The sequence below is a fragment of the Epinephelus lanceolatus genome, chromosome 23 (assembly GCF_041903045.1).
Source record: "Epinephelus lanceolatus isolate andai-2023 chromosome 23, ASM4190304v1, whole genome shotgun sequence".
NCBI classification, from domain to species: domain Eukaryota; kingdom Metazoa; phylum Chordata; class Actinopteri; order Perciformes; family Serranidae; genus Epinephelus; species Epinephelus lanceolatus.
In genome coordinates, this window is record NC_135756.1 from 24,435,911 (window position 1) to 24,577,959 (window position 142,049).

A 142,049-nucleotide genomic window follows, 5' to 3' on the forward strand; every position below is an offset into this window, starting at 1 on the left:
TCCCTCAGGAGACCATCCGCCACCTCATCAGGAGCATGCCCAGGCGTTGTAGGGAGGTCATACAGGCACGTGGAGGCCACACACACTACTGAGCCTCATTTTGACTTGTTTTAAGGACATTACATCAAAGTTGGATCAGCCTGTAGTGTGTTTTTCCACTTTAATTTTGAGTGTGACTCCAAATCCAGACCTCCATGGGTTAATAAATTTGATTTCCATTGATAATTTTTGTGTGATTTTGTTGTCAGCACATTCAACTATGTAAAGAACAAAGTATTTAATAAGAATTTTTCATTCATTCAGATCTGGGATGTGTTATTTTAGTGTTCCCTTTATTTTTTTGAGCAGTGTATATACATAATACCAATCGCTTGGTCCATGATTAAGGGCTAACTAACTTACTAGCTAACACCTTCTTTTGTCAAGCGCAGCTAGTTGCTAGGTAACAGGACCGCCAACGGGTTGAGGCAAGTACAATTGGCGATGCAACCAGGTAATCCTCCGCAGACCAAACCGTCCCATTTCAGAGACCATTCAGTTCAGCTGATGTGGTCTTCAAAGGACGTGGCCAATGTCGACTGCGAAGGCTGCAGCCCCTGAATTGAGACACAGCTATTGTCTACACAGCAGCTCCAGACTTTATCCTTGATGACATCGCAAATTTGAATTTTCGTACTTTATTTTTTGATTTGGGAGAGAATTTTTCATGTTTACTAATTTTTTTTTTGACTGTCTGAGACCGTAGGAATAACATGTACAAATTTTGAAAATGGGTGTAGCTCCCCTTTAATCTCAACAATAATCATTAGCTTGCTGCTGTCAAGAGAAAACATTTTATTTTTCCTTTTTTTTTCCCCACAATGGTGCTGTTTTTTTTCTGGAACGGACGAAAGGATGACAAATGGTGTAATTAAAATCTGAGAAATAATGCTAATAACTGCAAAATACAATTATTGGAGGGCTAATTCTGACCAGTTTAACATATATTTGATCTTTTCACTGAAATCTTATTTTTCACACGCTAACGTTTTTCTTTATTCTTTAATTAATCAGGATGTTTAATTGAGATCATGATCTCATTTGCAAGAAAAACCTAAGTGCGTGTAATTACAGTGTTTCTGATGAATGGCATCAGTTCAATATTTTTATACCTTTTTAAAAACATATAGCATACATAAGAGACAGAAAAAAACATATTTCATCCTGAGGGAAAATTGTTGTGCAACAGTTGCAAGACAAAGTTTGAAAAGTGCAACTGAAAAATTCTCAATGATGTGAATGAGAATGTGGTTAATGCTCACTTTCATTGACTGGCAGTGAGTCGGTTTCCGTTTTCTCCTAGTGAGTGATCCACTGTTGTGCACACAGGCGGTCCTTCTCCTCCTCCCTCTCATTGGTCAGGAGGATGAGCCTCTGCTCTGGGGAACCTCCCAGATGTGAGCGGGCAGAGAACCCGTCGGAACCCGGAGAGAACACCGTGTTCCTCTCCTCTCTCAGATCAGCTTGCAGCTGCTGCACATGCTGGGGCACACAGTGGAAAATAAAATGGATGGCTTATATTTTAATTCCTACAGAAGAGAAACAAATCAACAACACAGACATGTTTAATGTAAGATACTGCGAGAATTCTTACTGCTGGGAGCAAGATCTGCACGTGCTTTAGATGATGATGAAAGAAAATGCATAAGTGGACACCAGGTTCAACTTTCACAGTGTCGTTGCTGCTGAAAATAATTATTATTACTCTAAAAATGACACATTTTTTGGTATCTTCCTTTAACTCTGATACGGATTAGGGGCAGTTTTTCTGTTCACCAAGTTAAGTTGAGAACAAACACATGCCCCTTTGATTATTTATGAGGAATGCACAATCTAAAACATGAGGGATAATGATGGGAGTCTCCACACCGCAGACAGATGCACTGCAGAGCACAGTGAAGAAAACCAGAGCAGGATCCGCAGGAAGCTTTACACAACTTTATTGAAGATTGTGTATAAATACACATGCACATTTCAAATGTAAACCCAAGTGAACTCAAGTGCAGCCAAACCTGGAAACCCCCGTTATGTCATCATGCAAGGATGTCTGGTTTATTTTTACAAAAAAAAGTCCCAAAACAACAGAACCATCCTTTCTTAAAAATATTCCCTCCCTGACAAGAGCACAGGCAAGACTTTTGCAAACTAGTGTGTACGTGTGGACTGGAGCCACGTTCGCCCCCGACGCTTCACGTCTTGCCGAGGTTTTTAAATATATTGTCTGTTTATTATTAAATGCTTACATATAAATAAATAAAATTTATCAAATGTGCACTCACAGAGTGAACTCTTATGTACAGTATTGTATAAGCCTATAGTAGCAATCACATCTCACTCAGTCGGGATGGGGGGTGAGTCGCCCAAAAAGCGAGGCAGCAGCGGGGCAGTGGCACCCGCACAAGTCGAAGCACAGAGATGCTCATAAAGGCATGGTACACGTCTAATATTCTGAGGCAACAACAGGTACGCTAATGCTGTTTACAATGGAAGAACAGGTAGAAAAAGAAAACATAACACTCCACCATGGAGAATAGTTTTTATCATGAGTTACGTCGATGGAGGAATATCCTGCAACAATCTGCCACAAAATATTTTCACTGTATCATGATCTCAGAAGCTGAACGGCCTTTTAGGCAGACTCACCCCGCAGTTTTCAACTCCCCTCCCCATCCTCAAAGCTCAGGACCACAAAGAAGCATTATTTCCCCCTCTGGAAAGGGACGCATTCAGCAGTACCCATGAATTCATACAGCTATTATCGAAGGCGAAGAACCCGTCACCATCACATTCAACCAAACCGAGAAAGGGAGCCACGGAGGGGAAGAAAAGAAAATCGAAAAGGCATCAACCACATATATCTGGTCAGTGTTCATTCCATTCAGCATACATTCTGGCCCTCTTGTGGGGTTAAAAGAAACGGTTTGAGATGACGTGGCCAGGATGTAACAAGCAGACAGATATGAACGTTTGTGGTGGATGAAGGGGAGCAGTGTGAGAGGAGACGGTGGCGATAGTGATGTGCAAAGAAAAGGCGACCGGTCTGAGATTAAGAGTTAAGGCCAAGGTGATTCGAACACAAGATGATCCATCTGATGTCAGCGAAAATCACCGATGTTCCTAATCTCACAGCGCCTCGAATATGACGAGAGAGAGAGAGCAGAGCCGTGGTAAAGCTTTAAACACCGCCTGTGAATAACTTAAAGAGGGAGATTTGTGGCGTAGGATCGGAGTCGGCCAGCTAACTTTTACACACACATTTGCTGCAATCCTTGCACATTATGTTAAGACAGAGTGAAACACCGTTTACTGATTTTTGCAGAGAAAATGTGCAAACATATCCTGCAAAGTTAGCTGGATAACCTCTCAATCCTGCTTTGTTTTAGGTTTGAGAAATATAAAGAGAGGAGCCCAGAGTCAGACAGCTAAAGCAGGACCTTTAAGGTTCATGCCGATACACTAATTACCTAAAAATGCAGCAGTAGCAGCAGCAGCAGCACAAAGCTAGGACAGTTTGGCTGTTCGACACGACTATGAGCATCGCTTCTCTACGTTAGACTGTACAGGCGTCTCACCACTGGCTTACTAAAGGCAGCTTCCGAAGCTTATAATGTGAGAAAACCCTCTGAGAGACGTCAATATTAAACAGTTGCAGTATGCCTGGCAATAATACATAAAAAAAAGGTGGATGATTGGTGATTGTGCAAGTTCAAAATGTCTCAGCGCATCATGAAAACTCGATATAATTCAGTGTTTAAAATATTTACAAGGTCTAAATGATAATAAAATGATATGGCAACAATGCGTTGCTCTCAAAATATATATAAAAAACAACAAACACGAAAAGCGAGAGGGCGGTTGAGAGCGCTACAGCGAAGCACTGCGGAGCGTCTGAATCCATCCCCTAGTGTCGTTCGGTGACTCTGAGCAAATCCCAAACGAATGGACGTGGCGACACACACACTTTACACACACACACACACACACACACAGTGATCCAACCACAGAGGAGGGCCCTGATTTCTTAGAGTTGCGTACCCCGGCAGCTCCCTGACCTAACAGCCGTCACCCCCGCAGTGGCTCAGCCTGTCGAGGGGCCGAGTCCGAGCCGCTGGGTGAGGCCAGTGGCGCCTGCTGCCATGCTGTGTGTCCATATGGCTTTGGATGGAAAGATCCTAGTCTCTCTCTCTCCATTTAGTTCTGTCCCCGCTCGCCTCAGTTGGTTTTCATGGCGACGTCTCGATTGGGCGCCTGCTCCTCCTCCTCCTCTTCCTCCTCGTCCTCTTCTTCCTCCTCGTCTTCCTCTTCCTGCTCGTTGTCGTTCTTCCTGCGCCGGTTCTCGTTCAGGTCCTCCTCGTCACTCTGAGTAGCGGTGGCGGCACCGGCAGCAGACGAGGCGCCCTGAGCGGAGGAGGCGGGCTTTCTTTCCTGTCTCTCATCGCAGTCGTTCTCCTCGTCTTCTCCTTCCTCCTCCTCCTCGTCCTCCTCCTCTTCCTCGCGGTCCAGAGCGAAGTAGCCGGTGCCTTTCACGGTGTCCTGGCGCTGGTAGAACAGCACGTAGCCGGCTTTAGACTGAAAGAGAGACGACAATGAACAAAGTTACTCGGCTACAGGAAACGACTCACTGCTGTGGCTTTGTTTTTATGTAGAATTTCCTTTTTAACCTGCGTCAACACTTTCAAACATTAGAACTTCTAATAACATGACCATGCAATTTTGAAATCATTTGATAATGAGTCAACAGGATGCTGCGTTAATTACAACCTACCCCAAGGACTTTGCATTTGAGAACGCTTTTTTCCCCCAGACAAACCTACTGTAGGAGCTCCTTCTAAATTCTAACTGCTTAATCTGTCCATCTATGAAAAGTTAAATGATTCTGCTGGTGATTCTTTATACTGTCAATAATTCTCACGAAAAGATCAAAACTAACAAAAAGCCTGATAATAAACAGTTATGTGCCTTACAGCTCCATTGTTGTCCAAAAACTATTAAAACACATCAGTGACACACACTGTTTTACTGGGTAACTTCTTCCTTCATTATCATCAACGCACGCACACTGTATTTATTTTATGTCAGTCACACAAACACTGTCCTGCTGCTGTAAATATTTACTCCAGCACCAAATGTGTGTTATTGCATCATAAAAAAGTCTCCAACAAACGCATTTTTCCTCCTCTCCTTTTCAAGTACGAAAAACTACACTACCCATGTGTTTTAGGAAAAAACTACAAATACCGCCTTGCAGTTGTATACTTCATGCACTGGTCAAGTTGCAGTTACAGTTTACATTCATGACTGTGAAAACATGGGTGCTTCACACACATCTTCCCTCCCGGCAGCACAGAAGATCTATCCAATCAGCACAGTTTGGACACCCAAGATTAGAGTCACCAAGTCAGTATCTGACCAATTGTGTCCCATATGATGTGAGTTATGACCAGAAAACTGTTTTTACAGAACATTGTGATGTCACTGTGAAGCTTTTGAATATAAAATGTCATTTCTTCATCATTTTATCCTGTTAAATATTTCTGTGCAATTTTGTTGTAATTTGTGAATGAATTCTAGTTGTCTGGGCAAAAACATGTCTTGTGAGGTCACAGTGATCTTGACCTTCGACCACAAGATTCTAAGCAGTTCATTGCTGAGTCCACGTGGACAGTTGAACCAAATTTAAGAAAAGTCCCTCAAAGTGTTCTTGAGATAGCGCATTCATGCATTCATGAGAATGAGACTGACGCAAGGTCACCATGACCCTAACCTTTGACCACCAAAGTTTATTAAGTTCATCCTTCCAACTGGACAGTTGTGCCAAATTTGGAATAGCTCCCGTAAGATGTCCTTGAGATATTGCACTCACGAGAATGAGATAGACACAAGGTCACAGTGACCTTCGACCACCAAATTCTAAGCACTTCATTAGTGAGTAGAAGTGGACATTTGTACCAAATTTCAGAAAATTCCCTCAAAGTGTTCTTGAGATATCACATTCACGAGAATGAGATAGACACAAGGTCACAGTGACCTTCGACCACCAAATTCTAATCAGTTCATTGTTGAGTCCAAGTGGACGTTTGTGCCACATTTGAAGAAGTTCCCGCAAGGTGTTCTTGACATACTGTGTTCACAAGAATGAGATGAACACTAGGTCACAGTGACCTTAACTTTTGACTACCAAGATGTTATCACTTTATCCTTAAGTCAAACTGGACAGTCCTGCCAAATTTCAAAACAATTCCCTCAAGGCGTTCTTGAGATATCACGTTCATGAGAATGGGACAGATGGACAACCCCAAAAAATGTAATACCTCCGGCCACAGCAATCACCAGCACGGAGGCATAAAAAATAATGAAAGAATATAATCATGAGCTGTTCATGAAGATTTCCGTCTTACGTGGTAAATAACAAACTGAGAGCCACAGACAGGCTGGGAAGGTCATAAAGTATAAGAATATAGAATCGCATACTTTTTCTTTTTCCTTTAGTAGGTACTGCAGCTGCCCTTACAAACAACGTACTGTTGCATCCAGTGTGCACACAGTCAGAACACACTACTTCTAGCACCCTGAACCTTGACCCTTGTTTATATATCTGCTACCTTGGAGAAAAAAACAGAATGCCGGCCCATTCGCCGTTTCCAGAGACGAAGGTCAACCTGGAGAGTTCTTCTGTTGTCACTTTGCAATATATATTGTTTAAAGTTTAAATAACAACCGCACACATTGCAGATTCTCACACATTATATTAACAACAGTAAATTTACATGAGCTATGCATTTCTCTGTCATTCCAATATAATAGTGTTGTTGTCTGTAATCTCTATGATTATTTTGTTAACTAAAAAAAAAATTATATTATTAGTATTCAACTGGTGCTTGCGGCTGAGTCGATGTGACATATTGTCCACTGCGCAGAGGCTTGTGGGTCAGAGTTGCCAGGAAAGCATGTTGGTTTGCATACGACAAAATCTGACCAGATGCAGCAGAACATTCTGGCGTTTTTGGCACACTGCAGCTGACAGACTAAGCTACGTATTGGGACGTAGTGCATCTTTTTCTGGCATACTAAACAGTATTGTAGCATGGTAATGGAATGCACAGATTGTGAGCTTTGGTTTTCTTCCACTGGATTTGTAATTTTTTATAATAACAAATAAAATAACACCTGCCTTACCCTTAAAATTGATGATGATCAGAGTACATACAATGATTTCAGTAACACACAACTCAACAGTTACATGAATGTGAACATCAGTTATTATTTATACCCAAATTCTGCATTCTAATTATATTTTTTTTTATAATTTTTTTCTCAATGGTTTCATGGACTCCTTTTTTGTCATTGAGAGCACTGTGCTGTGTGAACCTGACAAACTAATCTGCTTAGTAGCTGTACGTCTCGTGGAATCGTCAGTGTGTAGTGATGTGTTAAAGCCTTTTCAAATTTTCTCAGCTCTCCCCACTGTCACACATCTTAATGAGACTCTGCACTGTTTGAGTGTGGGTTCTCTTGTTTGAATCACTGAGTTGTTTTTATGTGCCAATTACTGTATGTCAAGAACTGTCCGAGAGCAATAACAGCAACAAAATACCCACAACCCCACATTAAAAAAAAGGTATCAGCGAGTATCAGCGCAGTTGGGTGTCTTTGAGAAATCAGCAATGTAATAATTAATCCCAATTAGTGACAACATTAGAAGTGCATTACTTTGATGAAATGACTCGTACTAGTTTGTGTCCAGCAAAACTGTCTTTGATAAATATACAGTAGGACTGTTGGCCCCGCTTTTCCAAACGAGGACACTCACCACTATTTGATCTTCGTTGGCAGGAGACACGCTGCTGTCGTCGAAGTTGTACCACTTCCCATCGTCTTTGTTCTTGGCGTATGCCGTGTCTGAGCAGGGCGAGATTAAGAGACAGGGATATGGTGTTACACAGGTTTACATGTGCACCGCTCTGTACTCGTGCTGTTTGTATTATAAAACACTGTGATATGTGCATGGTGTTATGTAATGTGCTTAGTTTTTATTTCAATTCAGTGTATTTTGGTCACTGTGTCTTCATTCATTTCTCTGCATTTTGTTTCAGAGCTTAGGGGCTGTCCACACCAATAACGATAACTATAATGATAATAACTATGACAATAACGATGTGAGCATCCACCATGATGAATGATAATGCTCTGTAAACTGCGCTCTGTGTCGGCAGCTTAGGAAAATTGATACTGATGACCTGTTACGGCTTTAGGGTTGGGCAGAAAAACAAAAAGAAATCCAGACGGATATGGGTGCACAAAATTCTTCAAAGACTAGAGCAATTTAAGAGCTGTCGTCTTTTAAAGACAAATTCTATTCATACTTTTGCATGAGTCAACATTTGGATGGTATCCTAGCGATCGCCACGTCTCAGGTAAAGTTACGTGTTTTTTTTATGTGTAATTTGCAACTTAATATTAAGTTATATAAGTGTTTATTACGTTGTATACCACAATAACCAAGACTGAGAGATTAGAGTCGACCAGAGCTATTCAATTTTATATTCACTAGGGCTGGATTATAAAACCAGGAAGACATTTTAAGCATCACTGAAAGCTTTGTGTTTAGCTTTTGGTAATGACAATTTTTCAAACAAATGCAAACGAATGTCATAAAAAAAATAAAAAAAAAGCAATGTTTATCGTTTCACTCTTGAAATAAAGAAAGTGACAGTCAAATATCTGCCCCAGGCACATCATCAGAAACAGAATTAAAAGAAGAGTTATGAGTGCTATAAATACACCGAACCATAACAAGTAGCAATTACATTATCCAATAACACTACACACACCCCTCACTCCAAGGCATTTTACATCGAGGTCAAGGAAAGTGTTTAGGAAAAGACACAGGACGAATTCTTTAACTATTCAACTGCAGTTCAGAGGTTGTGAAAAGCGTGGTCGGAACTGTGTCATATGAGAACTAGTGCTCATGGGTAACTCAACAGAGATGAGACAGAAGTGAGATGGTTCAAATGTTAGCTACTTCAGGATACTGCATGAAGTTCACATACCGGCACATCACATTTATGAATGCTGGGCCAATCGGAGGTTGCTTCTGGGTCAGATGTACCCATGTGCTGCCAATTTAAAAGGCATGGTATAGACCATCTAAGAAGTGTTTCTTAAATGCCATCAATTAGCTTACATAACATACCAGTAGGTATGCTGCAGTTAGTAACCAATATTTTAGCATTCCTGTAACATTATTTTGTAGAAAAATGTCCCCGAAATCAAAAAAATTGATGGCACAATGTCATCTGCCATGTTTATCATGATGCCCTGTAAATTGCAACAGATTTGACAGGCTGTCAGTGTTTCTGTTGTTCATCAAATTGCTCTGAAAGTGATCCTTAATCCATCATTCGCCACTGTCTTTGTCGTTATAGCTGTGGTGTGGACTCTGCCATCCAGCTGAGTTAGAGGAACCATTTTTAAAACGACATTTATGTTCATTGTCACTGCTTTCATTCTTGGTGTGGATAGCCTTTCACCTACAGTATCGCAGTCATGACTGATGTCTACATCAATCGTGTTAGCCTGCTGCAATCACTATAAAATATAAATACATACATATATACTTGATTATGCTGCAAAGTGTCGCTGCATCAAGTGAAACGTAGCTGTAATAAAATGGAGGAAGATGATCATCGCCCAGTGATGTGTGTTGTGAATCTTACAGTGGCCTCCACCCATCCCGCCGTAGTGGTTGGACACAGCAATGAGGTCATAGCGACAGGGCCCCGCGTTGGGGTTGATCAGGAACTCAGACATGTCCAGGTCTCTGCAGGAAACACATCATATAAACACACATTATATAGTGGACTATGAGCTGCCATGTGCCATGTAATGACACACTAAACACAGGCAGAAAGAAATCCTTCTTCAAATGGAGCTTATTTTAGTGAAGTAAGCCACAACATGTGTTTGTAATTAAAGCCTTAATGTGCAGCAGAGTATTCATCCATATGTAGATACTGTGGGTCTGCATATACTGGATGTGGATGAAGTAACAACAATGGATAAAGTGCTGAAAATGCAGTGTTCTGCTGCAGTGATTTATTGCCCACTCTGTGTGTGTGTGTGTGTGTGTGTGTATGTGTTTGTTTGTGTACCTGAGTGGGAAATCAACGAGCGAGTCCAGTTTATCCCTCATGTAACGGCTGTAGGAGAAGCGTTTCAGATGGACCACCAGCACAGGCGGCAGAGACCACAGGTCCAGCTTCTTCGTGGCCTGTTGGTGCTGCTTGCAGTTCGGACAATACCTACGAGACAGGATCTCACGTTAGCGAATGCACATGACCTCACACACGTTGCCGCATTCGGCTGATAGATTGCTTCGCCTCCTGCTTGTAACTTGTTTTGCACGTGCAGCGTTTCTCACCATGGGTCCTCTGCTCCCAGCTTTTCCTTGGTGGTAAAAAGCTCGATGCAGTCCTTCAGCTTGAAGAAAGCTTTCTTCTGAGGCTTGTACTCCATGCTCTCATGCTTTTCAAAGTCCTGCTCTCAGTCACACACACACACACACACACACACACACAAACATACAGCTGTTACAAAACACGTCTCATCAAATTGTCATGTCTCACTGGACGTGAATTGTGTCCCTGTCCCAAAATAGAACAAAGCAGGGAACACTTTACTTTGAAGTGGCCTTATGAGTTCTATGCACTCACAATACTTTTACATCACTTAAATATGGACTAATAAAGTTTATCAGGCAGTCTCTTGCTAATTAATTTAAATTAAAACCATTTTACAGGGCAGGTTTGGTGCACAGATAAAGAGCAAATATTTAGTTATTAAACTGATGTTATTAAAATCTATGAGTGCAGCATTTTCATTTTAGCCACAAACAGCTTGTTTATATATCCTGTTAGGGGGGAAGGTGGAGGTTTAACACCTTTTTTTAAAGGATGCGGTGGCTGCTGCAGGCATTGAATCGGTAACCTTTTGATTACAAAATAGTTGTGCTTGTTACCGGGACTTCCTGCTGCTCCTGTCTGGGTCACATTGTCATATTTTGTAACAGGATGGCAGACTGCATTTGTTCTCGGCCACATGGTATGCATACTAAAAAGTGCACCAGCTGCTCCGGCTGCATTGAAAGTGTAAAAGTTGGATATCTGTATCAGAGAGCGTCTCCTGATATTGGCTTTACCTCGATAACCATCTCGTCAAAGTACTTCTTCTTCATCTCTGGTTCCCAGTCCAAGGAGAGATAAGAGCGGTCTGTGAAACAAAAAGTGGACAGAATTAACTAATTTTCCTCCCAAAATGGATTCTTCGTTTATCCCCTGCTTCACCATGTCCCTACCACTGAGTCGGAGGTGTCCCTCGTCGAAGCGGATCTGCCTGGTGTCCTCCTTGATGAGGGAGAAGTCCGTTTTTCCCATGTTATTGAACTGGAATGTAAAAAGTCTCTTTCTGTTGTGCCCAGCCATCTGCTGGCCTTTCGTAGAGTTCTGTGGACCGACCACGCCGTTCTCCAGCTCGTTGTCCCCGCCCACTGAGTCCTCTGACTGGCTGTTGTCATTCTCTGAGGGCAGCTCCTGATCTTGACTGGACTCATCGTCCTGCTCGTCAGTCTCCATCTCACCTGAGGGAGGACAGAGAGCATAATGACTCGAAATAGCAAATGGTATTAGTGGTGTAATGATCCATCGATTAGATCGATTTAAAAGGTAATGCTAAGTGGACTTGCATTTATATTGCATCTGTCTCGTCTTCCAACCACTCAGCGCTTTTTACAACATGCAACATTTCATAAACACACACATTAACAGACTGGCGGCTGAGGCTACACTTCAAGATGCAGTTTGGGGTTCAGTATCTTGCCCCAGGATATTTCAGCATGAGGAGCCAGGGATCAAACTGCCAGTCTTTGGATTTGTGGATGACCCGCTCCACCTGCTCTGCCACAGCTGCCCTCAATCAACAACCCAATATCACTGTTGCAAAGTGAAACCACCCATCCATCTCGGCATCTTTAAGATACACCTTTATTTTGATATTCCCATGGCAGGTCTCTGTCACTGTCAAACGATGATAGTGCCAAGCAGATAAAATGGCAAGCAGCCAAGAAAAAGACGACAAGGATATTTACTCTCCTCTCGGGAATAAATCAGCAAGTGGAAATATTTTGGATTTCAGAAATCAGACACTGTTTTAAGATAAGATAAACATGACAAACCTGGTCGGACAGTTCGCTCTGCTAACTTGTTGCTATCGCTACGGCTACATCAGCTGCTCTGATTCAACAATGATAGGCTACAAAAAACACAGATGCAGGCTGATATTCAACCGTGCTGTTCTGTAGGGAGATGCAGTGACTTAAACTTGCCATGAGCAAGAAAAAGTATAAATAACACATGTAATTTGTTAAGTTATGAGTAGAGGAAAAGTCCACTAGCTGCTAGGCTAATTTATGCAATGTAAGGAGCTTAAGCCAGTAATGGCAACAAGCAAATAACATCGAACTCTGACAGTTACCACTGAGCCGAATTTTAAACTTAAGTTAAATATTCTTGTTGTTAACTCATGTTTTATGTGTGTAAACTTTACTGCACTTAACTGGTTACTATTGTTTACAATGCAAAATTTGCAAATGCAAATAACAAAAGAAACAAAGAAAGTGGTGGAAACCTCTTCTGTGACTGTGTTAAATGCGCATATGATATCGTCTCACATTGAACTTTGTTGTCCAAAGAATCGATGTAAAATCGTATTGTGATGAAACTAGTGACTTACACACCTAAATGTTATGTGGCCGAAACACAGGAAGACATTTGAAAAGGTCAAAACTTTTACAGGTATCTGATTGTAGCCTGTCTGAGTGTTTATGTGTGTGTGCACTCACTCGGCGACCCCTCTTCCAGCAGTCCATTAGTGGCGTTACCATTGACAGTGTGTTGTTTGGATGGGTGTGTCTCTTCACAATCTTCTTCATCCTCCTCTACCGAAGATCGCACAAACCGGCTGCAAACACAAAACCAGTTTCACTTACAGGAACTTTTGATTCTCTTTTTTCAACAATGACAACAAATGACCTCTACAGTTGCTCTAATTGGTTCTTGATTGCCTGCCAAAGTAGCTCGTAGACAGGGCAGATTTATCAGCTGCAATCAAAGGTGACAAGCATCAGGCGAGAATCAATCTCCAACAATGGCTGTACGATCAAACACAGAGACAAATGAAGGTACCAGAGGCGCAGGAGCAGCATGTTGTAGAGTTTGTCTTCACTGAGGGTTCTGGGGACGGCGAGGAGGAAGGGCTGTCCGAACAGCGGCGTGCTGGTGTGGTTGTAGCCCGACTGTTTGTACTTCTCCCTCAGGTGCACCGGGATTACTACGTGGTCCGTGTCCTCCACTCTGTTCACCGCCAACTCGAATCTGCAGAGAGAAGTGTGGTCAGTTTCAAAGTCACACTGGATAAGATCAAGAAAATAAGTCCTTATTCATTCATATTTATGTCCTTGGCAAATAAAACGATTTAGATTGGTGTACAGCCAACGATTCTATGCTTTAAATCTCTGAAGTCTTGAGTACTGTCAGTAGTAAATTCAAAACAGTCGATGGATTTTACGAGGAAGTTTTACAGTAATCAGAAATGAAGCTGTTTTATAGGAAATTACACCCTGCGTTTGGCTAAAATCTGTTTTACAATGTGGCCAGGAACTTAGATTTAGTCAGAACTGAGATAATGCAGTTTCAAATTGTAGATATCAGAGTCTGCCTGTCAGCCAAGTTCCACACTCACACATAGATATCATCTCTCTCCATGATGCTGCTGAGGTTCTCGTTGGTGGCGAAGATCCGGTGGAAACGGTGGTTGTAGATGTCAGTTACAATCATCTGGGGGATAAGAGAAAATAGTCAGAAGACTCTTGGAAGCGTCAGGCTGATTAATCTGATGTATGAACCGATTCCTACTGGTATTTATTACACTGATATAGCAGATGTTTGGACAGATGAAGAGAAACAGGATACAACATTTCCCCCACTAGCTGCTGAGGCTGGGTGGTCAGGGAGAATTTAGAAGGTAACAGACTATTTTGGTCTGCGCTGCCTGAGGAGATGTCAGCATCATTACTGCCTAGAGCAGAGCCGACTGTGATGTGTATACCTTCTCAGCAGGCACTCCAGACAGGTTGGAGAGGGAGGTACACAGGTCAGAGATGTAGCCAACCTTTGGCACCGTCAGCTTGTACTGAAATGGAAATACATCGCATGAGATCATACTGCCAGGGTGCTTCGCATGGCGCGTTCGGGTGCTTTCCCGGGCTCTGCATGTTACCTGTGTGGGTTTAGCTAGAGGATCCAGTCTGACCAGATAGACCTCCAGTGTCCTCTCCTTCTTCATAGGTAGGGGCAAGGTCAAGTAGCAGAAAGGATCGAAGGTCACGGAGACCTTGGAGCACACAGGACACACCAGGGTGGACTTGAAAAGGCCGTGGAAGATGTCCACGATGATGGAGTCATTTCTCTTGATGTGGTTTTCCCACGCCTCCTCCGCCACCACCTGAGATAAACAGCAAAACATAAACTAGCTATAACAAAAGTCTGTAAAATCTACAAATGGTAAAAATAAACACAAATCTAAATACAAATCTCTCACCTTATCAGGCCTGCCGTTTGCATCCTTTAGCTGAATGTACGGCTTCTTCCTGATGCGGTTCAAGTCTTCGTGAAGGCCGTCCAGAAGAAAGGCTAGCAGCTCCTGAGAGTCCTGCTGTTGGTAGCCCGAAAACTGTGGGGCGAAGCGGCCCACCTGGGTCTGGAGGGCACAAAAACACACAAAGAAAATAGCATGGGGAAGGGACAAAAACAGGATAGAAAATTAAAAATTAGGACAATTTCTGCCCAGTATTAGAAATTGGTGAAATGACCTATGTCACAAAAATTGCTTTAAATGGCCATTAATTTAGGGGGACCTCTGCGCTTTTACTTTTTTTCTGTCATACATATAATGTTATAATGTCAAATGTTCATATTAAATTGGCAAAAGTTTTACATAAAGAGATTAACATATGTAAAAGTAATCCCTGTGAGCAAAAACCTCAGGCTTCAGACTGTTCTGAATACTCCGTTTCCTTTTTTTTTTTTTTCTCCCTTGGCTTGAAGATGATGTCAGTTTGTGATAAATTATTTTATGTGGTCGTCTGCTCCAAGCACAATACTGCAAGTGTTTACATTACACACACTGCAACATATGCTAACATCAGGAAAATATGTAATCTTGGTTCCTCCCCAGTTTCAGATCATCTTCCTGCTGGAACAAGTCCAGTTGTGAAGATTTTGGTTAAAAAACTTTTATTGGCGATTTTTCACTGTAAAAAGTGTAGCTAAATTCTGTTGCAATCATTCCCCTGCTGCAATGAAAGTGAAGAGACACAGGGTCCGCTCCATTTCAGTGCACCAGTGCACCGCTTAACACGCAACAGCAGGGCCTGGAAAGCTGTTGAGATGGATTATAATGTGTCGGCCAGCAGCCACAACCAGCTGCAATGCAAACAAAAATGTCTGCTTACAAGACCAAAGCAATGGTGGCTTTACTAGTTGACAAATAATTGTCTCCATTAACAGAAATGTTTAATCTTCTTGACTTGTTAGTGTTTGTATGAGCCCTGAGGTCATGGTTATATATACGGCGCTCTCGTTTGCTCAAATTTTGCGGCAGATCCAGTGCATCTGTCGGGTACGATACCCATCAAATGATGTGCCGACTCCACCTATTTGGCGCACCGCAGGCGTGCCAATGGTGCAGACCCTCAGAGATATGGAAGCCCCGGAAACACTGACCAATCAGAGCAGACTGGAATTTTGCAGAAGGGGCCTTAAAGACAAAGGCACTAAAATGGAGTGTTTAAAGCCCTGTCTACGCAGAGATCGTGCTGTAGGGTTAAGACGAAGTCCCTTCTTCATGCCGCCTTTGCATTTTTACACAGAACCAAATCACAGCGGCATCATTCCACTCCTGTGTGTAATCTTAGACTGCATCCCTGCATTGCAGAAACAAAAGAGGCTTGACATGTAAAACAACTGTGTCGGCCTCTAGTGTGACATACAAGACAAGCGTGGGCAGCATGTTATAAACAATAACAATGACATAACATGTCAATAACAATCATTTACCACCTCCGTTATATGGCAGCTGATCTCATTCTCAGCTCAGAGAATAAGGAGCTCCTGGACCTTATTTTTTTCCCAATGTGAAGACATTTTTGGGCATTGTTCAGCTTTGAGTTAGCCGCTAACTGCTATGAACTACTTTTTAAAATCACCCCCAGTGGGTCACACACATAACATGCTGTCAAAACAGCACACCCGTGGTACCCATGATCCTGTCCTGCTGGCTGCTCCATTTATAAAGACATAATTTCAGCACTATTACAATCTCCATTCTCAGCTCAGGGGCCGGACAACTCCGTCCCCCAAGTCCACAACCATATCCAGCACAGACACTGTGAGGGAAATAAAGTGTTTTTTGACCATTAAAGCATGTGAACATGTTGTAGTAGAAATCAAAAATACAGGTGTGAACCTGAAAATGAGCATAATAGGTCCCCTTTAAGACTTCAACACCCAGACACTTATTGATTTAGTCCCCACAGTTCTAAGCACACCTGCACCAAACTGCTGATCATGTCCATTTCCAAACTGTTAAATCTTTCATTTGAGGATTCAAACTGGCGATAACTGCACCCTTCACTCAGGCTGTTATACTGGTGTTTTAGGCCATTCTTGGTCTGCTCCTTCCCTACATGTGTACTTAAATCTTTCAGAGAAGGAATGATAGTACGGTTTGTGCTCCAAAGACTAGATATTGCTTCGTGCTCCAATTGCCTGACTGTGTGTGACACGAGGATAGTTCTTTTACAGATCCTCATTCCAAAAAAATCTTTAAACAGTGCACTGTTTTGGTAGCAAACCCAACATACAAAAGTGCTTAGATGATTTTACGATCTTTCCTGCTAAAGTTTTCCCAGGTAGTCACCTTGAAAGGCCTTGGGGTGACGTAGCTGTATTTGCCCGACCACAGCTGCTTGATAAGCTCGGCGTAGGCTCTGGCAATCTCCCCCTTCATGCCCAGCGGGTTGTCCTCATTCAGCTCGTCCGTGTACTTGTCTTTGAGGAAATACTCCGTCAGTGGAGGGATATTGCTTAAACACTGAGGGGGTGCAAAAGCAAGAGAGGACAATAGTCAGAGAAGGATGGATTTAGGCTCTTCACAAGATCTGCATTTCAAATTTTCATGCCTTGGCTGTCATTTCTTCCAAATAGCTGTTATAATAAGAACGTATCCAGATTGGTGATAAATTGAAGAAAATAGACCATGCAAAGTCTCAAAGTATGGGCCAATGCAAGCCTTCAGTACAGCTTCAATACTCCTTGGCATAAATAAATTAATATTGATTCTTCTATACTTCATGAACAAACTTTTAAGTAGACATGGAAAGAATATTAATAACTTTCCATAGTTTCCTAGACTCTGTAGAGTTCCCTGAAGGCATGCCCTTACCTGCACAGCAGAGTTCATGAAGCAGGTATTGCCCAGGTTGGAGAGCCCACAGAGGCCCGAGCGCTCGCTCTGCCTGCCCTGGTCTGAGTAGTCATAGCTGTTGCTGTAGGGGTGGTAGGATGGTAGACTATAGCTCGAATTCTTCACACTGTGCAATAAACATAGAAAAGTACAAACCGGCAGGTTATACAGGGTTGGACGGCGTTTGCCAAACTACCACAAGCACAGAAAAGGTCACGAACATCCTATTGTGCCAATAAATGTAATACTGCTACATCTTTGTTAATTCTAACGAGTATACTGTTTGTATCAAGATATATCTGTTAATACACACAACAATACATTAAAAATACCCGCAGCTTCAGTTTACACTATTTCCTCTTCAAACAAAGACCAAACTACAATCTAAACCTATGAACCACCCCAAAAAGACACTCTCAGGCTTCCTTAACAATCAGAGAGAGCTTAAAGCTAGGCCTCTCTAACTGCAGCAATCAGCAGACCTCGGAGAGGGCTGCAGGGCAGTGTTGGTCGTTTCTGGCTCCCACTGGTCAAGGGAAACAGCTGTGATGGCGGTGGAGGCACTGGCCTCGCAGTTCAGTACGCGGTGGTCCACCCTCCTGCTATCCAGCTCCACCGCCTCGGGCCTCAGGCACCACCAGCAACACAGGAGCATGACATCTCAGCCCCGCCCCGGCCCATGCCGGCCCGCATGTCCGCGCGAAACTGAACCACCGGCAGCCTGGATGGGGTTTCGGTGGGGTTCGGTTGAGGTCCAGCGCATGCAAAGCCTTGTTCTCAGAGGCCCGGGACAGAAAGTCCAGCTCCAGTCTCCACAGTCCTGACGTTAACTCAGCTCAAGCCAGTGCAGGTCCAGCAGCTGTTTATTTGGATACCATCCGAACCAAGTTCAGGCCTGAATTTGACTTCCAAGTCCAGCACAGGCCACAGTATGTATTACTACACAAAAACACACACTCTTCCTCTTTCTTGGAGCTAACTAAGCAGCTCCCCTCCTCTCTTCTCCCCCCTTCTTCTCTTTCGAGCTCGACCGCCTGTCATCTTGTTATCCTCTCTGCCTCAGATCCCTTCCCCCTGTCCTGTGCTGTCCTGTCCTGTCCTCTGGTCTTCTGCTCCTCCCTCTGGCCTGCCTGCTGCTCTCTGCCGCTCTACGGCTACCAGCAGATATTTATAGCAGCATCAGCAGCAGCAAGGATGCTCAAGACTACTGCTACCGAAGCTAGAGGTGCACAGAGAGAGAGAGAGAGAGAGAGAGAGAGAGAGAGAGAGAGAGAGAGAGAAGGGAGGGAGAGGCAGAGAGAATAGGGGGAGGGGCGGGGGTGGGGGGGTTGACAGAAGAGAAATGAGATGGGGATGGAGGGAGCAGCTGATCCACTGCATCCAGCTGAGGCTGCAGTATTCACAGGCCTGTCTCTCTTAGTATCTCTCTACCCCCCTCTCTCTCTAACACACATAAACACACATTAACACAAACACTCATGCCGACACACCATTTATCCCCTTTTCTTACACTCCTGCACACATTATATTACGTTCTCTCTTGCCTCGGCACACTAACACACAAACTGTGCTCTCATTCCCCCCCCCGCCCCGTTAAATAACACCCCATGACATTGTTAGCACCCTTCAAACACACACTTTGACACTCCTTCTTTCAGCCTCTTTAAAATGCCACGGCTGTCTGTAAGAGAGCTTTTAAAAGGGGAGGGTCTAAATAAATAAACTGAGAAAAAAACGGCTGGTTTCATCACCGGGGCCAGCGCGCGTGTGTGTGCAGGGAGGCGATGAGGGGAACAGGAGCAGATGAAATGTATTCTGAAGGTCACTTAGACTGCAGAACGTGTGCATCGCAATGAGCTCGGGGGAGAGGAGAGGTACAGAGACCCAGAGACCGGAGGAGAGCGAGCGAGAGAAGTGGCTGCCAAAATCAGGGGACACCGCCTCGCAAGACGGCGAAACTTACTGCTCTTACAGAGCATCGCTGCTGAGGCTGAACCGACCGGGGCCAAAACCGCAAAATCAAAAAGACAAGTGTTATGTAATGCGGGAACACTTCATATGAAAAAAAAAATAAGAGGCCCATGCATAATTCAGAGGAAACGACAGCTCTGGCACTACAGTGAATCAGGGACAGGGGAGCTGCTGGGACTGAAGATCCAATTTCCCCAAGTCACCCACTCTGTGCATTTCCACAATCCACCAGCACTGTGCAGGGAAAAGATGCCACTGCTATCAAACGATATAAAGCAGAGCTATGAAATGATGTGTAACTACGCTCCCAAAATGGAAGTACAAGGTAGCGTACTGAAAAATAGTTAGAGAGGTTTTCTTTTCAGCTGGTGAGTGGAGGAAGGACAAGCTTAGTTCACCTCCTTCTTTATCAATATTGATTTTCGAGGGTGGCCGAGCTTGTGGCTATTATTTCTGCATTCCAACAGTATCGAAAAGAATACAATGCAGAGCGTCTTTATCTATAACGCGCGCACACACACAGACACACACACGCACAGACACACTCCAGCATGCAGTAAATCACACACAGAAGGTGGAAGGAGGGGACAGTAAAGTCTACTAAGACAGCAGAGGCGAAAGCTCCACCCACAGTCGAGCAGTGCTCTCTAGCAGAGGGCTGACAGAGCCTCTGGGTCCCAGTGCTTTAGCAGCAAGTCTTAATCCAGGCTTCAGTGGCATTTTTGGGAAATAGAAAGTGAAAGGAAAAAAATGAGCTGCACTTCATTTCTGGCATAGCGAGAAATCTAGACGGACTGACTGATATCTGAGATGTTCCTGTGATCTAACCACATGGTCTGCTTCTTGTGTTAACATGGTTATGAACACTAAAGCTTCAGAAGATGTGGGCTGGCACTTGAGCTGCATGATTAGGTATATACTGTGATTTTCTTTTTTGAGGGATTCTCAATAACATAGTTTATTTGTTCTCCTGATATTGTACATCAGCTTCCATTGCATGCAGTTACATGCTTACGGAAGCCTGTTTATGCCAATGTAGTGAGAAGAAAATCCTGCGAGTCATTATAAAATAATGACTTATTTGTCTTAAAATAATGGGAAACACTCTCAAAATAAAGACTTCATATTATTTGTCATCATTTTGACATACTAAGTATTATTTTTAAGCAAATTTCTTACTAAGTCATTTTTTGAGAGCGTTTCCAAACAATTTTGAGATACAAACTCATTACTATGAGATAGTAACTACTTCATCTCAAAAGGTTTCCCATTATAATGACTTACAATATCTTTTTCCCCATCACACTGCTGGAAATGCGCTCCACACATACCAAACTGACTCAGGAAGCCCGAAGTTCTAAAGCGAGCTTTAAGAACCGAAAGTGTCGCACGCATAGTAAAACCGAAACGAGTGTAAAGATGGAGATATGAGCAGTAAAATCTTATGGAGGCCATCTTTGAAAAATGACCGAAATAAAAACTTAAAAAGATATATCGATTTTAAAGTTAACCAGCAGTGGCACAGGTTCTGTGCCAAGTCTGTCGCAGGCTTGTAGATATTTAATCATTTTCAAGTTGTAATTACGTACACAATAAGAGTCAGGGCTGCACCATATCATTTTTTATCATCTTTGCAATGGTAGCTTGCTCAATAAACACAAAAGACTGCGATATTGCACTTTGAAAATGGTACCAATGTATTAAATTACTGTCTACAGGCGCTACTTCGTCTGATATGCGCCATGCTGTTAACTCACTGGCCAGACAGACCCCTCGCTGTTAGGCATCGTCTGATTGTCAGAATTTGGACAGGTGCAAATGAGGTTCATTAGACTAGTGCTGGCATATTATCTTGCATGGTTAAAGCAGGAAAGTGTGACGAGATGGGTGCAGATGAAAGTGCGAATACCAAAGAGAAGCTGCACACCAGGCATCTGGCAACATATTGAACACAGGAGAGATGATGTGCCAAAAGCACATGTACTCTGCAAGTCTGACTCGAGAACTGAGCACACTTTAATAACTCTTTATGTATCTCAAATATTCAACATTATCGCATGTCTTCTTCATATCCTGCAGCCCTAACAAGGCCGCGTTCAGACCGACTCCTGCACCATGTCAGAACAGCACAAGGGGCTGCGTTGGTGTGGGCGCGCTGCTTCAGTTACTGATGAGACATGAAAGTGGATCCAGGACTAGGAAAAAGAGACGACTGGTTGCTCTGTATAATCATATGTAGATTAAAAAAAAAAAGTGGGTCGGGTGATCTTGGAAAACGGGGAGAAACAAGGATGAACAGGGAGGAAATCCAGGCACGAGGACAGAAATATTAAAAAGCCTTTATTAGAGTGGCTAAATCATTAAAGGAGCCAACATGATTTGACCACTGTAGGTGGTTTCCTTCTTTGTTGATATGTTTATTTAAATTTTGGATTTCCTTCCTGTTTACCAAGTAAGATCCAGGACTGTTTTGATCTGGTTTGAGGTTACAAATCCATGAATTTGAATGCTTACCAAATGCAAACACAGGTGCACAAAAGGGGTATCACAACTCTGGAAAGTTATCACTGCACATCGCAGTGGTCTTGAGATAAACTAGAAATAGGCCATTCATGCCACACAGTTATCTACCAGGAATGTGCGCTTGCACATATTTGATTTGCCACTACAACACCCAGTAGGAGGAAGTTGTGTTCAACCAGGTCAAGTTTATTTCCGGACAACCCTGGGTTTCGTTTGCTGGTGGCCTCTGTGTCAGCAAATTTGGGGGGACTGCATGTTTTCTCCCACAGCTAATGTCTGTCTGAGTGCGGCCTGAGAGAAGATGGGGTCTAATCAGACTTAAACTTAAATATATAAAACAATTTAGTTTGTTAAAGTAGATCATGTTACCTGGATATACCTTATATCTTTTGTGTTGTACAAGACAGGAGGGGTGAAATAAAGACCTTGTGCCACTCATTAATGGGTGAAATAATCATCACATTAACCATAATCATGCAGCCCAGGCCAGAGCTTTCAATCTGCGAGGTAGGAAAATCAGATGTGAACTATCAACTAGCATAATTAAACGCTGAGTGAGGCACCCAGAGGCACTGGCGGGCCGTTTCTAGAGAGCACTGCTGTCGCTGGAGAAAGTTTTAAAAAGATCAATCCCCCGTAGGCCCCTCCCCGCTATCAGCTTTTACAGCTGAATCTGCATCATCACAAGATCGCTATAGGCACCAACCCACAGCCAGAGATAGACCTGTGTACAACTTCATACTGGGATACAGATAACTGGTCATTTAGTGTGAGTGAATAAGGGAAAAGTGCAAATTGAATAAGGGAAAAGTCACTTCATTTCTGCAGGAATTTCTGGAGGAATTTCTGCAGGAAGCCAATTCAATCAGAAATTCCAGCGAAGGTTAATCTCCATCTCTGTCTGCTGGCATCCAACCCCACCCCTCAGCTATTCGACCCCACTACTAAGCCTTACTTCCTGCTGTTGAAGCTGCTGTTATGATTGTTTGTGAGAGATGAAGGCGAGATCTTTGGCAAAGCAGAGAGATTGGAAGCACCAGATGACCTTCAAAAGATAAAGAATAGATCATGAGTTAGAGGAGAGGGGGAAAATAAGGTGCTGTTCCAGAAAGGTGTGCGAGTGTCAATAAAATAAAACTGAGATGAATCCAAAACAAACAGGAGGGATATGTGAGCAACAAAAGGTCAAGCAAAAGAGGCAAAGTCACAGAGAGAGAATTTTTTTTGAAGATGATGAGGTGCTGTCGTGACATAGTGCTGTGCTGTGACACATCATATTACTTTTTTTTCCCCCCCTTCAAGTAAAAAAAAGTCCTTAGGAATTCAATGACATACCGCCTATGTGTGTGTAATCTTTTGGTAAATCAACAATAATGTATGGATACAGCCTGGAAACTGCATTCTATTTTCCTTCAGTCAACAAAGAAAATATAAGCCAGGTGATGTGTCGTTCACTCACTTGGGTGCCGTGGAGCCTCGGGGCCATGAGCCATCCTCATTCTTCTGCTCTATTACAAGAACCTGTGGGAGACAGTAGAGAGTAAATAGGGCTCCGTCTGTTTCCACAAGTTTAAAGACACCAAACATTTAAGTGTTTGCATTCTATCGTGTGGTCTGCTGAAGATGTCATGTGAATCCTGAGCAAAAAAAAAAAAAGCTGTGTCCAGTTGTATTTATCTTGAGATGGATATTAGAGCTGCAACAATTGATCATATAGTTGTTAACTATTAGATTAATTGCCCACTGGTTTGATAATCAATGTAAAAATGTAAATCTTTTCTTTTTCTTTTGCTCTTCTATGACAGTAAACTGATTATCTTAGGGTAATGGACAGAACAAGACATTTAAGGACGCCATCTTGGACTTTTAGAAACACCTACTGACATTTATCACCATTTTCTGACATTTTAGAGACCAAAAAAAAAAATATATATATATATTAATTAATCAAGAAAATAACCTACAGATTAATCAAGATGAAAGTAATCATTTGTTGCATTTAAAGGTATAAAATGTAACTTTTCCACTTTAAAATGCCTAAAAACAAACAGACTGATGTAATTTTTCTTGAGTTGTGTTCTTACAATATCTCAAACATTTCCAACAATGTTTAAACCCAGAGAAATGTGTAATTTTAATCAAGGATACAGTCTGCGTCCTGTGGTCACCGTCGCCTATTTATGGTTTCCATTTCGTTTGCCTGTAGCGTGCGTATGCGTAATGACGTGAGGCATTATGTGGTCTCGGATTGGTCATAGGCTGTACTCGCCGATACCCAATACCGCATTTTAGGCAGTATCGGAGGCGATTCCGATACTGGTATCGGTATTGGTACAACTCTAATTTGTGGCATCATATACCCTTTGCACTGTGTGCCAGGAGCTGTTTCATTGAGCAGACCTCCGGAATGTCTGGATCTTAAGTTATCAGAGAAAAAAGGTGAGCACACATTAGCAGGTGCTGGGCTAGTGGTCCCTCTGTGACGAGTCAAAAAGCATAGGAAAAACATGTGAAACTGCTTTATTTAATGCTTTCACCTGTATAATCAACCTGTCCGCTTGGGTTAGAGAAGAAGAGATAACTTGGCTCCTGGTAAAACCCTCCTGAATGATGAACACAGAAGGAATCCTAACCGGGAGAAACTGGCTGCAATAATGGCACTGCTCAGTCTTTTGTTGTTTTGACTGAAAGGTCCCTGGTGGCAGAAAATTGCATTTTCTATGTTTAACTGCAATTAAGGTGCTTGGATATGACCAAAATATCAGATTACACTTTGACTTTTCCAGGATAAAAAAAAAGCCATCATGACATGAAATCAAGACACTTCAGAACAAAAGTAGTACACCTGTTCAATATGCTGACACCAAACAACAGATTTGTTTCCATATACTGTGAGGATCTCCCCTGACTTCTCCCCTACTAGTAGAGCCAACAGCCTGTTGCTGCTATTCCTCATGGGGGAAGACAGGGAGCCGAATGGATCTTATCCACTGTTTCAAATAGCGAGGATTTGTCCTAGGCTCGACAATCCTCTGGAACAGCTGCTGGTGAACGGACGGCCCCAGTGATCTGAAGCCTGCTGGCTCATTGCGGCCAGGTGTCTGAATTAATCTGGGCTTGTATAGAGACCGTGTCGGCTCCAGTCGGCTGGCAGGTGGATGCCGGGACATGTGTGCACGGTTTAAGAGGCTTACAAAGAGAGGTTGGGCGCCTCGTGTGGCAGCCTTAACACAGATGTTGTGGGTTTCAGAGCTGTAACCACTTCATTAGAGGACGATATTCCACATTGTGTTGACATCAACTTAGTCAGATGATGATATAAATGATTTGATGTACCGCCAGCATTTTCCATGACATGTTTCAAGGTCCTGAGGTGGGAAATTAGTGGTACACATTTCCCTGAATATTGATGCCTGTTCGCTTTCACACATGCCCCCCCCCCCCCCCCCCCCCCCCCCCATGCAGGAATTGTTCCTGGACATTTCAGGGATAAGCTGCATGTGTAAAAGGGCTTTTAGACTGCCCCCTGCAGGTTACCATAGCCTATTGGCTACAGATTCAAAGAAAAAACAAGGGTTTTCTGAAGCTCCACTCTGCTGTGGCCTAAAAAGGCTGACTGGCAGAGAGCACAAATAAGGATATGCTATCTGAAAGGGGTGACTGAAACTAGAGCATATTTCACTGAGCTCAGGAATAATAACTGTCTACATAGCAAGCCATATTTGGACAGCTTTATTGTCATATACATTTTTTTTTTCCGCTGACTCCTGAAAAAGAAGCCTGCAGAGGTATTCAAACTGGTTCCACATTGTGACGCTTTCAGATCAAACAAGAGAAGTCCCTACCTGCCCTTGGTAGAGGCCGGCGTCTTGAATGGTGCTGTCGGGTTTGTTGAGAGGCTCAAAGGTGTTGCTCATGTACCTGTTCCACAGCCTGGTCTCCTTCTCATCAGGGATGCTGAACAGCTTCCTCATCTCCTTCTCTATCATGTCTGCAACAAAGCATGAATATTATCAAGAAAGAAACTTACTTTCTTACTTGCAGAATGAAAAGAGAAGAGACACTGAAACTAGTGTTCAACCACAGAGGAGGAACTGTGGATTTATCACTTTTTTGCATGTCTTATTAGTGCATAGGGTTATTAGTGATTATTGGGAGGGTGTAAAGATTCACCAAATCTACTGTTCATTTCTTTTGGGGGGATTAACTTCACATTAATTAATCAAATAAAGAGGACCAGTCAACACATTCCTGAACACCGGATAACCAAAGCATTCCCACTTTTTATAATACCCGCACCCGCCTGACCCACTGTGAGAGCCAATCCACAACACCAAGCCCACAAAAATTTGCGTTAATCAACCCCCCAAACTCACAAAACAATCAACTCTATACAGTCCCTGACAAAAGTCTTGTCGCTTATCCTAGCTGTAGGAACAACAAATAATAACCTGACTTGTAGTTGATCAGTTGGAATCAGAAATAGCTTATATGAAAGGCAAAGGCCTTTAGATTATGCTTATTACACCAAAATAAAGTTGTGTATCATTCATTGAGTTTTATCATTTAATTAGGACAGAAAGGTCAGATTTTGCTTGGACAAAAGTCTTGTCGTGTCTTTAAACGATTCAACCAATCACAGATTAGAGCTCCACCTGTGACAAATACTGTAATTAACACATTCCCAGGTGTGTATAAAAAGAACCCCAGTGCACCAGACCTTCATGTGAAGTGCAACCTGACCGCTGACAACATGCCAAAGATTCAACCACAGACCAAAGTGCTGATCATCAAGAGCCTGAAGACCAAGTCTGCTGCTGAGGTGGCAGACATCTTCAGTGTATCCAAACGTCAAGTGGAGAGGATAAAAAAAAGATTTGAAGAAACCGGTGACATTCATGACAAGCCCAGGTCAGGCAGACCCCGTAAGACAACTGTTAGAGAGGACCGTTTGTTGCTTTGGCAGTCCAGGGCCAGCCCTTTTTCAACTGCAGCAGAGCAACATCAGAACTGGTCACCAAAAACCCCTGTATCTACCAGAACAGTTTGTCGAATTCTCTCACGCAATGGTCTCCATGGCCGAATTACTGCTCACAAACCAGCATTAAACACAAGACAACAAAAGAATCGTGTTGCATTTGCCAAGGCCCACAGCTTGCAGAAAGGATGGACAGTGGAAAAGTGGCAGAAGGTTGATTTTTCTGATGAATCATCCATTGAACTGCATCCCAATCGCCGCAAATACTGCAGAAGACCTGTTGGAACCCGCGTGGACCCAAGATTCACCCAGAAAACAGTCAAGTTTGGTGGAGGAAAAATCATGGTTTGGGGTTACATCCAGTATGGGGGTGTGCGAGAGATCTGCAGAGTGGATGGCAACATCAACAGCCTGAAGTATCAAGAGGTTCTCATACTTCAGCCTCCACATCAAAGTTCCTGAAAGTGAAGAAGGCCAAGGTGCTCCAGGACTGGCCAGCCCAATCACCAGACATGAACATTATTGAGCATGTCTGGGTAAGATGAAGGAGGAGGCTTGGAAGATGAAACCAAAGAATCTTGATGAACTCTGGGAGTCCTGCAAGACTGCTTTCTTTGCCATTCCAGATGACTTCATCAATAAGTTATTTGAGTCACTGCCGAGACGTATGGATGCAGTCCTCCAAGCTCATGGGAGTCATACACGATATTAATTCTTTTTCCCAAGGCACCATGACTTTATGTTCTGATGTTATTGGAGCATGTTTGTGTATTCAAAAGAAAGTATCATTTCTACAGTACATTATTTTTGTATGCGACAAGACTTTTGTCCAAGCAAGATCTGACCTTTCTGTCCTAATTAATTGATAAAACTCAGTGAATGATGCACAACTTTATTTTGGTATAATAAGCATAATCTAGAGGCCTTTGCCTTTCATATAAGCCATTTCTGATTCCAACTGATCAACTACAAGTCAAGTTATTATTTGTTGTTCCTACAACTTGGATAAGCGACAAGACTTTTGTCAGGGACTGTACATTATAGTAGCACAATTGTCAGGACTGAGGACTGAGACAAGGACAGAGACAAGGACTGAGTGTCGCGGTGGTGCTGTGTGTGTGTGTGTGTGTGTGTCTGAGAAAGAGAGCGTGACAGTCAGAGACAGGAAAGGAGAAGGTGAAAGGTGCACTACTGCACGTATTAATTATATATTAACAATTTAACTGGAACACTGCTTTGGCAATTTGAACTCACCCAAATGAATCTGTAATATTTTCTAGTATGCTTAACCGAACCTGCTCTACCCCTTGGCCCCGTGGAACCTGCAGGTTGTGGGTCGACCTGCATCAGGGGATCTGCAATCAGCCATCCTGAGAGTTCCGCCTCGTAACTTAATGAGAGCTTGGTCAACTTGGCAACACATTGTGGGAGAGGATGCCGAAGACAGAACCGCGACAATGAGACCGTGGTTTCAGTCTCGGTTTCAGAACTGTTACATTGAAAACACACAAAGCAGCAGCAAAGTGCGGCTTGCCACAACAATTACATTTTTTCTGTGGGCGGGAGGCGTGTTCACGTGTTTCAGGTGGGAAAAATGTTTGTAAAATGGGTCAACATGTCACAGAAGTCACAGGACTCTGTTCACAGATTTGCCATGCTGCTTTAAGATAAACTATCGCCAACTTTTAGTTTGGCTGCGCTTCGCCACAGAATCAAATGGCGCTGCTTGCACGTCACGGCTGCTTGGTGTGTTTTCATTGTTAGCCCCCTAGTGATGAAGAGTAAGACAACAAGTAAGATCTTTCTCCATCAACAGACCTCATTTGTTCAAACATTACTCAATTATTTAACTGTCAATTTTATTACTTTGTGTGTACAGCGTGTGAGAGAGAGAGACACACTCTGTGCCTGAGTGTGGCTGAGTCTACACCTTCTCTGCACTTTGTGAACAAAAATCAATGCAGTTATTGTTAACTGATGTTTTAAAGGATAAATGCAAAGCAGTGGAAATCCAACCTCAAAATATGACATCTGACTGGACGCCAAGTCGACTTAAGTATGAGCAGTAGTGTGAGTAGACAGTTACTCCAGAGGGACTCGGGCCTACCTATTGTGTCAGCTTTACTGAAGCGCCTGGTGATCACATTGTCCATGTTGCTGTCTTCACAGAGCTTTAGCTCCGTCAGGTACACCTCCACCTTGCAGTGCTTCACAAACATACCCTGTTCCACCACCTTGAGGAAAAAAAAACCAGTTAAAGTAACTGTGCACATAATCTGAATGAGACCAGGATTAGTCAAATACACTGCATATGTTCTGAGCACAACAATAAAACCTACATTTATACACGTGTAAAGTGTTTGCAGATATTGTACAAACATAAGACATAAGTCTAATGTGAAAGACTCATAATATACTAGCACTCCTCAGGATAACTCCAAATATTGTTTTTTAAATCTCAATTGTGTGCCATATCTGGACTATATTAGCTGACTGCAGCAAGCAAAAGCGTGGGTCTTGAAAACGTTATGTACCTAGAACCATAAGATAAATCTCTGCTGTCACTATATCAGGTGAAAATACAGTTGACTCTACAGCTTGCAACATAAATCAACCAAATATGGAATACCAGCCATCAGCTTCTCTGAATAAGAATACATCCCAGCCACACCTCTCACATTACCTCTCTCTATTTATTTATGTGCGGTCTTAAACAATGAAACGTGTCTGGTAAGTCTGTGGTTGTACCAGCTTCCGTTTCTCATGGTTAACAAAGTACAGTCTGCTGGCCTGGTTGCCGCTCATCTGATAGGAGCGGAGTCACAGCGCCTAAATTAGCAGCACCTCGTGGAAACAGCTGAGGGGTCCCAGCCTATTTATTTCACCGCTGAGCCCCCTTCAACACACACACACGCATACACACACACACACACACACACACACACACACAGAACCAACTTCACAAATGTCCCTGAGAACTGCAGCAGTCACACACACACACACACACACACACGGCTCAGATTCTGCCCCCACCCCTCCCCTGTCCCTATCCCGATCCCCAGGTAGGCCCATCCTACCCTTCAGCACAACACCCATGTGTTTGTAAACTCGGAGCAAAAGCCCATCTCATCGCCAAACTCTGGCAGAATGTCTCAAATCAGAGCCGAGCCAAAACCATTTACCCCACCCACCCCCCTCCTCCCATACTGGTTATGCCTCTCACACTCCTCTCAAACGCTGCTTCTCTCAGAGTGACCTCAGCCGGCATTCCTCCACTTCAAAAAGCAAGGGCACGCAGAAACACTCCGCCGGTGTTGGCATGTCACACCAGAAGAGGACAACGGAAGGAAACGTAGCACCAAACCCGTGACCACAATCCTCCTAAATCCTTTTTTAAACGCTCGTGTTCCCCTCCCGCACCTCAGGATGACAACCCCACAAAAAAAGCAAGAGTGTAAAAGAAAAGGAAAACTAATAATGAACCTCCTGCATGTTGTGTCTCGCAGATCGCTCCATGTAGCTTTTCAGTCATCCAGAACGTTGCCTGAAAATAGAAACCTCGCGGCCACCCGATACGTCCCACGACATACATGGCAAAATGGGAGGGTCAATGACAAGGGGGGGGGGGGGACCAGAGAGAGAGGATGACAGAGGTGAAGGGGGAAAGGAACCTCTTCTAGCAGCCATGATGCCATGACTAGTGAGATTTGAAGCGGGGATTTGATACTGTAGGTTCTTATACGTTGTAGCCTCCATCATGAAGTATTCCACTGACTAATCAACTGTAACCACACACACAGACACTCAGTGGTTTGTTTCACGCCAGCAAAATATTTGTAAAAAAACACTTATTAGCCCTAAAATAAATAACCGCAGTGTGTGACAGAAATGAATGAAAAGCTGAAGGAAATGAATGAAAACACTATCATTGTTGCTTCCTTTTCACGCAAGGTAAATATCCAATATATCAGTGTTACCTTTATTTGTTTCCAGCTCCTTTGCACTTCACACTGGCCATTCAAGTCAACCAATAAGATTTGGCTGTGTCTTTTACCATTCTTTGTTAAGTAACTATATGACAGACTCATGCTGCTATTAAAATCGTGCTGCACTCTTAACATTCTAATTTCAAATGACTGTAACAGCTCTGTTCCAACCCAACACAAGCCAAACTGTACACCATAGCCACTAACCACAACCATTAAACTCCAATCTATTCTCAAAGCATTGAGCAGAACATTCACCAACCACGAAATCCATTCATAATCTCCTACTAAAGACAGACACCGTACCTTGCGTGCAATTGGCTCCTGACTCTCCGTCAATCCATACCAACTGACAAACTTATTCCAGCCCTCTGTGGGGACCAGGATGTAGTCAAGCTCATCGATGAGGTGCTCCTTGATGGCCAGCACGTCCCCATCTAGAGGTAAGAGGGGGGTGAGAGAAAAGTTGAGAAACAAGTGAGCAGACAGTGAGAGGGAACACACATTGAGGGGACTGTCTCATACGACACAAAACACACAAAGGAAAAAGGTATGCTGGAGAGCTTTCTATGAACCCGCAAAAAAGGCTACTCTATGGAGACTGTCAACAATGTTGTTTTTGTTCCCTTTTCCTCTGAACTCTTTGTTACGACTTCCAGAATAATAAAGCTATACTGAGCAGAGGTTTGTTGTGTGCCACACATTATTTACAATATATTCCTATGTGTGGTTTAGTGTCTAAGGAGGTGTCTTACCTCTGAGAAGACCAGAGTTATCAACTGGTCCTGGGTAGACATTCTGGTCCCCCATCTGGTATTTGTCCCAGCTGTCAAACCCCACATATTTCTTCCACTGTTTGAACCAGTGACTGTCCACCAGGTACCTGCAGAGAGGGCAAGCAGTGTTGTAATTTGGGTTGTGATAAAGCAACATCAGACACTGCAAATCAGTCTAGACTGCTGAAGGGTCAGTGTAGGTGTGAACCAAAGTTTTTATGTTTCCTTTTTACACGTTACATGGTGGTAATACAAGTAATACTCCGGCAGGTGAATGCTACCTTGCTGTCAGTGCTCTCAGACTAACATGACACAGATTGACAGTTGTAGCATTAGCACTATCTTGAGTTCAGGTTGCTGCATGACTGGCCAGCTGGCTCTGTGATTTTGACAGGTGCTTCTTTTCCGACTGCGCCCTGCCGAAGCCGACGGATGAACCCACTGACTGGCAAACCACTTAGAGCTCCGGTGGGTTAGCCAATTAGCTATTAGCCTGCTAACTAGATCAGATAACCGAAATGCAGCCTCACTGGGACCTTGTCAGCAGACAAATAGCGAGACGGTAATTTGGAAACAAGGAATGTAACCGCCACAGTACTACATTTAACGGTGAAAGATATGTTGGGTCTATCGTTCTTCATTGACAGTAACAGCTAGCGTTAGCTCGAGAACCGCTAGCTGACACACATGAAGCTGACAGGCTCCCGTTAGCTAGCTCGAAGCTAACTGTCAACACGGCCCGTCACCTCGGCTTTCTTATCCTCCGTGGCGTTGTCAGCCTCGGCGGAGGCGGCCGACGGCCACGCGCCGTCTTTGAAAAGGTTTCAGCTCGAGTCTTACCAAGTGTCTCCCTTTCTTAGCTGTGTTTTCAGCAATGCCGCGACCTCTCCTCTCTGGGTATCCAGATCAGCCGCTCCTCCTTCCGCCATCTTTCCTCAGACATCACCCGCTGCATGGTGGGAAAGTGCGGGGCGTCACCGAGGCACGTAGAGGGTGACGCTACCGTCTCAGCCAATCACCAGCGCACCGGCTGCACAGCAGAAGCGTGACATCCAGTGGCAAAATGATTCTAGAAAAATGCTCCAAAACTGCTCCATCATTGTGACTATTTGATGTCTAAGAAACTGTAGTCAACTAAAAAAACAGTTTTCACTAACTACACAGCTCTTTGTCCAGACATGGGCATTATTTGATGTCTTAAACACACTGTATGAGCTCAGTGTATAACACAATAACTCAGGAAGTGAAATAAATCTCAGCAGTCTAATTTCATTTCCTTTTTTTGTCAAACATTGAGAAATGTATCATTCTTTCCTTTGGTAAACCAGTAAAATGCCTGTTTTCTGCATTTCCTGAGGGCAGCCGGAAAGTTGTTTATGTCAAGGCCATAGACATGGAGTTAACATTGTGAGGGGACAATATGCCAGGAGTCTGAATCCCAACTATGTTAAATTATATCTGATAAATATAATTTATTAACGACATTAACGTTAGTTGAATACACTAGTGAGCCATGTTCTGCTTGGGTACAGCTACACCAATTGGACAAACCACAAGCACAAATGCTGAACACCATAATACTAGAACTGGTTGCAATAATAACATGAATTTGTTAAGTTTATTTATGGTTATGATTACATTTACCAATGATAATTTTGGACAGAGGTTATCTGAAGGCTGCTCCACATGGAGGTACAATCAGGTCCTTCTTCAACTGGCGATCATCCTGGAACGAAGGAGAATTACCACCAATGCCCTCCCCACCCCTTTGCCTGGACTCCGAAACACCACCCCCCTCATAAGAGCAGGACAGCCCCCTGTAAAACCAACTGCGAGAGTGAAACAACCCTCCTGGATACTACCTAGGACTAGAAAATGCAGGTTGACCTGGATCAGAGACTCAGCTTTCCACCAGAGATTGCTACCTCACATAATTCCCTGTGCATCGTGGAACTAACAGCACCATGGGAGGCTGCAGTTGGGGAAGTTTATGAATGCAAAAGCCTGATGTACACAGTGCTAGAACAACGTGGCTGGCGTACCCAGGTGCTCCCTGTAGAGGTTGGGTGTAGAGGGTTTGTAGCCATTACATCAACCAGGATTCTGAAAAGTATGGGGATTCGAGGACAGGCCCTCTGACAAGCCATCAAGTCACTATTAGAGGCTGCTGAGGGATAAAGAGGAAGGACCCCAACTGGTCTGCAAGATGTCCAACATGAGGGGTAAAAGCAGAGGGGGGCACACCTGGGACGACAGGTGTCACCGTTGAGCCCTCTGGAGGTGTCATGGGCCTATCAATGAAACACCATTGAAGCAGGGTGCCCACCTAATGACCCCAATGAAGTGACTACCCCTCTCCCACTCAAGACACAAGACCACAGGCATGTGCTAAAAGCTCAACTTATAACTGCTGCCTTAGTTTGTGTTGATGCTTGGCCCCAAGTATGCAAGAGAAACACAGGGCTCATAGCCTGTAGGCACATTATGCAAACTAAGCTCTCGCAAGGTCAATGCTCAGTCACAATCGCTGATGAATGTGTCAAGCAAACATGATAAGGAGCATACAATGTCATGATCAGCATGTGACAGGGGTACTCCAAATGTTTAGTATTGCACTCTTGCAAAGTTGGGGGACTTGCGAGATATGCATTTTAAAAATGATGATAAAAAATTAAACAGGGACAAGACAACATGAAATTTTGCATGTTTATTTAAAAACATACTTACAAGATTCACATATCTTTTTACAGTCATATTATGTTACAGTACAACATATGAAACTACATTGTAAATGTCATGTTAGTCCTACAATGTTATAATTGTCACTGACATTATATCCTTTCATTACACCATCTATCCATGGGAAACACAACATTTTATTTCAGTTTTTGGGAATACAAAAGGGAAATGTTTATTGATGTGTTATGATAATACAATATATGATACAAATATGGCTGTGTCGCCATGAAGTGATGTCACATCCACAAGGACGCGTCACAAAGTAATGCACATGTAGTGGCAACAAATGGTTAACCTGTTCCAGTACTGATTTTGTTGCTGTAGTGTTACATTTGCACAAACGTCATCCTTATTATGCAAACTAAAATATTTATTTTTAGACTTCTGGTGGAACCGAATGAGATGAAAACGCCATTAACCTTGATATGAAACTGTAACATTCTCAACACCATGGCTGACTCAATTTCAACTGGCCTTGAATCAATTTATTTACATCATCGTTAAAAGCAGAGCTGGACAACATACGCCAATGTCTTAATAGATTTTAGTTTGAGTAAATAACTCTTGTCCCTGAAAAAATGCCCTTGTCCCCTCTAAAACTTCTAAGTAATCCAATAAATGACTTTTTGTCTTTATCCTTCTTTTATCACATTACTGAAATGTACAGGCGCTGCCAAACCCAACGCACCAGAGGCCGACTATCTCCTGAGTCCTCCATATCTGCTATGCATTAAAGTACTGGATGATGTGACACTTTATTGTATCTTTCCCTGCAGTGATATTTGAGATGGAGGCAAAGGATGCAGCAAGTCAAGGATGGAACCAAAACCCACATGTCTTTCCTATACGCATCATCACAGGGGCCTCACAAGTTGGAGTCGGTCTCTGAGACGGGATAGTAGCCATTTTTAGTCATGGGGGCTTCTCCCTCGGGCGCAAAGATGGCCAGTAACCTCTCCTGCTCCCTCTTGGTTTTGGGTAAGGTGTCAGATGGTGTGATGAGCAACTGGATGCGCTGCAGATAAATAAACGTTCAAGTCAAGTCCGGGTTCAGAGGGGTTGGGGACAAGTACACAGGGAGGCTGATTAAAGACCAAACAGACAAACACAGATCCTTGAATTCAAGACACCGAGTTAATCATATGATAAGATAACAGATAACAGCTCTCCCCTCACTTAACGACATTAAACTGCTCTATAGGGATAAAGACTTACCTCTCTGAGTGTCCCTTGGGTGGTACTGATCTTGTACACCATCCAAAGTGGAATGCAGACCATGGAGGAGAGAGCAAGTAGCCAGCCAATGGCGTAGCCCCACCATGGGTACACATACTCATTGTTGTACTTCAGGGGGGTATATTTGATGAGAGAGAAGGCGAATGTACCCTGCAGGAAACAAAAAGGAGAGGAGAGGAGACCTCAGTTGCCGTCAGCCTTTGTCATTTTTGGAAAGCCTCGATACTTAATTAGTTTGTTGATACTCACAATGCACGTGGCCGGGGTGAGGAACAACCAACAGTACTTGATGTAAGGTCCTGGGCGGTAGCCAATCATGTCCTCAATGTTATCATAGAAGCGATCTGCACCTGGAAAAACACAGTAAAGACATTTCTGTCTGTGTCGCTGAATGTCTCCTAACAATTAGGAAACATACTCTAGAGTGTGTCACCAGAAAACACTCGTGAAAAATACTTTTCCATTTTCACCAGTGAAAGACAGCCTTTCATGTTGGAGGACAGCTTACCATAGACCCATGCGATGCAGACAGTCTCAAAGATGGACATGAAGAGGAGACACATGCCACTGGCTGCGTAGTAATCAAAAAGCTGGAATACATACATGCCTCCCTACGAAGAGAGAGAGATAAAGCAGTCCAAATTACATCACTAAAACATACCTCTTATAGTACAATTAATTTGTTTCAAGACAAATATGGGAGATTATTTAAAGGTGGAGTGCAGTATTTTTCAGCCCAGACCCTATTTTCTCATGTTTTTGTGTTTAAGTGACAGCAGTTTTTGAAACTGGTTGCATATTGTGCAGCACGCTGCAATGTAACCCCTCGGGACATCGACAATGTTCATCCACTAGAAGTGCTTGTTTTTGCCACTGATAGGCTCAGATTGTTATTTAACCTGTCTGACAACATTATGGAAAGGATCCTTACCAAGAAAGACCTTTTTGTTTAACCAGAAATAGCTCCAAACTGCTATCGCCAAACCTACCAGACCCCATTTAAATAACAGTAATTTTTATTTGTGTAAAACACACTACAGAAACAAAATAAAACTTACAAAACCATATAGGTTCATCTTTCCACTAATCCGACAATCACCAGCTCTGGTTTGGGTGAAATAAACCTTTAATTCACCCAGTTTGATGTAAAAATATGCTGCCTCTATACACACTAAAATTACTGTTTATTTAAATGGAGTCTGGTGAGTTGGACTACGTCAAGTGTGGGGCTGTTTCTAGCTAAATAAAAACAAAAGGTCTATCTCTGTAGGGATCCTTGCCGTAAGTAGTCAGACACTTAGAACAATAATCGGACCCTGTCAGTGGCAAAAACAGAGTCTGTTGGGTTGGCAGTGGTGATTTGGGGCTGTTTCTGGTTAGATAGAAAGGATCTTACACTATTACAAAAACGTCTATCTCTGTGTGGATGCTTCCCATAAATTGTCAGGCACTTAGATAATAATCTGAGCCTGTCAGTGGAAAAAAAAAGCACTTTTTGTTGACGGTGCACAAATGCCTGCAGGAATTACACTGCAGCCTGTTTCACTGCTACACAATACTGGACCAATTTCAGGAATTCTTGTCTCCATCAGTCACTTAGGCATAAGAACATTGGAAAATAGGGTGCAAGTTGAAAAATATTAACATTATCCTTTAAATACTAGAAAAGAAGTTTGGAGCAAGTTCATTTAATGCATAATACTAAAAATACAAATGATAAAGATGAATCTACCCTTCTAATGTAAATATTTAAAGATATACAAGTTTGCCAAAGAGATTTGAAATGCTGAAGCCTACAACTGGAGACTTCAGACATTTTTAAGACTTACCTGAGACATGTTGCACAAAAACTTGCTCGTACTTACAAAATGATGACTTGTTGACACCTCTGCAGAGCATTCATGTTTCCAGCTGTGCAGAGGTGAAACTATGTCAACTACAGTAGGTTGTGCTCTGTAAGAGCTATTTCAGCAGAACAAGGCATCCTTTCCTGGATTACCCCTAAAAGGCCATAAGGCGCAACCCCCCCAGCATCAACTTGATTTGGAGTGTATGTGTGTGTGTGTGTGTGTGTGTGTGTGTGAGAATCTAATTTTTAGAGGACGTGTTAAATGAATATCTAAATATAGGTCATTTTCTTTTACTATAAAAGCTGTTATTGCCCTTCAACATATCATGAAAACAAATGTCTTATGTTTGCAGATGTCTGTGTGCATGCATCTCTATGTGTGGTCCCAGCATGTGACCCCCTACCTCCATCAGCATGATGAGGCCCATAAAGAAGGAGAAGAAGACCACAGCCAACAGGAAGAGCTCCCTGCGGTTTTTCCGTCTGAACACAGCAGGGTACATATCGACTATAGCCGTCACGAGGCTCTCGACGCACACAAACTGATGGGAGGGAGCGCAGAGGTGTGAGGAGGAGAAGGGGGAGAGAGGGGAACACAGAAAATGAATTGAACTCTTTTTGTTTGTCAGATACAATGATGAAAGACCTGCCCTACCGACTCATGTAACGCTTGCTTAGTGGGACTTTGAGTGACACTTCCAAGACACCAGATGTGGAGAAAGTATTCAGATGCTTAACTTAAAGGGACAGTTCATCCCAAAATCAAAAACACATATTTTTCCTCTTACCTGTAGTGCTATTTATCAATCTAGATTTTTTTGGTGTGAGTTGCTGAGTGTTGGAGATATCAGCCATAGAGATGTCTGCCTTCTCTTCAGTATAATGGAACTAGATGGCACTCAGCTTGTGGTGCTCAAAGCACCAAAAAATACATTTGAAAAACTCAACAGCAATGTCTCTTTACAGAAACCATGACCCGGTTACTCAAGATAATCCACAGAACCTGTTATGAGCAGTTTCATGTAGGAACTATTTTCTTTTTTACAGAACTACATGCTTCCTTCTGTGTGGTGATACAGTTGGTGGGTGTAATTTGGTAGAAAGAAAATAGTTACTACATGAAACTGCTCACAACAAGATCTGCGGATTATTGTGAGTAACTGTGTCATGGTTTTTGAAAAGAGACATTGCTGTTGGGTTTATCAAATATATTTTTTGGCACTTTGAGCACCACAAGCCGAGTGCCATCCAGTTCCATTATATTGGAGAGAAGGCAGACATCTATATGGTCGGTATCTCCAACATTCAGCAACTCACACCAAAACAATCTAGATTGATAAACAGCACTATAGGTAAGAGGAAAGAATAATAATAAAAAAAAAACTCAATGCAGAAAACCTATTCAATCAATCAAAATAATTAAAATAATTTGAAAGAAATGCAGCAAATCTTTATACTTGTGGAACCATGAAATGTTTTGCATGAAAAATGACTGAAATGAATAAATAGTCAAAATAGCTGCTGGTTGATCAATTGACTAATCGATACGATACGATACGATGTGATACAATACTATATACTTTATTGTTGCTGTAGGGAAATTTGTCTTTGGCTTAAGTACTGTGCACATTGCCTGCTTCTACAAAAAATCAACAAACAAAAACACATAATCATGTCAGCTGCACTTGTATTTTTAAATATGTTTTGTGTGAAAAATGTAATGTATAAAGTAAGTAAAGTTATGTATGTGTAAAAAGTTCAATGATTCCCCTGAAGTGTAGTGGAGTGGAAGTAGAAAGTGGCTTGACATTGAAATACTCAAGTAAAGTACAAGTACCTCAGATATGTACATAAATATAATACTTGAGTAAATGTACTTAGTTACAGTCCACCGATGCAAGCCACACACGACCAAATAAAATGTATCCAACAAGTCTTTAAAATGAAGTTTTAAAGTGTTCTAAAAAATTTTTTTTCTCAAGACAAAGTCAAATCACACAGTATTTGTTCAGCACTCAGTGTCACTGTGGAAAACAAAATGTACTGATTAACTAGAGGAACCTACCTGGCTGTCAAGCCCCAGGAAAACAATCATGATGAAGAAGAGGGCGGCCCACAGGGGAGAGAAAGGCATCATGCTCACAGCGCGGGGGTACGCTATGAAGGCCAGCCCAGGACCTACAGACACGAGTTAAACAGTAAACCAGAAGACATATAAACAGATTGTTTTTGCTATTCTGTTGCTGTTTCTTTTCCTCTCAGCATTGAACGCAGCATGAGAAAGCCTCACCAGACTCTGCCACTTCTGAGATAGGAACATTCTGTTCAAAGGACATGAAACCCAGGATGGAGAAGATTGCAAAGCCTGCCACAAAACTGGTGCCGCTGTTCAGGAAGCACAACGCCAGGCAGTCTCTGCAACACACAGCAGATTATTCATAGAAGAACAAATGCACTGTGGGAGATTGATTTCAGCATCGTCAAGCTCCACATTCACACAGGTGATCACATAAATCACACCAGATGATGAGGCTGATGTTAATGATTACAAAATTTCATGGACTAATTAGGATTTTAGCTCCAAAATTAGACTTTTTGTTTCATTTTCTGTTATGGAAATTAACTCCTGCTTATTAAAGCATGTAAACAAGTAGGCATATAAACTGGAAACATACCTGTAACAGTTATTGTTGTATTTATTGTAGCTCCCCAGAGCGGTCAGCGACCCCAAACAGATGGCGTATGAGAAGAAGATCTGGGTGCCAGCATCCATCCACACCTTACACAAAAGATAAATAACTATAATAAACCACTGAAACTAAAGTGACGCTAAATCATACACATACAGTACTTAGGTTGATGTATATACACACAGACGTGCCATGTGATGTTTATATAATGCACAGGAATTCACGTGCTGAGTGTTAGCATTCATAATCATTGACTCATGTAGTTGCACAATAAACTGTCCATTGATGGTCTTGTTAGTGTCAACACTGGTTAACGAACCAAGCTTCCGTAAATACATAGAGTCATGGGTGTAGATTCTGGGGGGGGGGACATCCCTCTCAGTTTTTCGAACATGTGCATTGTTTCCTCCTGATGAAAACACAAAATTGGTGGAAATCTAAACAAACTGGCACTAAGCTATGCCGCTGGAGGGGATGTGGAGAAATCATGGTTGACCATGCCCATAGTTTTTGGTCTTGTCCCTCTTTTCAGACTTTCTGGAAGACTTAAACTTTGGGTTTTAGTATTACAACCATGTTCACATCCCTTTATGTTGGACATATCCCTGATGAACTAAGTAAAGATGATACCTGTTCACTAAAGATCTTGTTAGCAGCAAGTAAAAAGGCTATTACAGTTTACTAGTTCCAGAAAAACTACCCACTGCTAGCCGTTTTGTTAATACTGTTAAACACTTACATCTTCTAGAACAGATGACCTACTCCATACGACTCCAAAAAGAATCGGAAGAAAAATGGTGTAGAAAATGGTGTGTTTATTTAGCCAATGAGACAGCTCTCACATGATTATTGTATGTACCTTTTGTGATGTCCTACATTGAATTAGAAAACTCTGCCTTGACTTTTTAAACATCCCATGACCTCATATTTGACTTCTTGCTAGTTTGAGTCCAGCAGACCCTAAAGATAAAGCTCTGTTGTCCTCCCAGTGAGGGGAAGAGCCTGGTTAAGTGTCTGTCTGTGACTCAGCCCTGGTAGAGTTTGTATTTTCAGTCCCGGTGGTGTCCTGACCCTGCATTTAGTCCCTGCAGGGCCTGCCTCTTTCATGGAGAGCAGATGGACGCAGCAGAAACTAAGCTCCCCAGCAGAGAACCATGGGATACCTGCACCTGGTGCGCCCCCTCGCCCACAGGGATCACCAAATCTTCCAAAGGCCCTCATTGGGAATTTGTGGTTTTACGTAATGTTATTGGATGTGGATGGCTTTTGCGTGACATCGTGGTACCTGAGGGTCCGACAGTCTTCCCAGGTCTGGATAAAGGTAGAACTGGATGCCGATCCCCGCACCAGGCAGGGTGAGCCCTCGGATCAACAGCACAATCAGCATCACATAGGGGAAGGTCGCAGTGAAGTAGACCACCTATATAGACACATGCATACAGCGACGTTAGATAGGCAAACAAGTAAAATAAACATGCCAAAATAGAAAAAACAAATACCAGATGTCATCCTTAAAGAGCCCCAGAACCGTCTTTGGTAGAACAAAAATACATAAATAAAAAGGGTCACGGGGTCACCCACCTTTCCTGTGGATTTCACCCCCTTCCAGATGCAGAAGTAGCACATGACCCAGGCGATGAGCAGACACAGGGCCAGGTCCCAGTTCAGTGAGCCCATGTGGTCAAGGCCTGGGGAAATCCTCAATGCTCTCCTCCTGCGGGGACAAGGACAGAAACACAGAGACGATACATCCTTGCCATTTCCACAACAGTAACATATCACCAAAAGGAAGTTTAACAGTCTGAAAACTCACTCCCAGAATTCAATGACCGGAGAGGTGGCATTTAGGTCAAGCGTTTGGTTGACTGAGGTGTTTCTCCTCTGGAACTCTACACAGTTTTCTGAGGAAGAAAAAAACAAAAAAATGTAGAAATTCGTACACGTATCGGAGGTACTTCTGATGTATTTTGGAGTGCTTTTGTTACCTGTGTTCCAGGTGTTGTTGCAGGACGACCACGGCAGCTCCCAGGAGAAGGAGAAGGACAGGTAGAAAATCCCCCAAGCCAGAACAATGATGTAGTAGAAGTTCAACAGTGTCACGATCACCTGGGTGCCATAGCCAAGACCTGGAGAATAATCGATAAAAAATAGATTATCATAAGATATTGAAGGTCCAAGAAATATTTCACCAATGCAAAAATCTCCAAAGTATTTTCGTCCCCCTACCAATTTCCAACTTCCAACTATCCAAATGGCCTATACCTTTCCAGGATCCCACACCAGCTTACTACCTACCTTCAAACAACGGACTGATTTTTCTCCAGCAGGTGATGCCCCCTTCGCTGGTGTACTGGCCCAGGGCCGTCTCCAGGAAGAAGACGGGAACTCCACAGGTGAACAGGAAGATGAGGTATGGGATGAGGAATGCACCTGAGTTGAGAAAGAGCAAAGGATTCAGTTGGGTTACTTCTACTTCCTGTTGGTGGTCCTGTGTTTTAGAGGCCCGACGATAATGGTTGACTGTCTTTGTTTAGGTGTTGTCTTGTTCACTGGTACCATATGTTGAGTAACGTTCGTCTTAAATGCCTATTTCCTATTTCTATCTATGCACGGACGCAAACACCATGTCTTCAGTCTTTTGAAGGACAAATACAAAGGCAGAAAGATTCATTCGTTCTCTTAGGGGAAAAACGAGAGCGTCTAGAGGACATGGGATCAGAGCTAAAATCTAAACACAACCCAGGAACTTCTTGCTCTGCTACACCCAAACACAAGCGGCAGCTCCAATAGTTACAGTCAATCTGCTCAATTATGGCAAAATGCTCCAAAAGTCCATGCTGAGTCACCTGTGTGTTGAGTATCCCCCAGAAAGTGTAACATTACATAATAATGATTCAACTCTCCCTCCTTCCCTTGACCCCTCTCTTACATACTTAGATTACCTATTACCAATTGCATATTATCTTTTACATGCTTGTTTGTCAGCAACTTAAAAAGCTGCTACTGTTGGCACCAGATTGTCTTTAAATAACTTGTATTCATACCAGACCTAAGGTAAAAGTCCACCACACAATATGTAAGAACCATGCAAGGTCAAGAGTAGATGATGTGGTATTACATGCGCTAGAATTAATAATTTTATTGATGAGATGAAAGAATACATGCCTGAACACAAACTGAATCCATCTGAAGTCATATATCAAGAACTCAAGTCAATGGTGAAGTGGTAGTTGATGAGGTGGGTGTACCACTAGGTAGATGGGTAGGTTACAGAGGAGGCAGTGGGTATATTCTCCTATATATTCCAATGGCTTATTGGCTGATAGGTGGGTATACTGTTAAAGGCCAGAAAAAGAGGTGGGTACACCCTGTATACCTGCGTAGACCCTGCGTTACACCACTGGCTACAAGGCTTGAAGTACCCAGAGAAGACCTTCTTTAATGCTCTTTTCTTCTAGATTTGGGCCCGAGCCACTGCCACTCTCTTTCGTCATTTAGTGTTAACATCCCGTCGGGTGGCCGAGGACGTTTGGCGAGCTCAGATTTCCGCCTCTCCGCAGGGACAGCTGCTGTGAGCGAGGAGCAACAACAGCTGCCTGACCCCTCTTGGCCCTGAACCCTGACCCTGCGACCCCCATGGAGGGAGAAAGAGAGAAAGAGAGGCGTCCAATTATACTCCTACGCAAGCATGCCCAAAAGGAAATATGCTCTGGGGTCTGATTTGGTTAACTGTGAGTAATGTTTTTAACTTCTTTCACCTGAGCTCAGGTTGGGTTTTGACTCAGGTGTTGTGTGATGACATATTTGTGGGTTTGCATCTGCTTCCTCTGTTTCAAATTTCATGTAGGTTGAGTGGAATAGTGCCCTAGAGCAGTATCAAATTATTTGAGCACGAGCCTGATACACTAAACTATGTTTACTCCCTATGCAAATCTTGGTGTTCTACATTCTGGGTCCACCTTCAGTCGGGGCCTACAATGGCAGAGGAGAGGAACTCACATCAGCTCCGTCCTCCATCCACCCACTCTTCCTCCACTTACCTCCTCCGTTCTTGTAGCAGAGGTAAGGGAAGCGCCACATGTTGCCCAAGCCAATGATGGAGCCAGCAACAGACAGAATGAACTCTATCTTGTTGCTCCACTGGCCCCGCTCCTCCATCTTCTCCTCCGAGGGGGGCTTCTGGGCCTTGGCTCCACTGGTGCCATTGGGCATACCCACTTTGGCAGTGTCTCCTACAAAACAGGACAGAGACAAGAAGAAGACAATCACAGCATGTTATAGATGTGGGTGGTTACCTGAGCTGGAGTTGCTTTCCCTGCCCCCAATAAAGGTCAATATGCCCTGAGGGAAGGCACCACAGACATCAAACAGCTCCAGCTGAGTGGGTAACAATGTGGCTTTGCAATGTATCTTTAGGATCTGAATGTGTAAACAGAGCGTCTAAAGGTATTTGACACTTGGACTGAATGCTTTTAAGACCTTTCTGAGATCATTTTAAACCAAATTTAAGATTTATTTTTGGACAAATTATCTTTTTCTTATTGAAGGATTGCAGACACGCATTAAGGTAAACTGTATATGTGTCAGAGGTAGGAATTAAAGTGAGTTAGGTTAATCTACATCTTGCTAACAGTAAGTACAAGTACAAAGTAAAAAGGCAGTTTGACTCATTTTGACAATGGATAATTACATGAAATGTTTGTGGCAATCGAGACTTCACAAATTCAAGTTTAAGACTATTTAAAGCCTTATATTTATAAAATGTAAGACTTTTTAAGGACCTGCAGCTGCCTTGTTAAAATTGTATAAATGTTAAGTACAATATTAAAGGAAAGGAGCATGCACTGTCAGTTTTATTTACTCTGAGAAACAAGAAATTGACTTGAAAACATATATAAAAAGAATAAAATTTGAGCTTTTTTATACATTATAAAATGAGTCCATTTTAGTTAAGAGCAATGTATTTTTTAAACTTAACAGAATTACATCAAATCAATTTAAATTGCAGTGAAAGTTTGCAGATAATCAATGTACATTTATAACTCACCTTTCATTGCAGCGTCACTGGATCTCCTGTGTGTCTCGAGGCTGCAGCAGACTCTCTCTGGAGGTTTATCTGCAAATGCTCAGGTTTTGAGATTTTAACAGGACTGGACAGGAGCAAAGGGGCGGGAGTTTGTAATGCTAAACTCAGGCCAGCCTCTTTCTTTCTTTCCCTCCAACTTGCCCCTGTCAGAGCAAAGTGCATCACCTGCCTTGACTCCATGCTTAAAATAAGGTGCAACACAAGAATCCAATAGGATGACACCAGAGTGTCAGTGTCTGCTGCAGTGGACCACCTCTGCTGTAGAAACTGTATTATAAACACATTTAGGTTGTGCATTTAAATAACATAAATTGTATAAATTGAAGCCATAAACAGAAAAAAAAATCACATAAACAAACACTATGTAAACAGCGCTATAGTCTGCTATGACATGATGCTTTTATAGTGACCATGCAGATACCAAACTATAGTTTCAGACATAAATTCCACTCTTAGGCAGCAGTCAACACCACACACAGTTGGACATGGAGATGTAATGGCTTTAGATGACAGAGCAGACGTTATGCAATCCATTATGTAGCAGCACAGTTAATTCTGTTGATGGTCTTGCAGCCCCTTGTCATCGCATATTATGTCAGTACAGTGACAGAGGTGAGTGACTCAGATGGAGGCGAAAGCAGCTGAGGTCAGTTTGCACCGGATTTGTCTTGGCTGAGTTAGACGTTCCCAGCAGCCCCCCACCCACAATCCCCCTCTCCTCTCTTTCTGCAGAAACAGTGTGTTTCTGTACATTTACACTTTTACGTGTAAATCCTTTAAAACCGTTGCCCTACCCCCCCCCCCCCCACTTAGAAAGTTAAGATGCCATGTTGAAAGGTCAACGGCTTCAAAAGAAAAATTTTGAAAAAGGTAATCTGTAAATAAATCTGTTCTACACATGATGCATTTTACTCTGCCTGTAACTAAGTGAAAAACAACACTCTTAACATGGAATCGAAATGCAAATCTTCATACCAGAGCTCCATGACATGCCAACACATCTCGCCTCTAATTGATCTTAATGAGTAACACAGGAAACTCAGTGAAGATTAACGCACAGCTTGAAATCGACCTGTCGATGCCTCAAGTCACTGCTGAGCCCTCAGAATTTGACCCACCAATCATTCTGACGTTTCAGCCGAGTAAAAACAAAAGCTATGTATGTTTTTTTTTTTAAACTGTCTGCTTGTTTTAAATTTTGTAGTTGGTATGTCCATAAAAATTTGACTTTTGGTTTGTTTGCAAGATTTTTTGTTGCTCTGTTCTCTCCATTTTTTTTCTAATAGTCTAAAAATCTGTAGAAATGGTTGAAATTTTTTTTTTCCGGGGGGGGGGGGGGGGGGGGGGTCTTTTTTATCTGTGGAAACCATTACCATTACCAAACCATTTGTGGAAAAAAATAATAATTAAAAAAATTGTCATAATTTCTCCTTTTCTTATTTTTCTTTTATTATATATAACCTTTTTTTAAGATCCCTTTAAAAAAAAAAAATCTTGCCTCCTTTGATTGGTCTGGCTTGGGTGGGTGGAGTTGTCTCTTATTTCCCCCTTACTGGTTCTGTGTTTGTTTGTAATACTCCATACTTCTTTATTGAATTATCAATAAAAAATACCTTGTTTAAAAAAATAAATAAATAATAAAAATAAAAATTATCACCAGAAAAAAATCTCACTTGCCTCTCAGGGCTTCTGTGAAAATAATGAATAAATAAATAATTAAAAAAAAAAAAAAAAAAACACATAAATTAACAAATAGAAAAAAAAACATCACAATTATTGTCAATCATTTGACTAGGAATAGTTTATTAAAGGTGAGAAAACAAAACAAAAAAAGCCACAATCCATTTGTTTAATTGCTTAAAAGTATGTACATTATAAATAATTCCACTACAATACAACCATTTGTGTTTCCTAGTCTGGAGTCCTACATATTGAGATGTTACTGTCTGACGGGCCAGGCGGAGGGCGGAGGGCAGAGGGGAGCGGATCAGGAGGTCCAGTAAAACACCACTGGGGACACATTTGTTTACTTGCCTGTTAGCACTGAATACGACAGCTGGAGTAAGTGGGTTGTGACTGTATATTAGTGTACCAATAACTTGTTATTGTTCACGGGAGGACCAGGAAGTAGCTGGTGGATGTTTCTAGACCTAAGACTGCTGTAGGAGCACTACGTCTTGTGTGTTTACTAACAACCTTTCAACAGATCTTAGCGCTCCAAGAGCACCGTGCTGAAACCACACGGCAACAGCAGGACTCTTCTCTGTCTTGTGCTCTTTAATCCAGGCAGTTGCAGAGACGCTCCAAGATCGTTCGTAAAGGGCTGTTCTGTCCCTCAGATGCTGTACAGTCTTACAGGTTGAGAGGTTGAAACACTAGCCTGGACACTAGCTCTTGTGTCATGTTCATTGTGCGAGTACTCAAACTCAGTCCTCGGCTGGTTTTTAAGCGCTAACTGCCCTGCTGAGGCTCTTGCTGCTGCTGCTGCTGCGACGTTGCTGGGTTTAGATGAGAGGCCGAGGACGTGTGAGACCACGAGGCCACGACGGATGCCGCCGGCAGACTCTGCACGCCGCACATCGAAGTCGACAGCACGACCACGCTCTCCTCTGCCACCTCCTCCACGGTGATCCCACCTCCTCCGCCGCTCACCCCTGCGGCCTTCCGGGAGCAGTCCATGCAGATGTAGTCCTCGTTCTCGGCCATTTCGCAGGAAACGCCCACGCACACCTGGTGGAACCACTCGTCGCAGCCTCCGTCGCACTGCACCCAGTCCACCTGGAGATACACACACACACACACACACACACACACAGGCAGACATGTGAGTAAAAATTAAGAGAGACAACACCCAGGAAGCATTGTGACAATTATTGAAAACAAAAAAAAAAAAAAAAACCTTGGCAGTGACAAAAGAAAATTCAGGAAAAACATGATTCCTGTTTAATTTAACTAATTTAACAGTTCATGTGAAAGCTACAAGTCACTCATTGTGTGATTGATCTAATGTACTAGAGCTCCAGACTTCAGGTGCAGTCAGCCTAGCTCAGAGCAGCACCTTCATCATTTCATCACCTCTCCTCCACCCACAGAGCTGCGAGCCTCCCCGTTCCTCTGCTCTGACTGGCTGCCCTGTGGGACACACAGGTGAAGGAGACTGGCCACTGGTTAACTTTGCGGACAGTCTTTGTCTGCAAAGTCGTTTCCCGAAAATGACCACATCGGTGTCTCCTGTTAATACGTTATGTGTAACTCTCTTTAAGGTGTTCCAGTGCAGTTATCAGCTGTTGATATTCAATAAAGTTCCATGATGTTCATTTTGAAAAGTGTTTGTTATTAACTCAGGAAAACAAAAAAAAGACCTGTGTCATCCACTGGGAGACACCTGGGTGTCTGTAGGTTTTCGATGGTTTGCCAACCTCCTGTGATATCAACCAGAATTGACTGCCTTTCTAAGCGAAGCAGGGATGTTGTTACAGAGGGTCAAGGAGTATCTAACTGACAAGGTCAACATCTCAGAGGACAAACAGCATGGCACTGTCCAACAACAGCTACACTTTAACACAGCATCATGTCTGTTTTCATTTGGTCAGTCTGCAATAGAGAGGATTTCACAATGCAGAATGAAAAGCTGTATCAAGCCTGAGGAACTTCTATGACGGGACTGCTGGTGGGAGCAGTGCTCACAACTTAACGGACATTTTTATGACAAAAAATGCAGAACGTGAAAGTAGGGGCTGGGTGATATATCGACTATACTTGATGTATCTTGGCTTTTTCCACCCGAGTTTAAACTGACACATCATTTTTTTTAAGCCATCAGCATGAGACTTGCTTTGGTATTTAAGTTCTCTTCCTCTCACAGACACAAAAAGACATACAAATATGATACATCACACGCACTTTGTCGCCCATCCAGACCACTCTCTTGACCAATAGTGCGTGAGCAAGTGAGGCACGTGTTTTTGTATGTGCAGGGCTCAAGACCGCAACCATTTAGTCGCATTTTGTGACCATGGAGCACTAGTATGACTTGCAAATAAAATAATATATGAACTGGAGAGCTTATAGTTTGTTTCCACTCCACTCACAGCTTTGCGTGTTCAAATAAACACAAGAAAATTGTGCTCTAGAGAAAGGATTGGTGTAAGCCCTATGATAAGCTATTATGGCAAGGCTTAACTATACAGACCAGTGAGCAGTGATAACTAACACGTCTTTGGGGTAATCGGGTGGGAACCTCCTTTCACCAGTGTTTCATCTAGTTGGTCCCACAACCAGTTGGTCAGCCGGATCTTTCAGAATAAAAGCACCAGCGGTTCCGCTTTGATTGATTTTATTAATAGTATTAACAGCTCTTTATTTCACTTTGTTATAACAAAACTTTAACTTTATTATAACAGTTCTTTGTTTAACCATCCGGTCCCGCTCGGACGGAAAACGTCCTTTTCAGTCATTTTTCAGCTTTTATTTTTTGATAACTTCGACTGTGTTCATGCATATAGCATGACATTTGGTCAGAAACCTTATTTTTGGTGATATTTTGAAATTTTAAAGCCGCTCCTAAATCAGGCCTAAAATACACAAATGGCAACCTCTCGGACGAAAACCGTCCCCATTGAAACCCATTAAAATGTCATTTTTTGATTCCCCTTCAATGTACATAAAAAAACGTGATTTTTTTCTATCCCTGGCAGTCAGGTTGGTTAGAGAGACCCAAGAATGGTAAAAAAACAAAAAAAAAAACAAATAGATGGGGCCAATTTCCATTTTTGGGGCCCTGCTGTCTCTTCAATACAATTCCTGGTTCGGCAGTTGAAGCACTATAGGCCCCTAACAGGGTGGGCAAATGCAGAGTAGATCAAAAAATGGTCTTGCTGTGCTCATAAGGATGTGACAGTGTGGTCTGTATAAAAATATTGCAATATTGCTTTGTGTGCGTGTGTGTACATGGACTCAAAATACACAATGTCAAATCCCTATGTGAAAATATAGCGAAATGTAAAACCATAAATTCCGTATTTGTTCATCACATCCTCATGGCAACTTAGAAACATGAATTTGATTATATTAGTCATGCATTCCAGAGGTAGGGGATCAAAATGGAAGTTTTTACTAAAATCCAGCTGAATCATACATTTTCTCCTGCTTCCCCAGCAGAGCAATCACACACTAAATAATAAGCAGTAAAATTGCCTGTATTTTTCTTCTATGTTTTCATTATTGTGATTTGGGAGCCATTGTTGCAAAAAAAATAAAATAAATAAAAATTAAAATAAATGCTAGGTTAGTGTTGATATGGATGTCGGTGTTTATTGAAAAATTGAAACTGCACAAAAAAATAATAATGCATCAAAATTGGTGTTGTTATTAATCATTCACATATCCCAGACTGTGATAATTAGGTTTTAGGTTAGATTTAGATTTAGATTTTTAGGGTTGTTTTTCAACAAGGACAAAAAACGTTCCGAAGGGGACAGGTGTGATTTTTTATAAGGGGGACCGGAGGGTTAACTTTATTGTAAAAGAGCCTTATTTAATTTAAGTATAACAGTATCTTATTTTGCTTCTTTACAACAATATTCGTTTAACTTTAATAAATAGTAGCTACTCTAAATTTATTGTAGTCGTTTATTTACCTTTTTTATAACAGTATTTTAACTTCATTATATAACACTTAGCTACTTTATTTAACTTCACTGTAACAGTAGTTCATTTTGTAGTTTTGTAGTACGTAGTTGACAGTAGTTCAGTTTACGATCGAGCCTTAAATATTGTGATATCTTTTATAGGCCATATTGCCAAGGCCTCTATGTAAGTTGTACTTTAAAAAAGAAAGGGAAAAATCTTTTGTCTATAATGACATTAGCAGGGGGTACCAAAAATATAACTAGGTCTCTAAACATAAAGATAACTTGTGTGGACACACATCTAATCATTACATTAATCTCCCAGGTGTGAGACATCTCAGCCTATACTGGTCTTTTGATATAAAAATTTTAATACAAGGGTCTGTGTGAAAAGTCAATGCTTAAGTCCAGCCCCAGTTTCTCATAATGAGAATCTGCATTTCACAATTGTCATGTCTAAATGTGAATGATTACAAGAGGAAGTTAGCTCAGTTGTGTCAGTGTAATATCTGACATAGCTGAGAAATATTTGTAAAAGTGTTTATTTGCATATTTTACACGGATTTTAACAATGCACATCGCTTAGAAATATTCTGAAATTTTGATTGGTGCTAATACAACTGATAAACTGATTAGTTGTTTGACAAAAATAATCAAATTGGCAACTTTTATTTTTTATTTTAATTTTCAAGCAAATATATATTCTGCAAATATATTTGGATTTTGGACTGTTGGTTGGACAGAGTAAGGCATTTGAAGACATCATTTTGGGCTTTGAAAACCTATGATGAGGCTTTTTTCACTTTTTCTGACATTCTATAGGCCAAACAATATAAGAGTCTGCGGTTCTTGAGAAAGACTGAACTCAACGTCCAAACAAGTACAACCCTTGTCAGTGCTCCTCAAGATTTCATTTTTGTTTCATAACTATCAAGACATAGCTCTGCTCCTCGTGGACGAGGACATCAAAGAGGGAGATTAGCCAGCATAGGGTTGTGTTTGTTTGTTTCCCATTTATAGAGCCAGATCTGTGTATGAACACCAGATTTTTATTCAGCAAACAAACACTGGAGAAAATATTTGCTGAATTTGACAAAAAGTATATTGGATTATAATCACTGACTGCACCTTTAATCAAGAATATAATTGGAGAATTACTCAAAAATGTAAGTAATCAATTGAAGCAGTTCTCGCCTCAGTGGGACATCATGGAGTATAACAGTTTTACTATGTGATTTTGAATGATGTAGCTAAAATGTCAATATGGTAATATCAGTCATCACGTGTAATTTGTTCATAACCCTTGTAAATATATGGCTTTTAATGTGAATTTTGAAAATTATATATGAAACATACAGAACTTTGAGTTTTGAAAAGGTGCACAGTCACATGGTCATCTCTGACCTCTGTTAATTGCTAAACTGTAGCTGTGTTTATCATTCATCTACGATTCCCCCCGTGTGCCTCTTTTACTGCAACACATCCTCTTTACTACACAATCTCAAATGTCATGTGCTGAAACATATTTGTGGGAAGAGACATGTTTCATTATCAAACCACAAAACTCAGGAAAATCATTTTTCACAGGTACTGAAACACTGCAATATCAGGGTCCTCACCTTGTCTTTACATGGTCTCTGGCAGTTCTTGGCAGCGCACACTGCGTTCTCGTCGTTTGAGTCCTCAGCCCCGGACCAGTCATATTTCGAGGGAATGTCAAGGATCTTCTTCTCCTTCCTCTTCTCCAGCCCCTCTCTGATAGCCTCCGCCTTGGCTGCTGCTTTCTCCTTTCTTTTCCTCTCCTTCTCCTCCTTGGCTAACCGTTTGGCCAGTTGCTTCATCTCCCGGTTCTTCTCAAGGTTGAGCTTGAGTTTCTTCTTCTTGGGTTTGCCCCCTAGACCCAGTTCCAGACCCACCCTTTTCAGCTCTTTGGACTTGGCCGGTCGCATTTCACCCATTGCTGAAGCCCCGCCGGCAGCGGCAGCAGCAGCCATCAGCATGTGGTGGTGCTCGGCTCTTTCTAACTTCCGTTTCCTCTTCTTCTCTGAGTCCTTCAGCTTGAGCTTCAGAGGCTTCTCCATGAGAGAGTCATCAGGCTGTAGAAAAGGAAGATGAAAAGAGAATTCCATTTGTGATTGTGTACTTCTTACCAGCATGGTTTCCCTAATTTGACCTGTATCTGTTCATCTTTTCACAAACCAATCAGAGCAATTTATTCAAACACAGTGTTAAGTCTATGCCATGGGGTCCAGCTGCACAATGAAGTTGCATAATGGACGACCTCCCTACCTCCATGACCTGCAAGAATCTCTCCTCAGAGGGAGGGTGCGTGGCCTGCAGGATCCTCCAGATGTGCTGGGTCTCATCCAGGGACACCTCCAGCAGGTCTCCCAGCATCATCAGCTCCTCCAGCTGGGCCTTCGCCTGCGGGGACAGCTCCAGCACTGGCGGCTCCAGGCTGCGAGGTACCAGAGGGGTCTTTCTGGGCTGCTTTCTGGGCGTGCCCAGGTCTGAAATGTAAACATGTTGAGTATGAGATGACGAAGGCACTTATTTCAGAGGCACAAACAAAACTGGAACCTCTCAGAGGAGCATGATTAAAATGAGTCTTACCAGTAGACTCACTACTAGTAAGACTCAAATCAACATGAGTAATCATAGTAAGTAAACATGGCTCACTTTGCACGCAGGACTTGGAGGCTGAGGAGTAGGCGTGTTCGGCGCAGAAGGAGGGTGTGGCAGTCGGCCACATGTGACTGACCACCTCCTCAGACTTAACAGGAATCTCCTCATCACAGAACAGGTAGGGCTTCACCTCGCCTGGGTCCTGCAACAAAGCAGACACCAACACAGGGGAATTAGAAAAAAATAAATAAAACCCTGCTTGCTTATAGGTGTCTTAAATAATAACACTTGCCCCACATACCTTCATGTCATAACCGTAAGTCTCCCTGATGTCCTCGTCTGAGTCCGTCTCCTCGTCATCGTAGTCCACAGACTGGCGAGGCGATGCAGCTCGGCTGAAACCTGACTGCTGGAAAGTCTGGATGTGGCCCTGAGGACGGACAGGAACATACAGCTGCTTCAACCACAGAGGTTTTCCAGCTGCACGTTTGTTTTCTGTCTCCATCACTAGCAGCCTTGACTGTTTCTTGTTGTCTTAATAAACTACTCAAGCGTGAGAACCACGTTTCTGCTGCATCTTGAGGGCTCGTTTTTGGCAGTTTGTCAGAAGCTTGGAGGAAATTATGTCTTTCATTGAGAAAAAGTGACTGTCTTTTTCCTGTCATGATTTCAGTGTGCAGCACCAGTCTCAGTTAGCCAGCTTGAAGAAGACAGATTACTGTGAGGTAAAGTACCAAGGGAGTAAACCCAAGATAAATACTGTACGCAGACTACTTGATTATTTTAAGGGAATTACTACATTTGTATAGGAATGATTCTGTTCTAAGCTTTTTGATTCAGAAAAGCGTTTTCCCCTGAATTATATTCTATCAAAATGGAATAAGATAAAATAAAAGATTGTATTCAGTGGCACTGTTTTTAATATGTCTATATAATCTGTGTATATAGTCCTTTTAAAATTATCAAGCTCAGAGTCTTAGAAATAAACAAAATGGTTTCAGTCCCACAGTGCCTGGCATTGGTTGTCAGGTTCACAACAGCACTATACTGAAAAAGCACACGTGCATCTTCCCTTTCCTTAAAATCTAAAACAGCATGATGCTGAATAAAAAAAGCAAATGCTTTGCCTGAAACATTCAAAGGGGTAATTAAAATATGTAAAAATAATAATAATAATTATTATTATTATTACATCTATGAGAAATCAATAGACAATGCCATCTGTTGCCTGTATTTCCCTCTATTTCCTCACATTTTAGACTCACTGCAGTCTTGTGGTCCATTTCATGTTTCCACATTAGTGCCCTCTTCTGGTGTATTCCATACTTACATTCAAAGCCTGTGTAGAAAACTACTACAAAGGAACTACAGCCCCCACCTTAAAACAGGATTCCTTGAGTCTCACTGACACTGTGCTGTATTAGAACAATGTAAAATCATTTAAGGTTAAATTCCAAAGTACCTGCAGGTCAGGGTTGGCAGCAGCTTTCTGCAGCTCAGCATTGATGATCTTCTCAGTTTTCTCCCGAGCAGCCTGCTCCACCATGCGCTGGCTCAGCACAGACAGCTTTGCCAGGGCCGAGGACAGCTCCTCCGTGGCCAGAGCTTGACGTGCTCGGTCCTGGGGTGATAGTTAGACCAGTGTATGGGTGATTAGCAGTAATCAAAAACAAACCATGGAAATGAAGTGTTAAAAATACAGCAGGTGATGGTTGTAAACTGAGATTCTATAATCAGTAATGTTGATTACCTGCCAGCTCATTGCCCTCTCTGTCAAACACTGGAGAGCTTCTCCTTCTGGAAGGCGCACCGGCAGCTTCTGCAGTGACACCAGCAGCGACAGGATGGTCTCTAATCTCGGCCTCCTCGACCGCTGACACAGCGGACAGAGGAATTTGGAGTCCTTACTATTGCTCTGCCAACCCACACCCAGCTTCTTCTGAGACCCCGTCTTAGGCAGAGGCACGCACGCTCCGTGGAACCAGTCCTTACAAAGCTCGCACTGCAACATGAAGCCGCTGGCCGTCTTTCGACACAGGCAGAACTTGACCTCCTCGATGCGGTCGGCCATAGCCATCTTGGCTAAATTGGCAGCGCGGAGTGAGTGGATGGCCTCTACTTCTTTCTGCTCTTTGGCTTTGAAGGCTGCAACGACGATGGAAGGGTCTCGCACCTCTTCCAGGCTCTCCTCCAGGTCGCTCAGGGTGTCGGGGTCAAAACCTCCTCGCTCCTTCTCCATGAGCTCCTTGACCCGTTTCCTCTTGCTCTTGCTGTTGCCGTAGACCCCAATGTCCACGCGGGGACTGAGGACCTGCAAGAAGAGGCGTACAGGATATCAACGAAATATTAATATGAAAAGTTTAAATTCTGCTTACAGTAGGCAACTCAAATCAACGTTTTTCATGGTGGCCCACCTGGAGCAGCGTGTATGTGGAGTTCTTTTTGAGAAAGGTGCGAGCAGTCCTCTCCCTCCAGGCTCGAGCTGCTGCCACCTGTGACTCCACCTGGGCAAGTGGATCGAGCCGGACAGGGATGGAGCGTCCCCTGGCGAGCAGGCTCTCCAGCTGCTCCAAGTAAGCATAGCTACTGCCACTCTGTTTGAGGGGGAAACACAGAAGCAATTAAAGATCGCAAAGAGGAGACATATTACTTTCGATATGGGTTAGAAGGGCATCCAAATCATGTAATGTACACATAGACGGTACCTGAATGGCTTCCACCTTCGATGTCCACTCCTTGGCCTTCTGTAGGGCCTCTCTGAGGGCCAAAATATTAGGAAGGTAGGCTGGGATGTTCCTCGCTTCCAGCACAATGCTCTCCAAGGTCACCATGCTGTGTCGAGGTCTGGGGTTTTATGGAGGACAGACAGGCATGGGATTATCAAGCGTAGCACCAGTTGAGGTGCAGACATGCTCATGAAATCTGGATTTGTATGCGTTCAATCTTACCTGGCCTGCAGGCAGGCACGGGCCTTATCCTCCCACCTCTCAGAGACAGTGAGGATCTCCTGCAGCTCAGCCATGGCCTTCTCCACAGCGTGGTGGGGAGCCAGGCCCACCCCAGAGTCTATCAACCTCTTCATCAGCTCCAGGGTGACGCGGTGAGGCTCGGCCAGGGTGACACGCACCTAGGATACGATTAGGACAGCGCGTGTTACATGAGGACATAATTACAACAACTCCCATCAAACCACACAAACAGGTTGTGGGTGTTCTAAGAGCTCACCTCATCAAGCCAGCGAGCCTGCTGAAGCTCCTGCTTCAGTCGGGGCAGCTCCGGCAGCTCCACATCCAGGCCGCTGCCCAGGTCCAGCAGCGCCTGCAGCTTGGAGGAATCAGGCATCTCGTCTGACAACGCTACCTGGGCTCGCTCATGGAAGTCCTCCACATTCTCCAGCAACTCCTGGAGACATGAGGGGTGACACATTGGGAGATAAGAAGTTTTAACAGTCTTTCAATAGCACTCACGTTGGAAGCTTTCATAGGAGGAAGAGGGAAAAGGAAATAGACGAAAGTGTGAACTGTATTTCATGGGTAAGTGCACAGGTATAGAAAGTACTCACTTTGACTTGCCGGGCCTGACTGATGATGCAAGGCAGCCTATACAGCTGATCCACGAAGGCTTTGAGCTCATCTACTGTCAGTTTGGTGCGGTTACGACCGCTCTCAGAACGCAGACGGCTGCTGCAGACACACATGAGCAAAAGAGTGATGGTTTAGTTCATCTTGAAATTGAGCAGATACAATATTGATTTGCAAATGGAAAAAGGGGTTTGTACATGCTGAGTCATCAGTATATTTCTTTTCTGTTGGATTACATTAAGGCTTTCTGTATTCATGTCCACTGACCTGTGCCTTTGTTTGCGGCTGAGCAGCAGCTGAGCTACAGAGGAGCAAGTCTCCGCCTCTTTGACCATCTCCCTCAGGCGACGGAACAAAGATTTCTCAGGATACTTCCTGTCCTCTGCGTCCTCCAGCAAAACCTTGAGCTCAATCAGATCTACGAGACATAAAAAACAATCATGCAATGGCACAAAGAGATGTGTAACATGTGTGTATCTTGTAGTATTTTAAGTTTAAAACCTTTCTTGTTTTTCTGGTCGGCAGCCAAGGCCTCTGAGACCCTCTTTGCCCACGTGTCATAAGATTGAGCCCGCGTCTTCACCCCATACAGCATGGACGGAAACTCCTCCAGGTCATAGCGATACCTGAAACACACCATGCAGATATCCACTTCAGAATATGGTGCATGTAGGCCATAATAAATTAGATTTCTCGTCGGCGTGCTGTACATATCTGTACTATACATAAAAGGTCAGATCTCTCACCGGAGACACTTGTTGCCCAGAGGACAGTCGCAGAGATCTGCTGCATGGTTGAGACAGACCAGTCTCTCAGGGCTGCAGGAGCAGGTCAGCGCAGACAGGAAACAGGTTGTCTTGCACTTGTAACACTGGCGCTCATCGTCAGGTAGAAGTTCAAACACCTCCTGCTCTGAGGACAGCACCCCCTGTGGATGAGGAGGAGAGAGGACTGATGATGCCATCTCAAAGCATACTGAAAATACAAAGCTTGCCATTTGAGGATGTTAATAATTATATAAAACAGGATTCCCACATGTTCTCAAACATCAAATTCAAGGACTTTCCAGGCCCAATTTCCTCCAATTCAAAGACCCAAAACAGCATTTGAGACACGGATCAAGGTTAATTACTGTTAACTTGTGTTCGTATATATTCAAGCACTTTAAATTACCTGTATCTAGTTATGTCTATTTTCAAAAACTTTCAAGGCCAGCATTTTTTCCCTTCAGACTCACAAACTTTCAAGGCTTTCAAGGACCTATGAGAACCCTGAATAAACTACAGGTATGGCAAGGGTTCAAAGCCAGCTAACCCTTAATCACCCACACCTTCTACATGCAATTAAAAAAAAAAGATTTTTACCATTTCTTGGACAGCCTGTCTGAGTTTTGTCTCCTCGTCTATCATTTCTCCCATTTCCTTGAAGACAGCCGCGGCCAGCTCCACGTCCAGACTCTCTGGATCGGCGGCCATCTTGCACAGCAGCTCCTCGTGGGAGAAGACGCAGTAGCGGTGGAGGCGTCGGTAATGGGCCACACACTGTCGCCCCATAGGTAACTAGAGAGGGGCATTGAGTGAAAGATGAACACACACGTTATACAGAGAATTTTTTATTTATTTTTTCATAAAGGAAGAAGTATTTGCTCTCCCCTCACCCAGTCAGCAGTGCAGAAGTTAACGGCCTCTGCAAAGTTGTAGCCCTGGTTGAAGCCGCTGTGATAGGCTCTGGGGAAGGTCACCACAAACTCGCCTGCACACTGATTGGTCCTGTACACCTGAGGGGGGGATATGCACATGCTATATGTGACTAACACTCAACATGTGACCAATATCTGATCAGAGCTGATATCAACCCCACATAACATCATGGCTCAGACTACATACAGGAACGCCATGCTCCATGAGGATATTGGGGTTCATGATGGTGACCAGTTGATGGAGAAGGTCAGGTTGGGAGTCAAACAGCTCTGGAGCCAGCTTTTTCATTACTGCCTCCAGCTGCTCTGCTGCAGAGGCTGGCACTCCATACCAAGTCTTCGGTTCACCCCTGGAGAACACAGGAATACATTAACATTAAAGATACTGATGCTCTTTTCCAGGCCGACACGCAAATTGAACAGAATGAGGTTTTTTTCTATAAGCATGAATGATTCAATATTTTTACTTTTTTAATTGTCAGCAGTATTTTAATTTTGCTTTCAATACAGTAATTTTTGTTACCATCAGCATGCATATGTTAGAAATGTAATTAAGCCTCACCAATGCAGGAAGTTGATGGAATAACTCCAGTGGTCCTCGATGTGCCAGCAGAAGGAGGAGAAACACATGCCCACATAGAGCCAGGGCACTTTCATACCCGAGATGTCCACATTGATGTGGGCGAGCACCGACTGCTCCAGCACCGGCATGTTATTCAGGTTCCAGCCTGAGTTGGCATACTCCTAACAGGAGAGGGAACAAAGTACTCTCTTTCATTTAAGGGAAAATGTTGTGATTTTACGTAATGTAGTGCCATCGTGTAAAAGAGAAAAAATATTTTAGGGAGATTTGTTAGACAGAAGTCTGACAAGTAAAATGACCCAGGTAATGTCTCTGGGTCACAGGGGAATCTGCATCAAAAGTACTGTACTAGTTATAAATTAGAGGTTGGCACCAACAGGACGTTCTGTAAACTGTCATAATCATATATAATTTATTACAGTTAGTCTGATAAATACATTTATGTATTTATTTGAGTATTTAAGTATGGGATGGAGTAGTAATTAATTATAATAACTGGCTTTACCCTGCTCCAACCTTTTGTCATTATATCAGCCTTCAAGCCCTCTATCAGTTGACACTTATATAGCACTGATAGAAAATATAAGAAATAACAAACTGGGATTTTATTCAAACTCAATGTGACATTCACCTGTTACACATTCTGAAAGTGCTGAAAAGTCATATTCAAAGACAATATGTGAAAAAATAAACACCTCTTTGATGGGGGTGAGAAGTTCTTTGAAACATACCTCTTCATCTCCCAGCAGCCTCCTTTTACCGTCCCTGACAGGAAACCCGCTGCCCACATCCTTGGAGCTGATGTCGGCTCCGTACTCCACGATGACGTCCTCCTCGATGCTGCTGACCAGGCGCCAGAACTCTTTCTCCACCAGCTCTGTGGGGACCATCTGGGGGAACAAGGCCAAAATAATAAAATCACCCTGCCTCCTCTTAGCACGGAAAAAGCAGCACATTTAACTTCTAATCATTAAAGCTGAAAGTGAGACAGCCAGTGGATGGAAGGACACGTGTAACAATACTCTATCTCATTGCGTGGACTTTACATACATGAACAGGCATGTTGAAATAGTCAGACTTGAAGTGGTCAGCCATTTCTCCAAAGCTCTGCAGACTGTACTCCCTCACTGCCTGCTCGAAGCCAAATGCCTCCCGGGGCTTACTGCACTCCTGTGAGGGAAGATGGACGACACATTCAGTGCAATGGGAATTTACATCATGTGCACTACACATAAGAGGGTTAAATATGTAATAGACAGATGAGAAAACTAATAACTTACTAGTTGTTTGAGGAATATAATCCCTAAGCAGGACAGTACCGTTCATTTTTGCATGTGCATTTGTACATTTGAGGTTCTTTTGATTGGCCATTTATGCCTTACCTCAGCAACACACTTCGGGCAGCGCCAGTCCCCCTTGGGCACATCCTGTAGAGGTGGGATCAGGCAGAAGGTGTGGTAGCTGTCGTCGCAGCCGTCACATAGCAGGAGCCGGTCCTCTTCATCGCCCCGTCCACACACCAGGCAGAGGTAGAGGTCAATCTGGGGGATCAACACCACAGAATATACAGGGATGGTCACACTCAAGATACGACAAACCATCAACCATCAGGGACACACAGTGAACTGACACTCACAAAGTTGACCTCCAGGGTCTCCTTGCGTGGTCTCATTTTGATGGCGAAGGCCTGGGCTTTGAGGTGACGCTGCTTCTTGTTGAATGCGTCATCTAAGCCAAAGAGAAAAAGTGCCGGTGTGAGAATAGAAATACTCACAGTAACACTGCTGATTCAGAGTGTCTGCCCCATGTAAAAAATACGGGTCAACCAAAAATAATCCTTACCAGCTGATACAATCTCCAAGCCGACCATCTTGGGACTTGTACCAAAGATCTTTAGACCTTTTGGCTCCTTGTTTTCCCTCTAGAGAAACACAACAACAGCAGCTTGTAAAACAGAGCGTTCCTGCTAAAAGGCCAAATGTTAGACAGCCTCTGGGGAGTGAGCCTGCCGCAGCTGGGAAAAGGGACTGGAGAGGGATGCGGAAAGCAAAGGACGGTGTTGAAAAACCCCCCAAAAAAAACACTTCCTGAAAATGACTAAAAATCGATACTGAGCACAAAAAGGACGCACTTCTGAACTAACAGTGATGTTTTAAAATTTTTCATGACACATTTTTGCACCACACATTTTTTTTCCTTGTTTACCTCAGACTTGAGGCGCCTGGAGCGTCTCTCAGGCAGAAGCCGCTCTTTCGTCTGCACTGCATCGCCCTCCCCATCTTTCTCCTTCTCCTCCTCCTCATCTTGCTCCTCTTCCTCCGTTGCATCTTCACCAACTCCCTCATCCACCTCTTCCCCATCATCTCCTTCCTCATACAACCGCTGGATGCCCTGATAGATGAATGCCAAGAACAGTATACAAGAGTATGCATAAATTCAGGTTAACAACAACAGTGTGTCTACATGTTGATGGGTGTCATTTTGGGTTTTCTGAATTCTCTTGTGCAGCAGTATAAAGCATGGACAAACTGTGTTATGGTACATGTCCACAGGGGTGTTTTTGGATGCAAGGAGTCGTTCCGCTTCCCAGCAATGGACGCCTCATGGGCGTACCACATGGTACGTGAGCTGTCTGTTCCCAAATTTTTAACCAAACCAACATGGTGGCTCGTTCAGAAACTTCTCTTATACCAAATAACAACTATTTTCTTCATAGAAAGAAAGTTTTGAACATGTTTCTGAAAACATCTGAAGCAAGAAATGAGCCAGTCATTTGCTGAATCTATGTTCATTCTAGACTGACAACGGTTAGTTCAAGTTTTGCAGGAGTTTCCAGACATGGCAAGTCGTGCTGTGCCAGATTTGCATTAAGCAGCCTAGATCCAATTTCACACAAATTAGGAACGGACAACCTGTCTCTTAAAAGGCAACGCAGCGCTAACAGAGTGCATTGGGAGGTGTGGTAATGACGGATCCTGTGGACACACACCATTTGCTTATCTATGTTAAATGAGCGCCACTCACAGTCAGCGTGGCCCCAGACTGGAAGAGTTCATATGGATAAAGGATCCTCTCGTAATGGGAGCGAAGCAGTGAGCCGGTGCCTTTCCCGGGTGGGAAGCCCATCCGACTGGCCACCGTGGACCACCTCTTCTCTTTACACACCATCTCAAAGCCGCCCTCTGATGACACAATCTGAAACACACGTGTGTCCAGTATGAGCATTTTCATCAGCATGAAAAATAAAATCAACACTCAACAGCCAAGAGCAAAATAAAGATCAAAACCAACAGCACATAAAAAAATCCAAACAGATGTAGTTTTACCTTGCTGAGCTGGTAGAGGTCCAAAACCTTCCTCTCCACATGAGGGAATCGGGTCTTGGATCCCTGCAGCTCCCAGAACTTTGCGATTTGATCCAGAAAGTTGAGCCTAACCCGAGTGAGGGCCTGGACAGGCAGGAGGGAAAGGAGAGAGGACACTAAATGCAGGAGCCCCATGTTCTGCTATTAGAAACACCTCAGGCAAAATTATGTTTGAATGGCTGCACTCAAATACACGACCATACTGTGAACCGTATGACTCCCATATTAGAGCTGTCCTGCTGCTCTTGCTTTTGACACTTCAAAAAAATATAAAAATGAGTAGAAGGCTTGAAACAGGCACATCCAAATCTCGGCAGGTGCAAGACAGAAGACACTGCAGGTGGAGACAGCCTGGATTGTCTGCTGCTGCCCGAGGAACATCTATCAATGATGAGTTCATTAACAGCACACTTTAAAGGAGTATTTCACCAACAAAATGACTAGCTTTATATCAGTTATCAGTCATATCATCTTGTTTCTGATAATCCGGTATAATTCTTAATATGATGTGAAAATTTCATATCGTGATACATGCAATATTTTGACTTGCTGACATATTGACGTCATACTGCTACCCACGGCAACAACAAGCATGGCTGGAAGCGGAATTACTCCACAGTGGTTCCACAAAGAGGAGCAGCTTCAGTAGTGTGGCTTAAACGTTGGCGTCCTGAATGTTTTATGTACAGCCCAGACTTCTGAGACTCTTTAAGCGACTTACAGCTCAGAGGGAACTCAATCATTTAGGGTTTTGCTACAAGACATCACCTGTTGATTTATACTGTATAAATAGATCCCAGGCTACATTTTTGTATTTGGGAACTGTTTATACGTGTTATTTGTGTAGTTAAACTATTAATATTGTATACAGAATCTCAATCTCATTCCCAGTTACTGTTGTTGTTTTTTACAAACTAAAGAAATGAGAGATCATTTTTGTTTCGTTTTTACTGCATGTTTGAAAGCAAACTGTAAAACTATATCACTGATTTTGTTGCATTAAATTAATAATATTTTTTTTCCTAATTTGTCATATCGTCAAGAATATCGTTATTGCAAAAACACCCTGAAATATCATGATATCATTTTTAGGCCATATCACACACCCGTACTGGGGACCACATTTAACAACAGCAAAAAATTAATCAAAACATCTATTTACAAGCTCTCACACAACTCATGCAGTGTAATCAAAGTCTCATTTATCCAGTCGTATGTTCAGTGCTTCCCAAAAACATGCAAAAAAAAAAAACATAACAAAAAAAAAAACACCTCAGTAATAAAGTCTAGTTTGAGAAGAGCATAGACACGTTTCACTTTCAGTTCACTGGTGAAAGAAACTTGGATGTGTGAGAGATTGTAAACAGACGTTTTGACACAGACCTACTTTTGCTGTTGTTAAACTTGGTCCCAAATCAACCAATAAATTAATATGTTCATTTAAACACAGCTTTCTTCCCATTTCATAATAACACAGCATGAGTGACCTACAAATGCTCATTTTGTGGGTCAAGTATTCCTTTAACACAGCGAACAGTTTTTGGACAGTTTTCTTTGTTACTCCCAGATGTGTCAATCAAACTTTAGAGTAATTATGCTAATATCCAAAACACCTACATGCATGAGACACGCCTTCACTCAGAACTGTTGTTATGATGGCTGATCCATCCTCTTGGCAAACTCACCTCAAGTTCATTTAGTCTTTGTACTCGAGGAGTGAAGCGGAAGTTGCGTACGTCGCAGGCGAACGGAGGCTGCCAGTCCTGATAGACAAGAAAATAGTGTCAGTATTATGTCCCAGAACAATATTAACACATCAGCAACAGCACTGCAACTTGGAGGAAATCAGTGTTTTTCAAGAAAAAGAACATGAGCAGAGTGTATGACTGTTCATGCAGTCTTTTAAGTGCAGTTGAGCCTTTTTGACAGGACCAACTGTGCATAAATACTGCCAATTTAAAGCTCTTATTATAAGTATGTCATTCTATTTCGACAGGGTATTAATGCAATGCATGCCACATATACACCCTAACAATTCAAGGTCCTAGACAATTTAAATGCACTCCAATGGTTGCTTATATGACTGTATATAATAGCATAAACATGGGTTTACAATCTGACAGGAGGGACAGGCCTGCATGTGGCCCAATGTCGCATCTTCGCAGCTAACCTCACAATCACTGGACTCTAACTTATTGTAACCGGAACTGTTGAATTTATTATGTCTTTCCAAAACTTTTCTGAGCTGCAAAAGAAACCCAGTGTCAACGGAGGGCAAAATATGGGCAGTTGAGTGCAAAGAAATTAAGCCTTATTTGACCTCTGTTAAAGTAATGGCAACTAGTAATGTCGTTGCCTCTCGTAAAATTCACGTAGGCCCTAATAAACCAGCACTGCCTACGTAGGGACACGACAGGCAGATCATTGCAGACATGAATCCAATGTTTTTCTCGATGTCTGAAATGATATGTGAGTTTACCTCAGGGGGTCGGATCTTGCAGATGCCCGTTTTCTCTGCAATGGGTCGGATCTTGTTGATAAATCCTAAAGGATCCGAGAAATCCTCCCAACTCGGCTCAAACACCGGGCATTCAGGAGGGGGGACGAACTCAGCAAATGCAGACATGTTGGTGTGGTGCCGCTGAAACAGTCTTTAAAAATAATATGTGATTTAAAAAAAAATGCACTGAGTTGAGCTCAACAGTCCATTGTTATTATTTCCAGTAATTTTCGTCTTGGGGAACTTCCTCCGTGTCCATCGTGATCCTTCAAATCTCCTAAATTACGGATGGATTAAATGATAGGGCATCCCAGTCGCGATGGCGAATCATAATCTGCTTTCCAGGTGCAGACATACAACAAGCGAGTTGTGAGTAATCAATGTTTTGCCATCATCCGTAAACAGCGGGCTAGGCCAGGCCGGGAGTCTTCACCACCACTCCCCTACCTGGGACGGAGGGCTGGGTTAGTCCCAAACGCCATCATTCCTTCTCTCAGACGATAACTTCACAAAAATAAACTCTGCAGGCAAGACTTGGGCCAGGGTCAGTTTAAAAAAGAAGTTTGTAAATACAAAACACGCCGGCTTCAATGGTACAATGTTGGCTGTGAGGTTATGTTACGCAAGCTAACATTGCTACTGCTACGTCTCTGTACCTGGGTAGTGCATGATTTCTTCGTGATGATGCATTTCCAACAAAGTTATCCACGGCTGGCTAGCTCCCGAGGCTAGCTGCTAATGTTCTTTAGCTAACGTAATCAGGCTCGCTCGTCAGGCTCCCCTAAATAAACTCTCGTCCTCACGTTCACTTCTTAGAGTACCTGATAGCTTAAGTACCAGCCAAGCTGGACCACAACAGGAATGAGGCTAGTAGTAGCGAGCGTGCATTGTTGACTGATGTCTTCACTCCGTGCCACAACCCCCATTCATTGAAGCATTTGAGGCAACGGAAAACTAGCATACAGCTAATTTCACTCGGCTAAAATCAGCTTAGCTGCCGCTGCTCATTGCGCAGCTAACATTGACGTTAGCGGAGAAAGTCGGCTGAGGACGACAGTCCGCCATGATTTCATTGAGTTAGTCGGAATCACGTAGAAAAGGGCTTCAAAAGTTTTGCTTTGTTTCACCAGGTGTCCCTTTCCGTATGATTTAACGTCGTCTGAAGGTATTGTATCCGCATTAGCAAGTGTGCTAGCTACAACTAGCAAAGCTGCGATAGCTGTTGTGATGCCTTCAAGTGCACTCGGAATTGTTTTAATACTTCCGAGTTCGCAGGTTGCATAAACGCTTTTCCCCAGCAGGTCTTATTATATTAGAAACTCTTAATCACATTTCCACTCCACATAATACACCAGTATGCAATAATGAATATATTACTGTATACAAACAAATCATTGTATGAGAAGAACTGGATGGAGAAGGGAATTTCGTCATTCATAAATCAGTAAAATGATGATGGCTCAACACTGACATTTAGGTTGTGATCAAGGATGCGTTTTGAAATTAAACACCAACATGTGGTCGCATTACTTGTAATAGCCCTTTTGGTGCGCCTGCAATCTATACTCCACGTTTGAGCAAGGATGTACCTTTTAATTATATTTTGGCAGCCTTTTGGACCATTTTGACGGGTTACTCTCAATTACATAATTCCAATATTTCCTACGGCGCATGAAGGCAGCATTGATTCTACAGGGGTTTGCTGCAACGAGGGGAAAAAATCAGCCAAATCTGTGATATAAATTGAGTTTATTGCTCAAATTAAATATCTGTTTTTTTCACGAATATCCGTTTGTTACAACAATAATGGGTGATTTTATTATTGCTTGTGTCTCTGACCAACAGAACAGTTTTATACAATAAAACAGCCATCTTCCACTTTCACCTCAGACGAAAAGCCATTGAAATTGCATCAAAAAAATGTTTTTATTTGTACTTAAATCATTCACAAAGGCTTGTAATAAAACACAATAATATAAAAAAACTCTCTGCTTTATTAACATTGCATTAATCAATAAAGTAAAGCATATATCAGAAATACTTCATTAAATGTATTATAAAAGTGCTACAAAATTCTTCCAAGGTAATGTTGTAAAACCAAAGTGAACAAGGCAGCTGTGATAAAAGTAACGTCTTGACACCTGTGGCGTCTAGTATTCATCATGAAATGGATACTCTGGGTGATCAGACCACCTGTTGAGTCAATAAAGAGAGATAGTGATTATTTATTTATGACAGGAACAAGACATCACTCAGACAGTATGAAGTACACTCACATGAGAAGCTCCACGAAACGGATATTCTTGTTCAGTCCTTCAATTGCCTTCATCTCGGCCTCAGAGAGAGAGAAGTCGAATATCTGCAGTGTTAGAAACACACCAATTGCAACATGTTTCATGTGATATTTCCTGTTTTTCAGGGTGACCTTTTGCAGGATTTACGCAGCAGTCCAAACTGATGGTGTACGAACAAACCTGAAAGTTCTCCTTTATGCGAGCAGGGTTAAAGCTCTTCGGGATGACCACCACTCCCCTCTGCATGTTGAACCTCAAGGCCACCTGGGCTGTGGTCTTGTTGTACTTTTTAGCAATTGATGCCAGAAGCTCGTCTTCCAACAATGGGGGGCATTTAAGGTTGACCCTGTTGAAATGATTGGCATTTTGCAATGTCACACCAAATTACTTTGGCACACTTAAATGCCAGCTTTCAGTTACAGCCTGGAACACCATGATTTGTATTAGTCACAAGCTGTACATTCTGTGCGTGCACTGAAAAAATATTTAGTGTCAGTGCACAGTTCTGGCTTTGTCAATAGGAAACAAACAAAGTGGTCTGGACAAGCTCACACAGCACTGGCACTGCACAGCACAGGGCAAAGTCCGTGGGTGTATAAAAAGGAGGGCAGTGGGAATGAGAGGGATTGTAAGATGAAGCTTCTGAAGGAGCACTGTCAGGAGGGGTGCATTTGTTTGGGTGTTGAGTTCATCTCTTTCTCCAGAATTGCAGACTCCACCTTTAAAGGTCCAGTGTGAAGGATTTAGAGGGATATATTTGCAGAAACAGAATATTATAAAGTAAATGTGTTCTCTTTTATGTATAATCACCTAAAAATAATAATTGTCGTGTCTTTGTTGCCTTAGAATGAGCCATTTATATTTACATAGGGAGCAGGTCCCAAGCCCCAGAAACAGCACCAGGCTTTGAGGCAAATTTTAGCTAGTGGCCAAATGTGGAATTATAACGTTCAGGTCAAAAGACATCTGTAAATTACTGGATACATTTTTTAACATCACAACCCCAACAAAATGACTTGTTTCACCTCTGATAACATTCTGAACATCTGGAAGAGCCACATGATTCAAAATTTTTTATTACTATTCAAGTTAACGGGGTGCTAAACCAGATGTTAGCCGCTTAGCTGGCAGAAATTTGCTGCTCAGCTGCAGTAAGCCCCTAGCACGCTTGCCGTATGAGCCCCATGATGCGGAAAATATGGGTGATTTCATACCACAGAAATGTAGCTTTTTTTGGCGTCATGCACCACTGAGGAAATTTCATAGGAATCAAAGGGGCTCCGCTTTCAACGCTGCAACCACTTCTCTTGATACATTCATGGCAGGTCCTCGTTCACAGAGTCCGCCATGTTGCACCACTGTTTTTCTACAGTAGTGCAGAACAGACAAACCACACACTGGCACTAGATAGGGCAATTTGCAGTTAAGCGTCCGCCACCGTTGTTAGCAGCAACAAGCCAAACAGCTCCAGAAAAACAGTTTCTTTTAACATGACACTGCTTTTTTCACTGTTTTTACGAGTTAAAATCACCTGGGGTCGTAATCACAAAGTTGCTCCTCATGATGGAATTCTAATAAAATTCTTAAAATTGTGACGTTTTCTTAGAATTTCCCCTTAAAGTTAAGACTAGGACTAGGAAAAGTTATTCAAAGAGCATCTTAGACCTTAAAAGAGCTCCTACAGTGAAAAACTGTTGGGAGGAGGACTTTTAAGAGGCTTACGAGGTTCTTAGTCTGAGGAGAAAATGGTGGAAACTCAAAGAGGTCAAAGAAATATTCTCCAAAAGCTGGATGACAGTGAGTGATGACTTGAGTCTGTCTCAACCTTCCATCAGCAGAGTGACTAAACATACAATGAGATCACTTTCAGGGTCAGCAGTTCATTTCATTTCCACTGAGTGTCCACACCCTGTAGGCTCACGAAAGGGTGTGTCTGTGACAACCAATCACATCTGTTAAAAGAATGCATCATATCTAGCAATGGGGTCAACAACAACGCCTCACTAAGTTCAAAGTTTCTGTCTATTCTTTGCTCACAGAACTTCCGTACTCGTACTCGTACTCGTTGTCCTCCGCTTATCCAGGTCCAGGTCGCGGGGGCAGCAGCCTCAGCAAAGAAGCCCAGACAGTCCTCTCCCCCGCCACTTCTGTCAGCTCTTCCGCGGGAACCCCGAGGCGTTCCCAGGCCAGCCGGGCGATGTAGTCCCTCCAGCATGTTCTGGGGCGGCCCCGAGGCCTCCTCCCGGTTGGACATGCCTGAAACACCTCCTAAGGGAGGCGTCCGGAAGGCATCCTTACCAGATGCCCGAACCACCTCAACTGGCTCCTCTCGATGTGGAGGAGCAGCGGCTCTACTCCGAGTCCCTCCCGGATGTCCGAGCTCCTCACCCTATCCCTAAGGCTGAGCCCAGCCACCCTGCGGAGGAAACTCATTTCGGCCGCTTGTGCTCGCGATCTCATTCTTTCGGTCACTACCCAGAGCTCGTGACCATAGGTGAGGGTTGGAACGTAGATCGACCGGTAAATTGAGAGCTTCGCTTTCTGGCTAAGCTCCCTCTTCACCACAACGGACCGGTTAAGCGCCTGCATCACTGCTGACGCCGCCCCAATCCGTCTGTCAATCTCCCGCTCCATCCTACCCTCACTCGTGAACAAGATCCTGAGATACTTAAACTCCTCCACCTGAAGAAGGACCTCTCCCCTGACCTGGAGTGGGCAATCCACCCTTTTCCGTCTGAGGACCATGGCCTCAGACTTGAAGGTGCTGATTCTCATCCCAGCCGCTTCACACTCGACTGCGAACCGCCCCAGTGAGAGCTGGAGGTCACTGTTCGATGGAGCTAGGAGGACCACGTCATCCGCAAAAAGCAGGGACGAGATCCTCCCATCACCGAACCTGACACCCTCCACCACTCAACTGCGCCTAGAAATTCTGTCCATAAAAGTTATGAACAGAACTGGTGACAAAGGGCAGCCTTGGCGGAGTCCAACCCTCACCGGGAACAGGTCCGGCTTACTGCCAGCCACGCGAACCAGACTCATGCTCCTTCGGTACAGGGACTGGATGGCCCTTAGCAAGGGGCCACCAACCCCATACTCCCGGAGCACCCCCCACAGGATGCCCCTGGGGACACGGTCATAAGCCTTCTCCAAATCCACAAAACACATGTGGACTGGTTGGGCAAACTCCCATGCCCCCTCCAGCACCCTGGCAAGGGTAAAGAGCTGGTCCACGGTTCCGCGTCCGGGACGAAAACCACATTGCTCCTCCTCAATCTGAGGTTCAACTATCGACCGGACCCTCTTCTCCAGCACCCTGGAGTAGACCTTACCGGGTAGGCTGAGGAGTGTGATCCCCCTGTAGTTGGAACACACCCTCTGGTCCCCTTTCTTGAAAATGGGGACCACCACCCCGGTCTGCCACTCCAGAGGCACTGCCCCCGATGTCCACGCAATGTTGCAGAGGCGTGTCAGCCAGGACAGCCCTACAACATCCAGAGCCTTGAGATATCCAGGACGAATCTCATCCACCCCCGGGGCTCCGCCGCCTCGGAGTTGTTTCACTACCTCAGCAACTTCTGCCCCAGAAATTGGACGACCCGCCCCCGAGACCCCCGTCTCTGTTTCCTCACTGGAATACGTGTTGGTTGGCTAAGTGGGAAAGCAAGTGAGTAAGCAAGGACTCCTTACTAGAAGTTTTTAGGCTAAGTTAGGAGCTCTCTCAGAGTATTCTCTGAAAGTTTATGAACATGGCCCCTGGATCTGTTTGTTTTGGAGATGAAGAGACCTCTTCAGATAATTTGGCACCCACTGAAAACCCTCCTGAACAAAGAACACTGAAGGCATCCCAACCGGGAGTGTTCGCCTGCCATACAGGAGAAGTTCAGGGAGTTGCAATCTGAAATCCTCACAGCTAGATGCCACTAAATCCAACACACTGCTCCTTTAACTGAATGTAATAAGTAGGCATTTCTCTCCCATACCAGGATGCATCCCTAGATGTCCCCAAAGGGCTGTATCCCACGATGACAACATCCTTCTGCCGGCAGTACTCGAGCAACTTTGGCTGAGTGAAATACGGATGGCATTCAATCTGTGTTTAAAAAAGCACAAATAGTGTTGGTTAGTTGGTGAAGATAGACTGAATTCTTCCTTAGTCATTATTTATGTGCTAAGCCAGTTTTCTTAAAGGCATCTCTACACCTTTGTGTAATCATATTCTATCTGTTTAGCATGATACTAAGTCACTGACTTGGGGGATTTTCTTGTGTTTGTCAGCCATTTTCTTTCTGTCTATAACCAAAAGTTTAATTTTTTGATTTTCCTCATCTCCGGAGCACGGGTGTATTATTGTCCTGTCTTTACCTGGTTTGACACAGGCTTGTGTTTCAGCCCAGGCTTGTTGAAGATCAGCTCCAGTTGTCTCTTGTTGAAGTTGGACACTCCAAGAGACTTTATCAGCCCGGCATCTTTACAGGCCTCCAAAGCCTGTCCAGAACGTGAAGAACACAGCCAGGGAGCTGCACATTAGACTTTGAACCAACACTATATATAAACACTGACAAAGTATACAGCAACGAGGTTTCTGACCTTGAGCAATTGCCAGCGTTATTATCTCTTACTGCATGTGTCAAGTTATAGTTAGTGTTCTTCACAAATGAGTTACCAAATCAGTTAAAGTGCATGTCAACATATCTCACCTCCCAAGTCGCACAGAGATCTGTCTTATGATAAATGTACTTCCCATTCTCATCTCTGGGGTAAAATGTATCTCCTGGCTTCAGAAAACAATAATATCCAGTTAGGGGAAATGATTTTGGCAGTAATTCACAGCCATGAGTATTGATAAACTTGAATATAGAAATATCTTTTCAATGTGACATTAAATGCATGTATACCTTAAAGGCTGTGGGCATCTCCACAATATAGAGATCAACAAAATCCAGCTGCAGCGTCTTCAAAGTTTTCTCCAAAGCAGGTCGAACCAGTTCTGGGGGATGGAACGTGTTCCACAACTGCATAATCCGTGCAGATAAACAGCTGTTAGATGTTGCAAAAGTGTAGCATTCACTTTGTAGCCATGGAGTAGGCTGTGGGGGAAAGTTCCCTGGTCAGATTGACACAGTTGTCAGCCACCCACACAAACAAGTGAACTTTACAAACCTTCCCACAGTAGAAGATGTCCTCTCGCTTCACACTTCCATCTGCAATTTTCTCCCGTATGGCTTGTCCCACCTCATGTTCATTGAAATAGACCAGAGCCCCATCTATGTGTCTGTATCCGATTTCAATGGCCAATTTGACAGATTCATATGCAATTCCTTTTGGGGTCTGACAAAAAAAACACACCTTGTGAGTGGTCACAGAGTGAAAGTGAAATAGTTTTTGTGACATGCAAGTAAGGTTTTAATTTATGTGCTTTACCTTGCGGGGGTCCCCATAGGTTCCCAGTCCTATCAAAGGTATGCTGTTTCCATCACTCAGAGGAATGGAGTGACTCTCAGTTGTCAAGTCCATGCTCATTGAGGTGTGAGTCTTCTAGGCCAAGCTTTCCCAGTGGTATTTATTGTGTCCTTAAAAGTCCCGGCTCAAATAAACCTAATGGTGCAGGTTGACACAGTTAAAGAAACTTGCCTTGCTGCTCTTCGACCACAACAAAGACTCCTCCCTGACAGAAAGAGATCCCTCCCAGTCCAACAGTGGCAGGAGGTGAAATCATCATGCACCAATCGGAATGTTAGATCTATCCAACGATTATACTGCTGCTATATCTCTCATGCACTTTATTGTTTTTATACCTTACTGACGTCTTTTTATATTTATATTTATATACTGTATGTCCTTTTTATTGTGTTGTTATCTTGCCGAGGATACTACACGTAATTTCGTTGTGCAATGTACAATGACAATAAAGTCTTCTATTCTATTCTATCCCCAGACCCTGCAGTTTTCATGTCAAAATGACCTAAGCCATGAACATCAGTCCTGTCCTATGTGTCATGTTTAACTCATCAATCTGGGGAGAAATTAACCCAATATGCTCCCAATGGCACCGTGGGTAAGTGTGCGTCAATGATTACCTAATTACACCTTGAATAACAGCCGTGTAAATTGCTCTGAGTGGTCCCTAAAATTAGAAAAGCTCAAATAAGTGCAGCCATATATCAAATAACTTACAGTGATAAGACAACAACTACTAACGGACGAAACAACAGTATCTAACACATTCATACGCAAAAAAAGATATTTAATAATTAGCAATTGAATTATTATTCTCCATATTTAAGAGAGGTTTCTCACCGGTGTTTGTAAATGCCAAATTTCAACTTCTCTTTAACACAAAATAGTTCCTGAAACTACAGTTTCCTCTATTTGCATCCCGGATGCCCTTTTGCACAGATGTAAATCGCTCCACAGCAATAGGCTCGTTCGAGATGAGCCAGGCCTGCGCAGATTCGATCACCGGCGATGGTTTTGTCTCCACTTCATCCCGACTTGCTCTGACGTATAAGTGGACGGCGATAAATCCGCGAAAGCCAGGCGGCCGCAGTACCAAGAGGCGAAGCTCCGTTGAATTTTTGCCAACAGCCACTAGGGATGCTGCCGCCATTTTGGACTGTTGAGCTTGGACTGTTGCGCCCAGACAACATGCAAGATGTCAAGGAGAGAGGAGAAAAAAAGTAAAAGAAAACAGTGTAGTGCAATTAACTGCAACAACTATCAGTGGAACACCCCGCACCTGGCCTTCCACCGTTTCCTGAAGGATCCCGACAGGTAAGAACTCCTGAGGTGGAAGTTTAGATTTTTTTAATATCAATTTAATATGCCAGTTTTGTTTTGTTATGTATGTGTGTGTATATATATATATATATATATATATATATATATATATATATATATATATATATATGGCCTCTTTATATCAGAACTGATTAGCATTAAAATATATCATATTAAAATAGCCTATATATTATTATTATTATCACTGTCCCCTTACTGTACAAACTAAATAAATCTTTATTCCTGACTATGTGACGTCGCCATTAATGTGTTTCTAGTTAAAATATTGATTTTTTTTTTTTTTTTTGGTAGATTGGCTTATGGGGTGATTTTGAAGGAGTAATTAAGTTAATCTTCTCATAACTGGATGTAATATGTAGAGATGCCATCTAGGCCGTTTTTCTTAGTTTTGATTTTTTTTAAAGTCTATATTTTGCTTTACAAAAACGTGAAAAAGCAGCTGTGACCAAGCTATCACGAGGTGAGTAGCATTGTAAGCATAATTAATAGCGATATACTTCAGTTTGTCTGTGTGTTTTTGTATGCAAGCGGGTCAGCTGCGGTCTGCTGACAGTCCAAAATGGCGGCGGTAGGACGAAACCATGGGCGAGTCTGTTGCTATGGAGCGTTCTATTGAGCTTCGCCTCTTGATATCCATGCTCTTTGGCCAGGCGCTGCAGTTGCTCTCCACCGACTGCACCGCCTGGCTCTCACCGGATCTAACAGCTGATTGGTTCAGATGTCGACTCAACAAGATGACGTTTTAGATAAACTACTCATTTTTGTTGAATTTTAGAGATTATGATTGTATTTGTCTGTTCTGAAGGTTTATTCTGTGAACAGAAAGCATGTTGTGTGACTGATGGTGAAGTTTAGTTGTCAGAGACTGAATACATTCATCATAAACTATACAGAGTCTACTGTACTATATTAATATTGGACGGTTTAATTATTGAAGTATTTAGCAACACAGAGACTTGTGGTCAGTGGGATGTGAGGATTCTTAAAATAACGTGTACAGGTATGAAGCCCCGACTGTATCTGACTGAGCCTTAAAGAAAGCTGTTGTCTTGTATTTTTTTTCCTCTGAAAATATTAACCTTATTGTTAAATACAGGTTATTCAGCCTGTGTAGTTGAGGGGACAGGTCAAACTGATATGATGCTGATTTACAGGAGAATTCATATCAAATGGAGGATAAACCATGAACATAAACTACAGATCACCTGTGAAGCATTTTAATAAATTAATCTATCATAATTAAAACAACTGGAGACTGAAAACAAACTGATATATGGGTCTGATCACTTTTTTAATTAATTGACATCATTCCAGACAGGATGTAAGTGTGTCTGTGACTTCCTGTACGGACTGAAGGCTGCTGGAAACTGTCCGACTTCACCGCAGCTTTTTGTCACCGCCCCCCGCTGTGGCCGCCTGCTCTCGTCTACTTTTCAGGCGAGGCGCAGTTCATCTCGAACGAGCCTAGTGACACGTTACATTGTAGTTTGGCCTCAAACGGGCACCGTAGTTTTAAAGAACCGCAGTGCAGTCTGGGTAATATATGGTATGTGTTTTGAGCCAAGAGAAGGCACAGATGTTCGCGTCTCCTGCTGACATATTTGAGCTACAAAATTCAATGTATGTAGCGTAATTTTAATTAAGAAGTGACTGTGCGTTGTTAGCTGTCGTCTGTTTTAATAAGAAACGGTACAAACCGATAACTTAACTATTTATTCTCTGTGGTATATTTGCACTTAAAATAAGCTACGTTGCTAACGTAGCTTCAAACGGAAAGAATTAACGGTTACACTTTAACTAAAATTGTTAAATAAACCATCTTATATGATGAAATGGCTACGCTTTTAAATGTTGTAATGGTTAATACTAGTTTTAACACTCCCTATCTGGCTCGGTAAGTCAGGAAATTTATAGGCTATCCTTTGTTTCCAATCGCAACGCTGTATTGATTGGTTGTCAGGATAGACAGGAAGCAGCAGGGGGGAGAAATGGATGAAAGTGCCGAAAATGTTGACAACGACGATATCGTCATTATCGTGGAAAACGAGGCGGAAAGTTTGCCAGCCGAGGAAGAGAGGCTGAAACAGCAAGGCAACTTCGGACTCATGGACACCTGTCCTATCTGCAAGTTGAGCTTCCACAACAGAGAGCCCAAACTCCTGCCGTGTCTGCACTCCTTCTGCAAGAGGTGTCTCCCTGCCCCCTTCAGGAGTGCCGACCCGAGGCGTGACTCGCAAGGTCAAGTCGAAAACAACAAATCATGTGAGAATGGTATCTTGTAGCCACTCTGATAAAGTTTGGATTGATGTAACTGTGGCACAGTGTGATAACAAAGCTGTTTATACCATGCTAGACTTGAAACAGGTTGGGCCAGCCAGCAAATATGTAGCTAAGTGAGTTCTTTTTTGACATTAAAGGGGAACTACACCCATTTTAATAAATCAGACCTGTTATTTTCATGGTGTAAGACGGTAAAAAAATATGAGTTAACATAAATCTCTCCTAAATCTAACAACTAGAGCACTAATACTCATGTGATGTCAAATAGTATGTCGCTGGAGCTGCTTCATAGACAATGAATTGAGAAAGATGTTACAGATGTCACTGAGAGCACCCAGGGGAGTGTCCTGAGTGTATGTACACATTTTCTGTTGCATAACCGAGAGCACTACAATAGAATAAAGCTAATTTGGGTATAAAAAAGAAAGCAAACATTGTGTGGGTCTGTAAAATCAGGGTCCCATTCATTGTCTATGGAGCAACTCAAGACTTTATACCCTATGACATCACAAGTTTGAGACTACTTCTCTGGTTTTTAGCTTTGAGAGAGAGTAGTTCATGTTCACAAATGCACAAATATTCAAATATTGCTTCAACTTTCCTAGGCTGTAGAAATAACATATTGGAATTCCTTATTCAGGCGGTGTTCCCCTTTAAGTTTAGTGTCAAGTTTGTGATTTTGCCACCCAATATGTAGGGATGGATGATGAGGACAGTAGATAATCTAAAGTTCTTTTTGACATTGATGTAATGTAATGGTAGTTTGTTGCTGTCAGAATAAGTTCACACTAGGTATACTCACAAAATTGTTGCATTTAACCAATGCAAAACCAGCAAACCTCTATTTTTTACATAACTCAGTCTCTAATCATTAAGTTAACACTATATCTGCCTTTGTTTCTATATCATATTAAAATCTCAAATAATTTTTCTAGTCTCGTGTCGCAGAGTTTTGTGTTGTTTGAAAAAAAATTATGTAAGAATTTGTGAGCTGACGTCTTCAATAGTGCATCTGGTCTCTCGCTCCAGTGGGTGCCATTCGATGTCCAGTATGCAGACAAGAATGCTGGGAGATGGACATGCTGGATAATTTCTTTGTCAAGGACTCCGCGGAGGTGCCGAGCAGCACTGTAGAGAAAACCAGCCAGGTTGGTTTCATATCTTGAACCGTAAATCTCACAACAGTTTGTTTTTTATGACATCTTTCTCTCTCTCTCTGTCTCTCTCTGTCTCTCTCTCTCTCTCTCTCTCTGTCTCTCTCTGTCTCTCTCTCTCATGACTATAGTGATGTTTTTTTTTAATTTGTTCTTCACTTTTGTCTTCGATAGGTGTGTATGAGCTGCGATGACAACACAGAGGCGACAGGTTACTGCGTGGAGTGTGTAGAGTTTCTGTGTGTGACATGTATTGAGGCGCACCAGAGGGTCAAGTTCACCAGGGATCACACCATACGCCAGAAGGAGGAGATGTCTCCAGGTAGTGTGTGTCATGCGCGTAAGGAAAATTACTCTGCAATTAGATTAACCTAAATCAGTTTAAAAGTTGTATGCTGTGTAGTAATGATTATGCATGGTACATACTGTACTTGATAACACTGTTAAATATTGACATAAGACAGTTCTGCAAACACCCTCAGGTATTCCAGGCTGTAGGCTATGCAATGTATTTCCTTAATTCCTTTCACCCAGCTACAGAGATGGGAGGTGTATCATAGCTGAAAAAACCCCCACAAAAGTCACAGTTAGCACTTGTTCAGTGAGTGTAGAGGGGCGTGGCAGCTGTTGGCAGCTGTTCTGAGAAGATGCCAACAGCTGTGGCGGGTTTTAACCTGCTAGATGAGTTTTGAATTGTTTAGACAAAGTGTTCTGGCAAGATGCGAGTCCTGATAATGTCTGTAAAGGTATTTTATAAAGCTGTGCAAACGTTTCAGGTGATACAAGCTGACCTTACATCTCTCTGTGTTCCTTATTTCCTCCCTCGTCTGTATCCCAGAAGCAGTAGGTATCTCTACACAGAAGCCTGTGTTCTGTGACGTCCACAAGCAGGAGCCGCTGAAGCTGTTCTGTGAGACGTGTGACCGACTCACCTGTAGAGACTGTCAGCTGCTGAAGCACAAGGATCACAAGTAGGCTGATTTTATTTTTCTACGATGTTGGTTTATTTATCCTCCATAAATGTAGGCACTTCACAACAGGCAGTGGTGATTCAGCTCGCAACAGTGTTGCTGATAATTTAGCAAGCCTGCTCCTGGTTTTAAGTATTAATTTTTGGTATGTGATGTTTGATAGACACAGCTGCAAGGTTTGTTTGAGGTCCTGTGTTTTTATGTCAGAAACAATTTGGTATCAGAAAAGGATAAAAAGATTAATTCAGTCATGTTATTTAGAGCATCACTGTCTTTTACGAAACAATAAGGATGGGAATCAAGAGCCAGTACCAGTCAAGAACTGGTTCCATACTGCCTGATCTGACTGCTTTTTGGTGAAATCATTTTACTCTGTATTTTACATTGTCTTAAGTTTTTGGGCTTTATTTCGTGCTATACTCTGTTTTAAATGTGTAATGTTTATTTGTAAAGCATAAAGTTTATTATCATCATTATTATCAAAATATTCTTTGTGTTCAGCTATCAGTTTTTGGAGGATGCGTACAGGAACCACAGGCAGTATCTGGAGAACATGACGCAACAGTTGCAAGAGAAAAGGAAGGCCATTGAGGAAGTGTCCAGCTGTATCAGCACTGGGTAACATTCTCCTCTACCACTGAAACTTGACCACAGATTCTGTTAATGTCAGATGAGCATATTTGTTTGCATGGAAGATTGAGAGTGACTGTGTCAATATTTTTAAATGTATTTAATTACATTAAAAATTATGTGCATATTGACACTGCTGCTGGGTTAATGTGAGGCACGATATTAAAATTAATTTTTCACAGACTCCAGCAAGTTGAAGAAAACCGGAAGGCTGTCACTAATGAAATAAAGAAGTCCATCTGTAACTTGATCATGGAGATCAACAGGAAGGGAAAGATTCTGGTCAACCAGCTCGAGGTATGGCTTTTGTGACATTCAGAACATTTTCTTTTTAACTTCTAATGTGTGAACATTTTTCACATTATAAGGACAATAAGCATAAAACAAAAATGAAACCACATGCACACATTTATTGCCAGGCTCTGACGAAAGACCATGAGCTGGGTTTGAAAAAACAGCAAGACGACGTGAACTCTCTGAGCAGGCACCTGGACCATGTCATCAGCTTTACCAAATGGGCAACAGCCAGCCACAGTGGGACCGCTCTGCTGTACTGCAAGAGACTGGTGAGTGGCTTAACATCAGACAGCGATTTGAATTATTTCACAGTGTACTTGTTGCGTAGACTTTATGTTGCTGGAGAAAATAAATACATCTTTACAATAGTACTTCTACAAAATCTTGCAGTACCTTAATAAAAGTGACTCCTTTTTAATTGTCCCCGTCTTTTCTTCTTCTAGATCCTTTTTCAGATTCACTACCTGATGAGAGCAAGCTGTAACCCCTCCATCGTCCCTCAGAGTTCCGTTCGCTTTCAGTGTCGCTCTGGTTTCTGGGCCACAAATGTAGACCTTGGTAAGACTAACACTTTATTTACATTCTGAGTCAAGCAGCAACTAATATTGGTTGATAGTTACTGTATGATGCTGTTATTCAGCAGTCTGATGGCCTGTGGGTAGGAGCTGTTGGTCAGTCTTGTTGTCCTGGACTTCACACTCCTGTAGCATCTGCCTGATGTGTGAAATGTGAAGAGATTGTGCTTGGGGTGTGTTCTGTCCTTGATGATGTTGTGGGCCCTCCTGGTGACCCTGGTGTTGTTGATGCGCTGAATGGATGGGAAGGCTGCTTCTGAAATGAGTTGTGCTGTTCTTATCACACACTAGAGGGCCTTCCTGTCCTAAGCAGTGCAATTACCATACCAGATTGTGATGGAACTGAAACCCCATCTTGCCCCCTCCCCTCCGCTTTCTCTGCTCTGTATGTTTATCACGAGCAGGGTTAGGAAACTACCTCTGCTGTAGTGCGGGCTCTCTCAACAGCAACCCCCCTTCAAAAAAAAAAGCTACGCAGCTAGCAAATTTTTTGTTAATTAGGCTACTCAATTACTAAACTCATAGTATATATAGTATAGTAATAGTAATAGATATATACAAATAAAACTTATTATCATATAGTTATAAAAAGACATGACAATGTTATAACACTTCTTAGTTTATTGAACTGTTCTTCAGAACAATCAGACTTTTAAGGCTAAATCTTCAAGTGCAAATAACAGCATCTTGTTGAAATGAAAAACAAGTGCCCGTTTTTTAAAAACAATACAAAAATAAGACATATCGCAAAAATCAATTCAGCAGACTTTTAAGGCTAAATCTTTTAGTGCAAATAACAGCTTGAACATCACAGCTGAAATGAAAAAACAAGTGCCTGTCTTTTTAAACACAGGCTATACGAGGCACTTTCACATCACAAACAAATCTCCTTGAGCCTATAAAGAAATAACACGATTTATACCTGGGCAATGTCCTTGTTGCGCGCGAGAAAAATGAATATATTCACCTTTTGAGGTTTGAGAGAGAATCGGAGTGGAGTTACAATATTTCCAGCGGCACTGAAAACTCTCTCTGATGGTGCGCTTGTTGCACAGATGCACATGTATTTGCGGGCGACTTTGGAGAGGAGAGGAAATCTACCTTGGTTGTCGCGCCACCATGCGAGCGGGTCTGCATTGGAGTCGATGGGATCCTCCTGGAGATAGCGTGTGAGTTCGGTGTCGGCTCGAACTCTCTTGGGTATGGTTGCAAAGGTGGTTGTCTGTGGCTTCAGCAGGTCTCCAAGGGGTTTTCTTTTAGCCGCTGGTGGCATCGCTGTTTGCACCGAGGACTGCTGTTGTACAGCAGCTGACACACTGGCACCGCTTCCTCCGTCTTCCACATCTAATATCTCCTCAAACAGCGTGCACTTTGCCTCCTCCGTGTCATCAAAATTTTTGCCCCGGTATCTATGGTCCAACAAGCAGGCCTTTGCCAAAAGTTTTTGTAAAGCAGCTGGTCTGTACTTCTCCTCCAGAACACTGCACATCTTGCGCTTGATGTCCGAGGTCAGAGTGGTGTCCTCATCCGATGGTTTTAAAATATCTTCAGTGAGGAGTTTCAGGACGGGTTTAATTGATGAGACGGTGACATACGTCTCACCAGAGAGCAGATCCGTAAATTCAGCGGCTGGCTTTAATGCTGCATTCACTGACTCCAAAACGGCAATGTCCTGCCAGCTGGGAATGAGATGCTGATGCCGCCGATCATCCACCAGAACTCTTTTTATGGCCGTGGTTTGCTCCAAGACCCGGTCCACCATTCTCTGTTTGGAGCCCCATCTTGTTGGACAGTCCTGCATGGACGAGTGATGAAAGTTAAATTATTGAACTGAAATTAGGCTGGTTACACCTGCTTAGTTTTTTTTTTTTTTTAATGAATAGCCTAGGCTACATTTTTAATTATTTTTCGTTTCAGTGTATTTTTTCCTAAACGAAAAATATTTTAACCATCTCAGAAAGCCAGCAACTTTTTAACTCAACTGCATCAATGATTTTATTTAAAATTATTTGCATAATAAAAACCCAAACGGTCTGTCAGCCTGGCGGTTACAGTGTTATAATATATAATATAATATATAACTTCTGAAGGCTACTTTACCGTTATGAGTCGGTGCTGCGGGGTTTGGAGCTCCGCTTGCGCTTTCGCCAGATCTCTTCTCTTCAGCCAGCTCTGGGAGAACGCACCCACTAAGGAGTGACAGGCCCATTGCTCGTGCTGTGCGATCCTTAACGCTTGCCATTGCGTTTGTCACTGCTAGGTGTAAATTATGTCCAAAGCAGTTCAGCCACGTCCAGTTCATTTTTTTCACTGCTGCGACGATGTTTGCCCCATTGTCCGTGGTTATGCACGCCAGCTTCCTCTCATCCAGTGACCACTCATCAAATGCGCTGCGGAGAGCCTCTGCGATGTTGTCGGATGTGTGATTCTGCAGCATAAACACCGTTTCGAGGCAGTGTGATTTTAGAGTCCAGTCTGTGGTCAGGTAATGTACAGTAAGACTCATGTAAGGTGTCATATTTACGCTTGACCACATGTCAGTGGTGGCAGAAAAATAGTCCACATTTTTGAGCTCACTCTGAACCGATGCTCTGGCTGTATTGTACATTTTCGGGACAGCAGTCTCTGAGAAGTAGGTTTTCCCTGGCAACTCGTATTGTTTGTCAAATTTCTGAAGCAGCGTCTTGAATGCCGGTTTCTCCACCGTGTTAAACGGCACCATCTCCTCAACCAGGTACCGTGTAACAGCATCTGTTAGGCATTTATGTCTATCACTTCCAGTGCTGTACTTGGAAACTCGAGCAAAGGCTTCGGCGACTCCAAGTTGTCGGCTGGCACCGGCTGCTGCGCGACTCTGTGTGGGTCGTGCGGGTGGCGGCAGCCTTGCCTCTATAGCGGGATGGTAGCTTGCTAGGTGAGACTTTAAATTCGAAGTGTTTCCTCGTTTTACTTGGATCTTTTTGAGGCAGATTTTACAAATTGCCTCATCTAAATTAGCTGGTTCCCCCTTTTCATTTGGCTGAAAGCTGAAATGCTCCCAAAGGGGAGAAGTAACATTTGGCTTCGGTACAAGTGCAGCTGCCATCTCTCCCGCTCTCACTGCGTAATGTGGCGAGGCCGGGTCACGTTGGTCACATGCGGTGGTGGCGGTGGCCCAACATGCACCGTGGTGGGCCTCTTAGTACCGCGGTGATTCATTTTTGCGGTTGTCGCGACAGCCCTAGTAGGCGTGAGTTTGTTGGGACCATTAAACAGCTGCTAACCAGGCAGACATTGAGCTGACCATTTATTGGTAGTAGAGTGCCTTCAGAAACAGTCCTTAAGCTCTGCATCTGTGTAACTACTCCAACACAAGTTGTCTCATTTGGTGGGGCATCAGAGAAGAAAGGACATAAGCTGATTAGAAGGTCCTTCATTGTGAATGTCTGAGGGTGCAGTAGGTGTACTCACCCCTGTACTTAGAGCTGTCCAATTGTGATCCAGTCACCCAGGATGCATGTTAATATCAGTTGTAAACAGGGGCTATGTCATCTCAACCACAACTTCTGTCCGTCTCCGTCTTGTTTTGTGGTGACGTCATCCTACATTTTTATTTTATCTTTATTTGACAGTGTGCTGTTGAATGTAGTAAACAATATAGATTTTGTAGCTTTTGCAGCTCTGTCTCCCAGCATATTAATCTCATGTGGCCTTGACAACATTTATTTTTATCTTGTGTTATCAGTTTACATTATCATTTCCTCATTATCTTTTTTTTTTGTTTTTTGTTTAAACATGTGCATGTACTTAGATTGCCAACAGTCATCTTAAACAGGAACATTGAGTTTATGAGAGACTGAAAACACCTGCATGAATTTTTAATGCTGCTGTCGAACAGAAGTCACTGCTAGAATACTTTTTAGCTTGTGTGCCATTTACCGGCCATTTAAATGACAGTTTAGGCGACAAGGACAAAGAATGTGTGAAATGAAGGGTACAAGTCATGATTTAGCTTTTTAATGTTTGCTTGTTTTCTCCAGGTTCTCTGGTGGTAGAAAGAGGCCCGGGAAGACCGCCTATCACCAACCACCAGGCAGGTCCCAGAGCAGAAGCACCCACTGGAGCGCTCTCCGTCTCAGCTCAGCAGCGACAGAGCACGCTGGCTCAACTCCAGATGCAGGTAGGATATTCAGCGCACTCAGCATTTATGGTTATTTTGAGGCAGAGAAGCATAAAAAACACAAAGCCATTGTCCTTGTCAAATTTGTTAACGCTATGCATTTATTTTCCGTTTATTTCATTGATAGACATCTGTTATTCCTCTGTCCAAGGTGGACAAGCTCTCCCAGCAACCCCACAGGCAGCCCCCGCCCAACCACTGGTCCTGGTACCAAAATGTCAGGCTCCCAGGCCCCCCCGGCCCTCCACCCCCAACCAGACCCATCCATGGAGGGTCCTCCCCCTCCCAAGGCCCCCCCAGCATGGTACAGCCGGGACGCAGATACAGCAGCTCCCACCCCAACACTAGAAGCCCTACATCATCCATGCTTCACGGTACAGGATTCCCACCTGCTCAGGTACGTTAATGCAGGTAGAAAGTTTAGAATAGTGCGTGTGATTGCATGTTCTAATAACACTCACTGTTTCCAGCTTCAATCAGAGGAATTATAGTTCTTTCCACTACATTTTTTTTCTACATCTAGTCTCTGAGAGAGCTGATCCATAGCTCCAACTTCCCTCCTAAACCCATGGATGTGTCCCAGGGTACGTCGCGCTACCCACAGCCTTTGTCTGCCGGAGCAGCTACACAGGCATCACTACATCAGGTTAGTAGGAGAGAAGACTGGAGAGTGGACCTATGAAGTCTCCTGCTACTTGGGCTTGTTCTGTATAACTATTTATAAAGCAATTAACTACACACTGTTTTGTTTTTTGTGTCCTAAAGCGGGGCCTAGCAGAGTCCTCCTTCCTGAAGAGGAGTGAGGCTGGTGGATCTGTCCCCTCCATCACCATCTCTATTCCCAAACCCACCTTCGCTCCAAGTCTAGCATCAGCAACTGCAGACAAAACAAGCGCAGTCAATCACATAGCAGGTTATTATCACTGACGTGCCCTGAAGAGCCTATTCTGTGTGAGAATTAGTCTTAAATCAAGCTTTTCATCATGACTTCTAAACCTTAAAAGCTGTTTTTTTTTCTGCTTTGTCAAGTTCAAGCAAGGCAGAACTCACCGATGGCCAAACCGTCTTCTTCAGACAGAAGCACAGGGTAAGAAAAGATCCAAAAATCTGCACTCCCACAGTTTATCTTTTATGATTGTTTAAATATTTAGCCTCTGTTCTGTCTCTGGCAGAGATTAAGACTAATCTTTTTCCTTTATGTTGTTTTGACTGTATGCTTGTTAAGTAGATAGATGCGTGGGAAGTGTTACGTGCTGCTTTTGATATTTGATTAAAAGCCTACGCACGACACTGAAATGACTTTAAATGGTGTCATGTTTTGACAGCAGTTGTCTGTAATCACTCTTCAGTCTTACACTCTACTTCTTCTACCTTGGAAGATATTTGGTGCTAGATATTTGGTTCTTTCAAATACTTGTCTTTAATTAGTTAACACAGTGAATACATAACATGAGTTAATATATCTAATAAGTACACCATGCCCCTATTACACATGTCACTATTAAGCTACAGAGGAGCAACTGTAGAGAGCTCTGAGGACTCTCTGTCAGACAGTGGTGAGGTATTGTATAGCGTTATGACTTGGGGAAGGAATGATTTCCTGTATCGGTCCCTGTATCAGTCTGTTGGAGAAAGAGCTCCGCTGTATGTCCGGTGTGTGGTGAAGAGGGTGGTCAGGATTATCCATGATGGATAACTGTTCAATGTCGGGCGGGCATGACCCAGAGTCATACTGAAAGTCTGTGGTGTACAAGGTGAAAAGGAAAGGAGCCAGAACAGTCCCCTGTGAACTCCTTTGCTACTCACCACCATGTCAGACAGGACTCTGCCCAGTTGGACAAACTGTAGTCTGTCTGTCAGGTGGTCAGTAATCCAGGAAATTATGGATGTGTCGACCCTCATCGCCTGCGGCTTCTCCCTCAGTAGCAGTGGCTGGATAGTGTTGATTGCACTGAGTAAGTCAAAGAATGGGATTCTTGTCGCAGTGCTGTAGGGTCCATCCAGGGGTGAAGGAGCTCGTCACAGAAGGTAGCCAAGACCAGCCTCTCCAGCACCTTCATCATGTGAGATGTGAGGGCAACCGGTCGGTAGTCATAGAGGCCAGATGATGTTGACTTCTTGGGGACTGAAACAAGCTATGACGTCTTCCACAGCACCATTACTCTCTCCTGGCTCAGGCTCAGGTTGAAGAGATGCTGCAGAACAGGATGCCATCAGGGCCTGCAGCCTCGCATTAGGGGAGTCTCTCCAGCTGTCTTCTAACCTGACCTGTAGTGACAGTCGTGGGGGAGGGTGCATGTTGTTTTCTCTGTTGAGCAGGAGGGGGAAGGGTGCTGCAGAGGCGGTGTGTCGGGTGTATGGAGGTCTAGGTGTGTGTGGGTGGTAGGGCTGTCAAAATTGCTCAAAAATGACGTTCGAATATTCCTTCTAAAAATAACTCATAGGTTCGAACCATTCGAATATTTTTTTTTCCGCATTATGTCCACAAGAGTGCAAACTAATACAAGGAAACATACATGTATATGTATTAATACAAGGAGACGTAACTACTTGTAGGTATTTTTATTTCAACATAAACGTCTTTGAAAACATTTACATACCTACACATTAAAACACATAAAACAATTATCTATAACATTACATTATAAACGACTGCGGACCTCTCGCTCGCCCCCCCCTCTCTGACCCGTGGTCACACCGCCCGCGGAAGCGCTGCGAATAGCCTCGAAGCACCGGACTGTGACCGGCTCGCGCCCTGCAGCGATTGTTTCGGCGTCTGGTCTATTTTCTGCGCGAGCCGCGAGCGAATGTGTCAAGCCGAGTGACGGAGACAACAGTTGGGAGCAGAACCGCTTGTCGACCAGGCTGGAGAAAAGCGCGTCTGATGCCAACGCCTACTCGCAAAGAGGACAGTTGCGGTGGTGTTTTTTTTTCTCTCCACAATCGAATATCAATTTTTACATTCAAAGGTCCATTTTTTTTCAAATTCGAATTTAGAATATTCGTTGACAGCCCTAGTGGGTGGTGGAGGAGACAGCAGAGGGCTGTGAACTAAACCTATTGAAGAAACAGTTCAGCTCCTTAGCCTTCTGCTGTTTGTCTGTTATAACCTTGAACGCAGTGATCTCCTTCATTCCAGTCCACACATCCCTCACATTGTTGTGTTGGAGCTTGGCCTCCAGCTTCCTCCTGTAGGAGTTGTAGAAGCGAAAATCGGTGCCTGGAAGTGGGCCAGATGGCTCCTGACCTCGTCCTCTACTTCTCCTGCAGATCGTCCTCTGAGTTGATTTAGTATCTTAGGTTCAGTTGGCTGACACTTAGAGAAACACTGGAGTCAAATAGAATCTGGTGCAATCGAGTTTAATGTGTTCACAAGCTTCAACACATACTACTCATGAGTCAGGCTCCGGAGCAAGACTGAAGTTTCACTTTCTGCGCTCTCCCTTTTATGCTGGTGAAGATTTGAGAGAATTTCCACCCTTTTCCTTTAGTCCTTCCTACCTGCGCTCAAATCTGTTGGTGGCAGGTCTTTTTTCTTTTTAGCCCTTTTCCATCTGGTCCAAATCTATTGGTGGCAGGCCCCTTGAGCCCTTCTCCAAACATGACCTAATGGTGTAATCCCTGGGCCTGGAAATCCCCAAATGCTCCCACCATTAGGTTCGAGCCTGGTTTCACTTTATTTTTTAAAAACATATGAAACCTGGGGACTTTCTCTATACAATCCCCTGTGCTTTCATGCAATGTGAACTCTTAGAGTGTGTGTCATGCAATACAAACGTTAGAGTGTGTGTGTGTGTGTTATTATTAAACAGTACATGGTGTGGTATATGTGTGCTCTTCAATGTCAACCTTGTGTTATGAATACATAGACTTGTGTAACAGTGTTTTTATCACACATAGATGCATAACAAACAGTTTTATAGGAACTTATACATAAAACGTGGTTATGTAACCCTTACTCTTAATCAACTTATGCAGTATAACACCTTTACCTGATTAAAGATTAAATCTTACACTACAGAGTCCTTGCTGTCTCAGTCATCACTGCTGCACTGTTGCATTTGTCCAGTCTTATTCCATCTCATCCTCAAAGGGAGTAAAAATAACCATCGCCAATCAACATCCCATATACATGTAAATCACATGTGATAGTATCCTTATTCCACATATGTACATTTAATACAGTAATGCAAAGCAGATAAATACAGCAAAGAAATCAAGAAATAATTAATCCGAACCAGGAGTTCACACATGGCACATCATGGGAGAGGTTTCAGTTAGTTGCATCCTGCAAACCTCACCACTAGATGGCCCTAAACCTTACACACTGCTGATTTAAAAACACTCTCTGGTCTTCTAAACCAGTTCATGCAAACAAAGCCAGTGTCCTTTTCTTTTCTTTTTTAAACATTATCATGGTCACAATCTTCCCTTCCACTCTTTTTGTTGAAGGACGACCACCTGGAGGCCGACTTCTGAGCCTCCATCCGCCCCCTCAGCCAAGCGACGAAGACGGTCATCCCCAGGGCCAGTCATCGTCATCAAGGATGAACCAGAGGATGAGGACGAAGTTCGATTTGTAAGAGAATTACCAGGGTTACATAAGTCTAGAATTGTGTTTCTCCAAGTTATTGTATTAAACTGTACAGCCACATTTTCTCTTCCTACAGGTGCAGTCCAGCCTGCCGGACAGCAGCACCGGGGCTAAGTCAAAGCCTCGGCAGCAGCAGAAGGTGTCCGTCTCAGTCCCAGTCCCGGGATCGGAATCAGGGAAAGAGCAGCGCCCGCAGCCCGCAGCACAGCCGCAGTCTGAAAAGACAGCAGAGCCAGAGGAAGATCCGAATGAGGACTGGTGCGCCGTCTGTCAGAACGGAGGGGAGCTGCTCTGCTGTGACAAGTGTCCCAAAGTTTTTCATCTGGCCTGCCACATTCCCGCTCTGAATGAATCCCCTAGGTGAGGGACACTTGTCTCTCAACACTACGGTTGCACAATTAAGTGATGATTCAAATGTTGTTTGACACATGAATAAATATGAAGCTGCTGTGGAGACTGTCTACATTTTATCCTAGATTTGATATACCAGCCCTAACTACTGTATTACAGAATATTTTCTGTAATCTGAAGCATTCTAACATAAAGTGCTATTAATTAATTATTCTGTCAACATTATTGAAGAGACTGTGGTGCTCACTCTTACTTTGCCTTTAACTATTGGCTTTACTACCATGTTATTTTCAAAGTCTTTATTATTTTATGATAGTATAAATATTTGTCTTTAAATTGTATTTTATTGCAGGGACAATATTATTTTTTGTTATTGAGAGCTTTTTTTACTGAGTGATGGTAACTGAAAAGCATGGTAAACAAATTAAGGAAAATATTAAACGCAAAAAACATTTATGGGACTTTTTGCATCAGGTTATATGTCAGAAATGTTGGACATCATATATAATAATATGTACAGTATATAATCCTTTAAAATACTTTTTAAAGGAGCACTACATGACATTCAGAACATAAATATGACCGCAAACAACTATGTGTAATTTAAAGATATAGCAGAGTAATGGCATCCTAAGCAGAGATTGTGCATGTGAGCCCCTCTGTGTGTCTAAATGTCGCTGCTCGGTGCTGCACTCATACAGCTGTTATGGCTGATAATGCCGTCCTGACCCTTGGTGGCAAAATGGTGAAGTGGCATAATGCCCGCTCTCTGGTTTCCCCTCACGTGTTGCAGTTGCTAGTACTGTTTGCGCTGTTAGCGTTGTAGCTGCTTGCCACCTCCATGGTGAGAACCATGTGCAGACAATCCCGTCTCAGATTCAAAATCTTATGTATGCTCTGAATGTCATACACAGCCTCTTTAATTTTTTTTTTGGCTGTGAAATTGGATGATGGGATTCTGACAACCTGTTCACCAGGTCTTTTCGATGGCTAACATTGGCTGCCATCAAGGCAGGGACAGACCGTACAGGCTTGATAATATGCAGCAGAAGTTGGCCAATCCAAGCATCTGTCCTAACAGCTTCTCCTGTCCTGATGTGTCTCTGCAGTGGGGAGTGGTTCTGTTCGCTCTGCCGAGACCTCAACTCGCCTGAGATGGAGTACGACTGTGACAGCAAGGACGACAAATTCTCTGAAGGATTCCCACCTGTTGAAAGAAGGGTATGCTCACTTATCTGTTATTCATGTTTCTGTGCATGATATTCATCAATACTTAAGTGTATTCGTTCTGTTTTTATAGTCATTGGGCCTCAGTCACCAATATCTTTCTGAGTTTTTTCTGAAATTGGCTCCTAAGAAAGGCCTTAAGGAAATTCTGTCATATTCATGACGTGTACTCAAACAGCAGAATTGTTCACACAGTGTTCTTGTCGTGATGAATCCCATTGTCCTTGTAAAATGAAAGGGCATGCCAGTTTATCCTTATTAGTATGGGCAAACGCCCCCCAAATCCCATCAAAGTGCATGCAGCTGCAGGGCCGTGTGCACACAGAAATCCAAAAGGAGAAGTTGAGATAATTAAATCAAGAATGCCTAAATGAAAGTAGAGGGTGGAGCGCTGGGCTTCAAACGTAAAAAAAAAATGTCATTAGTTCTGAAGTGGAGGTACGTCTGCAAGAGCTGAAACTTAAATGAGCTGCCATGTTTAGTAGCATCAAGAGTGGATGTAGAATAACAAAGAAAGATGCATGGGCTGCTGTTACTTGTTCAGTGAGTGCCGTATCCGGAGAAGGGCACACAATTGACAAGTGAAAAAGAAATGTTTCAAACTCAAATCTGAAATCCTAAGATCAAATCCCAAATTGGAAGACATTGGTAAATGTCAAAATCTTTGTGACAAGTGGGTTTTAAGACGAAATGTCTTCTCTTGGTGAATAAGGCTTGTTCTTTTCACTGTCTCCCATCAAACAGATTTCATCTCCTTGAGAAAGACAGTTGTCTCTTCATGACATGATCAGTTAAATGTCTGATGTCTAATGCGTCTTCTTTCTTTAATATGCAGAGGTGTGAGAGGCTGCTCCTACGTCTGTTCTGCAATGACTTCAGCACTGACTTCCAGGAGCCTGCCACTCCATCAGTAAGTAACTCTATTAAGTAGTTTGTCAATAAAGTAAAAGCTGTGCATCGTAAGTGCTATATCATAGGCAACTGGACTTGCTTGAGTTTCTTGAAAATGCTTTGCCCTTCATCCAAGAGGCTTCCTCAGTTCTAACTGACTGGTGTGGAGTCGCAGGCTATAAACTCTGTGTGGATGTGAACCCCTACAGAGTTGTTGAGGTCACATGTGAGCGCTGAGTTTCAGAGTCAGCTTCTTCAAGAAACTCAAGCAAGTCCAGTTGCCTACGAATAATCACTTATGATTACCATGACCTGGATGACTGAGAATCTTCACCGCCCCCATACACACACACACACATACGCACACAATGTTAACTGTTTCAAGCCTAATACAAACCTCTGTACTCCCCCAGTGGCAACCCATACAGTGGGCTTGTAGATGGTCCCTACCGTCTCTCTCTTATCCTCTCTAAAGTAATTGAAAAGTGACGTAATTTGAAGTTTTTTCCACTTGACTCTTTATGAAGTTGGACCAAATATCAATTAAACATTTGGTCTCCTCTCCTCATGTGCTATCAGAGCTCATTTTGTTTTGTTGTGTTGTCTTTGGCAACAACCATCAGCTCTAAGCACATCCACCCTCACTCTTATTGATATGCCCACTCACTACAATCTGAGTTATTCCTTAATGCAGCTACGACACTTGTGTAACATGACAATAGCCCGTAGGACTTCCTGTAATTGGTCCAAAAGTTCAAAACATCCAAAAAAAACCTGTTTTCACACCAGAAACAAAGCAAACCATCGTTCAGTTTGATACGGACAGAGACTTATTTGACGGCTATTTGATCCAAATCGTGGTCAGGGGGAAGTTTCACACATGTAATTTTGGTTTGGATCAAACTGAAATGTCCGAAAGTCTGGACCAAACAAGGTGGGTGGGAAAGGGCCCTTAAGGCTGGCCCCATGTATATGAGACATGGATCACTCCATCAGGCCAGTTTGGGGAAGAGAGTTGGCCCACTGTTGCCAAGTCAAGGAATGTGGTGATTGCTGCTGTCTTGGCTGTAGTGACACCAGCCCGTAGAGAACATCTCTACTGCAAAGACAAATCTGAAAATCCTAACTTTAAGCATGTCACCTAAAGTGAGAGATATTTGCTTCCAGAACCTAACCACACTTTTTCTAATGTAGGAGACAAGAAGGTACAAAGAGCTGATCAAGACCCCAATGGATCTGTCAATAGTCAAGAAGAGATTGGAGTCAAAGTCAAAGGACAGTGAATGTTACAGAGATCCAGAGGGGTTTGTCGCAGACGTCAGGCTGATATTTTTCAACTGTGCAAAGTACTACAAGGTAAACAGCACTTTATATGAAACATCTCTTTTGTTATATTAACCATTTTTCTTCAAAATCATTGCTTTCTTGAACCTAAAGTTGAGTTTTACTTAAGATGAATTATCATGCGTTCATGCTCTTTAATTTTCTCTTCTATTTCTGTGTACAGGCGACGTCAGAGGTGGGGAGCGCCGGCTTGTACTTGGAGGACTACTTTGAGGAACAGTTGAAACTCGTCTACCCAGATAAGGTCTTCCCTGGAGGGAGGGAAGAGCAGATGATCCCGCCTTTGGAGGACGAGATAGACGAGGAGGAAGAGATGATGGATGAAGGCATGGCTCCCATCGATGACGATAAACCGCAGAGTCCTGCAGAAAAAGGAATCCCCCCTGTGGAGGAAGACTTGCCTCCTCTGGAAGAAGCGACAGCCCTGGCAGAGGAGGAAAAGTTAGAAACGGAGGAGAAGGCGACGGATGCCAGTGAAAAATGGATGGATGAGGAGGCAGCAGCTGCTGAGGGAGAAGCGCTTCCTGCAGAGGGGGCGAAGCAGGACAAGGAGACTCCTGTGAAGGTCACGGAGAGCTCTCCAGATGCTGATAACAAAACGAGAGACAAAGTAGCTCCCAGCTCCCCGAAAGAGGAGAGCCAACAGCTCCCTACGGACACGACTGTGGATCCGCCTGAAGCCCAGGAGAAGGAGTCAGCTCCTCCTGAGCCAGCCAAAGAGGAGGAGGAGGGATAGACAAGTGAGAGAAACTGTAGACAAGATGGATGATTTCAGTCTTCCACAGAAGTGGCCCCAGTGGGGACCGACATTTGCTGCAATCAGACAATTTTTTCTAACATGTTATATTTGCAATAGGAAAAATGTACTGCTTTACTAAATACGTATTTAGTAGCAGTCATGCTGTAGATGCACAACAAAGGGAGTAAATAAGCTTTTTTAGTGTGTTTTTGCTGGACAGAAGTTACAATTTTACTGTAACATAGAACGTTATTTTCTGTGACGACTACACCGAAAAGCACACAAACGATATTCTGTGTTGATAGGATCATATGTAAGTTATTATCATCAAGATAAGAAAACAAGATTTGGGATTAGTAATGCATGCAAGATGTCTTAATATAGATAGTAACACCTCCATTTTTGTGTTCATAGACTTTGGCTCACTTGTACTAGCCATTTAACTCTTAAACAAATGGTTTTACTGCAATAGTGTACTTTTTTATTTTATTAGTATTGTATTAATGCTATGTATGCAACATATAAGGCTGCTGTATGTAAAAAATGGCATTAATAATGTGCTGCTTAGTTGTTTAAGAACAAAAATGAATTGCCACGACTGTGATTATATTCGTGATGCCAGTTTGAGGCCTCTTATCCCCCCAAATCCCAACAATGTTTTATCATACAGCAGCCTTGTTGGTTTTTATCAGGAGAACAATTCCTCAGACTGTACTGTTATCACTCTTAGATAACTCGGAGACATGATTATCACTTTCTCATCATGAGCCTCTGACAACGACGCTTTTTCCCAAACTGTGTCCTTGCCCTTCTACAGCATGATTACTTTTACTTAAGATAAAGCCTTATTGTTTCAGCAAGAAGAAAATTCCTCTTTCACTTCACTAAACCCTCCTGTATGGCCATCAGCTCATTTGAGGAGAGACGAGTTAGTCCAAAACTTGACACTTCAGCTTCAATATTGAGAATTTTGTACAATATCATTGCTTTTATTATTTATTGAAGATACACAGGACCTGTAAATGAACTCTGCGAACAATGTTGAGCATTAAAAAATACCTGCATTTACAATATTTGTAATAAACAGGGTTAGATGTAGCTCTGACTTTTGCTTTGCTCCCACCATTGTCATCTGTGGTCTTTTTTTAATGTAAGATGCTGCACACTGTAAAAACTAAGTGGTTCTCTAACGAGATCTGAACCCCCAAAATGGGTGACAAGATGATTGAAGTGGAAACCAACAACATTTCCCCTCCCAGTGGTTACAGTGTGTATTGTTGTTAGCTTTGCTGTTGCATTGCTTTCCATTTTCATCAGAGCCCTAGCAACTACCAGCAACATGGGACACACTGTCTTTAGTTTTCCACAGTTACCTCAGTTGTTCCACTGTTCACCCAACCCAGTCTCAGAAATTTACAAAATGACTATGGCCTCCTAACACTCGTGAAGTGCAGGCAGCACAGAAACAGTGCAAAGAAAAAGTCAGTTAGGAGTCTTTGTTGTGATGGACACACAAATTCCCTGGGTTAATGACATCACGCAGTGGGCGGTGGTTAATGTTACAAACCCATAGGTAGAATTAAGAGCAAGAAAGTCCACGTAGAGAGTAGGTCATGGTGGTGGATGGGTCAAACAAACATAGGACTTTTACTTGGGAGTCGACTGCGTTTTGTTTGAAACTAAAAGTCAGCAATAACTTCCTTTAACTTTATGCTCTTACATCTTTTACATCAGTGGTTCCTCAACTTGTGGGTCGTGGGTCCACTCCGAATTGACCGCAAGTGACTCACAAACATGTCTAGTTTTTATTTTGAAGTGTCATTTCCCGCTATCAAGTGAGTGAATAACGGACAGCTACTTGACAGAAACGGCAAACTAGCTCGACAACATGGCCAAATGCAAGTATGATGCTGAATGTATTAAATAGTGCAGACCTTAAACTAATGACTTAGGAGAAATCTGGACCCCATAGCTGGACTAGTTTTACATAGTTACGTCATGTTATGTGATGTACTTACATCTCTTGACAACATTCTTGTGTCTTTTATGTAACAATCATAGTTATTTTAACTGAAAACAATGTTATTTTAATACCAAATGAAATACTTTTGGTGTTTAAACTCAGCCATGCCAACCTATATGTAACAAACACACTTATTTGAACTGAAGACAGGATCTAAACCTTCTAAATCTTACCGAGACGTTTTGATGCCTGAACTCGGCTGAGTAACCACCATGTTATGAGGTGTTGAGAGGTTGTGGGCATTTCACGAATTAGAGATTACGCTGGTCTGCCATTTCCCCTACAGGGTTAAGAACTTATGTTGATACTCTTTGGTGACTGGGGATAGCCACTGATAGCTACTATGGAAAACAAAAGTGCCATCTTCTTTCTGCTTTGGTTGCGCAATGGGAGCCTGGTCTTACTCCAAAGTCGTCGGAATCTGTGCTTGGACAGTGACTTGTGGCACATGAGACCGACAAAAAAAGCCATCCTTTAACGTCGGCATGATACGCGGCCAGTTGCCATTATATGCCGGGACAGGTACGAAAGTTAAGGCGTGGAAAGTCTGACTGGGGCAGGCGGGAGGGGTGGTGGATGGGTCCAGCAAATGCCGACCTTCACCCGAGAGAGCGGTGTTCACATCCCGTAAGATTCTAAAACCAAACCCTGTTCTTTTTTCCTAAACCTAACCACATGCTTTTGTTGACTTACTTACTTGACTTAAACCCTTTTGGTCCTTGGGGAGCATAGGTCATTCACAAACTTTCTCCAGCTGGTTCGGTGTTGGGCGATCTTCTGTGCTTCCTTCCAGGATGTTCTTGAGTTCTGCCTTGACAGACCTTCCCCAGGTGTTGTTCGGTCTTCCTGGCTGTCTTTTCCCCTTGTGGGTTCCAGGATGAGGACTGTCTGGTCGTGTTGGTGGGAGGTTTCCTCAAGGTGTGCCCAATCAAGCCCCATTTCCTGTTTCAAGTGGTTCTTGTTGGTGTGGTTTGCCAGAGCTCTTCATTTGTTATTGTATTTGACCAGTATAATCCCAGGATGTGTCTTAAACATCTGTTTAGAAAGGCTTGCAGTTTGTTGGTGGTGACTTTTGAGGTTCTCCATGTTTCTGCCCCATAAAGCAAGACGGACTTGATGTTTGAATTGAAAATGCGGACGTACTTTTGTTGCCTAAACCCAAACGTGTGTTTGTTGTTGAAGCATCGTTTTGAAGTGCTGTACCAACGTAGTGCGGTTATTTTAAGAGAGACTGTATGTAAATGTTAAATTTCCTGTGAAAATAGAAGTGTATTTTGAAAGAAGACAATGCATGTAACAGGCAGAACTTGACACGGCATCCCAGAACTTCAACAACCAACGCACCCAGGGTAACTTGCACGTCATATGTGGATTTGGAAAGTCCATGACCAAATGTCAATATGTGACAAGGTCGGAGTGAGAATGTGTTGGCAATGGTTGAAACACTTCCTTGTAAATCCAGCCTTCATTTTCCTGGAGTATCATATGGTGGTAGACAGAATTGTGAAAGTGAGGCTTATGGGTAACCAGTCTGAATGTTGATGGTGTCATTATTTTGTATCCAGTAGGCCTACATTGTGCAGTCAACATTAAGGTCTACTTCATAATGATAGCCTAAGTTTAAACAAACCTTGTCACTTTAAGAAGAAAGTAAATCATTAAATGTATTTCTTCTCGTAAATTTAACCCATGTTTAACCAGGTAAATCCTGTTGAGATCAACCATCTCTTTGACCTGGCCTTGACAGCTGCATACAAAAAAGTCACAGCCAAACAACCACACAACAAACACACAAAAGATTCACAGTTAGGCTACATGTAGAAATATTAGAACACCTCCATACAATGACAGGAACCAACCACTAATTTTTCTTTGTACTTATGAGAGCTTTAAAATCAGAGAGAATTCACAGTTTTAAAGCTACACAAAGTTTTCATACTTCCATCTAAAGTTTTTGCTTTTTGAAATTTCAACCAGGCACTGTCAAATAAGGGGAAAAAACACTTTGTAGGCCACACTGACTTTACATTTATTTGGTTTTTAATTTGTTTTTTTAACTGTCTTAGGCGCTTTTTGCACTTTTTCTTCTCCGGTGTTATTTATCTCCTTCCCTGTCAACATCTACTTTGGACTCGCCCAGTGTTGGCGCATTGTCGCGTCAAATAAATCCAATTATCTGTCGTGTTTGAATTATTCAGTAGCCCAGACTGACAGTTAAACACAGCTCCTTCCACCCCGCCCTCACCACCCTCTAATCTCAACCCTCACAGGGACAATCTGTGTCTCCTCTCCGGCTGCTTCGACTGAGATGTTCTGCTGTTTGACGGTGCGCCTTCACACAGGAGACGCGCACATACACAGAGTCCACTGCTGCAGTTCAGCCGCCGATCAGCTCAGTCGTTTAATATAAGGACGATCAGAGGAGGAAATATTAAGAAGAAACTCCGATGGCACAGTGGACACTACTTTTGTTTTCTTTGTATGGAGTTCTGCATGGACAAGGTAAGTGCGCAAAAGTTTGGCACTGAGCTGCGTAATTTGAATCCGCTTTGAGACCATGTTGGTTTGGTGATTTGAACCACTTTTACGCACTTATTTATTCATTTGGGGGATGTTATACCCTAATGTGAGATCCTGCAGGCTACTATTTTCAATGTCCTGTCAGAGTGTGAGCTCATTTTAATTAAATCTGACTCAGACACTGGCACTCGGGGGGCAGCCATGCTATTTTTTCCATCACGTCTCAGCTGTCTATTTCTAATCCCTGCGCCCTCTTCCCAAATCTACAGAGATTCAGCTCCCTACTGTACAAGAGTGCTGTCTGGATGGAAGGGATCGGGCCCTGGGAGGACAAGATTGTACAATCCTCCCCCTCATCTCCTCCTCCCACACCTGCAGGTAGGCAACACCTGGTTTCTCAAAGGAGAGGGTCTGAAAATGTGGCACAGGGACCACGGGAGGGTCAGCACAGAGGGAATGCATGATGGTTGCTGTGTTTATCTATGAAAACTTTGCTTTTGGTGATCAGCGTCATTGGGGATCTAAATATGTGTCACATTAGAAACAATCTTCAAATGATGGTGTGGGATTTTACAGTAGGAAATGTGTTTAGAGTTTGTGACGGTATGTTTAAAAGCAGGAAATACCCCCGGGGTAGCAAGTCCCAAATCATCTCCCCAGCCCTCAACCATTCATCCTGCTACAGGGGAGTAGCTACGCAGTAAGTACAGGCGTTAAGTGGCCCCCTGGAGCATTTTTAACACTAAAGCCCGTTTGACTGTAAGAACGTGGAGGTGGTGATTGATGAAATAGAGGAACACCTGGTCAACACATGGAGGTCAGCGGAGGGAACATTTGCAGAGGGAAGCCAGGGAGAGAGAGACTTTTTATAAACAGAATAGATTCAAAAGTTTTAAAGTAGCGTCTGACAGTTACAGTGGCATTTAAACTAAGATAGGTTACTTATTGTTGGAAGTAAATATGCAGCATATTACACCACAAATCCACCCACAGTCAGCTGATTGTATCTAACGTAAATAACAAGCATTTCTCCACGTCTCTTATCCAGCTCTTTCCCCACCGAGCAAAGATTCTGTTCTAGGTGAAGTAAAGTTCTGCTGTTTATTTGCAGGATCGCCCAGGAGCAGTGCTGTGCAGCCGCAGTAGGAGACCAACTCTGTGACAATGGCATCAAGATGGCCAAGGGGCAGGGGGCCTGTGAGAGGCCCTTCTTCCAAGGAGACCCTTGGGAAACAAAAATCTCTAAGGTTGTGCTCCTCTCCTGATGTCAATATCTGCAACCTTTACACATGTCCTTGCTCCACACAGACACTTAGCCCTTTATAAATCAATGCACACTGGGATTCTGTCTTCCTGTTTTACCCTCTCTGTCTCCCGTTCAGATGTGTTGTGACTGCTGCATGCTCGGCCTGATGACAGCAAGCCAGGCTTCCGGCTGTGAGCTCCAGGGTTTGTTGCTGGGGAGACAATGCACGCACACAGCTCAAAGCTGCTGTGGCAGAAACACAACAGAGGAAACAGAACCAAACGGTAACAGAGATTAACAGTCTTGTGCTTTCAGTCTTTTGTGTCTTGATTAACTCCACTCTGTCTTATCATGGAAGAAAAACCAAACGCTGTCAGCGACACTCAAAACAATCAGTATACATTTGCACACATTAGGTGCTAATTGGCTTAGAGCATGATTCGGTGCCACTTTCTAAAAAGTTTTTATCAAGGGTAATAAAGTTTTCTAATGCTCTATAGATCAATTATAATCCATAGATGAGATCAACTTTTTGGTTGCCAGTTTGTAAAAGCTCATGTCATTGTTGGATCTTTTATTTCTGGATAAGGGCTGCAGATGATCTGGACCAAAAACCAATTAGCATCCTCTTATTAACACGTACAACTGCAGACTTGATGGCTTTTTAGAAATTGATGAACCTATGACCAATTGCCAGCAGATTACCAACAGTTATAAATGCAGTTTTACAATGTGGAGAGACTAAGGACAAGCTAAAGAAATTTTTCACAACCTGGCAACCCAAGATTCTGTCCTTGTTAAAGTAGTACTCGACCAATTTAGGATTGCATTCCTATGATATTTGCTGAATCAGGATGGGTAGTTTAAAAAAGGGACGCAAATTGATAAGTACATTTTTAATTACACGCCTTTTTCTTCCTTGTAAAAACCTTGGGCCTACATTACCTACAGTGCATCTCACCCACTGACAGTTCAGTCGGTTATTCGGATGTGCTATGCAAGTAGTGGGTACGCCACCAGATTTTGGTCTTGGTCTTGTGACCTCTTTTCGAATGTCTTGTCCTGTACTCGACCACGTTTTTGCACAATCTTGGTCTGGGTTACAGAGAAAGAGAACTCAGCGATCAAGACCACGACTGCAGGAACATCACTAAACTTACTGCCTGTAAAAAAGGAGTGTTGAATACAGATGTAGTTGATTTCAGCTCATTAGTATTTGTATTTGTTTTCTCAGTGACAACAAAGGAAAGTTCCCACACATAAAATTCACCTCTTAGATGTCTTTTAATTATTTTATCAAGGCATTTCTTATGGAACACTTATACATACACACATACACCGTATATACAGCATAAAAGAAGTGAATGATGACAAATCTACATTTGTTTTCTGTGAGTGTTTTATGGGAATGATGTGTCATACAGCGTTGGACTCGCGCTGGTCTTGTCTTGGTCTCGATACACTTGGTCATGGTTTAGGTGGTCTTGACTACAGCACTGCCTGTAATACATTTTGATGTGTAAAAATAGCTGATATTGCATAATTAACGTAGAACTAGTCCATACCTATTGAGTGTACAGTTGCCCACGTACAGTTCCACATGGTGTGTGTTTGGGATACAGGTCATAGGAAATTGCAGATTAAATAGTCAACTGAACCCAAGCAATGCAAGAGCAATGTATTCAGACAGAGTTTTTGTGAATTTGATAGTACGATTGCTTTATTGAAAGTACAGTAGTACCATTGCCAATAGTGGGATAGTTAGTGGGCTAAAACTGTACATTAGTAGTTGAGGTAGCACGTTGAAAGGCAGATAGTTAAAGTGTTTATATGTTGTATTGACTTAAAAGTGGGGCGCACTGGTAGAATGACTGACTGACTGACAGAATGACACACTGACAGTTTCCGGGATTATGTACAGCATACCATACCATGACTTAGTCATACCAAAAATTAGAAAAAAAAAACACCAACATTCGGCGGGAGCCACAGCGATTGATTGTGCCACCTAGTTGCCAATTACAGTTAAATTTCTCCAGTCACCTTGAGGCGTCCTGTTCTACATATCTACCAAGTTTAGTAAAAATCGATATGGCGGTTAGGCCTGGATAAGAACTTAGCTCTCTAGCGCCCCCATTTTGTTTGATGGGGTCAATAATGGAGGGGTCCCCTCAGATTATGTGTGGTCATATGCCTACAAAGTTGTGTGGTGATCGGTGAAACCCTTGAGATGTTATACACCTTTATGTGATGAGCCACACCCTCCGCAATATTCATTGCCTTATAGAAGCTCAGTTTTAGTAAGTTTTCCAACTTTTGCCAAGAGGGAACTTTAGATATTGGTCCCTAGATTATGTTCACCCAGTTACATGCAGATCGGTCAAACTTCCTAGGAAGATTTTAAGTGTTTTTCAAAAAATTCAAAATGGGGCATGAGATATGCCCATTCAAAGTTTGCAATGTCAATCGGTTGCTATAGCGCCCCCCCTTTGGCCAGTTGATGTAATATTGCTTCATTCACATCCTCCCATGACCCTCTACCACTGTGCCAAATTTCATATGGATTGACCAAGTCAGTGAGGAGAAAAACGTGGAACAGACACACACACACACAGACAGAGTTTTCGTCATTATATAGTAAGATAAATTACTATAAAGGCTACCTTGTCAAAAAGGGGTTCATACATTTCATAGTACTGGGAACAAATCATGATACCAATTTTCAGCACGAGTTCATCACATCAAAACAGGCAGCATTACCTTAAGCAAAGACAGTGGCTTCGTTTTCATAAACTGGATAAACAGCTTTGATGCGGCAGCTGTAGGGCACATTTGTGCCAGACAGACAGACAGACAGAGAAGCAGACAGCCTGGGTCACTGGTATTCACAAGGCTAATCTGTAGACACCTTGCCAAATGGTAACTCAGGGCCAATTGGTGTTGTAGCTTTTGTTGCCTAGCTGGCTTCAGGTGAAAAATGCAGGCACGTTGGAGGGACAGAGCTGCAAAAACACTCCATTTATTTGCAAAGAAAAGCAAATCAGTGTTTCGCTGATATAAAGCCAAGGCCAGAGTAATGAGAGCATGCCAGTGGAGTTTGACCCTGTGCTCCTTAGTTATTCAGGGACTTTGGTTGTCTTTATTAGCAAAAAAAAGAGTCATATTTGGTTTTAATGAGGCTTTTTCTCCCATTGAACCAGTGACAGAAAAGCCTGAGACCAACGTTACTGCCAAGCCCCCAGAGGGATCGGACCCCTGTAGAGGTTTGGCACCTTCATTCCTTCATGTGATCTCCTTTGTTATATCGAGAGCTGTAAGAAGCTTAAGGGCTAGACTCTTGGCAGATTTGTCCTCTATCAGCCAGTGACATGATTCCTGTGATGTAGGACACACCGGCTGTACACTGTGATGACTACTTCTTCAAGTGTCTCTCTGCTGTTTTCAGACTCCAGGTGTTCCCAGTTGTGTGAGGGTAATGGTACATGTGTGTGCCGTGATGGTTATCAGCTGCAAACGGATGGAGTTAATTGTCAGGGTAAGTAACGTAAAATAAATGACTTAAATTACTTACTTCATAAACACAGGATTTTTCACCCTTCTAAGCAGCATGACTTTCTAGGGAGCTTGGTCCAGACTGAAATATCTGCAGAAATCCATAGTACCTCTTCAGGATGAATTGTAATCACTTGTACCCCTTTTCCATCAACACAGAACTGGTTCTGTTCCAGTCCTTGCACCTAATTTTGAAGCTTTGGGAGTATTTCAACCAAAGATAAGTTGGTTCATAACCCAAAAAGTTGGTTCCCAGATAGAACCAAAAAATTTTGCAGATCTTCCATTAATAGCCCAGGCTATTCTTTGCTTAAATCACTGAAATCAATAGGCCTATATTTGGGACAGGCCTTTGATTCCTCTTACACAAAACAGCATAGATCAGGAATTAAAATGAAATTGTTTATTTAAACCCATATTACTCATGTGAAAATTAGGCTTCAGATCTATTATTATGAATCATTAATTTGATCTAGCTCCGACAGACAGCCCATCAGAAGTTACGGCACTCGAGGATTTTGGCACCCGGCACATTGACACAACACCACTTTATCCTGTTAAAACAATTTTCACAACTTGGATTAACTTTTATGAAAAACCCTTTTGACTCTTTTGATCTGAGGACCTTTGCGGACTAAAGGAATATGAATAACTTACAGGGTAATCGAGGAATGGACACATAATTAGAGGTAGCAAACTACCCAAGTTTATACATCTGAAGAACTTCCATGAAAAAAATGAACTGCTTGGCAGCCAGACCAGGCCTCTAATTGAGACAGGCCTTTATTTGTCAAAATGTGTAGCCACACTGGGCTAGTAAAAGGACTGGGCGTTTAATTGGGACTAAGCTTTTAATTGAAGTTTTACGGTATATATCTAATGCAGTGGTCTCATTATTAGTTGATCATTAGTTGGGCGCCAAAGAGCCACAAGTGGGGGTTGCAAAGCCCTCTTGATTTTAAGGGGTGTAATGATTTTAATATGTTATCTATCAAAATTTTAATTCATTTATGTGTCAAAAACAAAAAAATTAAAGGGTTATATTAAAGGATTATTCACATATTAAAAAAAACTTAGTATGGAAACATTTTTAACTATGTATCGCAAGGATATGGGCGTGTATAACGTGTTGGGGGTGCACCAAAGTCTACAATGGTAAAAATATGGGTCCCTCAAGCAAAAGGTTGGGAACCACTGCTCTGGATAGCACCAAGGTTCCAAGAATCCTGAAAGGAAGTTGGTGGGAAAGGGGTATCAGTGATTATTTCAAAATTGTATTTATTTAATACTTAAGTTTATTCCGAAATACCTGCAAAACAAATGTCATTTCCATCAGCCGCTGTGCTAATTAGCAAATCTTAGCATGCTAACACGCTAAACTAACATGGTGAACATGAGCTATAAGTATCCTCATTGGGGTCGTATCTGTTTCCAGGGTCCGATGTATTTTGATATAAACTACTATAGCAAGAGATTGGTAAAGGTTAGCTTCGCAGTTCAAAGTGCAAAATAACGAAGGGTTATGGACATTTCAAATGCAGTTTGAATTATAAAAATCTGTTCAGCCACTGTAGTGATATCAATGCCTAAAGTCAAGAAAACGGTGTTGCCCCCAAATTTAAGGGCATCGGATTCAGTAGGCTATAAGCTGTAGGTGGGTGATTTCAATATATTGATCCAGGGAGACATACACTGAACATCTGACCTATTGAAAAACCACTGCTGAGATCATAAAACCCTTTGAAAGGTCTCCTTAATGTGTCATATGAGGAGAATATTGAGCTGGGGAACATAGAACCTCTTTAACTCATAGCACTGCTGCACCTGAGTATCTAAGTGGCTGTAGTCAAAAATGTGACATCACTGACCACTGGCCACTGAGTGTATGTCTCTCCCCTCAGATGTCAATGAGTGTCTGACTGGCAGTCACAACTGCATCTTTGGCCAAGTTTGCATCAACACAGAGGGTTCCTTTCGCTGTCAGAGGGAAACCAGCTGTGGCACCGGGTATGAACTCAAAGAGGACAACAGTTGCCAAGGTAACAAGCCAAAAAAAAATCCTTTCTGATTCTACAATTTTAGTTACCTGACTCCAAGACGTATAAATAACCAAGACATGTCATATTTTTTACAGTATTTCATGCAAGAAAAATATTTATGCAGACTTTATTTATGCTTCAATCATTTTTTCCTCCTTGCCTGTTCCAGACATAGACGAGTGCACGTTAGGGAGCCATAACTGTGGACCAGACTTTATGTGCACCAACACAGCAGGCTCGTTTCGTTGCCACCCAAAGGAGAGCTGTTCAGATGGTTTCATTCAGGACGCCATCGGCAGCTGTATTGGTGAGTTCAGTGTCACAATCAGGTATGAATAATTCACAGGTAAAAGGTGAGGTTGGCTAAATGTGTTCTCTCACTAGATGTAAACGAGTGTTTGGCCCATGCTGGTCCATGCCTGCCCGGCTATACTTGTATCAACACAGTGGGCTCCTACACTTGTCGCAGGAACACGGTCACCTGTGGACGTGGCTATCATCTAACTGAGGACGGCACACGTTGTGAAGGTAGATACTGTCATAATAAATGACTTTACTGTTTGTAAAGTCTTCAATATTGTGTTTTTCACTTTAATTCCCCTTTTCAATTAAAGATATGTGATGCCTCCCCCTCATGTTACAGATGTGGATGAGTGTCGAACAGGAAATGTATGTGGCAGCCACGGTTGTGTCAACCTGGTGGGCTCTTACCGCTGTGAATGCAGAACTGGCTTCATCTTCAACAGTATCACCAGACTGTGTGAAGGTGCTGTACACATTCATCACTATATTTTTGTTTCAATTGTAATATTTTATGCATATCAGCTATGAAAGAACGTATTTTAAGGGAAGAAGTGGCACAGGACAAGTGTGAAGTGGAACTAGTAGATTTGGACTCTCAGATTCATCGTCTGTCCCGTGTTCCTTAGATATCAATGAGTGCAGGCATTATCCTGGACGACTCTGTGCCCACAAGTGTGACAACACAGAAGGGTCCTACCAGTGCAGCTGCACCACTGGCTTTAGACTGTCCCATGATGGCAGAAACTGTGAAGGTAAAATCACTCCTCATTTCACCAATTCGTTAAGCCTTATGTTATAAATATATATGGAAACCCATTTCTGCCAGTGTGATGAAAAAAAAACCCTGTCAGTCATTATAATGAGAAAATATATCTAAATAATGAGTTAGTGTCTCAAAATAATGACTTATCTTGAAATACTGAGATTATTTCTCAAAAATAATGACTCACCTAGCTTAAGCATTGGCTTAGTATCTCAAAATAATAGTTTTGTTTTTCATTATTTTGCCATATGAAGTCAATATTTTGAAAAAAAAATGTCTCTTTATTTTGAGAAACTAATTAACTATTTTTTAAAAAAAGTGTCTAATTATTTTGGGAAAGCTTCTTATATTGAGATACTAACACATTATTCTGAGAAAGTATCTGATTATGTTAGGATACTAGTCATTATTTTTAAAATAGTATGTCACCATTTTGAGCTAGTATCTCATTATTTTAAGAAATCTTTTCTCTATTTTGAGATACTAACTCATTTTTTTAAAGTACACATCTCATTATTTTGTAAACTCCTCTTTATTTTGAGATACTAATTCATTATTTTGAGAAATCTTCTTTTTATTTTAAGATACTAAGTATTTTCTAAGTATATTTTTATAACAATATTATATATATTATATTATAATAATTATAATAATTATTGTTAATAATAATAAGATCTATAATATATTATAATAATTATAATATATTATAATTATTATTAATAATTATTTTGTGAACTCCTTTATTTTGAGATACTAAGTCATAATTTTGAGAAAGTATCTCATTATATTAAAAAATAATTCATTATTTTTTATATAATTAGGTAATTTATTTGAGAAACTAAGTCATAATTTAAAGTAAGTTATTATTTGGAGAAATCGTCGCTTTATTTTGAGATACTTATGTTTGTAAAGTATCTCATAATTTTGATATCCTACCACATTCTTTCAGGATGATAAGGTCAATATTTTGAGATAGAAAGTAATTATTTTGAGGTCAATACTTTAAAGTAGTCATTATTTTGAGATAAGTCATTATTTTAAGAAAGTACCTCATTCTCTTCAGATAAGTCATTACTTTGAGATACTTCGTAATTATTTTGAGAAGTAAGACAGTTTTTTTTACACTGATTGAAATGGGTTTCCATAGATATACAATATCTCAGTTGTACCTTACAACCCAAACTGTGTCAAAGACTTGATCTTTTTGAACCCATATATGACACATTTTGAGGTCTCTATCTGCCTGTATGTCAACAGATGTCAATGAGTGTGAAGCCAACCCTTGCAGCCAGGAGTGTGCAAATGTCTACGGCTCCTACCAGTGCTACTGTCGCCGTGGTTACCAGCTGAGTGACATCGATGGGATAACGTGTGAAGGTACTGTTGGCCTTTATGGTGATATGCTGCATACCAGTCAAAGTCAAGGGTTGGAATTTCCCAGCTGAAATTTCCAACTTGACGTTCAGGCATTCAGGTGCAAGATGCCAAATGTAAACACTTTTATATTTGAAATCGTATCTAACAGATCCTTTAATTTATTACAGGCAAATATACTTCAGGTTGTCTTTTAGTTAATGGTATATTATGTGCACTTCCATGGTTGCTACCATTGGTGATTTTAAAAGTAGGAACTCTGACTTTAAGTGGTGTTTCATTGGACTTTTCCTGGTAGGAAGTCCGAAACTTTCAACTTCCGAGTTGTTTAAACGCGATTTAAGTGGTGTATCAAACCAACTTGTAGGTGGTCACATACCAACTGGCTTTTACTCTTTCCCACTTGCAGATATTGATGAGTGCGCTCTGCCTACTGGAGGTCATGTGTGTTCCTACCGCTGCTCCAACTCCCCAGGAAGTTTTTACTGCACGTGCCCACCGACAGGCTACACCCTCGCACACAATGGACGCACATGCCAAGGTCAGTAGACAAACCTTTGCTAACCTTTGTCAGTCAAAACGGATTTGTACTTTTATTAAATGTCTAACCTTTGCATCCCCCTGTGTTTCCAGACATTGATGAATGTGCAGCGGGGAGCCATACTTGTTCTGTGTCTGAAAGCTGCTTCAACATCCAGGGTGGATTTCGTTGTCTGTCCTTCAGGTGTCCTCCAAACTTTCGGCAAGCAGCCCAGGGGTGAGAACTGGCTGAAATGAAAGGGTTGATTGTTTCCACCTGAGCATGAATGCATCTTACTCAGCTGTAGTGTAGTATTAAGACTCCTTATTTCTTTTTTACACCCTTTTTCTTACTTTACTTATTGTCTTTGATGTGCTTGTTCTGTTCTGGCCTGCTGTTGACATTTGCCTGCAGTTTTCGGTCACAAATTCCATTCTCACCTTCAAGCTTACGTCCATTATGCCTCTCTCTGTCCTTTACCTCTTTTTCTACACATGTATGCAGCAGTCTCTGCCCTCGGTCCAATGCGCATTTCATTTTTTCCCTTTCAGTCATTGCGAGCGCGTAACTTGCGAGTTCACGCGGGATCCTGCGTCGTGTTTCTCGTTCCCGCTGAGAATCTCCTTCTACAACATCAGCTTCCCCACCAACACTCCCGTCCCCGCTGATGTTTTCCGGATGGGGCCCTCCAATTCCGTGGCAGGAGACAAAATACTGATCAGCATAGTCTCCGGTGACGAGGAGGGATACTTCGGCATGACACAACATGCTCATGGAGGAGAGATTTCACTGCGCCGAACCTTATCCCAACCCCGGGACTTTTTCCTGACCGTAGAGATGAAGCTGATTCGCTATGGAAAGGCACATCTGTACATGGCCAAGATCGCTGTGTTTGTCACATTTCCATATTAGAAGGCTGTGAAATGTACAGTATTTGTTTTAAGTCTATTGTTATTTAGTCCTCCCCAGTCCTGTAGCCTATGTGGTTTCCAATTTGAGCCACCCTTTTTTATACAGGAATCACAGCTCCAGCCTTCCCTCTACTACATTTACATCTATCCTTACTACTAATAGAGTGCTGCAGGAATGACGTTTATTTGTAGGCCAACAAGGAAGTTAGCGTCACCCTGGTTCCCTCAACAAAAATCTAGTGGGACTTTTCCATTGGATTTTGGATTATTGCAGAAAATAAACTTCACAAATGAACACAGCATTTACGATTTTTGAAGCATATATGCAATTGCCCGACGTAAATAGGTAACGTTAAGCTATAAACGTACTACATCGCGGTCGCATGACTTAAACGTCACCACCGCAACAAGGCAGATGTTTTTGGCATGATGATGTGGTCTGTCTCATTTAGCCACTTGTGAGCACTTTTTTAAGACATGCAAAGGCTTCAAATTTTAGGAGTGGGGTATTTACTGATGTATTTTATGCCGCAAAACATGTTAGTCTCTTAAGCTTTGTATTCACCACAGACCTTATTTCAGGCATCTAAGCAAAAACCCATCCAAGACATCCATTGACTTTAAGACGAAGGAGCTGGGAGTGCTAAAATGCTAATTAATTGCTAGGTTTTAGGACTCATTCCTGCACCACTCTACAGTTAACAAGGGGCAACACCATAATTGAGCCAAACTAAAATAATGCTACAGAAGCCTATTGAATTTGAGTGGTTATTTGAAAAAAAAAAAGTATCTAACATTTAGGCTATATCTTAATTCTCCTCTGTGTGCTAAAAATGAAGCCACAGCTAGCAGCCGGTTAGCTTGATTTAGCATAAAGCTCAGAAACAAGGACATAGCTAGCCTGGCTTTGTCACTGCACCTAGCTTAGAAATAGTCCAACACAAAACTCTAGCAAAGGAGATACAGAGTTAGTGAGATTTACAGGTGCGGGTAGGCCGGTTTTGTTACCTTTGGGCAGAGCTAAGCTAGCTGTTTGGGGTGTTTATGCTAAGCTAAGCTAACTGGCTGCTGGAGCTTCATATTTACCATATTTCATCTATCTCTCAGCAAGAAAGTGAGTAGGTATACCCCCCCCCCCCCCCCCCCCCCAAAAAAAAAGAAGAACAACAAAAAACAATTCCTTTTGTGTAAAACAATTAATTTTACAGTGTATGATTGGTTGTCAAAGCAACAAGCCAGAATTGCGAATAGAATTGCATTTGTATTGGTAATGTGGTTTTAGAGATGCCTGTCTTCAAAGCAATACCTTGTTTTCAGCTGTTTTAACCTTAAAAGCCTTTTTTTTCTTTCTTTCTTTTTTTTTTTTTACATATTATTTATTCTAGTTTATGCTGTAGCAGTAGATATTAAGTGTATTAGCACATAATACCACTAGATGGGGCCCATTAGCTGTTGAGGGTCCCTACAACACCATGACAGAGTTGTTCATGCGGCTTATTTGCATTGATTGCAGCTCATTCAACCTCATGTCTGTGTGGCAGCTTCCCTTTATGTGTACTTTCTTTGTCTTTGGAATAAAAAAAATGACAGATAAAAATGTCTCTTTTAATATTTAAGCAGAAACACACACACACACACTCACACACACATACACACACCGGCAATGGTTTTCTGCCACCACTCTCGTGCTTCCTCCGCTGTGGTCATTTGTAATGTTGAAAGCAATGTTTCCAGTGATCTGTTCCAAGCGGCCTCACCATAGGATCAAACGAGTCTTGCCGTAGCGGATAGCAAGAAAAATAAGCGTGGCACTTATTTATGGGCACCTGGGGCTCGGCCAGCGTGGGGGCTCAATTAGTGGTGGAGCAGCATTACAGCTCGTATGATGGATGGTGCTTTTAGTGTTGGTATTGGGTGGTTATCAGTTGATTTGCTGTAAATGATACCAAAAGGCCAGTAGCTGTGCTGGTCAGCTGGATAAATGCAGCCAGACAAATTTTCCACTGTTCCACTTTCCTACTGGTGGTTTCTGGGGTTTAATGCATATAGAGCAGATTGAAAATGCAAAGATATGAAATACACAAAGTCCTCTTAAATCTTTTGACCATATAACCACCTACTTTCCAAAATGCTAACTTAATTATTTCAAATATGTAAAAATAGTGAAATACTGTATGCACTAATAATAGTATCTATATTTTGGTGAGATAGTGTATAGTCCTTTGGAAAAACATTTATGCTGATTCTGCTGCTGATTCTGTCAAAACGGTGATTTTTTTTTTCATTTACCACGTGTACATGATGTCACTGATCACATCAAATGATATTCATTCTTTCGTATTCTCGCCTGGTTTTTCTACCATCCCGTTTTTCCTTCGTGTGGCATTTCCCCTGCTGTAAAATACCACACAATCATCTCTGTGGCTTTGGCCTCATGCTTAGCGAACAACTTGGACTCACCTGCTTGCTGCTAATTACACGGCTCTGCTCCCTTTGCAGTTTTTGAGGTCACATTTGAAAGCACTACTGTCTTCACGTCGAGGAGCCCCACGAACATGATTTTAGGTTGTGGAATCAGGGTTTGGCCCCCTTCAAGGCACCCGTTCCTTGGTTAACCGTGGAGGTCTATGGGGCTATTCAGGTGTTGCCAGGTTCTTCTCACTCAACTCAACTGTGGAGCTGTGGTTAAAGCTTTTTCTTATGAATACTGTTGTGTACTGTATAGGTTAAGAATGTGAGAAATTCACACTTCTCCTTGTGATGTCCTTGGCAGATATATAAATCTCCCTTTTCCTTCAGTCCCTCCATCTTGCCTCCTTTCCATCACCACTGTTTGTCCTTTTTTCAGATTCAGGAGAGATGCTTCAGTCAATGCGCGCTGCATTAAGGCCTGCCAACCAAACGACATTGGCTGCAATCTCGACCCCGTCCACCTCATCACCCACACCTCCCTCTCTCTGCCAACCTTCAGAGACTTCCATGAACCAGAGGGTAAGAAAAGCTAGAAGTAGTAGTACAGTAAGCTCTAACTATGCATGCAGATGGCCTTCGCAAGATGCATTCAACATTATATGTGATAATGTGCATGTGCTGCTATGATGCAGGTGTGAAGATGTTGTGGTCGTCTGTGTCACATGATTAAACCATATTAGTCCTGCTGGATTTAGGTTGATTCCCATTGTCCTTAAAGATCCAGTGTGTAAAATTTAGGGGGATTTAGTGACATCTAGTGGTGAGGATTGCTAATTGCAACCAGCCAAAACTTCTCCCGGTCAGAATTCCTACGGTATTCATTGTTTAGGCATTTTTTTAGTGAGAGCAGAATTATCTGCAGAGGTCTCTTCCTCTCCAAAACAAACAGATCAAGTGATTTAAACTGATGAAAACACTAATTAAAGCAGTTTCACAATACAAATCAGTGTTTCTCCTGTGCGTTTTGGCACATTGCAGATGGCTCACTCGCCCAACTTACCTATTTTCCCTGATATCTCAGTGTGTCCTTACCTTATTTTTGATCCAGATGTTCAGCAGGCTTTAACCATGAGCTGAATTATCCACAGAGGTCTCTTTCTCTCCAAAACAAATGGACCTAGTGATTTAAAGTCGTAAAAACACTGAATAAAGCAGTTTCAAGATACAAATCAGAGTTTCTTTGATGCTGTTTGGCATGTCGGAGACAGGCTGCTAGCCCAGCACTTGCTGATCTGACCTCTTCTTTTTTCTCTGGTAACTTAAGATCCAGGGGCTGTATTCACAAACATTTAGAGAATACTCTCAGAGAGCTCCTAACTTAGCCTGAAAATTTTTAGTAAGGAGTGATTTAGGAAAGTTCTTAGAGCAACTCTGGGCAAGGAAGAGACAAACCTTTACTTTAGTGAGGTGGTGTGATTGACCCTGTTGCCAGGTATGACTCATTCTTTTAACAGATGTGATTGGTTGTCACAGATACACCCTTTTGTGAGCCTGCAAGCTGTGGACACCCAGTGGCAATGAAATGAACTGCTGACTGTGAAAGTGTTACTGTGCTAATGGAAGTCTCAAGTCATCACAGCTGCACTATTGCATTTTTTCAGTTTTTCAAATAACTTAGCATTATGATCATTTTATCTCTGGTCTTATAGCATTATTTTGTTGGGCGGGAAATGTGTGTGTATCCCTAATGAGATCAACCACAAATATTTCCCTGCACAGTCTCATTTGTTGCATTTCATTTACTCACTGTTCAGTGTTTGGAGGATATTTCTCTGACCTCTTTGTGTTCCCACCATTTTCTCCTCTGCCCAAGAAACTCTTGGACTCTTTGGACCTTTAATGGGAAAGAGCGTTTTATTGGTTATACTAATCCAGTAAAGGTACCTTGAGCAAATGTTCCTTGTTGCACTTAATTAATTTTTGCCTGTTTTAATAGTTGTGAGGCTGCTGTAAAGCCATAATGAGTTACACCAAAAACCTCACAGATTCCGCTGGTTAGTTGGATTAGTTTCTGTAATAAGCTGTCATATTTGACATCCATCCATCCATCCATTTTCAGGTCGCCAGACTTTCGCAGGGCTAACACATAGAGACAGACAATCATTCACACTCACATTCACACCTACGGCCAGAGTCACCATTTCATTAACCTGCATGTCTTTGGACTGTGGGAGGAAGCCGGAGTACCCAGAGAAAACTCCACACAGAAGGGCTACCTCCTGGGATTGAACCAGGAACCCTCTTGCTGTGAGGCAACAGTGTTAACCACCACACCAGCATGCTGCCCTCATATCTGACATGTATTTCATAATTCCATTAAAATCGTTTTGCATCAAAGATTTCCAGATGAAACTAAATTCAAATATTTAATGTAATTTTTTTTTACATAAAATAGTCTTCATTTTCAGATAGTCCTGATTATTTTGAAAGGGAAAATGTGCAATAAATTCACATGTGAAGGTGATAAGAGATTTGAAGAGGCTGTTTAACACAAGTAGGATCTGTTCTGGAGCTGATAGAGTTAACTCAGTAGCTTGTAATAGCAAAGTCTAAAATTATTTGCAGCCTCATTGAAATACAACTTTCCGCCCACCAACCTGCCACAGCACATAAGATTCAATTACTTCTGTCAACCCACAGAACAATTGTTTAATCATATCATAAATATCTGATTTGAAGAACCGAGCGCACTCTGTGGTTTTCTTCCCTCAGACTAATACAAACTTTAAACCAATTCTTCCAACAGAAATAGTTTTCCTGCGGACACTTGCGGCGACTAACCCTGCTCCTCTGCCCGGTGCCACCGATGTTTTCTTTGACATCCTATCTGCAGATGACCAGTTCTCCTTTGACGTGGAGAAGCGCTCTCACCAGGGCATGATTATGGGTAAGAGGAGAGAGCATCACTTGAAACCACGCAGTCAATCTTTTATCAAATCCTTGTTTAAATAGCACGTGCATCGTAGGAGGAAAATATGCCAAAACATTGTTGAATATCGCAGTAATGTTACTTGTGATAAACAGATACTAAAGTGAACTCAGTTTTTGACCCAGACATGCACAATACCTGTCCTTGTGCTCTATATACAGATGTTACATTTACGCATATCTTTTCCAAAGCTGAATTTCTGTCACTAATCCAAATTTGTGTCATCCCTCAGGTGTGGTTCGGCAGATAAAGCCAATCATTGGCCCCAGGGACCTTGTCTTGGAGGTGGCTATGAACTATGTCAAGTCAGGGATCATTTCCCATCGCAATATTGTCATCATCCATGTCTTCATCTCTGAGTTCTGGTTCTGAGCTCAGCTTAAGAGTGAACAGCACTGCATTTGCAATACAGCACATAATTTATAACTTGCAAATATATCTGGAGGCATCACACTTTCATTCAGTGTTTTCATCATTTAAAAACACCTCAGATGCTAATGTTTTACATGTGAGGTAAGATAAATAAGATAAAAAACCATTGGATTTACTCATATGCAAGGGTTTTAGATGCACTGAAAACTACAGAAACAGTTTGCAAACCATCCAGTTCATTCATTTACAATAGGTCTTTATAATTTCAACACAATATACACTGATTAAACAAGAACCCATTGTTAAAAGCTACTGGACTACTAAGAATGTACAGTCAAAGCAGTGTTTTGAGCTAATGCTAACTTGAGTATGCTAACATGCTTGCAGGGGTCATTCCTCTGTTCCCCAGTTCTACATATGTACTCACCTAGGGTCCTATGTTCCTGAGGTTCTGCATTCCCAAGCTCTCTGTCTATAGCATGTAATGGAAACCTGGGAAAGATGTTCCCCAACTCTGTATTCGTTTAATATCACATGGGTTACATTAGGGGAGTAAAATCATGTCTCTGAGAGTGATGGAATTGCACTGGCAAAGGTCTTTATCTAAATATAGTTGCTCTCTCTGTGTTCGGAAAACAGTTCCAAATTAAATTACCACCCTAGAAACTGAAAAACTAATACAAGAATGAATGAATTGAAAAGAAAAGGAACTAACCAGTTAAGGAATTAAACAAGGGCTAACTAAGGGATAGAAAAGAAGTGTAGGGCCAGGTTTAATTCCGATTTTTTAGCAGGTCAAGGTGAGGCAAGACGTCAAAGGTCAGGTTAAGGTAAAATACTCATAACGACTGACTACTCCCATCTCCAAACAGGTTAAAGTTAGGAGAAAAGACTTGGAAAGGGGTCCAAAACCTTCACACGCAATCATACTTGCCAATTTTAATCTTAGATTTTAACTTCTTTATGGCTCTTCGCCTTCTTATGTATTGATACAGAGAGTAAACCAAAGCTAGCCTATTTCAAGGGACAGAGATGGACAAGAAAGTGGCATGAACACACTGGGGAACATAGGACCTGTGGAACATAGACACACTCTCACAATTATGATGTTGACATGCTGATGTCTAGCAGGTATACACCATGTTAACCCCCTCTGTTTAGTCTGTTAGCATGCTAACATTTGCTAACTAGAACTAAGCACAATGTACAACTGAGGCTGATGGAAATGTCATCTGTGTTTGGTCATTAACCAAAGTATTGGACAAACTGAAATTTTGACCTGATGGTGGCTGTAGATATGAAGTCAGGGGATCTTCAAAGTTGTTAGGTTATTAGTTATGTCAGTGATGTTGGACCGACCAACCAACCAACATTGTAAAAATGTAATGTTATACAAATACTAATTTCTCACTTGATGCCTCTACCCCAGATCTGTTGAAAAATTACATTCCTTTTACAAGAGTGTAATAAAATAATGTAACAGACTAGCAGGGTGCTGTCATCTCCTTAACTAGGCTACTGTCTACTGTGTTTACCTTAAATCTAGACTTTGTTGTCGTGATTGCCACATTGATAAACTGTTGGTCAACCTGGAACTTTTTTGATGTTTGATGCCTCACGCTTCATTTGATAACAAAACGCTTCATCTATGGACTTGCTTTCAGCATTGATTGTGTTTTGTACCAACAGAGTGTGCAACCATCTGTGAATAATAAAGACTGTGCGGTTAATTGTGCTCATGTTTTTTACTGAAAATAGCTTGTTCCTCTACCACTGCAGACTAAACCAACCGTCCTCTAGTTAACATAACTGAGGTTTCCAGAATAACTAAAATCTGATAGGATGTCCTGTTTTTCCTGTAACCCAATGCTCCAGAATCCCCATCAAAATGTACCACTTCCACTTTGTGAGGATATTTCCAGTTATTCCACTCAGAGGAATGAATAATGGGAATCCTTTACTGGGAATGTTTGGATCTTCGGATACCCCATCTTAAAGTGGACAAATTGCTTGAGGTGGATACTTCTCACCATCCATAATCAACTCTCTTCCGCATTGATCTGCCTTTCACCACTGCTGTGCTGTGCCTGGCCAGTGAAAACACAGGGGACAACCAGACGGAAGAAAATCCTGTAATCTAAAATTCGCCACTCTACATGGATATCCCAAAGGCTTGTCCTGTGGCTTTGCTGTTGCAGCTGTCCCACAGCTTGTCTGGTCGCAATCAATTGATCTTATGACCTTAAAAATTTGCTTTAGGTGAATGGATTTCAGATGTGAGAGCAGCTGCAGCTCACAGACTGTGTAGAACCTATATCTGAGCACTTACTGGATGATATATTATAGATACGTCTACAGTCTTAGAAACAAAGTGGCCAACTAGAACTATATAGTGTTCTTCAGCTTGTCCCCGTAAAATAACCCTTTTTGTTCCAGATAGAACCTTTGATAAAAGTTACACCTGAAACCCTTTCAGAAGGTACTACCCAGAACCCAACATAAAGGGTTATACCTAGAACCATATGTGAAAGGTTCTAACCAGAGCCCCCTATAATAGGTTTTACAGAGAACCTTTCTATGGTATAATGCTTCCATCCAGAACCCTCTCTGGGGGTTCAATCCATAACCTTTCCACCTTCTAAGGGTGCTGACAGGAACCCACTCAGAGGTTCAATAGGGAACCCTATTATATCCCAAGGGATACATCTAAAACCAACAAGGGGTTTTACCAAGAACCATGTTATATTCTAATGGTTTTATTCAAAATCCACACAGGAGGGCTCTAAAATGGTGATTAACTAAATTACCTATGGATTTACCATGGATTTATTTGATTTTATACAGTCTATGTTTACCAATCATGGTTTTAGTCTTACAGGTTAGTCTGGGGCCAAGGGAACCACGTTCAGCAGCCTTGGGCTTCAAGAGGCTCCAAAAGGGCCAGGGCTGATGTGGTCCAGCACAACCCACACCACTATCATTCACAATCATGTTTATAGTGGATAGAGATTTTGTAAAATCAGAACTACTACAGCATAGTATTTTAATGGTGCAGTAGAGTTAGGAACTGCAACTTGGTTCCAAATCAGAACTAAATACAAAATGCCAAGTACCGGGTACCCGCAAAAACAAAAAAATTAAAAGACTGTGTGGTATTGTATGGCATTAAATGATGGTAACGATATCTACTATGGCAGAACGCAGGTCAAATTATTCAATTAAAGGGAATCCAGATACACTTACATTTAAAAATACCATTTGAAATATGGGTAAACATTTGAATAATTGAGGGTGAGGATCGTTTAACACCTATGCCTCAACAATCCTTTAAGAATCTTTTCTTCTAAAGATGAAAAGGGAATCCTTAGTCTTACAAAGAACACTTTGCTAATGGTTCTGGGTAGAACCTCAATCCTCAACGCCTTGTTTTCTAAGAGTGTAAGTGTAGGTACACAGTACACTAATTCAATAAAATACATGGTGGAAGCTGCCCACTTGCCAAAATAACAGCCTCAAACATCCTATATTAGGCTAATGGTGGGTGTAAAATAGCATGACAAAAGTGAGATTCAGCGGATTTCTTAAACATTGTAAAACATGTTAAATACAAAATATTTTACAAAACTGTGAGAATAAGCCAATATCCATCTCAACAGACTATCAAACTGCTTAAATATGATGACTGATGCAATTATAAAGCTGATGTGATGCTAAAGAACTGGCATCAGCCAAAGAGATTGTTTGCAGTCTGCAATGGTGGAAGAAGTATCCAGGTCCTTTATTCAAGTAAAAAGGTAGCTTACTTATACCACACTGTGAAAATAGTCTACTCTACTGCATGTAAAAGTCATGCATTCTAAACCCTATTTAGGTTTAATTGTGTATCCTAAGTATCATCAGTAACATTTACTTATAGCCTAGTATCAAAAATTAAAGTAGTTATGGTGCAGTAAAAATGTTCCCATGTAGCGTTTCACTGATAATTTTTGATGTTTTTAGACTAATATCACTGTATGTTACATTTTACTGCTGTATATGTGTAAGATTGTGCTCATTTTAACTGCTTGATTGTTGGGTGGTTTAATCCACAGCAATGCATCATATTGTATAAGATCATCATATAATAGCAGTACAATATTTTGTGGAAAGAGTGTAATAAATAATATTTCCAGGGGTTCTTTCTTTTTAATGTTTATGTGGGCCAACACTGACAAGAGTGACTTGACAACTTCAGTGAAAACAGCAGCACATGCTCTGACTCCGCCCTCATTCTGCATTCAACCAATAGCGTGTTAGAAAAGTATCCGGAAGTCCCGCCCACAGGGAAGATACAGGCAAACATGGCAGCTACCACCGACAGCAACATGAACATCTCAGCGTCTATCGCAGGCATTTTGAGCGAGGAACACTGCCCGGAACACTTGCAGGTTTTAAAAACATTCACGACCGCGTTACGGGACAAGGAATACAGGTGCGGACAAAGTCAATTTGTGCCTTTACGAAAGAAACGGAGGGTGTTAGCTTACAGGCTAAGCTAGCCGCTGCGCACTATCAAATAACATCCGGCGTACGTTTATGTTGAGGGTCCATTGGCTACCGTTACTCAGGTTTTTGTACCACTGTGCTAATAAACAGTGAGGTGGAAAGTTATTTAACCATTAACTGCAATATAATTTATATTAGTTAACCGCTGTTACTCACAAAGACGACTGACAAGCTCGTTATGGTTTCAGACATTTCGAGTTATCAAGGAAAAGCACAGGTGCAACTAATTAGCCTCACTAATGATGGCGCAGTTGATAGTGTTATTATCTAGACCCAGTGTTTAGTAGTAGTACACTACATGTCACTAATTTAACTACAGTTTGCAGTAGTTGGCTGGCAGTTTACCTACTTTCAAAACCTAGTAGCTTTTTCAGTGGTGAATTACTCTGAGTCATGTAGTTTATGTAGTTTATTATAAATTACTTACACTGTTGTCATGATGCTTTTCAGTATGACATAATGCTACAGCTCATCGGGCACAGTTGTCATTTATTGTTAGTCATCTGCCCTTTGACTAAAATGCCCTCTGGTTTGCAACCAAGATGTCTGCAGTCAAATACTATGACTAAGGTTTTTAGGGTTGCAGCAATATACCGGTTGTATACCTGTTATATTTCATTGCAGTTAATTGAATTCACTGTCTTAAACTATAATTGTGCTTTGGCAACACATGTTAAATGTCATGCCAATAAAGCTTTTTGAATTGGCATTTTGTTATTATATTGTGTGCTTTTTCTTATCTATGATATTGTAAATGAAAGAAAAATATGGTTTCAGTTTTCAATAATAGTAATAAAACATTTGTTCACCCAAAATTACCCTTCTGTTTTCATTCCTTCGAGGGTCATTTTGACTGATAGTGATAATAATTTTGAAATACAACGATACTTTCTTCTAGGGTTGTCGTACCGTGTAAATCTCATACTGTCGCAGTCCTATTTCCTAATCCCACCCCAACAATCCCAGCCTCTCCTTAAAACACATTCTCAGGCTGCCTAGGTAGGGATTGGCTTGCCCCAGTCCCTAAAACAAACACACCTAACCACTTGATTCAGTGTCAAGTGTGTTAGGTGTAGTTTAACTGCTTTTTATTGTAAAATAGCTAGTAGTTTGGTAACTACTGTTTAAACGTACTTTCCCCAACACTGCTTACACCTGCTGATTAAATGTCTGCTGAGGAAAAAGTCCCATTCATCTTAAGTTTCAATCCACATTTCCCCCTGTTGGCCCTCAGTCTTGGGTACTACTGTTGTAAAGTAACTGTCCTTCCTTTTTTTTTTCTGGTCAACTTTGTTCTCCCAGGGACACTGTGGAAGAGGAGGCATTCTCCAGCCTTCTGAAAGTCTTGTCCCGACTGTGTGATGAGCTTCAGGCTGCCAGCTGTGACAATCAGGACCTGCAATCCATCACCCTGCAGCTGCAGCTGACCGCTGAGTGCTTCAGGGCTCAGAGGAACGCCTGTGTCCAGAGCACTCGCAACCAAAGTCTGCTCAGGTAATACAATTAAAAGATGGTAGAATATGAGACAGATGTATTAACTTAACAAATTCTGTCATCTCGAAAGTGACTGCAGAGTACAATCAACACCTCCTTGGCAAAGCCTGAACAGTAATTCAACTGTATTTTGCAAAATTGTAGGTGTTATTACAATTCAATTTTACTAGATTGCATTAGACAGGGTGTGTACATGTTATTGTGTTCACATTATTTGACAAAAGAAATGTGCAAGGAAGCGACTCAACATACAGCAAGCACATAATGTATTTTTCCGCTTCTTCTAGGGAGCTTGGTTTCATTGATATATCCTTTAAACTCCTGAGCCTCCTTCAGACCACACGTCTGGAGAGCAGAGATAGCATATTTGAACGTAAGTCTAAAAATCTGGAAATTGATCGTTGAAAAATTATCCGATACATTCAGCAACTCTTTTGAATACTGACCTTCCTCTTAAATCATCCCCTATGGCCCAGCTCTTCGTTGTGGGATCCAGTTCCTCGGTAACTTATCGGTTGGAAACCAGATGTGTAAAGATGACATTTGGCGGCTGAGCTTCCCAAATCTTTTTCTGTAAGTTTCGTGTGCTTCAGTTATGTTTTTTGTAGCGCAGCAAACAACTCTGTTACATAAAATACATAATTCATGCTGTCATTAATTTTGTAAGTTTGCAGTTAACTTTTTGTGTTGGTATTCTGGTAACTCATTGGGCCAAGTTTCATGTCATGTAAAGAGCTCAGTGTCTCTTCCACACTAAAAACAGTGTCAATTTGAGACACAGGAAACCTTTTACTTTTACTATAATACATATTCTGTTTCAGTATCATTATTTGTAAAAGCTTTTCGCGTTTGTCCTTACACTGAGTGAACCCAAACATGTGTAAACAGGCAGCTGCTCAGTGTTGATGATGAGAAGGCGGTGAACTATGCCTCTATGGTACTCCACACATGTCTGGATGAAGCCAAGGTGGAAGAACTGTCTGATCCACAGAACATCCAGCTTGCACTCAGGGTGATGGAGCTCTGTAGGACTCAACCCGACCTGGACTGGACGTAAGATTGTGTGTTTATGTGTGTAAAGCAAATGTTGGTTTATATGTCTGAAGAGTTTGCAGTGTGTATATCATATTAAGGAATCACTAACTATGATATGCTACTTCTTTATTAAGTTTTATTTGGTATTCATATATTTGCAGGGTTATCATTGCTACCCAGTATTTCCTCAAGTGCTCAGCTCTGGTGGAGAGCATGTACTCTGGGATGTCACACCATGAAAGGTACTTTATTTTTATGTTTTTCCACTTAGGGCTGAATGATTCTGAAAAATTTGATTATTTCAATTTATTATTTTTGACTGATATTACAATTGTAATATAATTTGCATGATAAACAGGAATGGTAATTTTAACATCCTCGTTGTCATTTTCATAGAATAACACATTAAATGATTACAGTGTGATTTTTGCAGGGATCTGTACCAACCAAAAATTTTATTTAGAGTCTGTAGAATATGATATGTAGGGCCAGGACATCTCTACAGCATGACAGTATTACTTATAATGTTTATCTGAGATCAGGAGTGCCATGTCAGCATGAATAGATGGCATCTTGACAACTGTGCAACAGATTTAAGCTGGAAATGTCAGATCAAAAAGAAGGCCCAACCCATTATGGATCAGTGCATCAGACTGTATTTCAGTCAAAGTCTAACAAAGGCAGAAACTGTGTCTTTATGTTAGAGATAACATAACAATCGGTCCTCATCATTTAAGGAGAAAACGCCCAGCTGCAACTTCACAGGCTTTATTTGAGCAGCTGCTGGCTGAAGGAGAGAGATGGGAGTTGGTCAACCTCTCCTCGTTGGCTACTATAAAAGGAGATTGTCTGCTCTAATGACATAACTGCAGCAAACAAAACTACAGCTTGACAACAGTTATGAATCCTCCCCCTCAGTCAGGACAGTGATCCTATCTCGTTATCTTGAAAAGCGACATAAATTAACCTGTTATCATGAGAAAACAAATTATTAACTGACATAAAAAAAGATTGCAAGCAAGGCTTGGCTCCTGTACTATTCTGTGCTGTCATTACACAGACACTGATCTTATAATAAACACTGTCCCATGAAACCTCTCAAAGAAATTCTCTGATACTGCAAAATAGTTGTATGCAAGTTGTTGAAAGCTGATATGACCTATAAGGGAGTACTACCTCTTACACATACAGAATAATGTCTAATGCTTAAAGGTACTATAGATATGTGATATAGGTGTGTGTGTGTGTGTGTGTGTGTGTGTGTGTGTTTTCAGAGTTACCCTATTAGAGCTGCTCATTGCCCAGCTACAAGAGGAACACTCGAGGGACTGTGGCATCCCTCCCAGTGTGGCTTCTTTCCTGGCTAGTTCCTTCCACACAGGTTGCGGAGCTGTGCTGACTCTCGCCACTGGCTCCGCCTCCAGTGATGAGGTACAGATAGTAAACCTGACTGATACATGTAAACACAGAGAAGTATGTTTTGCAGGTCTGTGGAGCTGGTGTTGGTATGATGTGATTTCCCTCATGAAGAGCATAAACTGAGTGTATCATTTAAAGAGCTCTCTATAGTTTTATTTATTTATTTTTTCATTTCATTCATGGTCCAACTCACAAGTCCACTCCCTTAAATGATCTTACATTAAGCATCCTTTCCCAATTTGACCAATTTTGGTTGCAATGCCTTGCAGGTCCTGCAGGAGGCACTGACAGTGATTAGCCTGCTGGATGTGCTGTGTGAGATGACCTCAGACCACAGGCAGTTCATGTTCCTCCAGGACCATCCTGACCTTCTAGTGACCACTGTTGGTAAATGAAAACATACACTAAAAAAGCCGCTCTGACCGGGTTCACAACCGCAGTTTGTGGATCCATTTTGGCCGTTTTATGGTAAATATGTCAACTGATCCAGATTCTCATCAAATCACCGACAGAAACAAATCACAATTCCTGCACACAACCCTGCCTCATATTGACAACAGTAAAAACACAGCAGAGTTCAAATACAAATAGGTTTGACATGAATGACTGTATCAGGTACTTAACATCATGTCTAAAGTACATTTTTGAGAAATTAAAACCCATAATTTCACATTCATCATTTGAATAATAAGATGTAATAGCTTGAACTTAAGCTTGGGGTACATCTTGCTACTCTGTATGCTGTCTCATTTTTCACTCTTACCTTTTTTCCACAGCACTCCTGGAGCAGGTGCATGCTATAGGGAAGGCCAGTAAGAATATTTTCAGTGCTGCTCAGAACTTCTCCGCATTCGGTGAAGATGGGGGCCCCTCCTCCCATTCTCCTGTCATCAGCTTCAAGGCCCACCTCATCAGACTGATAGGAAACCTCTGTTACGGCAACACCAACAACCAGAACAAGGTATGTAATAAATGGATAGTTTCACACTAACATATTACGAACAAATCAAGAGCTGTAAACAGGAAGTCGTACGGACTAACAGGTACCTCATTTATTAGACAGTTTGATGATGTTATCCTGAATTATCATGGACCCACGTGGAGAAATAAAATTTCACTCAGCAAAAATCCCCCACTTCTGGTAATGCATGGTCATATTATGATGGCTACCAAATCACTTGACATAAATATATATGCTTCAATATATATACTTCATATACAGTTCTCTTATTAAATAGCATGGTTGTCAGTTCCCAATCAGCAGATGGATTCAGTAGTAGTTGACCTTAAGAATTCATGCAAAAACTACAACTCTAACATCAAAAAATTCTGAAGTTGGTCCGTATGCATTTACATCAGAGACAGATTCTATCAAAGTTTGCTTGGAAGCAGAGACTCTCCTTTTCAGGTGGATATTTATTCAACAGCGGAGTCTGATTGGCAACTTTCAAACAAACCAGTCAAAATTTTGATTAATTTTAAACCAAGCAGGTAAGGTGTGAATGTACCTTTATTAATTGATGGCTTGATTTTTAGTAGTTGATTACTGATGTCAAATTTTAACAGCAGACTTCAGCACTGATTTTCCACCGCGATCAGTTTTTGGGGCTCCCCAATAGAAGACCCAGAGCCGAGGCAAAGTGGTGTTGGTTTGGCTCTCAAGCGCTACGTGTGAACTCAAATGCTCACCAGTTCATATTTAACCAAATTATGGTCCTCAAGATGTTAACGGCCGGAGAAAGTTAGGGATTTAGAAAATGAAACTGCAGAGAAGATCTAAAATGAGATTGTTATTAGCTGGGATGCTTATTCATTACTTTTTTTCTTTGGGATCTGTGGGCTTTTTGTGAGCACTCTTGATCGGTTTAATGGCGTCAAAGGTCAAGAGGAGGGTGAGAGATCTGTGGGGCCCTCCTGTTCTTGCTTTGACAGACCTATCTGTACACCAAATTAGCATGTTCAGAGTGCGGGTTCTAGTAGTGGGCTGTTGTGTCAAACCCCGTGATCTCCTGAGGGCCGAGGACAACTGAGGACTGTAAAGGAGGGTAATGTCTAATGAAGCGTGAGGTTGTGTGTTCCTGTGACTGCAAGCTTACGAGTTCTTTCAACACAACAACTTGGTTTTGCACTGAAATGTGAAACATTCCCTCCCTTGCCTCTGTGATTTTATCAGTTTCCTTCCATCGCCATCTGTCAGCATCTCACTATTAACATAAAGCAAAGACAGATAACAAAGCGAGTGGGGAGGAATTGGCCTCTATCTGTGGCACATTATAGACTCAGTCCTACTTAATAGAAACAGATTTGTGGAATGCTTGTGGGATGGCCACCCTCAGTTGGCCTCTCTATAATATTTATGGATGCTGATCTGTGGTCTGTCAGTGGTTTGAAATCACCCCATATCTGTTTTCACTAAGATCTCTTCCAGTAAACCAAATGTCATTCTGTTCACCTTTGGGAGAGATTGTAATTTAAGATGCGTGCAGAGGGCTGAACTGCATGCACCGGACTGAAGTCAGGGTCCAGTCGCTTGTTATTCATCTCTTTATGGGTCTGGACATAATGTTAGCAACTAAAGATAATCGTTTTGAAAGTGGAAAATCAGACCTGGGTGCTTGTACTAGTCAGCGACTTTGTTTCTTTGACAGTTTCAATGACATTTCCATTTTGTGAAACTCAGCACTTGGTCTCGTTCTGGAGCTCCCAGCAGTGTGTTTGGAGGGTAACCACAAAGGCAAGAAGAAGGCAATAGCAAGCAAAGACAATAATTAAGCCTATAGAATCAGACACATGATACAGAGCAGATCACCCTGTTGTGACGGCCTCAGACAAACCCACAACCACACTGCTGCTTTTGCATAGATGTGAGGCTCTGCTATGGACAGGGACACTTAGCTTGGATACATTTCATGCCTCTAAATGATTTTGTACTTGTTTTCTCTTTAAAAAGTGGTTACTGGCTAGACTGCACTAGTCAACCAAATCCTTCAATTCACTGTGACTTTTCTATGTAAGATTTAAATGGTGTTGATGAGGCGTTTCTTGGCTCTTTTTTCAGAGAGAATGGGCCGTCTGTGCTGGTATAGATGGTCTTTTCATAAACTAGGCTGTCTTTTTTGTAGAAGACGCAAATACTTTTTAAATTGGTGTGATATGACCAGAAAAAATGGAGGAAAAAGACTGTGGTATTTGCTTTTCCTCAAGAGGTAGAAAACTTAGAACTACCAGAATGCACTGTGCCGCACCGGACTAATAAATGCTCCCGCTCAGGGACGACATAATGTCAGTAGCCTCTCCAAAAACACTTCAGTGACACAAAGCTGGTTTAAAATCAGCAAAGCATCCCTTTAATACTTGCTTTCACCTATTGCTTTGAAAATGCTATGAGAGGCTACGAAAACTTACATTTTGTTTTTCACAGAAGTTATGTCAGGTTCTGTATTGCCCTAAGGATGCTTCATCATGACAAACAATACAGAACGCCTTGATACATGATGTAATATAATCACAAAACAAATAGCATATCCAGATACTCTGATTAAAATGAGGCTTTATTGAGCTAAGGAAGTTGTCAACACAAACATTGCTCCAGAACTGGTTTTAAATAAATTGTGATAACTAATGGAAATTTGTTAGCAATGCCAAACATGGAAAGTGAAAACAGACATGTTTACAAAGTCCATTTTTTTACGTCTTACTGAACTTGTCTCCTCAGGTGAGAGAACTGGAAGGCATCCCCCTCATCTTGGACAACTGCAACGTTGACAGCAACAACCCATGTATCCTTTTGTTAACATAGCTTGATGGTCTGGAAATACGAACCCATCTGTGTTTATGTACATATATTTCAAGTTTATCTAAATCATTGTTCATATTTATGCCCAGAAGTCATCTTAGGCCTTGTGTATTTTATCCTGGCACTTTTAGAATTGAATTTGGCATGTTTGCACAGGAAAGCTGGTGGGTTTGCAACCAAACACAAGTGTTGCATCAGGCTTTGATTGCTGCAGTGTGTGAAGCCTGGCGAACCAAACCTGTTGAAATCTTCACATTGTGTTCACCACCTCTCAATAGATCTCTGCTTGCAGCTGGTCAACAGTGTTGACTGATCGGCTGCATTTATTATTAGGGTTTGCTGTGGTGCTTGTAAACGCTGCTCTTTGTTGTGAGGAGCATTCAAGTCAAGTCTGTTGTTGTATCAAATAGTTCAAATAGATCATCGTAAAAATGTAGACCACAGTGCTGCTCTTGTATTAAATTGTCTATGTGTTTCTGATGTTTTGTCAGGCCCTGATTACATACATGAGGGAGGCAGAATATTATAAACAACTCTCAGTAGGATACAGTGCAACATCACTAACAACTCTGACAAACTGACCTTGTTTATACTTGGTTTTCAAATGTGTTGAGACAATCAAATCACAAATGCACTATTAAATACAAGTTTGAATGACCACCAATGTGCAGGATGTGGTGGTTGTTTTGGTGACAGCGTGCTAATGCTTTATAATTTGCCTATTTTACAATGAGTTGGACAAAGTGTTGCGTGACCGTCCATCGTTTTGCCATTTGGAAGGAAATTTGTTGGATTCTGCCAACAGTGATATCTCCAGCTGCACCAACACAACTGCCAACATGACTGGCGAGAGTAATAACAACTGTGCGTGGGGCCCTTTGACATTCTAGTGACTCAGAGAGCTACAAAATGTGCACCATTGGGCCCATTCCCAGCCCCCCCAACACACACTCCCTACCTAATTCCACTCTGTTTACTTGTTAATGCCAAGAGAGTTAAAAAGAGGAGAGTGACTGCGTCATATTGCCTCATATCATTGGTGTACAACAGTAAAATGTGCAGTAAAGGTTTAAAGTAAAAGGTTTGAACTTGCTGAAAATCTCAAAAGCTGGCGCACTGTCATGGGGAAGCATCTGCAGTTAAACTTGGGTCGGAATATATTTTACGTGAAAAATAATGATATGGGTGACAGTTCAAATCTTTAGTAAAACACTATAAGCAAATTCTTTTTACCTGAAAATGTTTGATTGTATATTGGCTTCGATCCATTCCAGCATACCCAAAAAGTTGAATGACACCATCCCTTTATTTCTAGTCCCGTCTGCTGTAACTCTCCAGCATCGCAGCTCATACCCTTTAGCTCCAATGTGGTCAAAGACTATGTCTCAGCCTTCATTTAATAGCCTTGGTTCTTACAGAGGGCCTGTCACATTAAGTGCCATCCCAAACCAATTAGCAGGGTGTGGAAGTGGGCCTTAAATCCCTCCAACAGCAAACCTTCATCGATGCTGACTTACTGACATTCTGCAGCGTCATGTTGTGTTTAAAATGGAAGGTGCACTGTACAAATGAAGTTACACGAGACTACCGGTACAAACATAAACTGCTCAAACTAATATAGACATTTAATAATGTCATACAGATGTTAACAATTTAAAGGCTGCATTGTGTTCTGGATCAAATGTACCTTTCTCTTGTCAAAAAAACAGAACTTGTTCATTTGATTGTTAAGTTCGACAGGCTTTGAGAACATGCCGATTACTGTTTTATTTGGAGTCCACTGCTGGTCACTGAGCTCCACCCCATAAGTTGTTCTCATCTCCAGCCCCTGCTGGGCATCCTGCTGCCAGTTGGTATTAGCTGGCTAAAGTGAGGGCATTGTGCCAGATTGTCTTTTAACCAGGCCAATAGTCTGAGCTTGGCCTTTGTCCCTTGTGCCCGTTTCCCATACATGCTTACACACACACATGCACGCACAACCCACTCCATCCACCTTTTTCATGTAGGTGTCAGCATTTGTTTCTGTCGAGAAAAAGACTGTCAAAGAGAAACACGTTTGTTGATTTATGCGGGAAACTTGAGAGGGGGGAGCTGAGAATGTTTTGTATCACAAAACATAACTTGTCTGCGAAACTCGTTTGTTTGTTTGGCTGTCTGCGTACTCAGTGACCTGAGGAAAATACCAGGCTCTTGGGTATTTGACATCCTGAGTTGGACTTTGAATATGTTTTGCCTGTTTTGCTCGTACCACTGTTAAGTTCTCTACCAGTCTGTTTTTGATAGTTTTTTTTACATATGCATTTTTTCATGAAGTTGTAAATGCATCTTGTGTTCCAACTGCTATACACTCATGTCTAGCATTAAGTATGAATTTAGTGTTGTTTTTGTGGTCCTCTAAACTGCTATTATGACATGAAATGTTTTCAAGGTTATGAATTTCGTGTGTCTAAAATATAGGCTCAAAATACCATAAAGAACCATAGTTTAATTCTCTAGAATTGAAATTATCACGTTACTGTCCCTAACCGGATACCTCCAGTTATCAGCCAGTGGGCCATCTTCGCCATCAGGAACCTCCTAGAACACAACAAGCAGAACCAGGAGCAGATTGCCGCCCTGGAACGCCAAGGCAGTGCCGACTACTCTGCGCTGAGGGAGCTGGGTTTCCTGGTGGAGGAGCGAGACGGAAGCTTGCTGCTGAAAACTGTGAGGAAAGACTCTTGAACACCTTAGAGGAGCGGCCAGGAGAGAGGAGGCCTTTGACCCGTGAGCAGGTTTTCACGTGAAGTATTTATTTAGAAAGGATTAAAGTACATGTGCACACGTATATACTTGTGTGAACATGTACTGCTGTTGTGCTAGATTAATGTTATTTAATGCTTTAGCTTCATCTGCAGGTCAATTACCTGTTCATAACTAAACACATACATTTTGTGCCTGTCCAGAATAACTGACAGCCACACTGCCGATAGACTACATAGAAAAGCGCTTTAGATTTAGATATTTCTATAAGAGAGGTATGTATAATTTACTTTCCTACCTCAGTAATGCTTGCACTCATGCCCAGATGGGGCTCATGGTATTGTTGAAACACAAAAGGCCCATGGGGTCCCCCTGGTATAAAAACAGGTCAAGACATCAGGAGCGCTTGTTTTGTCTTGACCCGAGTCTGGGAAATGAAGAGTTTGGGAGAGGCAAGCACACGCTGGTACCTTTGGCAGAGCTGATGCTTTGTGGTTTAATCCAAAGACAAAGAGCACCACAGTGTCCGGGCTTTTCACTTTGCTCAGACACTGATGGTACCAGCAGGGGTTGGGGTTTAATCCCAGGCCCATAGTGACTTCTGCAGTAACTATGAAACAGAGAATGACCAAAACATGATGTAATCAACCCCCTTACCACCATACCTACTTAAATGGTGGTGTCGTTGCCAGAGGGACAATTAAACACTTAAAAAAACTTTATCTAAACAGGCATGATATTATTAATATAATCTAAGGAACTAATAACTGACGCTATGCATGTTTTGTAATTCAAAAACATCTCTCAGTATACAGCATGAGCTTTGTTGCTGGATCTCTGCTTCTTGTTTTAAGGTTATAATAGTAAGGAGTTTCATACTCAACATAGTCTTATAACTTCTTTATCTTAATCCTCATCATCTTATGGCCAAAATACATAGGGCACGGATGCAGCATCTTTTTTTTTTCTTTACAAAAGGCTTTGCAGCTCTCCAACAGGTAAAAACTACATAGAACTGTATAAAAAAAACCAACTACAATCTGTTGTAAAATGATTACAATAAATACCTCATTGTACCAGAGGCAATATGATGCAACCGTGTGAATGTGTATTTCACATCAAAATAAATCAATCAAATCAATGCATGTAGATAAACCAATCCAGATAATTAATTAAGCACCAGATGATATAGCCTATATGCTTCCAAACCCTCTATAACCAACTGCATTTTCACTTAGCAAAACTAAATACATACACAGTAAAGCTAGTCTGTGTAGCTTCTTGACAGGCTGCGTCCATGCCCCATGTGTTTTGGCTATTATTCTTAAAGGAATGAATCATCTGCAAAATGACCATTTGCATATTAATTACTCACTTTGTTACCTTGAATTTGTGAGGAAACTTTTTTTCTTTCATGCCTCCACAGTGAACGGAGAATCCAAAAAAGGCAAACATTCTTCATGAATGGGGTCCACATTTAATAACGACATTACATCAAAACATCTGTTTACAAACTCTCACACAACTCATGTAGTATAAGCGAAGTCATGTGGTCATAGTCGTATGCTTAGTACTTCCCAAACACATGCATTTTTAGAAGTTGCATTTCATGAAAAATATCCGCCTTTTTTGGATTTCCCATTCACCATGCGAGAAAAACGTGTTCTTCACAAATTCAAGGTAAAAATGGTTATTTTGCTCGTGAAGTTTCCTTTTGATCTTCTTTTTCCATCATATTGCATAGTACTGTAGATAAATAAGGGATGGGGACCGATGGCATGCATCATAGATCATTAACCATTTAGTTTTACACCTAAGACTGCTTCTCTTTGCTGTATTTGACTTGAATTTGACTTTCTTAAAGATTTAGTAAATACTGTGCTTCCTTTTTAGCTGTAGCTATGTGTTTGTGTTTGCATGTGCTTCTTCTTTTGATAATAGTTTGTGCTTCTAGATGAGTAGACGATGGATGAATGCATGCTGAAAGTGTATGAATAGTGAGTGAGTGAATGAATTAATGAGTGAGTGAGTGAGTGAATCAGACCATAAGCATTAGTTTGCAGAATGACATCCCTCCCTGCTCCTCCCATTGCTGGATAAGCTGAACAGTCCTGACACCTCAACAATGCAGCGCTTTACTGGCCTGCCCACACCCTGCTCCACCCTGTTTGCACTGCCTCTGATTTTTAATGACAAAATGTATTGAAACAATCGGCTGGACTCTCCCCTCAATCCGCCGGCATAGTAAAGGGAGCTTATGCGGTTCCGGTCCCCAGGATTTCAGACAGCTAACAAAACAGCTGTTACTTGCGCTCGACTGGCTGGCTGCAATGCTTTTCAGCCCCACAGGAAAGAGGCTGTGCAAGTCAGCCGGGCTGAATTAGGTGGCATGGCCGCGGCCGCCTGTTCACCTCCTAACACATTAGTACCACATCAGTCAAGGCCAGGAGTTCTTGTGTTTCCCATATCAGCATTTTAAACTACAGGCCTCTACTGTATTGTATCTGTGCCTTCTTGTTTGATATTCGCCTTCAGCAAAAAAAACATTGTCAGGGTGTAAATTATATGCTACATGTTTGGGTCAAATAATGTTCATATAATGCTTAATAAAATATTGTGTGTGACAAACAGCTTTTTTTGTAATGATTTTAATAAGGCCAATAGACCAAGTCACGGTGATTGTTTACAGTAACTTCTGGGTAGAAAACCCAACGTCACATACATAAAATGTACTCTCTCCCCCCTTCAGTTAGTGTGTAGGATAAAGCAGTCACAATATTCCATATATTTATATAGCGTACACCTAAACTGATGTTGATTTTTTTAGGTATCTTAAATACATTTGCTGCAACCCTCGTCTACAGCAGTGCATTGTTTAGCTTCTGTACCAGGAGATTTGGTTTATCAAAGACGATAGCGAAGCAAGCACAGCAGAAATGCCAGATAGGTCTGACCACTGTGTTTAACTATATGTTTTTAAATGTTGCAGTTATGGCTGAAAATAAAACAGAAATAATCAAGTTTGCTGATTCCACGTCACCGCAATCCCAGTTAGTTGCCAGTTGTCTACCCAGAGGTGATTGTTGTTGTTAGTGCAATGTCACAGTGATGGTCTATAAAGGCCAGATGTGACATAAAACCCAAGAGGCGTTAAAAAGATGCTCAAATTTTATTGGTAAAAAAAGAAAAAAATACAACTGTTCATGTTTGTAAGTGATCCAGATGTTGGTTTTGCCACAGAACAGATAAACCTAAATTAGCTGTGTTTGAAGTTACAACTATGTTTTAGGAAGCAGCACTGAGTTGTTCCTAGTTCCTGAAAGGGCCATGAACACAACTGGAAACACAGAAATCTCTTCAGTCTAAAGCTGCACAACTAGTTGATCGATTACTTACTCGCAGTTCCATGCGTGTGCTCAAATACTTAACAGTGGTTTGCACAAAATTTCCTGGACTTTCCAACACTTGATGAATCACTTGGCTTTCATGAGCTACGTTGAATTGTGAAGGATCGTATGGAGATGGACAATCTGGGCTACTTTGATAAAAACACGTGGAGTATTTACAATTTAGGAACTCTGATCAAAAAAAAAAACATAAATTCCAAATAATTTATAGCTCTCAAATCTGAATACAATGACATTAGAAAACACTTGTAAATAGTGACTTTCTTTTCCATCTATAAATGACATAAAGTGCCACGTTCCTCATATAAAAATATACTCTTCAAATTGTTTTGTAAGTTATATAAAGCCTAAATAAACATTTCTGAATACATTAAGGGTGCTGTCCAAAAATAGCTTTGATCCTCTCATACCCCCTCTGTGTGGTTAGAGAGCATGCCATCCACCCAGGCAGGCCTAAACCGCGCTGGAAGGCCTTGTGTAAGCAGAGGCCATCGTGGAATTCCACGTCTGCCGTTCATGGGAATGTTGGATGTATCTGAACCTGATTGCACCTCTATGGAGTTCCAATGAGGCTTGCATGCTTTTCTCAGAAGTCAAGAGCCCCCCGAAAACACAACAATGAACATGGTCGGGATGAAAAGTGCCGTTCAAACTGACAAGTTGGATGCTTAAAATAGCTTGGGAGTATTTTCACCCTCTTTGGCTCTCGGCGTAACAAAGGGTCTTGGTTCGAGGGGGGGGGATTTGTCCATGAGAGAGATATCAGCACAGCACTCGACAGCACAACTTACTGATGTCCCATGAAAAGAGAAAGAAATGTGATCATGTGAGTGCAAAAGAAAAATAACTAATCTATAGTGAAGTACGCCACTGACCACCGATAATGGATACAGATGAAATGAAACAGAGCTTAGCTGTTTAGTGGTTGTAAATGTGACTAGAAATTAGTTACTCCTAGCTTGAAATGTATCAGTAGCAATTGAAGGTCATAATAGAGAGGAAAAATGTTAGCTATCCATCCTTAAGACTAGGTTTGAAAGATATTTCTTTACATAAATAACTTTGTTTTATTTTCAGTGTTCAAACAGAATACAGTGTGAGCGTACAGTTAAAAGTATTCCACTGCCATCTTTCCATCTTCATCAGGAGTCTTCCGTCATGGCAGTCTGAGGCGCTTTGCTGTTTTCCAGTTAGCGTGTTACAAAAGTCTTCTCAAGATCCAACAATAGTTCTTATTGTTCTTCCTCTCATGTGTGACATCTGTTGGCATCTTTGCAAGCTGTTGTCTTCCAAATATTGCTTTGCTGGACGCAAACAAGAACATCAAATCCTCTCACCTGCGATGTGTTTGCACCATGTCATAGTTTTCTACCAGCGAGCAAACGAAGGGAAGTTTTTGTAATCACTAATGTCTCTTTTTTCTCATTACTCTCCAAACCTCATGTCTGTTTTTTTCTCTCTTTGAAGAATTCCAAAATAGGATGTAAAAATGTGCAAATTGTTGAATAAATACTTCCAAGTCCTTCACTTCAAATTCCACTTTGTCATTACCTTCAACCACTGTCCGTTTTCCCCAGCCTCTCCCCAACTTACTGTGCCGCACTTCCTCATTCCCTACTTGCAGGTAAAAACTTCTGATTTCTCACTGCATGTGTTGCACTTGACAAAACAGCACCAGTGGAACTTGCAGTTGCACTGCCAGATGCGCGTGTAGTGGTGCGTGTTGTAACCCCGGCCGCAGCACATCAAATTACAATTGTCTGTGTGGATCGAGGTGCCGTTGCAAAGTCTCCCTCGCGTTCCCGTGCTTCCCGTGGCTGTGTCCTCCTCGCAGTAGTTGGGCGAACGCTCCAGGTACACCAGGTCCGTCTCCGTGGGCTTCTGGTAGCCTCGAGCCTCTTTGAGTCGTAGGAAGGAGGGCTGGCGGAGGCGCGAGGCTCGGACTGGCTCTACTTGAACTGCTCCACTGTAGCGCTCCTTCAGCAGGTAACCAATCTCTCTGAACTTTGGTAGGGTGATCCAGCAGGTCTTAGTGGTGCAGGAGCCAGACACGCCATGACACTTGCACTCCAGCTTCATCCTCTCCTCCAGGATCTGATCACACAGAGAGTAGAAATTAGGTCTGTATGAATTAAAGGAGATAGTTACAAGCTGGAAATATATTCTGTGTGGTTAATACAGAAATGGACATTTGAAAACAGTGTAGGGCTGCAGCTTCAATCTTCTGACATCAAAATTCTATTGATTCTGTTTAAAGGGATAGTTTGGATTTTTTGAAGTGGGGTTATAAAGGGCACTTATCCAAAATAAGTGTATTACATACAAAAAGGTGTCAGTTGATACACCCCCAGTTTAGAGAAGCAGGCTTGAGTCTGACATGGAAGCTAAGCAATGTACTGCTGTAGAAAACGTATTTTAGCCACCTAAAGAATCCCACCTAAAAATATCAAGATGAGGTTAAGTGTACACTATATTTAGATATACAGCTTCATTGCCCCATCTGTGCTTTTGTCAAAGCCACCAGACTCCTTTGACAAAGACAGTAACTTTAGCTCCCTGAACACGGGAGCTGCTGATCTAACCGTGCTTTGATCAGAAAGTTAGTTTGTGTTAACTTTTGACTCTGGTGATATTGAACAAACCCTTTTAAACCCCAAAGTCACACGACAACACAAACTAATTCACTGATCAAGCAGCAGTAGACCAACAGCCTCGGAGGTCAGCAATGTTAAATCAGTGGTTTTTCACAGTGGAGTCTGGCTTTGAAGAGAGAAATATAATGACTTTATTTTCCTTTTGGAAACTGCAGTCTGACGTTCAGGGACTGGTTTATATTAGGGGGGGGGCCTTTTTTAGGTGGCCAAAATACATGTTGTTGCTGACCCCATCCACAGCAGTACATTGCCTAGTTTCCATGTCGGATTCCAGCCTGCTTCTCCAAACTGGGGGTGGGCCAACATCTACTGTATGTAATATACTATCTGAGGAAAAGTACCCCATACAACCTTACTTAAAAAAATCTTCAAGTGATAGTTATGTAGGATTGTGGCAGCTGTCAGAAACATTTTGTGCACCCCCCTGATCATGACGTTAAATGCACGCATTATATTTTAATCATTCACAGCCCATTTCAATACTTTCATTTTTACTAGCTTACATTTAATACACTACTCATCGACTGCTTCAAACTGCACCCCCTTGTGAGCATCCCACAAGTTAGAAATGACAAGTAAAAAGCTACAGACTGCATGGCAACTAGTGACACCCCACGAATGTCACACGAATTATGTCATCAATGCTTGTGCTGTTAGCAATGGACAGTGATATTGGTAGACAACTTGTATCTGCACGTTGCCTTTGCTGGCTCCCTAAATTGACGCTCAGTCAGCAAAACTTTGAGCACCCCTGCTCAAGAGTGATAAGGTCCAACAGTCAACATTTATCGGAAGAAAATATAGATGTAATCATTTTCAAATTTCACGTTTTTAAGTAATGAAGCCTTTTAAAACATCATTTTTACTGTGGTCAAAACAGTGTTTGCTCTCCTGCTTGCTGCACATGAAGAGACATGAACCTGTATTAGTGGGGTGGTTAGTAGCAGTGTAACAGCACCATAAATTAAATGTATTCATTAAAGAACGTTGATTTAATTAATATTTAATCAGAGAATTTAACAGAATTTTATTTGAGGATTTCTTTTTAAGGGTGTTTACGCCATAAGTATGACAACGGGCATTTGAAGTTTCATTTGAAAGCCTCAATAGGAGCTTTGAATGTAAAAAACAAAAAGATTCAGTACAGTGCTGGTTAATAGCCATTGCATAGCCTACAGATACTTCTCTTTTGGTAAGCTGGGCTTTCTGCGGACACTTCAACTTTCAGCACTCCAACCGGTATGCCAACTTTATGTCAAAAACCTGGGGAAAATAACTCGTACCCTGAGACCGTAGTCTCTAATTAACTTTACCTTTCTTCAGACCACATAATGGCGTGACAGCCCGAGAAAACTGACCAGAGCTGTTGTGCAACCATACACATATAGAGTTACATTGTGGTTTGAGCCAGATTTATATTATAATGCCATACAAATATTTTAAGATGACAAAATTGACAGGTGACTGTTTGCCCTTGTGACTGAGCTAATGTGAAAAAGATTACCTTCACATTTTCATTGTACTGTAAGACTGATTATTGAGCAACTAGAACATCTAGTAACTTGTGTGTCCAGAGCACTGGTCAAATCATTGACTCCGTCTTCCCCTTCATATTCTGGGGGAGTTTGCTCTTGACTTTGGTTGCTTCAGTGTGTGGTGCGGTGCGGAAGCACGGTCTATGGTTTTACCACTGAGAAAGGAAGAGACAGAGACTTGCAATAATATCCTCTATCCTCACTTAATACCGAGTAATTCAGTGAATGGACAGAAGGGCTGTGGCACAGCTCCATTTTGGCATCTGCATCTGCCAAGTTTTACATTTCTGTCACACATACACACTCACAATCCAGTGTACAGGAGCTGTTAAATCATCTGCACCTTTACAGTGAAGGGGCTGATATAGTTATTGTAACTGATGCAAATACACAACAAATTACTGTTAGTCATGTTTCAGAGTCATGGACAACCTATGCCAATTTAGGCATTTTCTTCTTCCTACATATTCCTACATATAGTATTTTGTTGTATGATGTGTTCATCATTGAAACCCAAAAAAGATTGGATGGATATCATTTGTTTCGTCCCTTTGATCACGTTACCTTTCGCCCTGCCTCATTGTTGTGCAGGTTCATCAGCCGCCGGGCGTTTTTCTTGATCTCACGGGCATCTACAAAGCGCCGCGAGAACTCCACGCCGTACTTAACATCGGCCGAGCAGCCTCCCCACTTCCAGCCCTCTTCCTGGTCGTGATAGCCCTGCTTCTCGCGGTCACAGCCGCACTGGCTGAGGTTGCCTTGGCTACAAGCTGTGGTCACTGCGTGGGCAACTCCAGCTGCTGTGATGGCGTAAGTGAATGCTGCCTCCCTGCTGCCTGAGGAGAAAAGAGCAGAATCTGAATAAATTTGAGGCAGAGAAGAAAGTAGTAATACAAGTACACTCATTTAAATTGAGTAGGTTTTCCATGTGCTTTTTATATAGACATTCTGAAATGAGTACGTGCAGTATTTTCTTCAGAAAGGCATGAAATGCCTGCCCATCATGCAGTTTTGCTGTTTTGGCAGAAACAGGAGGAGTTAGGTTTGTTTGACTGTACCTTCATAAAGGAAGGTGTTAAATTAAAGGAACACTGCACCAATTTTACACATGAATTGCAGCTTACTTACTGCTTAAGTACTACTCAATCCACAAAAACAGTTTTCTTATATCTTCTGTAAAACAATCCTGATGATGTCATCATACTTATTTCAACTTGGACCTGAGAAGATTTTCAGCAGAAAGCCTGTGTTACAAACTGGGAGTGTGGCGTTTGAAAGAAGTGGACATTTAGAAGTCCTGGGGGTAAATGAGTTTCGCCATGGGTAAATGTAAGATCCAGCTTCCGTGGAGCTTGACCCGTACTAGAGACTAAACCTGAGACTAACTCGGCTTCTGTTGTATCCATTTTTACTGTTCTCTTTTCAAAGGCCACATGGGTTTTACACATAATCTGGCTTGGACAGACCTGGACATTCTGTAACTACATGAGGTCACTAAACTTCATGAACCAATAAAAAATGATGAAGTTGCAATTTTTTTCTACCCAAACCCATGCAACGAAACCAATAGGAGGTATAGAGAGATGTCAATGTAGTACAAGCTGTACACATCCCCAAAGTCCAAAGAACATGTCTTGCATGTCATGTCTCTCTTCCTTCCCTTGTTTCCTGTCTGCTTCTGTACTATCAGTCCTCAAATTTATTGAAGTGCAACACTAAGTTGCTGGATACTTCTTTAAAGATACACTTGGTAACTTTTTTGAAAGACGACTTCTTGTTGTATTTGCTGAAACTGTCACTATATCCACACAGTCCTACATGAGACAGATAATCTGTGGGAAAAAAGATGTTGATCTGCCTCTGCGTAATGCTTCCAGTGGTGTTACCACACCTGAATAAAAAACAACCAATCAGAGCCGAAGAGTCTCTAACGCAGTTGTCAATCACGTCAACCACGGCTTTTGAACTGCGGTCAAACTGTCAAACTAGGCAGCGCTGATCAAATATGAATCAAGATTCTGTGACTGCATTGCGTATTTCTCTTCCTTAATGTTTACAGAAACAGTTTTTAGTGTACTGTTTTGCTGTAAAATGAGAACGTTTGTGACCTGGTCGCCATGTTGGATACAATTAAATTGTATACCTAGCACCGTCCCTCAGTCAGCCAAAAAAGATAGTAAACAGTACACAAAAATATGTTTCCATAAACATGAAAAGTGGGAACTAAGATTTGAAGTAAAACAATCTTTGTTCATATTTGATCAGCACTACGTAGTTTAAAAGTTTGATTGCAGTTCACAAGCAGTGATTGACATGATTGACAGCTGCGTTTATGACTCCTTGGCTCCGATTGGATGTTTCTGTTCGGCTGTGGTAGATTCTAGCAATAGAAACACTCCAGGGGGGATGTCACAGATAGCTGTTTTTGATGTATATGTAACTGTGTAACTAAATACCTAATACTAAGAGTAGTTTTCATAATGGCTACTGTGGAGTACGTAACCTTACTTACCCTACATTCATTAATATGTCAAGTATCAGCACTTTTTTAATACCGTATGAGGCAGATTAAAGGGCGAGACATCAGTTGACTTTGACAGGCATCACTACAAAGAGAATAATACATTATATAATGTTATAATTACTCAGTTTTCTTTCTGCCTTGTGTTATATCACTACAGCAGTGTTAGGACAGTAATCATTTTAATAAAGACAACACAAGTGACATCTACTGGCTGACCAGAGGAGCTTCTTTCTGGATCGGCACTCATAGAGCTGCTGCGTCTTAATGTTTTTCATCACTGGAATTTCTCACGCGGCTTAAGTGTCATTCTATGTCTGTCTTAGGCGGTCCACATTATTCTAGCAAATGATACCGCTGTGTTGCATGTTGAAATAATCTGCGGCCAGGCTTGACTGAGATGTGCCCATTTCCAAGCTTTTGTATGTCACCATTTGAACTTCAGAATAAACACATTTTATATTTATGGCGTGGAGCGGGGAAATGAATTTATTGGCACTACAATTGGTAATAAGATATCCTCCCTCGCCAATCAGAATAATGCTGGGCCCCTGTTCTTCCCAACAGCCCAGAGTATTAATGCGTGGCGTCTCTGGTAGAGGCGATTCTAATGGCTCCCTTCCAAACTGACAAACTCACTCGCAGAAACCATCGGGTCTGCGGTTCCCCCGCTCCATAACTCATAACAAACTCTGAAGTCTTCTCTCATCAGGCTAAATCCGCGACCCATTCAGATATATTGTATGGTGAGCATTTCTCAAGGCATCAGGCACATGCAATAGCCAAACAGCCATCTCCTCGCACTGTGATTTGTTTTGATTGTACGGTGGTGCATGCACGGCTCCATTGTTGCCATCCAGCTGCTGGAGCTGACTTCAATTAGTGGTTAGCATGAATCTTTCTGGTCTTTCTCAATGCTTAATGAGTTCACAGGCCCGGCAGGTCAATCAAATGAAGTGGTGGATGGTACATTAGCGACACAAGAGGGGGGTATGGCTCTGGCTTACATTTCTATTTTTAAAAATAGCAAAAATGGGCATGAAGACTGCAAAAGGAAACCAGTGTTAGTGAGAATCTGTGAAGGAAAGGAAATCTGACCCACTCAGAATTTGTTATTTTACAGTAATTAACAGTAATTATTTTTTATACAGATGTAATAAGATTAAGTCTTTTACAAAGTACTTATTTGGTCAAATTGTCTGCATAAAGCGGACATGAGGACCTGAGCTGGGTCCAAAGCGTCTCTCCAAGCTCGTTTACACACCACAAGAGAAAAGAGACATTTCCTCTGACAAAAGAAATAAAGGGATCCAGACGTCTGTCTGCCTGTCTCCCGTGTAGAAGAAAGTGATTGCTCCCAGAGCTGCTAGATTAAACATGGATCCAAACCCACAGCAAGACCGCAACAAAACATTTCGGGCTGAAATACAATTTATATAAGAGGTTCACATTAGGAGCTTCTGTGAGAAATAAAACTGGGAAGAATGTTGACTAAAACCAGGGAGATGTGTTAGTTTGTGTTGACGGATCGTATACTGTAGGTTTGATGTATAAATGCGTTCAGAAGATGGCACACCCAGATAGGCATGGACCCCTGCTTTATAAGGAAGTCTCCACACTCCATTTACGTCTGCTCTGCCTTTGACAATATGTGTTGCAAGCACGGTGATGTCACACACATGAGCTGCAGATTGAATCTCTGCTGGGGACACTAGCAAGGCCTTTGAGTTTTTTTTTGTTAGCATCTGAACGAGGCAGAGGATTTATTGTGGTCGTCGTTGCATGTGGTAGCCCAAGCAGAAATGCTTTCATTAAAGTTTCGCCACCCATCTTTAAGTCTCTTTTGTGCCACTCAGCTGAGCTCACTGCAGCTTTTTCTCATGCCACTGACAACACTTAAAGGAGGGTTCGGGGACAATGCAATGAGAAAACAGGCTGATGTCAAACCACAGAGCTGAACTGTGCTCATCCACAGAGACACAGAAAAGTTCTTTCAGCATCAGTGATTGTAAAAATCCTTCCACATGTCTCAGTTTGGTTTGGTTAAGCCAACTTACATACTGGTTGACATCTTAAGCAGTGGTTCCCAACCTTTTTCCTCAAGGGACCCATTTTCTGCCATTCAGTAAACTGA

At 42.2% G+C, this 142,049-nt stretch overlaps 8 protein-coding genes and 1 pseudogene across 20 annotated transcripts in view; 3 read left to right on the plus strand and 6 right to left on the minus strand.

Annotated features, from left to right (window-relative positions):
• Positions 1-1,962: 1,962 nt before the first annotated feature.
• Positions 1,963-32,812, minus strand: usp15 (ubiquitin specific peptidase 15). Of its 4 annotated transcripts, XM_033614755.2 has the most exons (22): positions 32,694-32,812; positions 31,833-31,960; positions 31,384-31,514; positions 29,199-29,325; positions 25,959-26,104; positions 23,573-23,634; positions 23,069-23,158; positions 17,599-17,746; positions 17,074-17,247; positions 14,695-14,853; positions 14,374-14,598; positions 14,203-14,286; positions 13,837-13,931; positions 13,281-13,469; positions 12,938-13,056; positions 11,396-11,677; positions 11,240-11,310; positions 10,463-10,578; positions 10,194-10,343; positions 9,759-9,862; positions 7,850-7,938; positions 1,963-4,608 (listed from the first exon to the last, which is right to left on the minus strand). In XM_033614755.2, the coding sequence occupies exons 1-22, from the start codon at positions 32,780-32,782 to the stop codon at positions 4,252-4,254; spliced, it is 3,135 nt and encodes a 1,044-aa protein (XP_033470646.1). In that variant the 5' UTR covers positions 32,783-32,812; the 3' UTR covers positions 1,963-4,251. The 4 variants fall into 4 exon arrangements, with proteins under 4 accessions (XP_033470646.1, XP_033470648.1, XP_033470649.1 ...); XM_033614757.2 differs by lacking the exon at positions 23,069-23,158; XM_033614758.2 differs by lacking the exons at positions 31,384-31,514; positions 31,833-31,960; positions 32,694-32,812 and adding an exon at positions 30,575-30,618.
• Positions 32,813-34,545: 1,733 nt separating this feature from the next.
• LOC117249515 (sodium- and chloride-dependent GABA transporter 2-like) lies at positions 34,546-45,477 on the minus strand. Of its 2 annotated transcripts, XM_033615221.2 has the most exons (15): positions 45,415-45,477; positions 44,408-44,599; positions 42,663-42,797; positions 42,353-42,493; positions 42,181-42,268; positions 41,949-42,081; positions 41,653-41,787; positions 40,353-40,456; positions 39,968-40,092; positions 39,743-39,855; positions 38,082-38,219; positions 36,337-36,439; positions 36,078-36,178; positions 35,808-35,978; positions 34,546-35,607 (listed from the first exon to the last, which is right to left on the minus strand). In XM_033615221.2, the coding sequence occupies exons 1-15, from the start codon at positions 45,419-45,421 to the stop codon at positions 35,458-35,460; spliced, it is 1,836 nt and encodes a 611-aa protein (XP_033471112.1). In that variant the 5' UTR covers positions 45,422-45,477; the 3' UTR covers positions 34,546-35,457. The 2 variants fall into 2 exon arrangements, with proteins under 2 accessions (XP_033471112.1, XP_033471111.1); XM_033615220.2 differs by having other exon boundaries at positions 42,181-42,493.
• A 1,752-nt stretch (positions 45,478-47,229) lies between these two features.
• On the minus strand, positions 47,230-66,673 carry kdm5a (lysine demethylase 5A). The gene is made up of 29 exons (XM_033615219.2): positions 65,416-66,673; positions 64,622-64,699; positions 62,898-63,020; positions 62,596-62,766; positions 61,777-61,962; positions 61,414-61,492; positions 61,208-61,299; positions 60,954-61,112; positions 60,622-60,741; positions 60,303-60,461; positions 59,551-59,732; positions 59,176-59,338; positions 58,947-59,066; positions 58,654-58,848; positions 58,036-58,217; positions 57,791-57,915; positions 57,557-57,707; positions 57,271-57,391; positions 56,934-57,110; positions 56,657-56,835; positions 56,414-56,552; positions 56,123-56,302; positions 55,459-56,019; positions 55,171-55,329; positions 54,010-54,138; positions 53,763-53,910; positions 53,373-53,593; positions 52,703-53,179; positions 47,230-48,231 (listed from the first exon to the last, which is right to left on the minus strand). The coding sequence occupies exons 1-29, from the start codon at positions 65,560-65,562 to the stop codon at positions 47,905-47,907; spliced, it is 5,250 nt and encodes a 1,749-aa protein (XP_033471110.1). The 5' UTR covers positions 65,563-66,673; the 3' UTR covers positions 47,230-47,904.
• A 497-nt stretch (positions 66,674-67,170) lies between these two features.
• On the minus strand, positions 67,171-74,259 carry LOC117248912 (aldo-keto reductase family 1 member D1-like). 2 transcript variants are annotated; one of them, XM_033614136.2, is made up of 10 exons: positions 74,031-74,259; positions 73,155-73,328; positions 72,894-73,061; positions 72,629-72,745; positions 72,431-72,508; positions 72,096-72,218; positions 71,714-71,823; positions 67,911-68,076; positions 67,713-67,795; positions 67,171-67,629 (listed from the first exon to the last, which is right to left on the minus strand). In XM_033614136.2, the coding sequence occupies exons 2-10, from the start codon at positions 73,251-73,253 to the stop codon at positions 67,587-67,589; spliced, it is 987 nt and encodes a 328-aa protein (XP_033470027.1). In that variant the 5' UTR covers positions 73,254-73,328; positions 74,031-74,259; the 3' UTR covers positions 67,171-67,586. The 2 variants fall into 2 exon arrangements, with proteins under 2 accessions (XP_033470027.1, XP_033470026.1); XM_033614135.2 differs by lacking the exon at positions 74,031-74,259 and having other exon boundaries at positions 73,155-73,653.
• On the plus strand, positions 74,249-94,865 carry trim24 (tripartite motif containing 24). Of its 7 annotated transcripts, none has more exons than XM_078165348.1 (20): positions 74,249-74,504; positions 76,492-76,793; positions 77,841-77,959; positions 78,140-78,305; positions 78,804-78,936; positions 79,438-79,554; positions 79,749-79,863; positions 79,986-80,132; positions 80,307-80,421; positions 84,458-84,597; positions 84,725-84,994; positions 85,121-85,243; positions 85,363-85,510; positions 85,627-85,684; positions 89,050-89,176; positions 89,268-89,551; positions 90,652-90,763; positions 91,605-91,679; positions 92,855-93,016; positions 93,168-94,865. In XM_078165348.1, the coding sequence occupies exons 1-20, from the start codon at positions 74,386-74,388 to the stop codon at positions 93,738-93,740; spliced, it is 3,405 nt and encodes a 1,134-aa protein (XP_078021474.1). In that variant the 5' UTR covers positions 74,249-74,385; the 3' UTR covers positions 93,741-94,865. The 7 variants fall into 7 exon arrangements, with proteins under 7 accessions (XP_078021474.1, XP_078021478.1, XP_078021475.1 ...); XM_078165352.1 differs by having other exon boundaries at positions 84,749-84,994; XM_078165349.1 differs by having other exon boundaries at positions 78,807-78,936.
• On the minus strand, positions 80,480-83,160 carry LOC144461812 (E3 SUMO-protein ligase ZBED1-like; annotated as a pseudogene).
• A 3,144-nt stretch (positions 94,866-98,009) lies between the features above and the next one.
• LOC117249650 (fibulin-1-like) lies at positions 98,010-116,497 on the plus strand. Of its 2 annotated transcripts, XM_033615399.2 has the most exons (17): positions 98,010-98,268; positions 98,556-98,664; positions 99,398-99,533; positions 99,669-99,816; positions 102,733-102,795; positions 102,978-103,067; positions 104,986-105,123; positions 105,293-105,430; positions 105,508-105,651; positions 105,767-105,889; positions 106,053-106,178; positions 107,447-107,566; positions 107,973-108,104; positions 108,197-108,320; positions 111,843-111,985; positions 114,213-114,353; positions 114,628-116,497. In XM_033615399.2, the coding sequence occupies exons 1-17, from the start codon at positions 98,214-98,216 to the stop codon at positions 114,765-114,767; spliced, it is 2,070 nt and encodes a 689-aa protein (XP_033471290.1). In that variant the 5' UTR covers positions 98,010-98,213; the 3' UTR covers positions 114,768-116,497. The 2 variants fall into 2 exon arrangements, with proteins under 2 accessions (XP_033471290.1, XP_078021149.1); XM_078165023.1 differs by lacking the exon at positions 102,733-102,795.
• Positions 116,498-119,072: 2,575 nt separating this feature from the next.
• Positions 119,073-132,426, plus strand: atxn10 (ataxin 10). Its single transcript, XM_033615374.2, has 11 exons — positions 119,073-119,238; positions 120,615-120,806; positions 121,094-121,179; positions 121,283-121,379; positions 121,695-121,859; positions 122,003-122,083; positions 123,116-123,272; positions 123,530-123,647; positions 124,037-124,221; positions 126,976-127,039; positions 129,596-132,426. Exons 1-11 carry the CDS (start codon positions 119,108-119,110, stop codon positions 129,778-129,780), a joined length of 1,461 nt encoding a protein of 486 aa, XP_033471265.2. The 5' UTR covers positions 119,073-119,107; the 3' UTR covers positions 129,781-132,426.
• A 522-nt stretch (positions 132,427-132,948) lies between these two features.
• Positions 132,949-142,049, minus strand: part of wnt7ba (wingless-type MMTV integration site family, member 7Ba) — a 12,130-nt gene continuing 3,029 nt past the window's right edge. The window contains exons 3-4 of the mRNA XM_033614852.2: positions 137,959-138,230; positions 132,949-135,299 (exon numbers count right to left, since the gene is read on the minus strand). Coding sequence (XP_033470743.1) covers positions 134,820-135,299; positions 137,959-138,230 — 752 coding nt within the window. The 3' untranslated portion in view covers positions 132,949-134,819. The remainder of the gene's footprint in view (positions 135,300-137,958; positions 138,231-142,049) is intronic.

What these genes read in the sequence shown, in the direction of transcription:
- usp15 (XM_033614755.2), bottom strand. Translation starts at nt 32,782, where the DNA reads ATGGCGGAAGGAGGAGCGGCTGATCTGGATACCCAGAGAGGAGAGGTC. An exon ending in CCGGCCTCTACCAAGGGCAG is followed by an intron (nt 23,635 to 25,958) that starts GTAGGGACTTCT and finishes TGTCTCCCACAG; the next exon opens with GTTCTTGTAATAGAGCAGAA. An exon ending in TCATGAACTCTGCTGTGCAG is followed by an intron (nt 17,248 to 17,598) that starts GTAAGGGCATGC and finishes GCACCCCCTCAG; the next exon opens with TGTTTAAGCAATATCCCTCC.
- LOC117249515 (XM_033615220.2), bottom strand. An exon ending in GGGTGAAATCCACAGGAAAG is followed by an intron (nt 41,788 to 41,948) that starts GTGGGTGACCCC and finishes GTGTCTATATAG; the next exon opens with GTGGTCTACTTCACTGCGAC. An exon ending in GCCTCATCATGCTGATGGAG is followed by an intron (nt 36,440 to 38,081) that starts GTAGGGGGTCAC and finishes CTCTCTTCGTAG; the next exon opens with GGAGGCATGTATGTATTCCA.
- kdm5a (XM_033615219.2), bottom strand. Translation starts at nt 65,562, where the DNA reads ATGTCTGCATTTGCTGAGTTCGTCCCCCCTCCTGAATGCCCGGTGTTT. An exon ending in AGAGGGCAATGAGCTGGCAG is followed by an intron (nt 55,330 to 55,458) that starts GTAATCAACATT and finishes CTATCACCCCAG; the next exon opens with GACCGAGCACGTCAAGCTCT. An exon ending in CTGCCAACCCTGACCTGCAG is followed by an intron (nt 54,139 to 55,170) that starts GTACTTTGGAAT and finishes GTCCGTCCTCAG; the next exon opens with GGCCACATCCAGACTTTCCA.
- LOC117248912 (XM_033614136.2), bottom strand. Translation starts at nt 73,253, where the DNA reads ATGAGCATGGACTTGACAACTGAGAGTCACTCCATTCCTCTGAGTGAT. An exon ending in ACATCTTCTACTGTGGGAAG is followed by an intron (nt 72,746 to 72,893) that starts GTTTGTAAAGTT and finishes CGGATTATGCAG; the next exon opens with TTGTGGAACACGTTCCATCC. An exon ending in ACAAGCCTGTGTCAAACCAG is followed by an intron (nt 71,824 to 72,095) that starts GTAAAGACAGGA and finishes TTTTAAACACAG; the next exon opens with ATTGAATGCCATCCGTATTT.
- trim24 (XM_078165348.1), top strand. Translation starts at nt 74,386, where the DNA reads ATGTCAAGGAGAGAGGAGAAAAAAAGTAAAAGAAAACAGTGTAGTGCA. An exon ending in CACAGGCATCACTACATCAG is followed by an intron (nt 85,244 to 85,362) that starts GTTAGTAGGAGA and finishes TGTGTCCTAAAG; the next exon opens with CGGGGCCTAGCAGAGTCCTC. An exon ending in ATGAGGACGAAGTTCGATTT is followed by an intron (nt 89,177 to 89,267) that starts GTAAGAGAATTA and finishes CTCTTCCTACAG; the next exon opens with GTGCAGTCCAGCCTGCCGGA.
- LOC117249650 (XM_033615399.2), top strand. Translation starts at nt 98,214, where the DNA reads ATGGCACAGTGGACACTACTTTTGTTTTCTTTGTATGGAGTTCTGCAT. An exon ending in CGCCATCGGCAGCTGTATTG is followed by an intron (nt 105,431 to 105,507) that starts GTGAGTTCAGTG and finishes TTCTCTCACTAG; the next exon opens with ATGTAAACGAGTGTTTGGCC. An exon ending in CGATGGGATAACGTGTGAAG is followed by an intron (nt 107,567 to 107,972) that starts GTACTGTTGGCC and finishes TCCCACTTGCAG; the next exon opens with ATATTGATGAGTGCGCTCTG.
- atxn10 (XM_033615374.2), top strand. Translation starts at nt 119,108, where the DNA reads ATGGCAGCTACCACCGACAGCAACATGAACATCTCAGCGTCTATCGCA. An exon ending in CAACCCGACCTGGACTGGAC is followed by an intron (nt 121,860 to 122,002) that starts GTAAGATTGTGT and finishes ATATATTTGCAG; the next exon opens with GGTTATCATTGCTACCCAGT. An exon ending in CGTTGACAGCAACAACCCAT is followed by an intron (nt 127,040 to 129,595) that starts GTATCCTTTTGT and finishes GGATACCTCCAG; the next exon opens with TTATCAGCCAGTGGGCCATC.